The sequence below is a fragment of the Schistocerca nitens genome, chromosome 2, assembly GCF_023898315.1.
Source record: "Schistocerca nitens isolate TAMUIC-IGC-003100 chromosome 2, iqSchNite1.1, whole genome shotgun sequence".
Taxonomy (NCBI): domain Eukaryota; kingdom Metazoa; phylum Arthropoda; class Insecta; order Orthoptera; family Acrididae; genus Schistocerca; species Schistocerca nitens.
Window position 1 is genome coordinate 673,416,625 of NC_064615.1, and position 144,179 is coordinate 673,560,803.

The 144,179-nt window shown below is 38.9% G+C and overlaps 1 protein-coding gene across 1 annotated transcript; it reads left to right on the plus strand.

The window, feature by feature from the left end:
* Positions 1 to 2,510: 2,510 nt before the first annotated feature.
* Positions 2,511 to 83,589, plus strand: LOC126236793 (Golgi to ER traffic protein 4 homolog). Its single transcript, XM_049946380.1, has 9 exons — positions 2,511 to 2,538; positions 2,648 to 2,855; positions 2,999 to 3,077; positions 7,781 to 7,875; positions 29,912 to 30,054; positions 50,022 to 50,160; positions 72,485 to 72,625; positions 73,668 to 73,813; positions 81,898 to 83,589. Exons 1-9 carry the CDS (start codon positions 2,526 to 2,528, stop codon positions 82,017 to 82,019), a joined length of 1,086 nt encoding a protein of 361 aa, XP_049802337.1. The 5' UTR covers positions 2,511 to 2,525; the 3' UTR covers positions 82,020 to 83,589.
* The last annotated feature ends 60,590 nt before the right edge of the window (positions 83,590 to 144,179 follow it).

Here is a 144,179-nt window from a genome sequence, read left to right on the forward strand (position 1 = left end):
TAAAAGTGCATAAGTTACGTATTAAGCTAATTCTTATTACTTATAAAGTGCAATCTATGTTCTGTAAGAATATAAAATACGCAGTTGACTAACACTGATTGATGTTCGGTTCTAATTATATTCAAAACAAACAGAAAACCAAAGAGAAGTCGTCGGCTCCCAGTTTCTTAGACATTCATTTATGTTTCTTTCCCCACTAATACTACCAATAATCCTAGCATTTACTACGTCATTTATGTAATGTACCGAAACTGTCGAACTATAGTTTTGGTAGAACGCGACTCTACTCTGGGTACATTGACACTAGTCACTATCCATTACATGTCCGGGCTTTCTTGAAACTGTTACCGAACGATCTGTATGTCGGGGTAGGATACAAATCCGCTTCGCGAAGATCGAAACATTTTCTTAAGGAAATTAGTTTTGCCGTGGTTTGCCTCAACCACTTCAGGCAAATCGTTGGATCTTGGACGGTTTCTTAAGAATGGTCGCGGCCGATCTAATGCTATCTTGAACTGTGTTTGTGCTCTGTCTCTTGATTTCGAAGCAGACAGGAAGTTAACGTACAACATTCCTTCAAACGTAGTCCCAAATTGACTGTTCACTAGTACCAAACTTTTCCTGAAACATGTCATGTAGCATTTGTAATAGTTTTAACCCAGCCGCTGTTATTTTAGATAGCTTTCATTTATGACAGCTGAATGTTAGCTTCCAAACGGAGAAACTTTCGTTACTTACTTCTGGTTCTCACACAGGTGACTGTATTAATGCCATTGACTAATTACAAACAAGATGCCTGAGACGGTTTGATATAAGATACTACCACGTTTGGGTAACCTTAGCTTTACCATGCTGATGCTTTACCAAAGTCGCTCTTTAGACACGTTTTGACGCATTGGTCATTGTGGTTTTCCACGTGACTCACTGTCTTCTTCTAGCTGGTTTGTTGTTTGTAGGCGTACGGGCAAGGGCATTTCTCCCGAGAGGAGTAAAACGAAAACAAGTTTGGGTTTGTAAAGGTTAAGGACACGGCGAGTGCGGGGAGAACGTCTGCTGTGCATCCCGTGTGATTGTACTTCGGTGTAATTCCAAGGCGGCTGCTTCAAGATAAGGCACTTACGACTTCGTTTACTCATCTGTTTCCGATACATTATTGCGTAACGAAAGCAGTATTTGAATTAATATGTTACTGAGTCGTTCTGAGGAATTTTTAGAAGCCACAAATGCGATGCTAGTCTCAGTTTCCTCTCTCCTCTTCGACAGTGCCTGAAACTTTAGTAGGATATGCTAACGTGGCAACGTAGCTTGGCCGTAAATGCGCGACCTCAGCTATGCTAGATCGATCCACCGGCAGTCTGGGACAGTTGCATAGTGCATCCGAACAATAATTAGCGTCCTCAAATCGGAACATCACGTGAAAAAAAGGAGCTCCTATTACAGCGCTGGGGCCAAATTTTTACGTCTTGCTCTGTTCTACGCACGCCAAAAACTCAGTTTTATTCTAATTTGTTTATCTCCCCTTTTGACTATGATTGCTTAAGTAATGAACGATAAAGAGGTTAAACGAAGCAACTGAAAACGGCAATGAAAGTGAATTTTCGCAGTTTGAGCAAAACTGATCGATTTTCATCTTTCGCCAAGTATTCTAAACCCATTTGTATCAGTCCACTATCAATAAACAAAGTTTTGTTTTGAACGAGACTGTCTAGGCCACGCAATTTCCGTGGCTCTACATCCGTTGACAGTTACTGTATCTGGCTAAGTAAGATATTACTCTATATAGTAAACGAGTTAACTGTCGCAAAGGAACGTAGCCAAAATAAATAAAATCCCAAGTAATTAAAATATTTACTCAGTTCTGAGATAATGTCCCTCACTGAGCAAATCTTGACTCTTGAGTGCCAAGCTATCACAGAACTGCGCTTGCTAAGAATAGTGCCAGAAAAGTCGTCAAAAACTGACCATTCTTGGAATACGAGTATCGATAAACAAAAAGTAATTTTATTATGGATTAGTAAGAAAATATCATACTCATACACCTACCGAACCACGACGCCAGTGTGCGGCCGGGCATTCTAATGTGTCGTTAAAATTTCAGTTCACACGTATACTCCAAACAATTTGTTGCAGAAATAGTGTCGGTAGCTGCACATCACATAACTTTTCGTGGTTCGTAAAAACTTCACAGGCTATAAGAAGAGCTGAAAACTTTATATTTTCCGCTCACACACTCTGTCATTCGAATGGCCGTCACGTCTGTCACTTAGTTTGTTAACAACATCTCGTCGCTAGTTGCGCCTGGACCTTCCGGCGGTCTGTATGTTCACTAAAATGACAGCAGCTTCTCCGTTGCTAGGCGACAGCTTTCTCCGCGCTGTGGACCAACAAGTTAGCCAACGTCATAGCGCGAAATGTCACTAAGCAACTGTGTGGCATTGATAATTCTGACGTGTAGCTAAGAAATGATATTTTTTCATTAACTGATGATGAACATCACTGAATTCAGTGCATGATAAGCCTGTGTAATGACCTTAACTGGTAAACAAGAAAATTAGTTATGACTTTCGTATTTGAAATAACACAGTTGTTCTCCAACTTCTACTGCAAGTAATCGTTCACCATCTTTTTTTTTTTTTTAATTACTTAGGACAGCATGACGAGGTGCACAACGTGGTTCGATTGATACAAGCATCTTTGCTAATAGTGTACGATAACAACAGACAAACGCACGGAAATCTAAACATGGCAGCCAGAAGGGCCCATGGTGTACAAAGAGTCCTTACTAAATTGGAATCGTCGGTTAAGGCCGGTGACTATTATGAAGCTCATCAAATGTACAGGACTTTATATTTTAGGTACTCAAAGACGTGGATGTTTGTATCGTCACCGGATTTTGTTGCGTCAAGGAATCAGTGACGATCTAACCTTGTTTATTTGCCATAACAAGTAGTCGAAATGTTTGATAGTGAGATGTATACACTGGTGGGCTTTGTTTCAGATACTTAGCGCAGAAAAAATATGAAGAATTGCTTCAGTTGATACACGAGGGTGCTACATGGCTTTTGACAAACGATCAGGTACACACTATTTAAGGTGCAGAGTATGTTTTGATTAGTTGTAGAACTAAAGCCAGTGGTCGTAATAGTGAACACGGAGTTTTCTCTATTCAGTTTTTAAGCGATTTGGTCAACTCAAACAGGGAGTAAAAGTTAGTATGAATGAAATGTAAGAGGGAGTTAAATTTATTTGGCAACATTTAGCAGTGTGTATATGTGTGTGTGTTGTTTTCATGGTTTTATTGGAATATATTTAATTACATTTTGCAAATGAAGCTATTAATTGTATTAATGCTACAAATATTTTTAACAGATATGACAGCTTAAGTGTATAACACCAAATTTTGTGCTCCTGTTCAGTGTTGTGGTTGTCATTCATTTTGACACATTGTATTTGACACTTTATCAGACAACTTTATTTTTGCTTTTAGGTGGTGCTTTTTAATTGAACATTTATGTTTTGTTAAATTTTCAAAGTATCTATACATGGATAACCTATATTTTTACGAATTAGGGTGTGTTATTGTTGTTAAATACGTTTATCAACAGACTAATAGCTTCATTCTAGAAATTGACAAGAACTTTCGGGGGGTTGGGAAAGAAGTTGGATCCTCTTGTGTAGTGTAATTATTTATTCTGTAGAAATACAATAACATTGTCACACATGCATTAAATATGTCATTGTAGCAAGTAAATATGAATAAAGTGCATTGAGTAATGACAGTAATAAACACTGAGTAGGAAATCTGTAATTTTACTTCATTATTTTTTCCTTTTGTGTTTTCTAAGTGTTATTTACAGTAACGCTCGAGATGCTCATGCATGTTTTAGATTGGTGCTTTTCTAGCAGTCGAAAGTATTTTAACATAAAACTTTAATATACTGAGTGAAAGTCACTTAGTGGGCACCCCCTCCTTCTTTGGCATTTTCTGTAGTTTGTGTGTTATACATGTGCACAGTAGGCACCATAGTACTTGGTGGAATCTTATCGATTATCTAATGTACATTATCTTAATTTACCTTGCAGTTTTACTTTTTATGATGAAAAGGGCATTAAATATGATAAGTTTGTATAAGTATAACCTAAACATGAATATTATCCTATGCTACAGGCCAGTTTTTTACTACAACCTTTATTTGCCATTCACATTCATTGCCTTCATCAACTTGCGAGCAAATTGTGATCTTTCAACTTAACCTATACTACGGATCAGGCTGTTACCACAACCAAGATTTAAGGGGATTTGGAGGAGAGGTCCAATATTCCACACAGGCCACTTTATCAACCCATTAATGTTGGAAAACAGTCTCATTGGTCAAATAATTCGACGCATTTAGTGACCTTTCTAAGCACCTTCATGAGAGGTGCAAAATATATGTTATGGTTATAATTCTGCTTAGAATTAAAATTTGCTATGCATATAAACATTTTGGCTTAATTCTGGTATCATAGAATGGAGCCCGTTAAACATGCCCATGCTATTTGTCAGCTTTCACATGTCAGTACAGTTGATTGTATATTATTTTTTTTAAATATAGGATCAAGTGACAGACCTATCTATAGCAGTTTGTCAGCTCGGTATTTCTTTTTTCCCCTTATTGACTGCACCTGATTATCAGTTATTGTATTTACTTAAGTTTGATTTATTGTGGTATTCTTTTTTCTCTTCTTAATTATATATTGGGTATGTCTCCTATGGGCTGTCAGTTGATTTTCTCTAGTGTTTTGGCAGATACTTGCAGTTTTGTTTTTGCAACATGCAGTTGGTGTCAGCTCTATCAGATCCTGTTCATCATGTCTCATACAATGCCCGGTGTTGAGGGAAACAGTCAGTTTGTTCCCCATAACTAACAAATTATTTTTAAATCAGAACTTTATGTTCCTGTTTCATAGAGTACTCGCAGATTAGTCTAGTGCAATATTTATGTTATCGATATTTATTACTAGGAACAGCAAAACATGAAGAATAATTAGTACCCCAGCAGCACCTGAGTAACATGTTTCTGTAGGGTGGTAGCAGTCAGCATGGACCAGGACAGTGCTGTCACTGCTGGAGTACTCATTATTCTTCATGTTTTACTGTTAATACGTATTGCTTAGATGAATATTGCACTAGACTAATCTAGTACTGCTCTGTCGAATGGCACAAAAAATTCCACTTAATAATGATTTTGTTTGTAACATGCTTACCATGTATTGTGAACCTCTGCCAATGTCGTACAGAAAGCGAATATGGGGTGCACTGCTCTTACATGGCAGTACTGGATGCATAACAGCTCCTCATAGAGTGAATCAAGCCACTTCCCTCTGTTGGATAATGGAACTTCCCCCGTTTGCAGTTTAATGGCTCAGTTAACATATTTTTAAACTATACGGCTTAGTGCAATGGGTGTATAGTGTAGTAAATGAAGAAAATAACTAAACAAAAAGGAAGCATAATAAAATAATTTAATTATTCTTGGCAGTTGTCCAGTGCATCATTGATTGATAGGTATTCATTAGGATCTTTGGACTCAGATTTGTAATGAACATTTCTTTTAAAATTAATCACAGATCAATACAATTTCAGTAAATAACTTTAATGAATGGTTCTATTTTATTCAATTGTAGATCACAACTAGTCCCCATATGCTCTCACATGTAACCTCTTTATTTCATGAGCTCGAAAACATAACTGGATACTGTATGAAACATTTGTCGTTCAAAGGTGGAGAGAAAAACAGAGGTTATACACAAGGTTCATAGTTTTGTAATACAGTTGAGTTATGAAATACATTGTGAACTTCAGTATAATAATAAATATTTCAGTGTTACAAAACGAATTGTTTCTTCATTTACTGAATATATGAATGATATATAGAAAAAATACAATTTGGCTGAGATATATGTGTAATTTGAAAGCTGAGAAGTTTGTGGCAGGACCATCTCACCCCTTGAAAATGATTTGTGAACTAACTGAAAGTCCAGGTCTTGAAAATCACAAAAATAATAAATGAACAGGCTGACAACCTGTACCACAAAATCTTATATTTTAACAAGCAGCCAATTGAGGTCAACAAAGGTCCACAGTGACAGTTTTATGGGTTGCAATACTTTGCTATAGTGCATCCCATGCTTGTGCAATAGGATTTAAGTTTGAGGTGAGTTGTCCTCTCTAGACATGGGATTGTCGCACACTGCATCTGACAGCTCACAAAGTACTCAGAGCAGGTTTGCATTATAAACAAGTGGCTCCGTTAACAAACTGGAGATGTGTGGCCTACATGCCTCTGGGACGTTTCTAGATACTTGCTAGACGGATGTTCTTGGGCACTGAAGGCAACAAAATGAAGCTAGCATTTGACTGTAGAATGTGCCTGAACTTGTCCATTCCACTGCTGAATATTTCCTTCCTAGTAGTGATTTTCAACTTTTAGCCTGTCTCACACTGACTTCTGCTGGCCGCTGCTGTGCCAGTGACATTGGAAAATATAATGTTATCCAAATACACACCTAATAGAAAGAAAAAAAAACAACACGTCACGAAGGAATTATCTGAATGGGATGGAAATATGTAGATGTGAAGTATTTGTACAGACAAACAAATGATTACAATTTCAGAAAAATTGGATGATTTATTCAAGAGAAAGAGCTTTACAAATTGATCAAGTCGGCCATGCATTGGTCCACTTCTGGCCCATATACAAGCAGTTATTCAGCTTGGCATTGATTGATAGAGTTGCTGGATGTACTGTGGGATATTGTGCCAAATTCCAGTTGGCACATTAGATTGTCGAAAACCTGAGCTCGCTGGAAGGCCCTGGCCATATTGTTCCAAGTATTCTCAGTTGGGGAGAGATCCGGCGATCCTACTGGCCAAGGTAGGGTTTGGCAAGCATGAAGACAAAAAGTGTAAACTATCACCGTGTATGTAAGGGCATTAACTTGCTGAAATGAAAGCCCAGGATAGCTTACTATGAAGGGTAACAAAATGGAACATAGAATAGCATTGACGTAACACTGCTGTAAGAGTTCGGCGACAACAAAAGGAGTCCTGCTAAAAAAAAAAAGGGACACTCCAGACCATCACTCCTGGTTGTTGGGCTGTTGGTGACTAACATTCAGATTGGTATTTCACCACTGTCCGTAGCTCTCCAGATATGTCTTTGCTTGTCATCGGGGCTCAATTTGAAGTGGGACTCAGCACTGAAGACAATACTACTGCAGTCAATGAGGTTCTTGGCTGAAGGTGTGCCTGGAGACAGCATAACACACAAATGACAAATCGGATGAACAATAAAGTAAGTGGCTCATTATTAAAATGATGACATTTTAAAGATTTTGTAGAGCTACATCTAAACAAAGCACATTGGTTTCAAATTGCTGAATAGCTTCAGTTGTGAACCAAGCAAAAGAGGATTTTAACATGGGAAACACTGTACTTTCTCTGGGATTGTCTGCCGTGCCACCCACGTGGAACATCTCATTGAGTAAATCTGGCACACTTTTTCTCATTTGTGTCTGCTACATGTTTTCAGCATGAACCAGGAAGTCGGCTGCATGTCTGGTTGTACTATATCTGTGTACAGCCATCTGTTGCAGCCACAGGCAGTGTCTGAAGATCCTTTCGATATTTAGAAAACTTCAGTGTTACCAAACAAAACAATGGAAGAGATATTTTGTCTTCATGTTTTTCTTGAATAACAGAACTTACATTGCAGTATGCTTTTTGTCTTTGTTGCAGTTGACCAGTGGTGCTGATTTATCCATTCTCTTTGTTGATGTTCTTCAAAAGTCTGAGAATGCACCATCTGATGATTATTTTAAGAAACTGTCACGGTAAGCTGAAAGTTAAAAATCTTCACTAAGAATATTATTTTCTAGTACTTGCAAGTCTAGCACACACATATTTTATTTTGTGTGTCGGTTTGGTATAGTGTAATGCCCTATACTGCCAACAGAAATACGTCCAAGGAAATAATAATATCTCTAGCTTTCACAAAAACAGTTTCTTCCTAGGAGAAAGGAGGAGCTGATTGGGGTAACCTCTCAAAAGTTCTGAACTGCATATCATGGCATTCCAAAGTTTAGTGACAGAGAATTGTGTAGGAACCATTAATTGATATCAGTGAAAAATTCATTAAGCATTCTTTCAGAAACTATTCATGATTTGCTAGTTTTTTTGCAGTGTTTATAACATCAGCACTTGGGGGAGTGGGGGGAACTATATCCATATTAATCTCCTTTCATCAGTAAGATTTCACACACACACACACACACACACACACACACACACACACACACACACACACCAAAAGGAGAAAGAAGAAAAAGGTAAGGGCACCAAGTTGGATCTATTTGGGCAACCATACGTATATAGTTCAGTTGGATGATTACTAATAGCCTAATACAGGACTGTTTCCAGTTGAAACCCTCTGCATCCTGTCAAAGAAATAACATTTGAGCTGTTTTGCAGGGTTTATTGTTACAACATTATATTCTAATTTACTTAAAAGGATATTGTGATTTACAGAGAAAATCTTCAACAGATCACAGAATATACCAGTTACCTGTAATTTGTCCTCTAACAATTGGTATATTTTTATAATAGAGGGAAACATTCCACGTGGGAAAAATATATCTAAAAACAAAGATGATGTGACTTACCGAACGAAAGTGCTGGCAGGTCGATAGACACACAAACAAACACACACACAAAATTCAAGCTTTCGCAACAAACAGTTGCCTCGGAAAGAGGGAAGGAGAGGGAAAGACGAAAGGATGTGGGTTTTAAGGGAGAGGGTAAGGAGTCATTCCAATCCCGGGAGCGGAAAGACTTACCTTAGGGGGAAAAAAGGACGGGTATACACTCGCGCACACACACACACATATCCATCCACACATATACAGGCACAAGCAGACATCTCACAAGTAGACATATATTTTTGTTGAATGCATGAATAGCTTTCTCAATATCGAAACCACTTAGAAATCCAAACTATGTCTTCAATAATGTATTGTGTGTAGCTACATGGTTAAGAAACCCACTTGTATATTATATTTGCTAAATTTTTAACAAATACTGTCACAAATGAAATTGTATGGCAGTTTGATGGCATTTCTTTATCTTATTTCTTATGCATTGCCTTAACTTCAGTGTATTTCAGTAAATCAGTAAATGTTCCAGTGATTACACATACAACTTAATATGTTATTAAGCTCAAGAGGACCCACTTTAATTGACTTTGTTGATATATTATCATAACTGTTAGTTTTTTAAAGTATTTTGCTTTGTACATTGGATGATATTCTTATATGTAACACACCTAAAGAATCTTTTCAGTAACTGTCATTAAATGCAAATTTAAAAAGTTTGCAACACTCCACTGGTCTGTTCCCAGTGTACTGCTACTCTAGAAGTTGTTTGCTACTGTTCATATATGGGTCTACCACTCTGAAAATACTATCAGTGTCTGTTTTTGAGCAATTAGCTACCTTAGTTCAGAAATTCACAGCAGAGATTACATTGAACAAAAATGTTATCAAAATAAGTACTGTCCAACATACCTGTGACTCAGTGAATTCTCTCTCTCTCTCTCTCTCTCTCTCTCTCTCTCTCTCTCTCTCTGTGTGTGTGTGTGTGTGTGTGTGTGTGTGTGTGTGTGTGTGTGTGAGAGAGACCAGTTGTGTTACATGCCACCAGCAGCTTTGTGTTTGATACACAATGTGTGTAATGACCATAGCTGCTTTTCCACATGTATCTGATTGTTGAGATATAACATTCCAGAACCTTGGACCTATCTGTTAAGAAGGAAAGTTACTTAATTCTGAATGAAGTAAATGAGAAAAGGTCATTGGTAAATTTTTGAAGTCTAGTATAAATTTTGGAAAAAGTGTCCTTGTTAAGGAAAAATGGTGTTGGCTACAATGTTTTGTGAAAATTCTCATCACAAACACTGTTAGAGTTTCGGGAAGATGACAATTGAGTTAAGATTGTTATGGACTGAAATAGAATATTTGGAAAGGTTGTAGTAAGGTGAGGAGAAGATAGAGATTAGATACACTGTTCATTCAGTAGCCCTATGGTGAGGAGGTATTCAGTGAAATGGAACATACCAAGGGGGTGGGGATGTTAACATTCCTTCAACTAATCGCAAGTGAAATAGTCATGAAGGATGTAGAATGAATGAAATTTTAAACATACTTTACTTTTTTAATTTATACAAAATTAACTGTGATATTTAAATATATACTTACTACAGTGCACATGGTAATTCTTAGAATATTATAATAAGTGATCTTTAAAAGTTTGCATTTCTCACACACATTACATTACAACTCTGAAGAAGTGCAGAAGTGAAATATCACACTGAAGTCACATTATATGACATTGATAAATTACACATACAGGTAAATTGGTTCTTCTCAGAAATTCATGTGTGAAGTTGGAGGACTTAGCAACTAACAAATCGTGTAAGCTCTTCTTACAGTGTATCATAAACTTTTGTATAGTTACTGGCAGTTGTTGAAAATGTGTGTTTGTGACTAGTGGACACTTACCAACGTCAAAGTAAGTAATCTTAAGTCTCTATGTAGATTCTTTTTTATTCCTAGTGTTGATGTAGGTGTGAAAGAATGGTGTATTATTTGCAACAAGTGTGATCAGGAAATGAAAATATGCTGAGAGCCAGCAGTTAGTGGGATTCTGCATGAGCTTGAATTCGCACCACAAATTATTCACATTATATGCTTTTTGGACTTGGAGAGCTTTGACTTAGCTTGATTGTTTGCACCAAAATAGTATACAGCATGCCATTATACAGTGAAAGTAAGCAATGACAATGAACTGGTTAGAAAGCATTAATGAACATCTATTGTGCTCTATAGATGAATATCTTAACAGGGACTGTTAGACCAGCTTAAGTAAAAATGTCTGTTAGATTCAGTTTTGACAGCAGTCAAGATGAGGTATTTTGTGCATGATAAATTTATTAAAATTGGAAAACAATGTTTCATTCTGCAAGTGTATTAATTCTGTAAATATTAGCAGTTCCAGTTTTCTGTAACGTATTCACCTATTTTGAGAACCTCCTGACAAGTGATCAGGATAGTGAGTATTGTATTCAAATGTTTTATGTTCTGGTTCCAGTTTCTGACATGTTCCACACCCACAAGAATTATTTCATTTTTGGGTCTATGGAACAAAAACTGAATCTAATCTAATCTTAATTAATCAACAGTTCTGTTGTACTATCCTCTACAGCTATCTTTGTGTCAGCATAACTACTGCAACCCACATCCATTGAGTCTGCCTACTGTATTTCAAGCCTTGGTTTCCCTCTGCTGTCATCACTCCCCCATGTACACATACACTTGCTAAACATAGATTTATATTCAAATTTAACAAATTTCTGTTTTTCCAAAAAGCTTTTCTTGCTTCGCGATGTTTTTAAATGTTATACAATGCAGGAAGTTTCTAACGATGTGGATGATGATAAGCGATGTGAAGTTGGATTGCAACATTCACTCCTCTCACACATCGGTTGACTTACTTGTTACATACAGTCGATCTTCTTTTCTGGATTGCCCTCTACGTCGATCTCCAAAAACTTCTTCTCCGAAGAATACTGCTGGTTAACAGGAATTTATGACTCCCTCTCTACTTTTGAAATAATTTAGTACTCGAAGAATACTTTTAGTTCAGTCCTGGTATATTTTGACTTCCATGAATAACATATTCACCATTTCTCACATCAGTATTTGAATGTTTACAAGTTAACCGATTTGTCTTGCGTTAGAATTGATAAAATACATCTGCAATAAAGTTGGTTTAACAACCACATAATTTATGAACCTGTCTTGCCTCTAGTGAGTACAATATGTGAAGTACTTAAAAGCCTATAATAAAATTGTTCATTTTTCTTTACCAATAATCACAGCCACTAAAACAGCAAAGAATACTACATGATTACTTTTTGTTCTTCCAGTACAGCTTCCGTGGCGCGAGCGGTAAACACTTGTTGATGCCGTTCGACCGTCGTGTCTATGTTGTGCTCGTGACTACTTTCCAGCCTTCACACAAATTAACATGGAAAAATTCTCGAGTCACTACATATTCCCCCCCCCCCCCCCCCCCAATTGAACACCCCTTTTTTTTATTAACCGTGCATAATTGTTTTATTTACTATATAGCTCTTTGTTTTTCATTTTACTTTTATTATTAAACAGGAGTATTTCACTCAATGTTGGAGTCAATTCTTTTTATATCTAGCCATTGTGAGGACTTACCTTAGGTTTCCAATCATAAACTTCAGGTGTACATGATACTCGAGTATTTTATTCTTTATTCTAATCCTTTGTACTGCTTCTTTAGTATGTAATAGCCTCATTATTTATAGACTGTTTGTAGTCTGGAAGAACTCTGGGCAAATGAAAGTGTTCTTTCCGACACTCAACACATAATAATGCTAGTGGTATATAGAATTCAAACTTACAGAATAATTCCTATAAAAATGTGTGACTTTTGTCACAATACTGTCCCTTTTCCCCTAGGATCAGTACCTATACCTTACATATGGGTGGACCCTATGAGTGCACTTCCTCCTTACATTCCGGTAGGTACGCCCCTTTATAACAAATCTCTATTCTTCAGGCCACAGGTCGTCCTATCTCTGTGTAGGTACGCCTGCCCTCTATCCTTAGCAAATGTCAGGTACGTCCCCCTTATCCTTTATGAGTAGGCCTCATGGTTCATTGCCCTAGTATACATCTTTATGTAAACTATAATTAAATATTTCCTGGTAAAAATACAAATCTATTTCACACTTCCCATTTACTTCTTAATACTTCATTTAATACCGTAGAGTCCTCCTTTACTCTTCAACTTCTGTACTCTTAATAGACACTATGTTTACCTATACTTCAACTCTTAGTAGATACTATGTTTACCTTTATTGTTCAAGTCCCACTATCCTACTATTAATCAATTCATCAGAGTATTTGCTGCTTTGACTTTTCTTAAATAAGCATCACAATTAACTCCTATCTGGCTTGCATTCTCATTCATTACTCATGCCTCCTTTGTATGTATACTCGTTGTAAAATCATCATAGTTTTTCTCTACTTATGTACATATGTGATATTGAATCGTTGTAGTTCAAAGTGCGATATAGAACCATCACAATAAACAACATTGTGTGCATATTTCACAATGTACACGTACCTTCCCCCTACAACACTTGATGGTTCTCACCTTTTTACAGGTTTCTAGTCAGTAGTTTCATTGTTAGCATACCTGTGTATCTTTGTATGTATGATGATGTGTGTTTGTGCTGTCTGATTCTTCAGCCTTCTTATCTGAAGATAAGTTGTGGGTTATTGGAAACTACGGAAACCAGGAAGGGCTTCTGCGATAGAAGTAGATGAATGTGGAAAAAAGGAAAAATAGATAGGTACTCAAAAGGGAAGTAAGAAAGGAAAAAAGAGAAATGGTTGCTAAGATTGAAGAAGAGAAAGAAGATAGCCCCAAAAACGGGAAACCCTTCCCACCCCCGTTCCCCAGGATCTCGAAGAAGAGAGAGAAGATAGCCCTAAAGACAGGAGACCCTTCTCATCCCCCTTCACCAGGATCCCTACCTCACTGGTACTTGAGTGAGAAGCCGGAGGAGGTATGTTGTTAAATCGTCTCTTACAGAGCAGACATTCTCATCTTCACTCTTGAGGTCCCTGAAGGAATTCTTAGCAACCCTATGGAAATGGCAAATGGTGAAGAATCAGGCACACTTGTTTGCAAGGGTTGTCTGAAAGGTGTGATGTGTGTTTAGTGTTAGCCATGACTTATCTTTTGGTGTAAATCGTGCTTTTATCTTTGATACAAACCCTACCATCTATATCATATCTCATAAAAGGCGTAAAATATTCTATACAAAACAGAAAATTATACACAACAATAAAATGTTGTTCTGTTTGTCCCATTATATTACAGTGCCCATAAGTATAATATTCTACTCGTTTTATTTCACGTCTAGAGATCAATGTTTATCCATGGTTCTCTTACGCTAGTCTTTAAGTTATGGTCATATCCAGTTTGCTAAATACTAAAATTATATGATAGTTTAAGAACTCAGTAATAGACTACAGAATAGTTTAAGATTTGAAGGGAATTCGGTGCAGGAAAACTGTTTTGGAAGAAACACCGAAAACAACTCGGGATCTGACGGTCATCGCTCCTCCCATTAACACAGAATGTTAATGTCCCTGGGGGAACAGATGACTCCGTCCGGACGCCATGGATCAGATATTAACTACACTTGAGCAAGCACATATTGTGTGAAAGTCTCCCCACAGCAAAACAATCACCACTTAACTTGGTAACACAATGTTAGGTAAAATTATTCTATTTTCTACTCTATCCTGGCTAAATTTTAATTCTTCTGACAAGTTGTCTATAACCTTGCTGGTGGTGTTAAGTTTGGAAGAAACAATAGTCGAAACGTTTCCGGATGTTACTCTCATGGCAACTCTTTGATCTATCATTTCTTCAGATGGTTCTGCCAAACTACATACATTTATAATATCAAGTTGGATATATTCTCTTTGATATACTGTCCTAAATTATTTACTCGTGTACCGAAACCTGTAATTTGCGATTAAATAATCGACCTTAATTCCTTAGACTGATCTACACTCTCTTTCAAAGTACTTGAACTTTGTCTTACACTTTGTATTCATTATTGTACACATCTTTTAAAGATTCTAAATTTTCAATAGGTTTTGATTCTACATTATTACATTTGGTGGCAAATTCAGTTTCCAAAGCTACCATGCCTTTGCGTCGATTACTAGATTCTTTGCTTTGAGTGTCTACTTTGACATTCAACAAACCTATATTTGTCATTTGAATATTTAAAGTTTCATTCTGAGCCTTTAATTTAGAATTCATTGAGTTTATTAAGTCTAGGTTTTTATTCAAAATCTCACCTCGAGCATCAAATTTAGAGTTTATTGAGTTTATCACTGTGTCTGTTTCTCTACTTAAATTAGCATTCTGTGCATAGAGTTTTTCACTTAAAGTTGCACTCAATTAATTTCTCAAAGAAGCGCCCTGGTCATCTATTTTATCATTTAATTGAGTACTTACTGAGTCTAATTTAAGATTTAGTTCCTTTCTTAAAACCTCTGAATCTGCCCTTTGGGATTTGATTAAATTTACTACTTCAAACCAGTCAGGCACCTCCTTACTTTTGGTTCGGAAGTTTCCCCAGTTCTGTGTGTATTATCCATATTTCTCTTAGTTTTTGATTTAGTGATCATTTAACGAATTAACTCTAAGTATTATAAATACACTAATACAGTCTAGTGATTCTTTGACTTTATACTCAAACAATTATTGTTTTTTGCTCACCTGGCATGGAGTTTTAGGCTGTGTCGTTGAGCAGGTGTGGAATCAGTACCGGTGAACAGTAACTGGTGCCAGTGGCGTCAGTTGCTGGTTTCCACGTCGGCGTCGGTGTGCTGATGTAGAATCGGCACTGGTTAGCCACAACTGGTGCAGGTGGTGTCGGAAATTGTCTCCGCATCCGCATCCCCGCGATGCATGTGAGAGCTGTACACTCCCCACTCCGGATCTTCTTAGCTGAATTATTCTCGTCATATCTCTTCTTAGTATAATACCTCGAGGTCATCTTTCCGTTCTTTTGAAGTTATTACTTTCATACATCTTTCACTGCTTTGCATTCACAATTTTTTTTAAATTTTATTTTTGGAATTAATCCAATTACGCGAAACAGTTCTCTTGTCTTGTTATACCTGGTTCCTTGTGAAGTAAATATACAAACTTTATGTTTTCACCAATTAACAATGTATTCGATTATGCAGAATAACATTCTTGCATTTCACATGTAAATATCTCCGTCTTCTTGTATTTGACTCATATTTCAAGCTTTAGAAACACATTAAATTAACATTCTTAAGCGAGTTGGTTTAAGACCACTCGTAATTTATGAACCCGTCTTGCCTCTAGCGAGTACAATATGTGAAATACTTAAAAGTCTATAATCAATTTTTCATTTTTCTTTAACAACTATCACAGTCACTTAAACAGCAAAGAATACTGCATAATTACTTCTTGTTCTTCCAATACAGCTTCCGTGGCGCGAGCGGCAAATACTTGTCGATGCCGTTTGACCATTGCGTCTACCTTGTTCTTGTGACTCCTTTCCAGCCTGCACACACACACATGCCGCACAGTATGTATGTTCTCTCACACTTATTTTTAAAATATCGTGTGTTCGAGGTGGTAGAAGGGCGAGTGGTTTTAGAATTTACGCGGAAATTCTTGAATCACTAAAAGTTATGAAACCAGGTTCAATTCAGTTTCTGAACCAAGATGAAAATTGATGTCCAGTCAACAACATTTATGCAATCAGCCCTTAAGTGTGTCATTTCCTAAATTAATTCCCTCAGCCTCACCTGATTTAATTCAACTACATTCCATTACTATTGGTTAACTTTTGTTGATCTTTCCAAGACATCCCATTCAACTGATTTTCTCTCTCTGACAGAATTGTATTGCTATGAACAAACCTCAACATTTTTAATTCGCCTCCCTAAATTATAGTCCACTTACCAACTTTGTCCTTGGTGTCCTTTATTGCTTGCTCAGTATACAGACTAAATAAGATCAAGGAGGGGCCCTTCTCAACTATTGCTTCCCCTTATTGCTACTGTGTGACTTCTGTACGAGTTGTGGATAACCTTTTGCCCTTGAGTGTTATCCCTGCTACCTTAAGAATTATATAGAGTATATTTCAGTCAATATTGTCAAAAGCTTTCTCTGATCCTTTAAACACTATAAATATGGGTTTGTGTTTCTTCAATATTTCTTTTATGGTCAATCAGAGGATCAGTATTGTTTCGCATTTTCCTACTTTTCTCTTGTAAGCAAACAGATCTTCCCCAAGGTCAGCTTACACCAGTACTGTAAATAATGAGTCTCAGTATTCTGCAACCATGACTTATTAAACTTGCAGTTTGATAATATTCACACCTTTAAGCATATTTCTGGTTTGGAATTTGAATAATTATGTTGTTCACAAAGTCTGGTGACATTTACTCTTTCTCATGTATCTTGCACACCATATGCAATAATTTTTCATGGCTGGCTCTCCCAAGGAGCTCATTAATTATGAGAGAATGTAAGGGGGTCTCATTTCAGTCTCCCATGTAATCTTCATATATTTACTCTTCTGTTACTATAATTCTGTGTGTAAGTTCATTTCCTGTGTATACTGCTTCTATGTATTTCTTTCACCTTTCTGCTTTATATTCTTTGCTAACGTTGGCTCCCTATCTCAACACTTAATATTCATGAAGCTGCTTCTGTTCTTTGATTTTCATGTCCATGGCATTTATCTTTCCCATAATCATACATGCTTCTAAAGCTTCTCATTTCTCATCTAACCATTTCTGCTATGACATTTCAGAGGTAATTTCACACATTAGGATCACATAAACACCCCTTCGACTAAATTACTCATTGTGTAAATAACAGTTAATCTGTACTTGTACACACATTGGCAAGAAATTATTTTTTATGAAATTGTGTAATCCACTAACCACTTCTTCTATTAGCTATTGGTAATATGCCATCAATAACTAATGGTTAATTAGCCGAATTTCATTGTACCGGTCAAACCAGTAACAGTATGACATTCTGACAGTAGATGTCTCGAGACATTGTAGCTCCTTTGGCACAAAGTTGACGGATGCAGTTGTGCACCTTTGAGCTATAGTGGTGTGTGTCAGGACGTGTTTCAGTGCTTCTGCGACCTGTGAAACAGATAACGTGAAGGAGTAACAGATTTGGAGTAAATTGTGTTTAAAGTTGAAGAAAATTGCAACTGAAATGCACCACATGCTGACAGAAGCATGCAGTGAGACTGTACGGAGTCAAGCAAGAACATTTGAATGGATCAAGCATTTCAAGGAAGGTCAAAAATCTGTGGAAGATGACAAACATTCTGGTCAACTGTCAATGTGCACAACATGGTAAATGTTCATTTGAAGTGCATGATGTGATTCACAAATACTGAAGGTAGACAATTCATGATGTTTGTAACAGACTTTGAGTTCTAGCCGATGAACTGAACACGAGATGAATTGCAGTGAACCTCAGAATTCAGCTGTGCACTGAACTGCAATAAAGAGTTTGAGTGTGTCCAAAACCCTTATCCAGAGTCATAACAGGTGATGAATTTTGGGTCTGTAGTTATGACCCTGAAATGAAGCAACAGTCGGCATAATGGGAAGCACCATCTTCTCCAAGGCCGAAAAAAGCAAGACAGGTTCGCAGCAACAGGAAGTCAGTGCTGATCATTTTTTTGATATACGGAAAATAGTTCATAAGGAGTGTGTTCCACCTGGTCAGACTGTCAGTGGGCAGTTACAGTGCAAGGTTGTGAGATGACTGAGGGGAAAAGTTTGGTGGAAATGGCCAGAGTTGTTGAAAAACAGAGACTGATTGGAACATCATGACAGTGCACCTGTGCACATGTCTCTCATTTGGAAGGAATTTGTGGTCAAAACAACATTGCAATCTACATCTATATCTACATGGATACTCTGCAAATCACATTTAAGTGCCTGGCAGAGGGTTCATCGAACCACCTTCACAATTCTCTAGTATTCCAATCGCATACAGTGTGCGGAAAGAACAAACACCTATATCTTTCCGTGTGAGTTCTGATTTCCCTTATTTTATTATGATGATCATTCGTCCCTATGTAGGTTGGCATCAACAAAATATTTTCGCATTTAGAGGAGAAAGTTAGTGATGGAAATTTCATGAGAAGATACTGCCACAACAAAAAGACTTTGTTTTAATTATGTCCTCCCCCAAACCTTGTATCATTTCAGTTACGCTCTCTCCCCTATTTTGCGATAATACAAAACATGCAGCCCTTCTTGTACTTTTTGGATGTACTTCATCAGTCCTATCCGGTAAGGATCCCACACCACACAGCAGTATTCTGAAAGAGGACGGATAAGCGTAGTGTAGGCAATCTCTTTAGTAGTTCTGATACATTTTCTAAGTATCCTGCCAATAAAATGCAGTCTTTGGTTAGCCTTCCCCACAACATTTTCTATGTGTTCCTCTCATTTTAAGTTATTTGTAATTGTAATTCTAGGTATTTAGTTGAATTTACAGCCTTTAGAGTTGACTGATTTATTGTGTAACCAAAGCTTAATGGATTCCTTTTTGTACTCGTGTGGATGACCTCACACTTTTTGTTATTTAGGGTCAATTGCCAATTTTCGTTCCATACGGGTATCTTTTCTGAATAGTTTTGCAATTTGTTGTGATCTTCTGATGACTTTATTAGTCAACAAGTGACAGCATCATCTGCAAACAAACTAAAATGGCTGCTCAGATTGCCTCCCAAATTGTTTATCTAGATAAGGAACAGCAAAGGGCCTATAACACTGTCTTGGGGAACAGCAGAAATCACTTCTGTTTTACTCAATGACTTCCCATCAATTAGTACGAACTGTGACCTCTCTGACAGGAAATCACAAATCCAGTTACATAAATGAGATGAAATTCCATAACCATGCAATTTCACTACAAGCCACCTGTGTTGTACAGTGTCAAAAGCCTCCCGGAAATCCAGAAATACGGAATCAATTTGAAATACCTTATCAATGGTACTGAACACTTCGTGTGAGTAAAGAGCTAGTTGTGTTTCACAAGAACAACGTTTTCTAAATGCGTTCCGACTGTGTGTCAATAGACCGTTTTCTTCGAGGTAATTCATAATTTTTGAACACAACATATGTTCCAAATCCTGCTGCATATTGATGTTAATGATATGGGCCTGTAATTTAGTGGATTACTCCTACTATCTTTCTTGAATTTGGTGTGACCTGTGCAACTTTCCAGGCTTTAGATATGAATCTTTCATCAAACAGACGGTTGTATATGATTGTCAAGTTTGGAGCTATTGTATCAGCATACTCTGAAAGGAACGTAACTGGTATACAATCTGGACCATAAGACTAGCTTTTGTTAAGTGATGTAAGTTGCTTCGTTACTCCGAGGATATCTACTTCTACATTACTCATGTTGGCAGCTCTTCTTGATTCAAATTCTGGAATATTTACTTTTTTTTCTTTGGTGAAGGAATTTCAAAAGGCTGTGTTTAGCAAATCTGCTTTAGCAGCACTGTCTTTGATGTATCTCCATTGCTATCGTGCAGAGAAGACATTGTGTTTTTCCACTAGCGTTCTTCACACACGACCAGAATGTCTTTGGATTTTCTGCCAGATTTTGAGACAAAGTTTCATTGTGGAGAGTTTTATAAGCATCTTGCATTGAAGTCCACGCTAAATTACAAGCATCTGTAAAAGACCGCCAATCTTGGGAATTTTGCATCTGTTTAGTTTTGGCATGTTTGTTTTGTTGTTTCTGTAACAGTGTTCTGACTCATTTTGTGTGCCAAGGAGGATCAGCTCCATTGTTTGTTAATTTACTTGGTATAAATTTCTTAATTGCTGCCAATATTATTTCTTTGAATTCAAGCCATATCTGGTCTACAGTTACATTGTTAATTTGGAAGGAGGGAGATTGTCACCCAGGAAGGTGTCAAGTGAATTTTTATCTGCTTTTTCGAATAGGTATATTTTTCATTTATTTTTGGAGGATTTGGGGGTTACAATCCTCAGCCTCACTATGACAACCTTGTGTTCACTAATCTCTGTATCCGTTTTGATGCTCGTTATTAGCTCAGGATTATTTGTTGCTAAGAGGTGAAATGTGTTTTCACAACCGTGTACTATTTGTGTGGGTTCATGAACTAACTGATCGAAATAATTTTCAGAGAATGCATTTAGCACACTTTCGGATGATGTTTTGTGCATACCTCCAGAATTAAACATGTATTTTCACCCACTATCAAGGTTAAATTGAAGTCACCACCAACTATAATTGTATGAGTCGGTATGTGTTTGAAATCAAACTCAAGGTTTCTTTGAACCTTTCAGCAGTTGTATCATCTGAATTGGGTGGTCGCTAATAGGATCCAGTTATTTTATTCCGGTTGCCGAGAGTGACCTGCGCCCATACTAACTCACAGGAACTATCTGCTTCAGTTTCATGACAAGGTAAACTACTGCTAACGGCCTACTCAGCAGACCTAGCCCCATGTGACTTCTACCTGTTTCTGAAGATGAAAATCGCATTGAAGTGATGATGTTATAACTTGATTGAAGACATCCAAATGGAATTGCAGCATGTCCTGAACACCTTCACCCTGTGGACTTCCAGGAGTGCTTCCAGAAATGGGAACAGTGCTGGGATTATTGCGTACATGCCCAAGGTGCCTACCTTTGAAGGTGACAATGGACATTAGGACATAAGTGTAGTTTCCTAATTTTTACAGTGAAATTCTCAGATACTTTGGGTCGCACTTCATACAGCTAATTGTAAATAGACATTGTTGCAAGTTCCTTTGTCACTGTGGCTTTAAAGCAGCACATCCTGTTTACATATTCTTAGTAGCATTGCACAAAAACCCAACACTATTTAGATTTCACTATTTTACAATGGTAAATAATTATGTATTTGGCTGGAGAGCAACAACATACAGCCTACTCACTGACTGTTCCACAGTGTCGTGTAAAACTTCCTTTTCGAAAAGTGCATAGCTTGAGGATCTGCGCGATGTCGCGTGCTAAACTACTGTACATGAAGCACATGTTACACCATCAGGTTTGGAGTGCTATCTCCTAGCAGCTCGTGGTACAAAAATATGTAGGTAGTACTGAAATGTGAATTTGCATCTACGTGCATTGTGAAACAGTTAACACTACATCAATTCTGCTGCTACAGCCCAGATGCCCATGGTCCCCAAGGAAATCGTATCTGCATCCACATAAACCTCCACATGAAACTGCTACCGGTCCGAATGTTGCCTATACTTCAGTGGTTTCTCCTCCCATACCATTATTAACCCTTTTTTAGCAACATTTCTTTCTTTCAGTGAAGATACTAGCTACATTGTGAGTGCCTCACAAGTGTCAGACCCCTCTATGTTTGGTCTCTTCCTCCAAACATCCCAACCCAACAAGTGTCGGACATTTATGTTGGTATAGATGATTGCTTTGAAACTTATTGTTAATGTGTGTTCCCTCTCCCCTCATAGGTAGTGACTTTGGCTAACATTTTTATACTCATCCAGTTCCTCAGCGTAAAATGCAAGATTTTACTCTGCCATATTCAAAATAGCACTTACTTTTTAGGTCCCAAGATCGAAACTCACTGATGACGAATTTTTTTTTTTTAACAGTTTACGCGTGAAATTGTTATATGGGAGAACATTTTTCTGACATCCAAGAGGGCATTTTGGAGTTTGTAGCTCTGTTCTTTTGGCAGTCTGCTTTCGCTTCATTGGTTGAAAGTAGCAAACCTGTAGTGTACATTTGTATAGATAACACCACACCTACGTGTACAAATGTACACTATAGGTTTGCTACTTTCAACTAATGAAGCAAAAGCAGACTTCCGAAAGAACAGTACTATAAACTCAGAATTGTCCTTTCAGATGTCAGGAAAATGTTCTCCCATATAACAGTGAAAGAAAAAGAAAAAAAAAATCTGCCATCAATGAGTTTTGAACTCAGGACCTTTGGTATACAATCTGATACTCTACAAACTCGCCTACCGGAGGTCTCAATGTCAGCGGCTTACAGATATGATTTCCTAAAGTATGTAGCTCTGGTGTTATTTTAATTATGATTTAGACATGTTCCACTGCACTACAGCACACAGCATGCTCAAAATCGGTGTTTTGGTTGATACTTTGACACACGACATTTGGTACCAGTCTGAGTCCCTGACATCTGGAGGTTTGTGTGTAAGTAGCTCAGTGTAGCCTTTGGCCAATCTCTTCCAATCATTATTTTGTTTCACATATACTAGGATCTGCCAGTAAGTACCCAATTAAGATGACTTTCACTAATATGAATATTGTGAAAAGGAAAGTTGCTACTCGCCATACAGCGGAGATGCTGAGTCGCAGACAGGCACAACGAAAAGACTGTCACAAATATAGCTTTTGGCCAGTAAGGCCTTCGTCAAAATTAGATGACACACACACACACACACACACACACACACACACACACACACACACACACACACACACACACAAATGGAACTCACACATGGGCAACTGTGGCCTCAGTTGCCTGAGACTGCAGTTGTGTGTGTGTGTGTGTGTGTGTGTGTGTGTGTGTGTGTGTGTGTGTGTTTGTCATCTAATTTTGATGAAGGCCTTACTGGCCGAAGACTATATTTGTGACAGTCTTTTTGTTGTGCCTGTGTGTGACTCAGCATCTCTGCTGTATGGGGAGTAGCAATTTTCCTTTTCATAATGTTGTTACATTCCATCTTGGATTTTCCATTGTTTGACTTTCACTAATACGTTTGTCTAAAAACTTTCTTCAGTTCCAAGTGCCACTCAAAATATTCCTAAACCTTCATCTTTTAGTATGAGGGCCAGACTCTAGTAGTTTCAAAGATAGTTTTTGTTCTTAGCTTTTTGAGCAATAGTTGCATTTTAAGTGCTGTGAGAAATCTGCCCAGCTTTTGAAGTCCTGCATGTGAATAACTGCCCATTGTGTAGCTTCTGCCCAAGAGTCTCAGATATAATCGGGTGAAGCTCTCCTTCTGGCGTAAAATGGGAAATAACCTGCCATATGTCTACTATTGCCTGAGCTAAACTTCTCCACCATTTACTCAATGAACATGGTTTAGTCTCACTGGTATGGTGGAAACACTATGAACCATTTTTATCAGTGGCTCCTCCATACCATTTAAAAAATCTAGTATGGTTTTGTACAGATTATGTTTTCTATCTGTAATAGGATGACTCTTTTGTATAGAAGACTTAAAACCTGTTAGCTTGTGTCTCGAAAATGGTCTGCTGCGTGTTCTATATGTTCAAAGAGAGCGGTCTTTTCCAACCCATGATCTTCTCCACAGTACGAGTACTCTTGTAAGATAATGTGTTGCAGTTTCCTTTCACCTTGGATTTGAAATTTTCTAATTCTTTGTTCCTCTGTTTGATATGATTAAACATGGTTTCAAATTTCATATTCTTTTTTCCGATTTCCCTCCAACATCTAACGATACTTCCTTGATGGACTCTAATAACAGTTTAGGAACTAAATCAGTTTGATCAGTAATCTCCTTACTTGTAAAATTATATTGGTCAGTTTCATCTTATGTACTTTTAAATTTCCTATCTCTTTGCATAACATTGATATATCCTGCTTCATTTGATTTGTGAATATGCACTTGCAATTGTGATTGCATATTCACAACTTGTGCACTTACACTATTTAACTGTAGATTTGAAATGTCAACTTGTGTACTTAGCCTATTAACATGTGTGATTAGATTATTCAACAGGGAATTTGAACTGTCCTTTTTTTTGCATTACTATTCGGACCTGCAAAAGCATGTCATCCTCATCAAAAATTTTCCACAGATATGGTAACTAATTATAGTTTAGACACATCACAATACAAATACATAATCACTAAACTAACTTCTCGAGCATGCACAGCACTTCACCTTATAGTTTTACACAACACTATACAACTCTTCCAGTGCCGGCATTAATGGTTGACTGTTAGTTGGAATGTGGTGTAGATTGCCATCTCCAAACAGCAAATGTGTCTGGCAGTCACCATCAAGTTGTGATGTCTCATTGTCATCTGCAGCCTGCATTGTCAGCTTGATGGCCTCTTCTCAAAGTCATTGGCAGTTGCAGGTTACGCTTTTGCCCACATGTACAATCACCTCATTTGAGCCCTCTTCAGTTGATTCTCCAGTCTTAGTCTCTCCAGTGCCCTATGTGCGTGTCACCAGGTGTGGTGTAATGATTCTGGTCCAAAGTATTGGATTTAGAATAATTTTCATATTCAATAAATCACTTTGACCATGTTAGAATTTCAGTTACCAGTGCATTAGCCACAACCAAATTTATGAAATGAATTATTAAATTTTTCCTTCTTAAACATGCAGCTCCATTTTAACAGGGTACGACTGGATTGGACAGTATTAAATTCATTTGTTATTATAAAAACTGCTAATTTTTTGGTAATCAGTCAGAGGTGCTATGTATTGTTCATATATGCAGCAGACTCACTTATCTCGCACTGTGTTAACTTTCTCAATAAATGAACCAAACTGTAAAATTCTTCTGCAAGTTCTTCGGAATTATATGTACGCACTGCATGTGAACTGTTGCCAAATCATCTTTTGAGAGTAAACAATCTTTCCAGTCCACAACTAAGAATGCTGTGAAATTGAGTTTCAACTCCGAACACATTTATTTCTGTCACAGTTCATAAGACAGTATGGACTAGCTGTCATCAGCAGACTGACTCACTCACTAAATGATTATATTTCCATTAAAGATGTACAGAAATTCACTTTTTTCATTTAACTGCAGTTGTGCCAGTTACTGTTCAGTGAAAACCAGACGTTAGCAACAATCGCAAGCAGAACCTTCTTGACATCACATGAGAAGGGACTTTGTTCCAATAGGCAGATACAGCATATTGGGCCACCACAACGAAGAGTTTACCGATGGCTTACTATGTCTGTCTTTGTCTCAACATGTAACAAAGAAACAAACATTCATGTTATAAACAATTCCAATAATACAAAAAATGTGTAAAATCTTAAACCAATTTACTTAACATGCCTTCAATGTAATTACTTCAGCTTCTCACCTGTGTGTGCTAGGGTTGTCCTGTATTCTGTTACACCAGAAGTAGAAGCAGTTGCGATGACCACTATGTCCAGATCGCTTAGTGGTCAGAGCATCTGCGAATAAGCAGGAGCCCCGGGTTTGAACCGAGCGAGGTGACGCAGTGGTTAGCACACTGGACTCGCATTCGGGAGGACGATGGTTCAATCCCGTCTCCAGCCATCCTGATTTAGGTTTTCCGTGATTTCCCTAAATTGTTTCAGGCAAATGCCGGGATGGTTCCTTTGAAAGGGCACGGCCGATTTCCTTCCCAATCCTTCCCTAACCCGAGCTTGTGCTCCGTCTCTAATGACCTCGTTGTCGACGAGACGTTAAACACTAACCACCACCACCACCACCGGGTTCGAATCCTGGTCCGGCACCAATTTTCGACTTACTCATTGATTTCAGTCAGTGCCCATTCACAGCCAATGTCTGCAGTTCCTTTGTGTCTTAACACATAATATTATCCCCCTTTTTATTTCACCAGTTCAGGGATCTGAGAATTTCATCTAGGAGTGCTATGAATAGTTTTGTCTTTATGTAGTTTCTTTGACTGATTGTTCTCTCAGTTCTGATTTCCTCACTACAGTTTTCAAGTCGAATGGAATCTCTGGCATTGATGCATATATTCTTTATTAAACTTACGTAGCTTAAACCAGTTTTTTTTTTCGCTCTTGGAGGGTACTGCTGTAGTATAGATCATGTTGAAGCCAAGCCAAAAGTTTCCTCAAAGTCCCTGCATCCTAGATGTGGTAGTATATCATGCTCATCGTTGTTTTCTGTGATTTCATTCATGACTTGCAAGTGACACATTGTGCTGCATCCACTTCCAAAGGCAGCTTATTCATTTCCTTGATTAAAAGAAAACTTTTTTTGTATGTGGTTAGTTCAGTGAATGTCTTCTACATTACAAATTATTTTCGCAAGTCTCCTTTTTGCATAATATAATAATTACAGCATTGTTAGAGTTTGAAGAATTGCTTTCAACTTCAGACATTTGTAAAGAACTGAACAAATTTCTTTTGTATAACTTTGCCCCAAGCTTTTCAATTTCCATTGAAGCCCTGTCAGCTCATAGTGTCTTTCCTTTCTTCAAGATTTTTTACACGTCATATAGCATTACTTACAGAGTTACATTTTCTTCATTATTACTAATCTGCATTTCTGATTAATCTCTCAAACAAAATTGATATTTAAAGAGGTATGTTGATACAATTTTCTCTCTTGGTAATCATACTGTCTGCCATCTGAATTTTTCAAATGTGGTATCTAAAAACATACATTTCTGTGTAGTCTTACTCAAACTTCATCATACTTTTGTCATTTTCTGTTGTTACTCTTATCATGTTTTCATTTTCTCACAGAAGACATTTTCAAATAGTTTGAATTTGGTGAGATATGTGAACAATGTTACTTTCTGATAGAGCTATGCTCAGAGCAGTCTCAGCTCAGACTGGAGTACTTCTTAATCTCAGAGCTATGGGTCAACATTACTTGTTTGCATGATGATAATGTGCCAGCAGAGTTTTTTCATGTCTAGCCAATATCATCATTTAGCAGTTATCTTTTTTTATGTCTCCTCAAATACATTTAGCCAAAAAAAAAAAAAGGTAGCTGGTTTTGACTCGTCTCTGTAGCTATGAGACCTAAAACAAATCGCCTAAAGTGTGACTGTATTTGTAAAATTTGATGTGTGATAGATCGTAACTTGCATGTCAACAGTTGTCAACAGCCTACAGAGTAAAATCTGTTTTTAAGCACCTCTACCAGAGCCAGATGCTCAGGGGTGGGAGTACAGCATTTCGTGAAAATGCATGAGAGAAAAAAATTTGCAAAAGCTCTCAATTTTATGAAGTTATTGTACACTGACTTTCACCAATTGGGGTCCAAGAGGTTTCTGTTAAATAATTCTGTCTTGATGTGAATACACTCCTGGAAATGGAAAAAAGAACACATTGACACCGGTGTGTCAGACCCACAATACTTGCTCCGGACACTGCGAGAGGGCTGTACAAGCAATGATCACACGCACGGCACAGCGGACACACCAGGAACCGCGGTGTTGGCCGTCGAATGGCGCTAGCTGCGCAGCATTTGTGCACCGCCGCCGTCAGTGTCAGCCAGTTTGCCGTGGCAGTGGCATACGGAGCTCCATCGCAGTCTTTAACACTGGTAGCATGCAAAGACAGCATGGACGTGAACCGTATGTGCAGTTGACGGACTTTGAGCGAGGGCGTATAGTGGGCATGCGAGAGGCCGGGTGGACGTACCGCCGAATTGCTCAACACGTGGGGCGTGAGGTCTCCACAGTACATCGATTTTGTCGCCAGTGGTCGGCGGAAGGTGCACATGCCCGTCGACCTGGGACCGGACCGCAGCGACGCACGGATGCACGCAAAGACCGTAGGATCCTACGCAGTGCCGTAGGGGACTGCACCGCCACTTCCCAGCAAATTAGGGACACTGTTGCTCCTGGGGTATCGGCGAGGACCATTCGCAACCGTCTCCATGAAGCTGGGCTACGGTCCCGCACACCGTTAGGCCGTCTTCCGCTCACGCCCCAACATCGTGCAGCCCACCTCCAGTGGTGTCGCGACAGGCGTGAATGGAGGGACGAATGGAGACGTGTCGTCTTCAGCGATGAGAGTCGCTTCTGCCTTGGTGCCAATGATGGTCGTATGCGTGTTTGGCGCCGTACAGGTGAGCGCCACAATCAGGACTGCATACGACCGAGGCACACAGGGCCTTGACCCGGCATCATGGTGTGGGGAGCGATCTCCTACACTGGCCGTACACCACTGGTGATCGTCGAGGGGACACTGAATAGTGCACGGTACATCCAAACCGTCATCGAACCCATCGTTCTACCATTCGTAGACCGGCAAGGGAACGTGCTGTTCCAACAGGACAATGCACGTCCGCATGTATCCCGTGCCACCCACCGCGCTCTAGAAGGTGTAAGTCAACTACCCTGGCCAGCAAGATCTCCGGATCTGTCCCCCATTGAGCATGTTTGGGACTGGATGAAACGTCGTCTCACGCGGTCTGCACGTCCAGCACGAACACTGGTCCAACTGAGGCGCCAGGTGGAAATGGCATGGCAAGCCGTTCCACAGGACTACATTCAGCATCTCTACGATCGTCTCCATGGGAGAATAGCAGCCTGCATTGCTGCGAAAGGTGGATATACACTGTACTAGTGCCGACATTGTGCATGCTCTGTTGCCTGTGTCTATGTGCCTGTGGTTCTGTCAGTGTGATCATGTGATGTATCTGACCCCAGTTTCCCCTTTCTGGGACAATGAATTCACGGTGTTCTTATTTCAATTTCCAGGAGTGTATATTACTTTATGATTGTGAATTAAGCAGGGCATTTCATTGTGTTGAAACACTAAATTCTTTAAAAGAGCAAGCATCACTCTTGATTAACACTTAGATTTTGGAAAATCGTCTATGGTAGGCCTCATAATATAAATCGAATCTATGTGATTCAGTAGCATGCACACTGAAAACTAACACTGACAATTATGCAAGCAGTGGACTATATCTGAAAGATAGAACATGAGCATTTACTTCCATCTTTTTCTTTATCCCCCTGTTTATTCCATGAAAAAGTCTCTCCCATGCAAAAGCTAAATTTTAGTGGGTAACATGTAATGATGGTCTCTTGATATGTTTTTTTTATCACCGCATTTTTTAAATAAAAAAGCACATAGGTGAAAATATTCCACTGAATCTGCTTCCTGTTCCAATGGAATTTGTACTCTGAGTGGGAATGTTAGTCAGTTTCATTGTGATGTTGCAGAATCAGTATTTTTTGGAAAGTTAAATTATAGAGCCGGAAAACACTAAACAGAAATTCTTTATCAACCAGCAAAATGATACATTACCCTTCAGATTGTATTGCTTCCAACAATGAGGGGATTGTTACCTTCTAATTTTTCTGTGAATTAGAGACAACTGTGCACTTTTATTTTTATTGTTGTTTTTATTTTAAAGGTCACTTGTAATGTATGATTTATTTCTGTGCTATTTATTTTGCTCATTCCCTACAGGCTTTTTGAAATGATAGGACCAGAGATACCTGAAAGAGAAACGTTCCTCAGTAATGCTTTACAGTGGTCCACGAAAGGATTGAAGGATCACCGAAATGGACATCCAAATTTACATAAGTACATAGCACAAGTTTACTGGAAAGGTGGGTTATAAGTTTATTCTTTCTGTTCTACAGAATACGGTACTCTTTTGTTCTCTATGAGAACCTATATTAAGTGGAGAACATTGTTAATATTTTCTGCTTCTTGGAGCTACTGTAAAAATCATTCTGAGAAAAGACAATAAATATGTACTAGGAAGCTTTTGCAGTGCAGGAGCATTCAGTTTTCAAAATAATGTTCGGTACAACTAATGCAGCTCTTAATTCTTAAAAACAACCACCATAGCTATTTTTTTTTTTGCTGAGTGTCTTCTTGCAGGTGTACACACACGAAGTGTCTCATCCGTGCAGGCCTTTATTATGCAAACAAGTAAATGGGCTGTAGATGAAGGGTGCCCAAAAGTTTTGAAGTTTGCTGCAGTCATTTGGTGCAAAGTTTGACAAGTGTACTAGAATGTCAGTGTCATAGAAGAATTGAGTAACATTTTCATTAGGTGACTGTCAACATCTCTTAATATTTGGAAAAATTCATAAATCATCATGTGATGTTTGCCTCAAATTTTTCCCAACTCTGAGTTTTGGTCTAAATAACATGTTAATGGTTTTACATGTGAATTGACATTGTTACATTTGCTACTTACCAAAGACCATTTTTAAAGTTAAGCTTTTAAGGTCTTTTTCTATTTATATGATGTTGACAAAAATGTGTGAACATCACAGACAAATGAAATAATGCAAAATTCAAATTAAACAAACATTTTATTCAGCATTTCCACAATGCCATTTGACATCCAGGCTTACTGTTTCATTTCCTTGTGCTTAAGTGAAAACTCAACATTTCATTCACCTATAACAGAAAAAAGTGTTAAAAGGGTACATACAAAAGTAGGAATCTGACTGAATTGAAAGAATAATATTAAAATTTAGTAAAAGAGATTTGATGTAAATACAGTGAAACCTCACATAGTGAGCATAATTTGTTCCAGAATCTTACTCGTTGAGTGAAACACTTAAGTGAAACAATTTATCTCATATAAATTAATGTAAAAAATGATAATGCATTACATGCACAGAAAGTACTAAACGTTTTATCTTAGTCATGCTATTTATTCAAAGAAAATTGTGCATGCAGTATTACATACTTTATTATTCATGATATGTAACTAATTCTTTTTTACTAGGAAGCTGTCTACAGTCATTTGTTTCTGCTGATGCTTCAACACTTGTTGAAAATGTGACACATTATTGTCAAATAAATTTGTAGTGCATGTAGCCGAAGCTTTATTAGGGTGATGATTTTTGACGCTTGGTGCAACCAGTTCCCATGCTTTCAGCATTTCTCTTATTGTGCCAGAAGATTGCTGCTTTGCTGCTACTTCCTCCTCCTCCTCCGAACTCCTCTCCACAACTTTTTGCTGTGAAACACACTGCAACTCCTTGAGCTCTTCAGTGGTCATTTCTTGGCTGTGATCTTCCATGAATTCATAGATATCATTGTTATCCACTTCTATTCCAATGCTCTTGGCCAAAGACACAATCTCATTAACTACAGGCTACACAGGTACGGTCTCAAATGCCTCAGAGTCATATTCGACAGCGCACTCCAGCCAAAGCTTCTTCCGAGCAGAAGTGAGTGTTCTCTTGGTGACCCCTTCCAAGCCTTTTCTATCATCTTGATGCAGGCAACAATGTTGAAGTGATATTTCCAAAACTCTCAGAGAGTGAGATTGGTAGCTTCAGTCAACTCAAAGCAATGCTTGAAGAGTGCTTTAGTGTAGAGTTTCTTAAAGTTCAAAATAATCTGTTGATCCACCAGCTGCAGTAATGGAGTGGTGTTGGGAGACAGAAATTGGATCTTGATAAATTGAAATTCTTCAAGGAGATGGTGTTGTAGGCCTGGATAAATGCCAGGAGCATTGTTCATAACAAGCAAGATATGGAGTGGCAGATTTAGCTCAAGGAATCATTTTTCCACCGAAGGAGCAAACAGTTCATTGATCCAATCACGAAAAAGCTCTTGTTGTTGGTCCTCCACATCACATTTAACCTACTCTTATGGACTGTACACTTCTTGAAGGCCCATGGAGTTTCTGAATGATAAACATGTAGTGGTTTAATTTTCAAATTGTTGCTTGCATTAGCACATAATAGCAATGTTAGACAGTCTTTCATTGGCTTGTGACTGGGCAGTGCACTCTCCTTTGCTATTAAAAAGGTACACTTCAGCATCTTTTTCCAGAATAAATCTGTCTCATCACAGTTAAAAACCTGTTGTGGCAGATAACCCTCAGAATCTATGAGCATCTTGAATATGCTGATGAAGTTCTCTGCTGCCATTGTGTTGGAACTGGCTGCTTCGCTGTGCCTTACAATGCTGTGGACACCAACTCTTCTCTTAAACTTCTCAAACCACCCACAGCTTCCCTTAAACACTTCTTCGGCTGCAGATGATTCTGGCATCTTCTTAATGAGGTAAACAAAAATCATTCTTGCCATCTCACGAATGATGTTCACGTTCATCATGTTGCCTTGCAATTGCTTTTCATTTATCCATATAAGGAGCAACCTTTCGACATCATCCAGAATACGAAACCATTGTTTAGATACTCTTGTCCCACTCTTTGAAGCACTGATTTTCTTAATCTTCTCCTTGTTCTTGAGAATAGTGCAAATAGCTGATGTAGACCGATTGTATGTGTGTGCTAAATCAGCAATGCTCACACCACTTTTGCATTTTTCAATGATCTTATGTTTCGTTTCTAATGCTATTTTCTTCCTCTTATGGTTGGCTTCTTGTGGCTTTATCTTCGGTGATATTTCTACGAAGGTTATTAAAATTTGCACACAAAAAAACACTGAACCTAAGTTTAGAAAAATGTGTAATCATAATCTGTACTAAGATGGTAGCAGAAAGAGTGCTAATCCCAGATTGCAGTACGTACTAAAAATTCAGCAGTGTAGAAAATGGTGATCATCATCCAGACAAAAATAAGCAGTTACTGAGTAAAGGTACTAATGCAGACAGCAAAAGATCAAGGAGGTACAAAGAGAGCAAAAGAAAAGAACATCTCATGAGAGGTTTGGAGAAGAAAAAAGAAAAAAAAAAAGATAAGAGAAACAGTGAAAGTATGAGGAATGCAAAACCAAAAACAAACAAATTAGTGCACTTTTGGATATTGTGCATGGTGGAGTGATGGAACACAAACAATGTAAAGAACGAATATGATCATTCACATTCTAATTGAGACCTCGAGCTATTGACAGGCATATAATCAGTATTTGGAACTTTTTTGGTTAATGTTCTACTGGACACCCCTATCCCCCTATCTCCACATAACACACACACACACACACACCACACACACACACACACACACACACACACAGAGAGAGATTGTCCCAGCACTGCAACCTGACTGGGAAGAAGGAAGTTCTGTGAAATGAATAAGATAAACAAGAAAGTGGACAGGGGAAGAGGGGGTGAAGGGAAAGGATGGGCAGTTAAGCATAAGGAGATGGCTAGGAATTGGCCACCAGCCATATAAGTGTGGTACATTCAAGATAAGTCATGTATGTGAAGAAGTAGATGACCTGGTTCCTGCTGTGCTTCACAAGTTAGTATTCTTGGAAAACAAAAATTACAGACATTTCTGTAATGTAAGACATAACCAGCCACTTATGAATAAAGTTGGGATTTTAATCTGATGAAGTAATCAGTTGGCTTTGGAAACTGATATAGTATGATCATTTGCTAGTCATCAATGAAATTGCAGAATAGAGGAATTACTATGAGTTGCTATTTTGTCTGAGATTCATGGATTTTGAGAAAGTTTTTGACTTAATTGCTACAAAATCTTGCTACAAAATCAGCATGAATGGACCTTGAGAGACAAGGTATTAATTCAATTTATGTTTGTATACTGATGAATTTGTAAGTAGCTGTAGCTACATATTAATGGCTCCTGCCTGAAGTGTCTTCGGTTTATTGTTGATACTGGAGTATTGGCCTTTGGCGCAATCAAACTTTGTGAGTGTATTGAGGAACTCAGTAGAAAAACTTTCAAGCTTGCTTTACAAGTCAATTACAGAAGTTCAGAGTAATGTATTACAAATACATTGAAAAGTTAATAGTACTACTTGTTCATTCTAACAAGAGTATCTATATCAATAGAAGTAATGTAGTCATCTTTACCCAGCAGATAACATTGTGCTTTTAAATGAAAGCAGGTAAATATGGTTTCTAAAAATTAAGCTTTTGATATATCTGAAAAGGAAAGTCCACAATCCTTTTGTATAACCAGTTTTGACGACTGGGGGCGAGGCATGGTTTTTGGTGGGAAACAGTTAAAACAAAAAACTGAGCATCGCTAGTTAGTGAAAAGCTGAATGATGCACATTGAGAATTACAGAGAGGTACAAGAAGAGAAACCAAATGGGTCAAAGGACAGACTGAAGTGGAAGAACTGATTATGGTACTAGTGGAAAAGAAGTGGTCGTAGGCAGGACCTGTAGTCTCTGTTGTATCCATGAATGGAGGTACAACAAATTACAGAAGGCATGAGTAATCAGCACGGTTTATTCCTCTACCATTGAAGACAGGCAACAGAATTATATACAACTTCAGTGATTGGCTGGCACTGCCACTGGGATGGCACTTAGCAAAGTCAGTGGATAACACTGGTGATCAGAGTGCTGAGATGAAGAAATACCAGAATAGTTCTGTTCCAAACAGAGTCGAAGTCCTGTTGAGGGTGATCTGAGTGTTTGGCATGGTGTGACGAGAGTGTCATCGGTGTGCAGCTATTTCGTGAGAACATTGCGGCTGGGTGTTACTACGGTGCTGTATGGAGCAGCCGTGCGTGTGCCCTCCAGATGGGCGATTGGGAGTAGCATGAGACCATGACTGATTCTCGTGTCTATGATAACTGTGTCCTGATCCTCCCAAATAACATAGGTTGCTCTGCCCACATGTCTGATTATAATCGTAGGTTCCCATCAGTAACCACTTTGAAAACATATACTTGGGTACTGACCTAGAATTTTGAGGGATACAGAAAAGTGCCTTGGGACCAACGAGGATGGAGGATGCAGAAATTCAGCTGGTGACTTATCTCCATAAGACATCATATGGTATTGATAAGAAAAGGAGCAGAGCATTTTCTTTGTAGTGGAAATGCCATAATTTTGGCATCTGTACCTTGAAGGTATGATTTTCTGCTTCTTTAGATTTTGGCGAGAATGGTGCTGATCTGATGTAGGTGATGCCATTGGCCTTACAGAAAGACAGAAATTCGCTGAAGTCAGTTGTGGGCCATTATCAGATACAATAGTAACTGGTAATTCTTCTTGGCAGAATGTAGTTACTAGAGCTCAAACATGCTGTCCGATGTCAAGGAATGAATTGTAACCACAAAAGGACATTTTGAAAAAGCATCCACGAAACTCCAAAATGACCCTGCAAAATCGGTGTGAATTTGTTGCCAGGGGCCGACTGGTCCGAGCCAGTCAAAAAACTGTTGATGAGGAACAGGCATGTTGTCAGCAATGAATGATCATGTGTTCAATGTCCTTGTCTGTCCCCAGCCATGTACAGTGCAACCTGGCCAATTGCTTCGTATAGGTAACGCCCCGTTGTTTTGTATGATGGAAGTCCAACACATGCTGCTGCGGAGGTGCCAGGATCAGGAACAAGGTCTGTTATTTGGTGTGTGTAAGAGCACAACTCCATTTTGGACTGAAGAGACACTACACAGAGAAAACCAACACCAAAGAGATTCATTGGGAAGTAGCTTCCTATCTACAGGCCATCCTGACTGAATAAACTGGTGAAGGAGCGGAGGGTACCGTCCTCTTCATGGCTGTAGTGTTTCTATGGTAGTCAGTTGGAAAGGTAAGCATCATGGCTTCATCGTGGTCAGTGTGAAAGCAGGAGACCTCAGAGGAATCAAACACAGCATCTGATCTGACAGGAAGGGGTAAATCCATACCAAGTGCTCCAAGAAAAAAATAATTGGTTGCTTGACCATCTCAGAAAAAATTTATATTTGCTGGGTGAATTCCCCAATGTTTAATAGACACATAAATAGTTTTTTAAATAATTTATTGTTTATTATTTTGAAATGGTGGCCATATTTGTTCCAGGCCGCTTGCGTTTTTTAGTATTTGCAAGCATCTACATTTTTTACAGTTATTCAGTAATGGATTGTCCTTAGCCTTTCAGATAAAATGCATTTAGTTCAACACACTCTGGGCTACAAATTAACACCATTATCACTTAGCTGAATGTATTCTTTAATATATTTTTAATAGTTCAAAGTAATCAGCCACAAATTAAAAAAACTCAATTTTTGAACAGTAGTTTTCCAAAGAAAGATTAGTTTCTCAGCTTTAATATATTTTTCTGCTATTACAGTGTATAGTATAGTTACTTTTTATCAATAGTGAGCAGCTTACACTTAAAAAAAAACAAAAACAAAAAAACACTATTTTTAAAAATGGATTTTTAAAATTTTTCCACTTTAGTGGTCTGCAATATCTTTGTTGGGGGACCAAATAAAAAACTGAAAATTTCACAGTTAATAGACCTTTATGATATCAAACTTCAATATAAATTTCAACTTTGAGATTCAGTTGGAAGTTATGGAAAAAATATTACAAACACGAGTCAAAAATACGTTTTTTTTCATCTGTGATAGCTAGGCTTATGGAATAAAATGTATCAGTTACACTATATAATTTAATCATATCTATGATTACTTACCTTTTTATTGAAAATAAGCCTACTGATTACATTATATTGCTCTCTTGTTATTTGTTTTTAGTACATCGCTCACTGAACATTTGAGACATTTGTTCTCTCAGTTTGGGTGTTAGATCACAAGTTCGCCCAGTCAGAGTTGTAAATTCCATGGGAGACAGCTTCCTTAGTACATTTTTAAGTGGCATCCAAACTTGATCCTTCTCAATTTTTTTAAAAGATGTCCTTGGTCCTGGAGGGTGATAAAATACATGTACATTTTGGTTTTGACAGTCAATATTATCAACTCCACCAATCTACCACTGTTCATCGTAAACACAAGCCACTATGTCTTTATTTTGAAGAACCAGTTGTACAAGTTTTCCACACTGATGAAGTTCACTATCAGGCGAAGTTGATGTGATCTTACACTTCAGTAAGTTGTGTGAATGGGGTACAAAACAGTGAAAAGATTGAGTGCCTTTAATCTGCTGACAAGTGTTGTACCTCTCCTTCAAGACACTGTCATAGACTTCTTGTATTTCCTCACATTGTACAAAAATATAGGCAATTCCTTTGATATGTTTTTTACAGAATTCAAACATTTCTGGAGGTGTTATGATATGTTTGTCATAGGTCCACTGCAGACTTGCTTTTGTAACAGCTTGCTTTGTTGTACCCCCGACACCATCACAAGCGTTCTTCGCATGGCATGAAGTGAAAAAGTGCCATTCTACACAAAACCCAAAATCTTCTTTATGAAAGGAGATGTTAATAAATTTTTTGTTGTTTTTATATTGACTTGCTGCCCCATCCGAAAAGTAAATAAGTTTTTTATGGAAGGGTGATGCTGTTTAATGTAGTTTGTTAATGTTAGTTGAAAAATGTGCACTGCTATAGTGTTGTGTTCAAGGTAGTCACTTACGACACAAAAGCTGTGGCTCGTTAGTTTATCTTCATTTTTATAATAGAATACAAATGAATGAACTGTGGCCTGTTTGTTTACCCCGTGGTGCTCTTGTACTTCATCTTGAACAACAAAGGAATAATTTTCCGAAAAGTCAGCAAGAACTAAGCATTCATCAGCTACCAAGGTTTGCTTTTTGTCTTTCAAAAATTTACTTTGAGCTTCTGCAATAAAATGATGCATTTTCAGATTTTCGAGGTTAGCCACCAACACTTCAGAAACTCTTCTCGTGATTTTTATGACTGTCACCATTTCAGTTCTGTCTTGTCACCTATTGTTTGTATTTTATATTGTCAGACATCAAATCGTCTTCTTCGGATTCTTCAAACATGTCAAGTAAGGCTTGTTTGCCTGGACAATCTTCACATTTTCCCTTGATCATACAATTATAACTGACAATATTGCCTACTGTAACTTCCAGAAGATCTTTATAGTCAACTCTAAGATTGGCCCCCATTTATCATCAACCTTACATTCTGATGTTACAAAGAAACACAAACATTATGGGTGCCAGATGCCCCTGCAACAATACACCATCGTGGTCTCAACTCGCAAAACTTTGATCTTCCAATTTTAATGTCAGAATTTTCTTTTTTAAATTCAGTGAATAGTTCATTTAAATTACACAATAGTAACGCTTTTTGCCTTTGAGTCTTAGAACAATTTTCTTTCACAGAAACACAGTCTTTTTTTTTTGCCAGTCATCAGATGGCTGTTATTGTCATCATCATAATACTTAATAACTTTAATGATTGTGTTTTCATCTACCAAATTAGATTCACTTTTCTTTTGTAATGCTGGTAAAATTCCATGTTCTTTTACTAATAGCCTTGTTAACTTAACAAGACATTCTGACACATTAAATTCATCACTAACTTTTGCTCGACTCCAAGAATTTGGCAGTAAACTGGTAATCTTAATTTTATCCTCTTTGTTTGAATTACTGCATTTAGTTTTTAGTTTTTCTATCAAATCATCATATTCAGTTGGTCACTTTTTAGCACTTCCATCTGTTTTAGTACAAATTGTATTTTGAAATGAAACTTCCAAATTTTTTTTGACTGTAGCTGCCACTTTCTCAATTTTTGTATTCAAGGCACTTGGTCTTTTATCTTGACTACTTAGTTTTCTAATTTTACTAGCAGGTGATATACCCAGGGTTTCAAAAGCCGTATCTACTTTTTTAATGGTTGCTGATAAGTCACAAAATTCTGTATCTGAGGTTTCACTATCCTTTCTCTTGTGAATTACAAATATCTTAGAATAACATGTTGGACACAATGATTTTCATGGTATGAGATTGACAAAAGGGCTTTCATCTTTAGAATGTTGATCAAATGTTATTTCTCGCACACCTTTTGTTATAGGTTTCTTATGTTTCTCAAAAGGGTTCATGCAAGTCTGACCAAAGAGGTGATGAATTTTTTTAAAGTATTTCATTTCATGGTACTTCCATGTTGATTTGACCTCTTGGCTGACTCGTAAGTTAAATAACAATTTTTCTTCTTCACTGTAATCTTTGATTAAAGTAATGTCTTTAGGATACACTCCATACACACTTTTATGACATGCTTCATTAATAATAACACCAGCAGAACAGTGAGACACCATTTTTCAACTGCTTATCTCAAGAACTTCTAGCTAAATAAGTGTGAGTAGACAATTGTTGGTTTAAGGGGGAAGACGACAATCAGACTTGTTTAGGCTTGCAGATGCAACTGTTGCCCTGTTGAAACAAGTACCACATCATTGTTTTGACAAATAACCAGTAGTTAACGTAATGTGGTGTGTTTCATTATGCAATTGCTATACTTTATTTGATTAGCCTACCAGATATCGCAGATGTTAAAAAACGTATTTTTGACTTGTGTTTGTAATATTTTTTCCATAACTTTCAATTGAATCTCAAAGTTGAAATTTATACTGAAGTTTGATATCATAAAGGTCTATTAACTGTGAAATTTTCAGTTTTTTATTTGGTCCCCCAACAAAGATATTGCAGGCCACAAAATGGAAAAATTAAAAAAAATCCATTTTTTAAAATAGTGTATTTTTTAAGTGTAAGCTGCTCACCATTGATACTCTATAAAAAATAACTATACCATACAGTGTAATAGCAGGAAAAATATTAAGGCTGAGAAATTAATCTTTCTTTGGAAAACTCCTGTTCAAAAATTGAGTTTTATTTGTAGCTGATAACTTTGAACTATTAAAAATGTATTACAGAATACATTCAGCTATGTGATGAAGATGTTAATTTGTAGCCCAGAGTGTGTTGAACTAAATGCATTTCATCCAAAAGGCTTAGGACAATCCACTACTGAATAATTGTAAAAAATGTAGATGCTTGCAAATACAAAAAAACGCATGTGGCCTGGAACAAATATGGCCGCCATTTCAAAATAATAAACAAGAATTTTTTTAAAAAAATATTTTTGTGACTACCGAACATTGGGTACTTCACCCAGCAAATATAAAATTTTTCTGAGATGGTCAAGCAACCAGTGCTGGACCACTTGGTATGGATTGACCCAAAGGATAAAGTATCTGGATTGGTGTGGCATGCCGCAGGGTGATAGAGTATTTCATAATTGTAGCTCACCAGGGTAAGCGCCCAACGTTGGAGTTTTTGTGCCGTCCTGGGGGGGGGGGGGGGGGGCTGGGTAAAGTAAACTGATGAGGGGGCTTGTGATCCACCTTTTGCTTTATCCAAAGAGGCATCAAAAAGGAGACTGTATTTGCCACAGAGCTTTGTGATGTTGTCATGGGGGACATGGGTCTTGATTGTTGCCACATTACCCAAGATTTGTAGGCCAAAAATGTCACAGGTGTTGAGGCCAAAAATGTTAGGAGTACTGTAAGAGTGAAGTGCCATGACTGGCATTGCCTTAATTGTAAATCTGTACTGCATCTGCGGAAGCCATGGGCAGAGGATGGCGATGCAATCCCCAGCGTATATGGTGAGGACTTATGTTGGAGCTTCAGGTTATGGGGAGCTGACCTTTTTGAATTTGAACTTGTTGATCAACATAACTGAAGCCCCAGTACACAGCCCGTTCTGAATAAGCAGCTGAATGAAAAGTTTCTTCGAGTCACTGACATGCACAGAGGGTCATTGAGGGTGACTGACAGCCCGGGATGATTCCTGCATAGTGGAAATGCTGTAGCAGGTTTGAACTGGGAATGAGTCATCAGACTCTGAAAGGTTCAGGAGTACGACGTCATTGACATCAGCCTCACGGATATCTGTTGCTTCAGAATTGTGGGTGGCCATGTTAACAGATGTGCCCTGTAATTTCTTTGAACAAAGGACTTGGATGTGCCCAGTCTTTTCGTAAAACAGACGTCAATCCATGTATGTTGATAGTGTTCACATGGCACTAGTAGCTTCCATTTATGATTTTTTTTGTATGCCTTACTGTGTTATAATCATTTCATCAGCTTTATTACTCGATTATCTGATGGTGGGCTAGGTCCGAAATGTGTACTGTAATAAAGAAGTTGTTAGTGATCTGCCAGCATACTGAAACATCCGAGGTACGTATACTGTATATACGTCTTACAGCTTGCTTATGCTCCTCTGTCCAAGGAGCACCACATCTCCTTTTTGGTTGCTCATCTCTATGTGGTTCATTTGTCACTATCTTCTTATGGAGGAGATCACTATCGCAGTTGTCTGTGTGTTTAATTTGTAAGAGTTGGAGGTCTTGGTATTTCTAAACCAAGGCATTGTGGTTTTGAGGTTTTAATGAAAAAAAGTGTCCATTTGTGTGAAAATTGAGTCCATAAGTTTTTTCTATTCTGCCATAGACTTCATTGTTAGCTATTTGGTAATGGATGTCATTCTTGCCATAAGATTCCATTATCACCCCAATGATTCTGAGCTCTTCTTTCTCCAGTTCTTTATTTTTGTATAGGAATGAAGTTCTGACTGCATACCTACTACGGGCTTCATAACAGCTTCATAGTGACATAGCTTCAGTGTTTTGTGAAAGGCATTTTTTGTTGTAGATTCTGCATGATGTTAAGTAGGCTGTTTCACATTTACTTATTTTTTCTGTAACTGCTTCCTTGTCCAGTCTGTTGCTCATCATGGTCTCATCCAGGTACTCTACTGGAAAAATAATTGATGCACATGGATTGACCACATTGATTTTTATCCGATGACGGCAATACTATCTCGGGGATAGTAGATGTGCTGATAATGGTTTCAAAGTCATCTGCCAACAGAGTAGTGATATAGCTACCAGAGTGCATCTGTGTTTACCCTTTAACAGGGAATGCCACAGACAGAAGGGTCAGTGTGGTGCAAATCTGGCAACCATGCCACCGAGACGCACTCCCATTCTTCCTACACCTGAGTGAATGAGTTTGAAAGAGATCAAATTGTGGCCTTCTGAGTGGCAGGATGGTCCTCTCGAAGAATTGCCACACAAGTTAAAGGTGCTGCATCAGTTGTGCAACAGTGCTGGTAACAGTGGTTGCGTGAACATTTTCACAGCCTTAGAAGAGGTTCTTGACGTCCATGTAGCACAGCCGCCTGCCAGGATTATTGTATTGTGATGACAGCAGTGGCAGATTGTACAGCTACCACAGCACAGATAAGAGACCTTGTGAGCCCAGATGTGTTAATACAACCAATTATTAACAGTGTGGTCTCCAGGAAGAAAGCAGATTCTGCCTGCATGCAAGTGATGAAGTGATGATTGTTTGCGCATACAATGTAGACCTGGTGAGTGCAGTCTCGTAGAGTGCATTTATCTGAGATGCACTGGCCCCATCACAGGCCGTATGGTCTGGGGTGTGATTAGCTGCAATACTTGTTTACCTTCAAAGGTATTTCTGGAGGGGATGCTAACTAGTGCTCAGTGCATGCAGAATGTTGTCAAACCCGTTCTTGCTTGCAACAGTTAGGTGATGTGTTGTTCCAACAGCATAATACTCACCTTCACACTGCCCGTGAAACTCAACATGCTCTGCAAGACATGCAGTATCTTCCCTGACCAGCACGATATCTGGACTTGTCTCCAGTTGAGTATGTGTGGGATATGATGGGACTAGAAGTAACTAGTGTGACTCGTCAACAGACTGCTCTTGCAGGACTATGTGAATAGGTGGTGCAGGTGAAGCATAATGTATCGCAGCACAATATTTGCCATGTTTACTATCAGCTAAATGCCAGAGTCAGTGCCTGTATTGTCACCATGGAGGCTACACCACTTACTAATATGGGTGTTTCAACATAGGTCAATACCTGGTACCTCAGAACCACCTGTGCTATTGATCTGCAAATGTAAACATTTCCTGTATTCCATATACACTATTACTACAATAAATCTTTAGTGAATGGAAACCTAAAAAAGGATGTACTGATTTTTCTTTTCTTTTTTTCTGGCAGTGCATTTTTCTACTCTTCTGAAGTCTCCATATTTCGTCTGGAATTTTAAATGAGGGAGGGGTCTTTCATGCTAGTCCTTTTTTGTCCAAATGATATCTGCAGGCCAGTTTGTTCAGCAGTTTCTCTTGATTCTTGAATTGAATCCTAGCATTTCTTACATCATTAGACATAATAATAATAATATTTTCCGCAATTTTCACTGGGCTAAAATTGATTTGTGTTAGTCTTGTTCACCGGAGCGTGATGGTTTATTCAAGAACACAGTTGAAAAGCATAGGAGACTGTCCATTGCCTTGTCTGACTTCTATTTTGACCTCAAAGCGCTCTGAGAGGTGCCACAAGAACTTTTATCGTGGATTTTGTAGTGATCAGCACATAGAAGTGTGTGCTTGTGAATTAATGCTGAAAAAAGTTCACTTTTAATTGTAACAGTATACAGATCCCCACTGGGAAATTTTGAATTATTTATGAAGAACCTGGATTCCTTACTGTGCTGTCTGTCAGACATCAGCAAGCAGTTAATAGTCTGACTTCAGTGTAGACTTTTCTAAAGGAGTCTGATAGGAAAAATGACCTGGAAACCTTATTTGGATCCTACAATTTGCTCTCAGTAGTTAACTTTTCCAACACGGGTGGATAAAGACAGTAGGTCCCTAATTGATAATGTTTTCTTTGACGAGGCACAAAGCAAGAAAATAATTATTCACCCAGTAACAAATGCTCTCTCTGATCATGATGCACAGTTAGTCAGGATAAATGTTATAGTGCCTTACAGTGTGGATATACCTCATTGGAAGTTAGTCAGAATCATTGATGACTACAGGGCAAATGTTTTAAGTGTAGTTTACAAGAAACAGCCTGGGATGACATTTACAAAGAACCAAATGCCAAAATAAAATTTAAAATTCATATCAGTATTTGAAAATAGCTTTCTGCATAAGCTAATCAGAAGGGGCATTAAATAGCCATGTAAAAAACCATGGATCAGTAAGGGGATTAAAGTATCTTGTGAAAGGAAAAGGGAAATGTTTCTTTTGGCAAGAACAACTAGAGATCCCACAGTAGCTGTGCAACACAAAAACTGCTCTAAATTACTAATAAAGGTTATTAAAAAATCAAGAAACATGCACATAATATCAGAAATCAGTACATCTGATAACAGAGTTTCGGCAATATGGAATGTAGTGAAGCAAGAGACATGACAACCAATCACAGAAGAGGATAGCATTACTTTTCAAGAGAAAGATCACAGCAATATGTTGAAGAAGTAACTCTCATAAAATTACATCATATGAATGTACCACCAACTTCTACTTCTGAAATTAATAGGGTCATACATTCCCTCAAGAATAAAAGTTCTTCTGGTTTTGATGGTGTTTCCAATAGAGTACTAAAAATTTGTTCCCATATACTAAGTCTGGTATTGTCCAAAATATGTAATGCATCACTAACTTAAGGCATTTTTTTCATAGAGACTAAAATATGCTGTTTTTAAACCCCTCTTTAAGAAAGGTGATGAGAGAGACGTCAATAACTAGCTACCTATTTCACAGCTGACTTCATTTTCCAAACTTTTTGAGAAGACGATGTATTCTAGAATAGTATCTCACCTTGGCAATGGTAATATCCTCAGCAAATCACAGTTTGGCTTTCAGAAGGGTTGCTCTACTGAGAATGCAATTTACATGTTCAAACACCAGATATTACAAACATTAAATAACAAAATAGCACTGGTAGGTATTTTCTGCAGCCTATCCAAGGGATCTGATTGTGTGAATCATAGTTTACTCCTAGATAAATTGAAGTTTTATGGGATTGATGGTATAGCCAACCAATGGATTGCAGAAAGTTGTGCTTAGTAGTAATTCAACCAACAGAATCCAGGGACATAATTCTGACTGGGAAGAAATCACGTGTGGGGTTCCTGAAGGCTCAATCTTAGGTCCACAACTGTTTCTCATGTATGTAAATGATCTACCATCTAATATACAGCAAGCAGAATTAGTCCTTTTTGTAGATGACACCAGTATTACAATCACTCCCAGTATGCATACAGAAATGGGAGAAATGATGACGAAAGTTCTCAAAAGTATGACTGACTGGTTTTCTGCAAATGATCTCACCCAGAATCTCACAAAGACACATCATATTCAGTTCTGCACCCATAGGGGTATTGCAACAGTGATAAGTGTAACACATGGTGATGAAATAATGCATAGGGTGGAAACTTCAAAGTTATTAGGTGTCCATATTGATGAGAATTTAAACTGGAAAAAACACATTTTGGAACTCCTAAAACAACTTACTTCATCAATATTTGCACTTGTCAATCATAGCAGATTTTGGGGAGAGAAAAATCAGTAAGTTGACATATTTTGCTTATTTTCATTCAGTAATGTCGTATGGAATAAAATTCTTGGGCAACTCATCTTAAGAAAGAAGATCTTCATTGCCCAAAAACGTGCTATAATAATAATATGTGGTGCTTACCTGCGATCATCTTGTAGACATCTGTTTAAGGTGTTGGGCATTCTGAATAATGTTTCACAGTATATTTATTCCCTCATAAAGTTTGTTGTAAATAATCCACTACAGTTCAAAAGGAACAATGAGGTACATAATTACAATACTAGAAGAAAAAATGACATTCATTTATCAATATTAAGGTTGTCTTTAGCACAGAAAGGGGTGCACAACACTGCAAAAAAAATTTTTACCGCTTACCCAGTAATATAAAATGTCTAACAGACTGCAAGGTAAAATTTGAAAATAAATTGAAAGAGTTTCTGCTTGACAACTCGTATTCCATGGAAGAATTTCTGTTTGTAATGTGTTAAAGGTGATAGGAATAGCTGACTCAATATGTATATCTTGGTTCCATTTCGGGGGGGGGGGGGGCTGGAAACAATTATATGATCATGTTTTGAATACAAATAGAGATACAAATTAATTTGCAGTATGATTGTAAAATGACTAGTTCCACATTATGACGATTTATTGTGCAAAATGATCCATGGAACATGAAAGTAACTAACCATCAGGGTGGCTGTAATTAATGTCAGCTGTTTGATGTCAACCCTTAATTCAGTAAGAATGTTTTACGGGACTTCATACAGGACTTCATGGTCTATTCAGTCATGGGCTTTTTTGAAATCCACAAAAGCTGATATGTTCTTTTTAACTTAGAGCTTAGAATATTTTATCTGATGATGCTTTTGATGTTGTTGAACTACCTTTCGTGATACTCACGAAGTATACACTATTTGAAGCTCAACTTGGCTTCAAAATGCTCCAGGGTGGCAAGTGAGAGAGTTTTCTGGGTTACTGGTAGCAGCAATATTTCTCTGTAGTTGACAGGTGTTTTTCATGTTGTCTTTCATGTGCATTGAATGGATTTTGGCTATTTCTTATTCTTCAGGTAGGATTTCTTCACTCCAGTATTTATTTATTTATTTTTTGATTTGCTATTGCAAAATTTCGACTGATCAGCCAGGGATATATTTTCACAATTCTGCATGTAGTGAGTCTTCTCCAAATGCTTTGTTCTTTTTGTGATGGACAATGCTGTGCTTGATGTCATCTTTTGTTAGGTGGTCAGACTATGGGCACTGGAGAATGGGTTCATTTGTGTCTGTTGGGGATTTTGGTTTACTCAAATTTAGCATTTGAATAAACCAAAATGACCAGTTGATTAATCCATCAAACAATGGAAAATCCAGGATGAAATGTAACAGTATTATGAAAAGGAAAATTGCTACTCACCATATAGTGGAGATGCTGAAGTTGCAGATAGGCACAACAAAAAGACTGTCACACAGGAGGCTGTCACTGCCCCCTCCCCCCTCCCCCTCCCCCTCCTCACCTCTCCTCTGCCCTCCACTAACCTGCAGCACTTAACTGTCTGCCACCCCCACCATACTATCCCTCCCCCTCCCAGCCCCAGCCTTCTCCTTACCCCCACCCAGTCGCCACTCCAATCATACATGGGTGCTGCAGCTCACAGTGTGGTTTCAGTTGCCTGAGACTCCAGTTGTGTGTGCGAGTTGCGCACGTGGGTTTCGTGTGTGTGTGTGTGTGTGTGTGTGGTCTGTTGTTGACGAAGGCCTTAATGGCCGAAAGCCTTAATTGTGAGTGTCTTTTTGTGGTGCCTATCTGCGACTCGGCATGTCGCTATATGGTGAGTAGCAACTTTCCTTGTCATGATATTGTTACAACTGATTAATCTGTTACAGTGTTACAGTTCTTTTCATTGAAGATACCAATGTACTGTCCTTCTGCTGAAAGCATAGTGAATGGTGGCTGATAGCCCATGAGTTTCTATTTAAAGGTTCTATACTACTCTCGGGTTTCATTACTCATAAAAGTTTGATCTATCTTTTCAATAAGCAGTTTTTTGTACTAACATTCTAATCATTTGGCTGTGTTGGATTTTGCAGGCTATTCCATAATTTTCAACTTCATTGAGGACAGATTCACTGTTATCATTCTACCAGGCATGGTAATTTATTTATTTATTATCACATGGTCTAGCCTTTTTCCTCAGACTTCACTGCCCTTTGTCGAAGTTCATAATTGTCAAAGCATATGATGTGTTTTGGGTGTTCCTGCTGATTATGGACTCAGTCTGAATTTCATTTTTGACATGTGGTGATATGAGGTCACCTTTTATAACTTTGACAGCCATAATCTCTGGACTGTTTCTCATGGAGATTGTGACATGATCTATTTGGAGCAGTCCTACGGTTTGGATGGAGGATTACAAAGTCATCTGCTTTCTGGTTAGACGTGAAAGTGGGTTGGTGTGACCTGCAGGTCTTGACTTTTACAAATGGAGACCAGTCTCTTGGTTAGTTCTTCTGTAGATAGTATCTGGTCACTTTCTTGTACTTTTGTTCTTGACCAGATTGGGTGCTGAAATCACCCACATGAAGCTCAACATGTTATTTGGGTAGTGTTTCATCCAGTAGATCCCAGAAATTTTATGCTTAATCTGGGATTAGACCTGTTTTCATCATTTTTAGGGGCATGTATGTCAACTATGTTGTTAGTCTTGTTGGCACATTTGATTGTTAATATAGATAGTCTGTCTCTCACTAATTTGAAATTTAAGAAGGCTAGTGCTCATGGCAAATGCAGTTCCAATCATTGCAGGTACCTTGAGGATCATTCTTTGAGCTCTGCTCTTTAAGAAACTGTAACTCTTTCGGATTTAAGGTGCTCTTCATCTTGGTACTGTGTGTCCTATGTGGCATTTATGGATAGTTGAGGTTTGTGTTGAAGGACTTCAGTGTGAGAGTTTTCAACTTGGCACTGTGTGTAAGGGAGTTTATGTTGAATGTTGCTAGGAAAGTTTTTGATTTGGTTTTGAGTTTTTGTGATACACAGAGATGCTCCAACTCGTCACTTGTTTCATGATGAGGGAGCAATCCAAGGACTTACCCCTGGAGAATCTTTCTTCTTATGCATCCATGTTACAATTACGGTTTGTTAGCACTAGAAGTCACCTCAAGATGTTCTCTGGATGCTTCATACTACTTTTACATCATTCCTAAAAACAGGGCTGCCTCTTCTGTGATACCATTGAACATCTCTGCCTTCATTGCTGTTGGTGTCTTCTCTGTTAACTTGGCAAGGGGCCCTCATGAGGTGCTATCAGGCATGGCACACACAAAGACTTCTTAATGAGATGTTACTCCACCCCGTCCTCATCTCTCAACTTGGCTTGGGATTGACCATTGCTGCTATTATTATTATTATTGTTATTATTATTATTATTCATGACCACCATCATCATCACCACCATCACCCACCACCTGTCACACGTCACCCTCGTTGTGCATAATTTAAGTAAAGTAGTATACTCGTTCAGCAGGTCTGCCCATTTAACGTTTAGAATTTTACACACTACACGTCATTGAATCAGTGTACATTGTAAACAATCTGTCTTTGAAGATATCTGTGGACAATTTAGGTGTATGATGCTCTCCTTTAACATCTTTTTTCCTGCTTAAGAGTTCAGCCCATGCAAGACAAAAATAAAGGATGATTCCATATCCTCATGCAGTCCTGTTCATGTAGCAAAATGTGTACGTTCAAACCTTTTGTAACATTTCTTGCATTTGACATACAATCCATCATTTATCTTTTTTTTGCGTATGATGCTCACAAAGAACAAAGTTTCTTTAGATCACTATATCAGATGGTATGGTGCGCACGCGCGCCCACCCACCCACACACACACACACCCACACACACACACACACACACACACACACACACACACACACACACACACTCACACTCTCTCTCGCTCCCTCCCATCAGCTTCTTTGGGGTCTTTGTGGGTGAATAATTTAACAGAACGACCAGGACAGGGGGCACCCTCGTTACTGAAACTGCTTCTGTGCATCATATAAATTGGGCAAAGTAGACTATCTTTTACAAGAAATGGAGACATTCCCTTGAACTGTTGAACTGTCAGTGCTAGGGAAGAATGTACCCAAATGTGATTCATCAGTCTTATTTATTTCACTGTGATATCTCTGGTTGCCTACAAATTAACAGCTGCTCTAAAACTTGTTGGAATTTTTGAGTCCTGTGGTACAGAGAATCTAAGCAGAATTTAAACCCCCACTATGTTGGGTTTCAGCTTATTTTCGCTTGTTTATAAAATGGCAAGAATGTGGTAGGTAAATGTGCACATGATGAGCAGTGTACAAGCACACTTAGAAGACAGAAATGAAGGAAAACTACAGTACATTTTAAGCTTTTGTTCATCTCATTTCTGTTGAGTTTTCTTTTTCATTCTGGTAGTTTGGTTATCCCAACTTGTATGCAGTAAATTTAACTAACTTTCTTTTCATATAAATTATCATGATACTGGCATGTTTTTATGTATTTTATTTCAGAAAAAAATTACACACTAGCGAGACATCATTTTTTACATTCAGAAGATGGCACAGGATGCGCAACAATGCTGGTTGAACTCCATAGGCAAAGAGGTTTTGCTTGTGAAGTTGACTTGTTTATTGCACAAGCCGTTTTACAGTAAGTGCAAAGTTATATGTATTGCATTATAACATTTCAACAAACTCCTAATGCTGGTAATTTTATTCATATATTTTTTTCAGTCTAATATCAAATTACAAAAGCATTTTTTTAAATTATGCACGCAATTTGAGGGATATTCGATTCTCGAAGATGTATAAAATAATGGATCTGCAATAAATCTTGATAGGAAGGAATAATTATTGATGTTAAAATTGCTTATGCCTGTTGAAAGTTTTCTTGAGAGTGTCATATATAATGAAAATCTGGAAAAGAATGACAACGGAAATAACTTGAGAGAAGTATTCAGATACCTGTTTGGCCATATGGATTTTGGTTTCCAGTCAGTTGCCTAAATCACTTGAGGCAAATACCATGATGATATTCCAGAATAGGGCACAATTGATGTATTTTTCCTTGCTTGCCTAAATGCCTCATTACCTATAAAAAACTCAACTGGATATTGAATTGTGAACCTCTTACATTCTTTTTACTTGTTTCACAATGTGAAAGTTGTGAATGAATGTTAACAATACGTATGGGAGGCAAGTAGGGAAATGGACTAAGACAGGGGCGGGCAAACGTTGCCGCGGCTCATGAGCGCACAGCGCTGCACGTGTGCTGTTCACGTGCAATCATCGACCGGGGCAGTGGCGACAGCCAGCAGGTTGCGGTAGTGTAGTACCAGGCTAAGCTGTGGACGTTGATGCGAAGCAACCACTACATAGTGAACGTTGTATTTCAAGAACCAGAAAATGCAGAGTGAATAAAGGAAACGGAGGAGTGGAGATTTGCTATCTTTTAAAAAGGAATGGGAGAATCATTTTTTCTTTGTGCAAAAACGTGAAAATTCGAAATGTTTAATATGTGGCAGTATTCTCGCTGGTCAGCGGAAGGTTAGTATTGAACGCCATTATAATAAATTTCACAAGAACGAGTACAATTTATTGTCGGATTCTGAGCGGATGGGGAAATTGACTGAGCTTAAGAAGAGCAATCTGACGATACGAGATGAATCTGATGTAAGTTGCTGTTGTCACGAGAGATCTGCGACTTTCTTTCGTCATGTCTCTCATCTAACTGATTTAACATTTTATGGAGCACTGTTTTCAATTTTTCAAGACGACAACAATGATAGGCCAGCAGTACGTGCAAACTATAAGATTGCTCTTAATATAGCGAGAGCTGGAAAACCATTTGCTGAAGGTGAGTTTATAAAGGAGTGCATCAATGACGCTGCTGATTTACTTTGCCCACTGAATGCAAATCAGTTTCGAGCTATAACTCTTTCTCGGCGGACTGCAAGTCTTCGCACAAGTGCCATGGCAGGTGACGCTTACCGTTAATTAAGGCGTGCAGTGCAGGAGTTTATTGCATTTTCCATCACACTTGATGAGTCCACAGATATTTCAGACACCACGCAATTAGTGATTTATGTCCGTGGCGTGGATACTGTTCTGCACATAACAGAGGATTTTTTAATGTGATATCTTTAAAAAGCACGACCACCCCTCTTTCGGTCCACTACTACCTGTTTGACCCCACCACACCCCTGTCAGCCCGCCGTCTTCCTTTCCTCCCCTACGCCCCTTGTGGCTTCCGCCCTCCCATTTATAGGCTCCCCTGCTCCCATCTATCACCCCTCCCCCCACCCTTTCATAGCTCCCAACTCCCTATACTGACTCAAGTTATTTCCTTTATAGCTTCTCAATAATACATTCCACATTTCCACACAGATCCTTATTTGTGGATGCCATCTTCTTATTCATCACCATCCCCATCATCCCCATGATTCCAGCCTCACCACCATCTCTGAATTTCCTTCCAACTCCAGATCCGTCATGTGATTCCACATACACGTGACCAACAATTATCCATACTCCTATCTACTTCTCCTTAGAGGGAAGATATATAAACAAATCTGAGGCATGGTCCTGCATACCTGCTTGGCACCCTCACATGCCAACCTCTTCATGGACCACCTAGAGGTAACCTCCATAGTATCCCTGCTCTAAACTTCTTGTTTGTTTCACGTTAATGGATATCTTTGTGATCTGGACCCAAGTTTAAGATACGGTAATTCCCATCTTAAACGCCTTCTCTCTTGCCCTTTCACCTGCACCTCTGCAACTACCTTCCCGGATGTTGACCTCCTTTCTTGCCAGTGATTCCATAAACATCTCAATATCATATCAAGCTTTTCAACCATCATCAGTGCCTCCACTTTGATAGCAGTTATTTATTCTACACTAAAGTCACTCCTGTGAAATCTGTCCAGCTGTGGACAGTGCATATACAGAGATGAGCAATCCCTAACACAGTAAAACTGCCAGTATTTCGACAGGTGCAAAAAACTGTGCAAAGAAATTGAAACACACACACACACACACACACACACACACACACACACAAAACTACAAATACTAGTCTCAGTATACTAACAACAATGACCAATGTCAGTTAGCGTTAAATCTGTCCCTATGTTGCGTGACCAGGGAGAGAGCAAGATTCTAAACAAACTTTAAGCGAAATCTTATATCTCAAATGTCTCTTCGTTCCTTAACAACACTTTACAAATAACTGGAAGCACATGGCGGAATCTCAATGTTGTTATATTCCATAGGATGACTGATGTCAAGGCATTGTTCTGCAATAGCAGATTTGCTTGGCTGTTGTAAGTGTATGTACCACGTCAGTGCACTTTGAAGAGAGTTGTGGCAGTGACGTAGCTCTGTCGTTGTTCCCGCATAGTGATTTGCGTAGCTGGAAAAAAATAGAGATTTGAGCAGTGATTATGTACTTCGTAAAGAAAAGTATGAAAACAAAGGACATTCATGCCGATTTCCAGAATACGCTGGGGAACTCTGCTCCTCCATACTGAACGGTTGCCAAGTCGACAAATGAACTTACATTTGGTTGGGATAGCTTGGATGATGATCCATGCAATGGTCAGCCAAAATGTGTCACTACTCCAGAAATCATTGCAAAAGTGGACAAAATGGTCATGGAGGATTGCCGATTGAAAGTGCATGAAATTGCTCATGCTTGCCGGATGTCATCTGAAAGGGTATATCACATATTAACTGAAGAATTAGAAATGAAAAAATTATCTGCAACATGAGTGCCGCGACTCTTGACGGTGGATCAAAAATGCTTGAGGATGGACATATTGGAACAATGTTTAGCCCGTTTCAGAGAAACGAACAAGATTTTTTACCACCAAAGAAAGCAAAGACACTTCCTTCAACGGGAAAGGTCATGATGTCAGTGTTCTGGGATGTGAAGGGGATTCTGTTTGTAGATTATCTCCCCATGGGGCAAACAATTACTGGAGAATACTATACTAACCTCCTGGACAAATTGCAACAAAAGATACGTGAAAAAAGGCCCGATTTAGCAAGGAAGAAAGTCATCTTCCATCAAGACAGTGTGTGCTCACACACATGTGCCATTGCCATGGCAAAATGACACGAACTAAGATATGAACTGTTGCCACACCCACCTTATTCGCCTGATATAGCTCCATCAGACTTCCATCTCTTCCCAAAACTGAAAATTTTCTTAGTGGACAAAGATTCATTTCAAACGAAGAATTGATAGCTGGAGTTGACAACTCTTTTGCAGGCCTGGAGGAAATTCATTTTCGAGATGGTACCAAGGCACTGGAACATAATTGGACCAAGTGCATTAATCTACAAGGAGACTACATTGAAAAATAAAAAAGTGTCAGTGATGTAAGCACTTTTTTCTATTCCGTATCGAAAACTTTTCAAACCACCCTCGTACTCTGGTGAAAGGTGGCTTCGAGGTGGGCTAATTCAGCTGACACACTTTTAGGATGTGAGATGATGTGGAACTGAGGTATGAAGTACCTATTCGTGTGTAGCCGAATGGTGACAACTATGAGCCTGAAGACACCAGACACTGAGAGTTGACTGCTTGTCCCAACATTACATCAGTCTTCCTCCTGACAAACACTCAAGGAAGGGAAGGCAGTCATCCTTTATATCTCCATTGTGAAGCAGCTATTCCAGTGGATGGGATTCAGATGTTCTAAAAAGCCATTTAATTTCGCACTTCCATGGGACTAAAAGCCAAAAGTGACATATGTGTATCTGGAAAAAACAAAAAGGGCATACAGTTTTCAGTGACACCGACTCCAGGGTACATTGCATAAACAGATTGGCAACAATTTGTGACAAAGGGCTCCCCACCACAACTCCAGCCATCTGTCCATAGTGTTGGTCATTGAATAAAAAGTAAGTGGAAGTCAAAAATGTTGAAATAGATTTTGTTAATCCAACACCAAACCTAGGCTGAATTAACTGTAGCGAATCAGTGAAAGGAAAGTGAGTGAAGAGAGACAACATACTAAAAGTCAGGGTCATTAAAATGCAGTCCCTCTAATTGACATAAGAAATCTGATGAGTTGTTACAGTTTGATGCACACACCAATTTAATAGTTGGGTTAACAGAGTAACAATGTGTTTCGCTACACGGTATAGGGAGCACCAATGTTCCTGTCAGTAGGTCTAAGAGGAATCCCTTCCTTGTGGATCTTCGGAAGGCTGTATAACCTAGCAGTACAGCACAGTAATACTTGTGATAGGCTAAAGTTTCCTTTAACTCTTTTTGTTGGGCCATCACTGAGCCTGCAGTTCGCAGGATCAGATGTAAATACTGCTTCTTTCGAGTGCCCTCACTTGTTTCCAACATAACAGTACCATTGCCCTTGCCCGTGGGTAAGATAACAATATCATGATCACTCTAAAGTGGAAACAAAGCAGCTCTGAAGCTGCTATTATATTACTCATGAGTGAATGTGTCCCATTCAACACATGACATACTTCTTTCCTAACCTCCTTGGCAGCATCAGGAGGCTGTTTGAAGTACAGCCTGTACGGCAGTACTTACAAGATCAACAACTGGAAAATGCTTGGGTGGACGTGGATGAAGCTGCTTCATCCAATACTTTTTTTGAGAGTTGATCAAACAGCATTGAGATGTAATGTTACAGTCTGAGCCATGAAAACGTTTGAACTTAGCCAAATGCCAGACAGTTGCAGATGAAATTCCCAGTCAGACTGCGACCAAGAAGCATCATCCAGTGAATACCAAGAAAATAAAAAAATTTTGTAAACAGTCATTAAATGAAGTGAAATAATTATTTACAAATGAAGTCCTAGTGTTGGCAACTATAATGGCTCCTGTCACAAACAAGAGCTAAACCACCACATTGACTGATGTGATTAGAGGCAGGAGAATTAATGAATTAATATTGGCTGTATGGTGCTTCTTTGTCACAGTCTGACTGGGAATTAAATCTGTGACAACATGGCATTCAATTAAGATAAAATGTTTCTGTAGCTTGAAATGTAATACTGAATCCCAATGTTCTGTGATCAATCTCACACAGTAAGTTTTGGACAATTCAGATTCATCCATGCTAGGAAAATGTTTAAACTGTGCACCGATGCCAAATCATTTACACAGTTGTTGATTTTATAAGTTCTGTTGAACAGGTTGGTTTTAAACTGCTGCTTGATGCTACCAAGGACATTTGGAGAGAAGCATGTTATGTTGTGACTGGGGCACATTCACCCTTAAGTAATAAAAGGACCTGAGAGGATTGCTTTGCATTCACTCAGGGTACATCCTGACATCTTTATATCACTCATGGACAACAGCAGTGCTACAGTTATTTTAGATAAGCAGGATTACTTTCAAAAGACTCTGTGTTTACTATCTGACCCCGTGACTTGCAGGCTCAATGCTTGAGCAACAACAAGGGTTGAAAGGAAGACTAACAACCTCCTGAACAAAAGTTCATTGTCAAAAGAGACTGTCAGAAGTCTGTACTTCTATTGTCAAACAATAGAAAATCCAGAATGAAATAGTGACGGTATTATGAAAAGGATAGGTTGCTACTCACCATATAGTGGAGATGATGAATCGCAGATAGGCACAGCAAAAACACTGTCAAACAAGTAAGCTTTTGGCCACACAGGCTTTCTTCAGAATTAGACAAAGCGCGCGCGCGCGCACACACACACACACACACACACACACACACACACACACACACACACACACACCAGTCTCTGGTTGCCAAGGCCAGACAGCGAGTAGTAGTAGTAGTAGTAGTAGTAGTAGTAGTAGTAGTAGTGCATGGTGAGAGAAAAAATCTGGGTAGTGGATGTAAGGAGGAGGCTGGAGCAGGAGGGGGAGGGATAGCAGGGTATGTGTTGGGGCAGTAAAGTGCTGCTTGTGGGAGTATACAGGGATCAGGGTGAAGAGAGGGTAGGGCAACTAGGTGCAGTCATTGGTGGAATAGAGGGCTATGTAGTGCTGGAGTGGGACAGGGAAAGGGGATAAGTGGATGTAGGTTGAGGCCAGGAGGGTTACGGGAGTGTAGAATATACTCCAGGGAGAGTTGCCACCTGTGCAATTCAGAAAAGCTGGTGTTGATATGAAGAATGCAAATGGCACAATCTATGATGCAGTCATCAGAAGAACGTTGTGTTGGGCAGTGTGCTTGGCAATTGGGTGGTCCAGGTGTTTCTTGGCCACAGTTTGTCGGTGGCCATTCATGCGGACAGACAGCTTGTTCGTTGTCATATCCACGTAGAACGCAGCACAGATGTTGCAGCTTAGCTTGTGTACCACATGACTGTTGTGCTGTTCCACTACATTATATGGCCTTCTGAAGATATACAAGGAAGGGGTTCCTTTTAGGCCTATTGCCAGTACCATTGGTGCTCAGTCTTACTGTGAAAAAGAAAAGAAAAGGAAAAAAAAACCTTGCAACTCTGTTGAACCTACTAGTAGGTCAGCATGTGGATGACATTAAGAACTCGGTAGATTTAATACGTCGATTAGGAGGACTGCGCTTCAATGACTTTAATTTTTTGATATGGTCTCTCTCTTCACTCCTGTTTTTGTGTCTAATTTGCTATGGTTAATTGTTGTTAGGTATGGTATTAAATTAAAGAACCTACTTCAACATGTGTTGACTTCCACTTAAGTTTTCGAGTCATCCCTTGGGTATGGGTGTGTGTGTTGTCCTTAGTGAAAGTTAGTTTAAGTTATATCATTTAGTGTGTAAGCCTAGGGACCAATGACCTCAGCAGTTTGGTCCCATAGGAACTTAAACCACTGCCGCCACCACCACCACCACCACCACCACCACCACCACGACTTAGGTTTTATTGACTGGCCAGAACTATGAATAGACAGATGGAACTGCAATGGGGAGTTTGTTGTCGTCTACTATTGCCAGTCTACTTGTGGAAGATTTTTAGGAACATGCCCTGGAGTCAAAGGCATTGAAACTGGCATTTTTTCTCTCCCCAGATATGTAGTTCATATGTCAGTTGTTTGACCTAAGGGAAGTCAGAATTTAAATGGAATTTTAGAACATCTGAATTCAATCCACCTGAATATTTGCTTCTCAATGGAACTGTGAAAGGATGGCTATCTTCCTTTCTTTTGTGTGTTTGTTGTTGTTGTTGTTGTTGTTGTCTGCAGTCCTGAGACTGGTTTGATGCAGCTCTCCATGCTACTCTATCCTGTGCAAACTTCTTCATCTCCCAGTACCTACTGCAGCCTACATCCTTCTGAATCTGCTTAGTGTATTCATCTCTTGGTCTCTCTCTACGATTTTTACCCTCCGCACTACCCTCCAATACTAAATTGGTGGTCCCTCGATGTCTCAGAACATGTCCTATCAACCGATCCCTTCTTCTAGTCAAGTTGTGCCACAAGCTCCTCTTCTCCCCAATTCTATTCAATACCTCCTCATTAGTTATGTGATCTACCCATCTAATCTTCAGCATTCTTCTGTAGCACCACAGTTCGAAAGCTTCTATTCTCTTCTTGTCTAAACTATTTATCGTCCATGTTTCACTTCCATACATGGCTACTCTCCATACAAATACTTTCAGAAACGACTTCCTGACACTTAAATCTATACTCGATGTTAACAAATTTTTCTTCTTCAGAAGCGCTTTCCTTGCCATTGCCAGTCTACATTTTATATCCTCTCTACTTCGACCATCATCAGTTATTTTACTCCCTAAATAGCAAAACTCCTTTACTACTATAAGTGTCTAATTTCCTAATCTAATTCCCTCTGCATCACCCGACTTAATTAGACTACATTCCATTATCCTCGTTTTGCTTTTGTTGATGTTCATCTTATACCCTCCTTTCAAGACACTGTCCATTCCATTAAACTGCTCTTCCAAGTCCTTTGCTGTCTCTGACAGAATTACAATGTCATCGACGAACCTCAAAGTTTTTATTTCTTCTCCATGGATTTTAATACCTACTCCGAATTTTTCTTTTGTTTCCTTTATTGCTTGCTCAATATACAGATTGAATAACATCGGGGATAGGCTACAACCCTGTCTCACTCCCTTCCCAACCACTGCTTCCCTTTCATGCCTCTTTGACTCTTACAACTGCCATTTGGTTTCTGTACAAATTGTAAATAGCCTTTCGCTCCCTGTATTTTACCCCTGCCACCTTTAGAATTTGAAAGAGAGTATTTCAGTCAACATTGTCAAAAGCTTTCTCTAAGTCTACAAATGCTAGAAACGTAGGTTTGCCTTTCCTTAATCTTTCTTCTAAGATAAGTCCTAAGGTCAGTATTGCCTCACGTGTTCCAACATTTCTACGGAATCCAAACTGATCTTCCCCGAGGTCGGCTTCTACCAGCTTTTCCATTCGTCTGTAAAGAATTCGTGTTAGTATTTTGCAGCTGTGACTTATTAAACTGATAGTTCGGTAATTTTCACATCTGTCAACACCTGCTTTCTTTGGTATTGGAATTATTATATTCTTCTTGAAGTCTGAGGGTATTTCGCCTGTCTCATACATCTTGCTCACCAGATGGTAGAGTTTTGTCAGGACTGGCTCTCCCAAGGCTGTGAGTAGTTCTAATGGAATGTTGTCTACTCCGGGGGCCTTGTTTCGACTCAGGTCTTACAGTGCTCTGTCAAACTCTTCACGCAGTATCATATCTCCCATTTCATCTTCATCTACATCCTCTTCCATTTCCATAATATTGTGTTTGTTAGGAGAAAGGTTAATGGAACATTGGGACAAGCTGTTCTTTGTTTATAGAAAGTCAACTCTCACATTTTGGTCTCTTCAGGCAATTCTGGCTCAGTGTGAAATGGTACTTTGTACATTAGTTCATAGGGACCTTGTCATCTCAGACCAAAAGTTGGTCAACTGGGTTTGCCCACCTCGAAATCACCATTTGCTAGGATGATTATAGTGAAAAAGAGATCAGCTGCGTGTTGCACTGTTGACCAATTATGAATCAAATGAGTGATAAAAATAACATAGTGGCACCAGAGTCTGCAGACATTTTGCCTTATGAAGGTAGCATTTTGAGCAAGACTAGCCATATTTTGTGGAAATATGATGTACAATGTGTTTCTCAACCACTGTCAAAGATAAGAATTGTTTTAAAGTCTGCAAAGAATTATTTTGGTTGCATAAGGTGAGTATCAACCATATCCCTCACATTTGTGAAATGTTATTTATTGTTCCGACAATCGGGACTGTGGAGGAACATTGCACTGAACTGAACAAGTGCATCATACACGCTTACAATAGCAAAATTAATCTGTTATTGCAGAAAATTGTCTTAGTACTGGTCATTTTATGAAATATAAAAACAGAGTTTCTGCCATGCTCTTTTAGCTGTTGGGATAGTTTTATTAAGAATGCAGTTGAGATTAAAATAGCAAGTGACATGGAATTCTTGCCTAAGTTCTACTTGGATTTCTGCTGTCTCCTGCATGTATGCTGTCTTTTGTCACACAACTAGATTTAAATTTCCTTGCACAAGTGCTCTCTCATTACATTCATGCCTTAAAAATGACAGGGTGTGCATGTGTCAAAATATCGGCAACTGTCAAAGGTGTCACGTGACTACTTTCCTGTAAGCTGTTTGAACATTTTATACACCAAGAGAAACACAAGTTTCACCTTGTCTAGTATGCTGAAGATCTTTGTAAGGCCTTCACAAGCAGACACTACTTTCCAAAACTAGCCAGCGAACAGATCTCCTGTGCTCTATCCACTTATGCCCCTAATTCTCCACATACCTCATTAACCAGATGTAATTGGAATACCCTCCTGCTTACCTATTATCATCCTGGACTTTGAAATCTTAAACATATCTTCCATCAGGAGTTTGACTAAAATGCATAATGCACTGAAAAGTGGAACATTCTTCTCCTTCCCACCTCTCACAAAGTGGTATTTCACTGTTCATCCAACCTACCAAATATCTTGATCCAGTCTTGTGCCTTACCTACACCCAACTCCTCACCTCATCTATCGAATCCCTGTGCAAAATTGTGGAAAACACATTTTATTTTAGTCTTGTCACTGGAAAAATCCTGCATTGTCAGAGGCAGCTTTGTATATGAAAGCAATTGTGTCATATACCAACTTTGCTGTAAGTTCTACCCAGCCTTTTTTGTTGGCATGACCACCAACCAACTGTCCGTGTGAGTCTCCATCACAAAACTGTTCTTATGTGCGTTTGTTTTCCCTTCTTGACACTGTGCAACATCTAACTCATTAGTGAGTCAGTTTTATGAATCCTTTGTGTTGTCTCCACAAAAGAGTCATCACTACATTTATTAAAATGGTGTATATAAAGAGAAATGATAAGCCAACTTTGGTTGCTCGTAGAAATAACACTACATAACACCCTAAGATGTTATCCAGTGCTGGCCGGTGTGGCCGAGCGGTTCTAGGCGCTTCAGTCTGGAACCACGTGACCGCTATTGTCACAGATTCGAATCCTGCCTTGGGCATGGATGTGTGTGATGACCTTAGGTTAGTTAGGTTTAGGTAGTTCTAAGTTCTAAAGTCTATTCACCAAGAGCTGGGACGAAACATAAACAGTGTCACGTGAGCTACTACGCTCGTTTCCAGAGAAAGCATTTGATGTTCTCGTGATACGTAGGGGTGTGGAAAATCCTTGGCGCACGCTTTGCAGTGGGCGGCGTTCAGCTGGCTGCCGAGCTGTCACAGCGGACCATGAGAAACCTTGGCAACAATGTACGAAATAAATTTAACAATAACATTAAAATAATGTTAAACTGAGTTCATTCTGTCGAAGCAGGTTGCTAACAAAACACTCCATTCAAACATAATTAATTGTTAATTTTAATAACAATACCAGTAATAGTAATGATAAAGGATGAAACAAGGTTCACTCTGTCGAACTTGACTGTTTTCATTGAGGTTTATAACAAATCGCTCCTCTATAATGCAGTCTACTTTCCACACTTTAGTTTCCACTTTTTCCACGACATAGAGGACGCACTTGTTCCAATCCTCTGCAGTCACTGTTCTTACTGCTTCTTCTAGCAGTACTTTAACTTCCGGCATTTTGTATGTTGTGTTTTTCGCTGCAGCATAGCCTTTCATTCTGGCCCACACTAACTCCATGGCGTTTAATTCACAATGGTACGGAGGAATCCTGAGAACAGTTTTCCCTGCATTCTTCGCCATTTCATCTATTGCGCATTCGCTGTGCGCTGTTCTTTGATTTTTAACCATATCTAAAAATTCTTTCTTCAACATACCGTCTTCAAAAGCGATGTTTTTAGATTTTAGTCATGCTGATATTTCGTGCTTATTGGAATTTGCATTGGGAACTTTTTCTTTTCTCCGAGAATGGTATGGCGCGTTATCAAGAACAATAACTGCATTTTCCTGAAGCCGAGGAAGAACATCTTGAAACCAGTTCTCGAAGGTTTTGGCGCACATCTCCTCATGATAATCTCCACTTTTCTTGGATTCGAAAGTCCACAAACATCCTTCAACGAACCCTGCTTTGCTGCCAATGTGTGCGATAATCATACGTTTCCCTTTACCTGATGAGCCCTTGCTTCCGGTGGGCAATCCGGACAGAAACGCTTGTTTTGAGGAATTTATAGTGTCATCTACCCAGACGTAACTTCGGGTATGACCTACGTTCACCCACGTCTCGTCCAAATAGTAAATGGGTCTGCCTTCATCTCTCAACCGTTTAATGGTTCGAATATAATGCCGCCTCCATAAAATGACGTCATCCCTGTCTATTAGCATGCTATCGCGCCCACGCCGGACATATTTGAAATTCATTTCTCTCAATAACTTATAAAATGTAGTTCTCCGAAAATTGCCCAGATCTGCATATTCGTTCACAACTGTAAGCAGTTTGTCAATTGTTGGCAATTCGTTACGAAAAAAAATTCGTGTACTTTCCTTCATATCGCATTTCTATCGAAGTCATCAACACTTTCAGAAAGTTTCTGTCGTGATTTTCCTTTCTTGGGAGACTTCAAAGAGTGTGTGATCTTGTACTCACTTATCACATGATACACTGAAGAACGTCCAACACCTGTAGCCGCAGCTCTTTTCGAAACAATGTCACTCATTGACTGCTCTGGATGTAACAGTTCCGTTTTATACACATTAAGCACCATGTGCTTCTCAGAAAAACTTAATGATTTCTTCTTTGCTCGCTTCTTTGGTGGACTCAGAACTGACACGTCGACCTCGCTCGCTGAGTCAGTGGATGACATAATGAGGACAGCCGTATGTGATGCTAATGAAATAAGTGAATATATAAAATAAGAAACCATGCAATGCTATTGGAAGCGCACATAAACAGTGAATGCTCAGCGTGACTACAAACACATATACTTACTCTAATAATCAACAACTAGTCTTTCAAGCGTCTTTACAGATGAACCTAAGATATCCTGAAATCGCCGCTGTACAACCCCTACAACTGAGACGGCCACACTGACTGAGCGCCGCGCCTGCGAACCGCACAATGCATCGCTCATAAAGGAGAAATGGTTGCACCCATCGCATTCGAACAAACTACAAAATTAAATTCAAACCTTTCTGAAACTTTCCTCGCTTACACCCACACAAAAAAATTTAAAGGGGAAAAGTTTGCCGCTTACTATCTTTCGGTTGATGATTTGGTAAAAGTTCTGCATCAGACGTGAGATTTTAATTTACTATTTCACTATTACTGACTCTATTGGGCAGAAAATTTGCAGAAGTCATCAACATATAGTACTGAAGGCAATTATAAAATTATTTTGCTGTGCAACACACAGTTTAGGAGACATGGTGTGATAAATATAGAGTAACGCGAAAAAACAACTTTTCCTGAAAGCTTAAATATTTCTCTTTTTCAGTGACAATAAATTTTAATGTAATGTAAGAAAAGGTGTTGGAAGGTAGTTCTCGGATCACTTTATCATGTTTAGCTGCCAAATTATAAAAAGCACGACTTTCATTTTATAATTTCTGACGCCCCTGCCTTGTACACCCCTCGACGGCAGTGCTGTGGTCACACACCTTGCCCTGTTTATAGTGAGTCTCTCGTTTCGGTGAATGGAGTATAGAGGACTGATGACCTCAGATGTTAAGTCCCATAGTGCTCAGAGCCATTTGAACAAAAAAACAGTGAATTCAGATATTTTGTTGTTTGCATCCATAAAGGTGCGAGTGTTCCGTGAGCTTGATACATCAAAACTTAGTGTGTCCAGTCAGTTACAATTGGTAACTCCATTTAAAGGATGTAACATTGTAGCTTCATTTCCATTAATCACAGTGTAATTTCATTTTTCTTTCTTTCCTTCTTTCTTTCAAATTCCTATTCACAGCAAATCAAACTCCAATAATCAGTTTAAAATTTGTTTGTCTGTAAGCAGAAAACCATGCGATTCTCTTAAAGCATATTTTCTCTCCATATGTGAATGCGGTAACACAATACTTTATCAATGGTCAAAGAAGTTCAGCAGTTGACATAAAGTTGAGAGTGATGCCTGCAGGAGAGCCTCCCAAGTTCTATCCATGACCTAGATATATTGTGTCTCCCAAAGTGCCACTTCCATGTCTCAGATTTTGCCTTACGCATTATTGTCACAGTTACAAAGTGGTGATACATTTGATTGTTAAACTAAATGTCTGAGGCATACCAGACACTACTGTTAAGTTTAAATCACAAGCTTTGGCAAGTAAAGGTCCTCTTTTCTGGGACAATAAGGAGAAAGATGTTACAGATTCACACCACCTTACCACAGAATGGGAAAACTGCCGTTAAGATGTAAAATGCTGTAAAGATTAGCAGCATGAAGGTGATGAATGTAAGAAAGGTTTAAATGAATGAGACACATTGTTTTATCGACAAGAAATTTAGTCTTTGGTAGGAAACTCATAAAAGCTACTGCCTTTGTAGAACATCTGTGGTGTTGGGTTATCTGTGTCCAATTAGAGCATCGTGGATGTCAATACTATGCATACAGTGCAAAATGTGAAAAGTTTTATTGTTGTGTGTGTGTGTGTGTGTGTGAGTGTGAGTGTGAGTGTGAAGGATATGGTCTGGAGAGCAAAAGGGGAACACATACTAGTTTTGTGGTATGGGGAGATGGTGAGAAAATAGTCACCATTTCTTACAAAATTAAACTGAAAACTAGTTAAAAACTATTTTTATTTCTCACCAAGTAATGTAATGTAATGCTACTGCTTCGATTTTACTAAACTGAGAGAGCATAGTTCGTTTGAGATGATATATTATTTTTCTGTGGGATGGGTAATGTTCAGATATATGCAATAGTACTTGCATGTTTTTAGTAGTTTTTGTTGTTGGCTCATCACACAAGGAAAGACACTCCAGGCTGAAAGTACAATTCTACGAGTATTTAGTATTTTCAGTTGCAAGAAGAATAGTAGTAAATGGCTAAATAGTTTTCAGGTTCCTCTGCGGGTGAGGGGTTAGAATAGACCCACGGTATTCCTGCCTGTCATAAGAGACGACTAAAAGGAGTCTCAAACGTTTCAGCCCCTATGTGATGGTCCGCTCTTAGGTTTGACCGCCATATTTCAAAATTATTCTGAAGAGTGAGCCAATTGGGGAAGGGCATTTTACTTGGTGTGTTGTGTCCATCGTGCATTGGGACCTTTAGCTAGCTCATTCATCGTTGCATTGCAGTCCCGCTTGCTCTCCATCTCTTGAGCGAGGATACATTTCTGGGTGCCATTTCCGCCATGCACTCCGCAGTGTTGCTTTCTGCGCTGACGATGACCATGACCATGGACGACATGACACCTAAAATCCATCACGGTAGCCAGTCCGTTGTGGTGGGGCTGCCATGTACCCTGTTGGTTGTAGCCCCCTGACAACACAGGGATTGTTCTGCTGATGCCTGCGCTGTTAACTCCCCACGTCTGCCAAGGAGTAGATGCCCATCTCCCTGGGACATCGGGACTCCTGGCAGTGGCCATCCTTACAGGTGGCCTTTGCTGTGGCTGGGTTGCGCCTATGGGGAGGGCCCTTGGTCGGAGTTGGTGGCATCAGGGTGGATGACATGCAATGAATCATGGCACATCTTCTCTTGCTGGTGGCCAACCACCAGCAGTTCTAAGCGTTCGAGGGCTCTCTTTAATGCAAACATGTATGGCCCCAAATCTTTCCCCTCCCTAGCCACACCATGGTAGGAACAAAAGGCTATGAATGACAGCGAGATGTATTTGCCCTGGTATCTAGTCTGTATGAGAGCTGATGGGGAATCCTTTGTGTCCATGAAGCCTCAGTTCTTCGTAGAGCATTTAGAGGACAAGTTTGGGGAGGTGGAGGGCTTGCAAAAATGCGGTCCGGGTCAGTCTTGATGAAAACAAGCATCCTCTACCCAGTCATGGGCGTTACTCGCTTGTAAGAAGCTGGGGGGATGTTTCTGTTACTATCATGCCCCATAAAAGCTTAAATATGGTCCAGGGCATTATCTTCCACAGGGACCTTGTTTTACAGTCCGATGACGAGCTGCACGCCCACTTAAAACGACGAGGTCTCCATTTCATATGGCGCGTCCACCGGAGTCCGAGGGATAATCAGGTCACCACCGGTGCCTTCATCTTGGCCTTCGAGGGTGACACATTACCCGAGAAGGTGAAGGTGACGGTCTACCGCTGTGGTGTCAAGCCATATATCCCTCTCCCAATGCGGTGCTTCAAGTGTTGGAAGTTCGGCCATGTGTCTTCCCGCTGTGCTTCCAGCCTCATATGTCGTGATTGTGGTCGTCCATCCCATCCCGATACTCCTTGTGCCCTGCCTCCCATCTGTGTCAACTGCGGAGAGCACCATCCCCCTTGCTCCCCGGACTGTAAGATTCTACAGAAGGAATGGAAAATAATGGAATACAGGACCCTGAACCGACTGACCTGCACTGAGGCTAAACGGAAATTTGAACGGCTTCATCCCACGTGCATGATGTCATCTTATGCCGCCACTGTCACTCCTGTTACAGCTCCGTTTCACCACATACAGTCAGCTCTCAGAGCCGAAGGACCACACCTGGCCCCTTGATAGTGGGGTGTGTGGGGTGTGGGGGGGGGGGGGGGGAGGACTTCCCTCCCTGTTGCTCCCGCACCTCCTACCTCGGGAGCAGCAATCCCCCAACCATCGGGGACACCAGTACACACTTGTAAGCTGGAGAAGCTTAAGTCTTCTTCGGCTTCTCTCGCTAGGAAGGTATCCCTTGGGTCACTCCCTTCTTAAGTTCCTACCAGTAGCAAACCAGACACCCGCCAGGGGCTGAAGAAGCCCCAGGTAGCTAGTCTTAGGGCTTTGCGGTCCTCTTCAGTCCTGGAGACTGAATCAAAGAAGCCCTTCCAGCAAGGGCAACCAAAGGAACAGCGTGAGAAATCGAAATTGATGACCTGTAAGACCAAGGAAATTGCGGTGGCACCCATTCCACCGCTACCTACAAGCTCTGCGTCTGAGGATGCGTTGGAGATTCTGGCATCCGCTGACGACCTAGATCTCGCCGGTCCCTCAGACATGATGGATGTCACTCGTGCTGGTACTGAATCGGTGGCAGCGAGTGAACGCGCGGCGTAACCTGCCTCCTTGGTCCCTTCACGTCTTCCTCGGCCATGTACAATGTCATCCTCCAGTGGAACTGCAGCAGTTTTGTCCACCATCTTGCTGAGCTGCGACAACTTCTCAGCCTTCGCCCTTTCCTCTCCATTGCTGTTCAGGAAACTTGGTTTCTGGCGATGCGAACCCCCGACCTCCATGGCTGTCGGGGTTATTATAAGAACCGGGCAGCTTATGAGAGGGTATCTGGTGGCGTCTGCATCTATGTCCTTCACTCTCTTTACAGCGAGTCTGTCCCTCTACAAACACCTTTAGAGGCTGTCGCTGTTCGGGTGTGGACACCTCAGGCTGTTTCTGTCTGCAGTCTCTATCTTCCACCGGATGGTGATGTCCTGCAGCATGTCCTGGCTGCACTGATAGCCCAATTGCCGCCACCTTTTCTGCTACTGGATGACTTCAATGCCCATAACGCACTGTGGGGTGGATCAGTGGCAACAGGCCAAGGCAGCATCATTGAGCAAGTATTGGCACAGCTCTACCTTTCTCTTTTAAATACTGGTGCCTTCACACATTTCAGAGTGGCACATACTCAACCATCGACCTTTCGATCTGCAGCCCTAGTCTGTTACCATCTGCCCAATGGAGTGTGCATAACGACTTGTGCGGTACTGACCACTTTCCGATCTTTCTGTCACTGTCAAAGCGTCACTCTTCTGGGTGCACCTGCACATGGGCTATGAATAAGGCTGACTGGGACTTAATCACCTCCACTGCCACTATTGAGCCTCTTTCCAATGACGCCTGAATATTGCGGTGGTTCACTCGGCCACCACCGGCATCGTTACTGCCACACAACCTGACATTCCCTTTTCTTATGGGTCCCCTCGGTGGAGGATTGTGCCTTGGTGGTCGCCCGAGATCGCTGAGGTGATTAAAGATCGCAGGTGGGCACTCCAGCGTCACAAGCGGCATCCCTCATTGGCACACCTTATCGCCTTTAAATAGCTCCGTGTGCGAGCCCGCCGCCTCATTCATTAATGCAAGCAGGAGTGCTGGGAAAGGTATGTCTCCACCATTGGCCTCCGTTCCTCTCCATCGCAGGTTTGGGCCAAGATTAGGCGACTCTATGGTTATCGGACCCCCGTCAGTGTACCTGTGCTTTTACTGAATGGAGCAGTCTGTACTGACTCAGATACAATTGCAAACCATGTAGCGGAGCATTTTGCTCAGAGTTCCGCTTGTCCGAATTACCCACTGGCCTTCCGCTCCCTGAAAGAGCGGTTGGAACATGGGATCCTTTCGTTTCACACGCGCCACCCTGAATCTTACAATGCTCTGTTCGGTAAGTGGGAATTCCAAAGTGCCCTACTGCTAGCCCTGATACGGCTCCCGGACCAGATCGCATAAACTGTCAGCTGCTCAAACACCTCTTAGTGGACTGCCAGCGACACCTCCTAGACCTTTTCAACCATATCTGGGTTGAGGGTGAGTTCCTGTTGCAATGGTGGGAAAGCATCGTAATCCCCGTGTTGAAACCTGGCAAGAACCCACTGGAGGTGGACAGCTACTGCCCCATTAGCCTCACCAACGTTCTTTCCAAGTTGCTCGAATGCATGGTGAGCCGGAGGTTGAGTTGGCTACTTGAGTCTCGGGGCCTTCTGGATCCGTCTCAGGGTGGGTTCCATAAGGGCCGCTCTGTCGCTGATAATCTGGTGTGCCTGGAGTCTGCCATCCGTACAGCCTTTGCCTGCCGTCAGCATCTGGTCGCCGTCTTGTTTGACATGCAGAAGGCATACGATATGACATGGCGACATCACATCCCCTCTACACTTCATGGTTGGGGTCTTTGGGGTCTGCTCCTGATTTTCATACAAAATTTTCTGTCTCTTCGTTCCTTCCGCATGAAAGTTACTGCCTCCCATAGTTCCTCCTGAGTTCAGGAGAAGGGGGTACCGCAAGGATCTGTCTTGTGTCTGCCTCCTTTTAATTGCAATTAATGGGCTCGCTGCGGCGGCGGGAACGCCTGTCTCAGCTTCCTTGTATGCTGACGACTTCTGCCTATACTTTAGCTCCACTGGCATTGCAGCTGCTGAACGGCAGTTACAGGGCACTATCTGCAAGGCGCAGTCTTGGGCTGTAGCGCATGGCTTCTACTTTTTGGCTGCCAAGACCTGCGTTATGCATTTCTGTCGACGACGCACTGTTCATCCTGAGCCATGGCTTTATCTTGACGTTGAACCTCTTGCTGTGGTGGAGACGAATCAGTTTTTGGATTTGGTTTTTGATTCCCAGTTGACTTGGCTCTCTCATATTTGGCAGCTTAAACAGATATGCTGGCGGCATCTTAAAGCTCTTCGTTGCTCGAGTCACACCAGCTACGGTGCTGATCGGTCTACCCTTCTACGGCTGTACCAGGCATTAATTCAGTCCCATCTAGATTATGGGAGCCTGGCTTACAGTTCGGCATCACCTTCCACATTGCAGTTGCTTGACCCCACCCTTCACAGCGGGATCCTTTTCAACACTGGAGCTTTCCAAACAAGCCCTGTCAACAGCATACTTGTGGAGGCAGGTGTCCCTCCATTGCGGTTCTGGCACCAACGGTTACTGGCTGCTTATGCTACACACATTTGTAGCTTGCCCAAGCATCCCAATTATTGTCTCCTGTTCCCTCAGTTGGTTGTCCATCTTCCGGAACGGTGGCCCCAGTCAGGGTGTACGATCGCAGTTAACGTCGGAGCTCTTATCTGAGCTTGAGGTTTTCCCTCTTCCACCTTTTTTCCAGTCCACTCTGCGTATACCCCCACGGTGTGTGCCCCGCCCATGCCTTCGGCTCGATTTGGCACAGGGCCCGAAGACTCAGTCCCTCCTGAGGCCCTCCACTGTCGCTTTCTTTCAATCCTTGCCACGTTTCAAGGCTCTGACAGTGTCTATACTGACAGTTCAATGGTTGCTGGTTGTGTCGGTTATGCTCTTACTCTAGGGGATCATTATGAACAACTCTCATTGGCGGCTGGCTGCAGTGTTTTCACTGCCGAGCTGGTTGCCATCTCTCGCACCCTAGAGTATATCTGCTCCTGCTCAGGTGAGTCCTTGATTATCTGCAGTGACTCCCTGAGCAGTTTACGAGCTATCGACCAGTGTTTCCCTCACTCTTGTCTGGTGATGGCTATCCAGGAGTCCCTCCATACTCTTGCCTGTTGCAGCCGCTCTGTGGTCTTTGTGTGGACCCCAGGTCATGTCGGCATCCTGGGAAGTGAACGTGTTGACACGCTGGCCAAACAGGCTGTTGGTGCACCAGCCTTGGAGATTGGCCTTTCGGAGAGTGACCTCAGGTCAGTTTTGCAGCAGAAAGTACTTCGCACCTGGGGTGAAGAATGGCGCACCCTTACTTTACCCAACAAACTTTGAGCCATCAAGGAGGCTACCAGTGCATGGCGCTCCTCATTGCGGGTCTCTCACAAGGACTCTGTTGTCCTCTGCCGGCTGCGCATTGGCCACACCTGGATAACACTCAGCTATTTATTGCGCCGTGAGGCCCACCTTTATGTCGCTGCGGGTCAGCTTTGACGGTGGTCCACATGTTGTTGGACTGCCTGCTTTTAACTCTGCTCAGGCAGACGTTTGCGCTGCCTGATATGCTTCCTGCACTTTTATCAGATGACTTTGCGATGGCATATTTAGTTTTGAGTTTTATTCGTGCAGGGGGTTTTCATCGCTTGATCTAAGTGTTTGTCCTTTTTTTTTTGTGTTGAGTCTGGCCTTTGGCCTACGATTTTTGACTGGGGTTTTTATTGCATTTCTTGGTGGTTGACTTTTCCTGTTTTGTTTCTATGGTCGGCAACCACTGTCACACTTGGTGTGATTTTAATTCCTTTTTTCTGGTCTCTGTTTGTGTCTTTCTTGTCATGTGTCATCTCCACTGTTTGTTCTTATTCTTTGTGGTGTTTCAAGTTCGTGGAAAAAGGGACCAATGGCCCTATTAGTCTGGTCCCTTCAATCCCACAAACCAATCAACCAACCAAGTTTTCAGGCTTCACAATAGATGGCAATACCCTTGCTATAACCCTCAATGTCCATTGCATGCTGTGGCTTTCCTCAAAATGACAATTGAAGAGATACATCTGTATGTCTGACAGGGCATGATGCAAGTTCGATTTATGAAGATGACAGTTCCGTTTTTTCTGAAGGGAGGGGTTGGAAACAGCAGCCTTCCCCTGTCCCCTGTTGGATGTGTCCTTAATGATAAGCAAGTGAATAGAAAGAAATAATGGACATGTGGCATATGCCATTTGTTAAACATTGAAGTCTAACAGATGAGGCCATAAATTGTTGATACTAGATGCAGTGTACTTAAAGTTTTCTGGTTTTTGTGGTATACATAAAAATGTACTGTGTGTATTATTGTATCGAGATGTCTTACCTGCTTGTGCACAACATTAACATTCATTTTGACTACCATGTGCTTATCACAGAATCTGAGAGAATTGTGTTTTTCGTTGTAGTGGGTACTTGTTTATTCTGCGCGCTGAGAGGTGATGTTCATGAATACGGAGATGAGCAAAACAAAAATCAAATCCAATCACTTAATTGACATTGAATGGCATGGATAAAATCTTAGATTTCATTGATAGTTCTTGTCGTCTTCAAGTATACTAACATTTATGTTGGTGACCTCATCCAGCCATAGAACATGCTGCAGTATACGTACAGTAAATATTAGGACTAAAATAAACATTATTTTAGAAGTCATAGGCATGATTCTGATATTTGTTGATAATGTGACATTTTTCTGATTTACTTCACAGATACATATTGTAAATTGCAAGTTTTTGGATGTGATGGCAGGCACATAGCCTGTTGCTAAAAGAATACTAACCATAAGGCCCCATTACTCTACACTATTGTAGAGCGAGACTGTGGCCAAGTGCAACATGACAATGCTGTCTATCAAACCTGAAGTCCAGATTTGAGTTCCCCAATTTCTTTTGCTCATTCTGGATGGATGGGTGGGTGGATGGATGGATGGATGGATGGATGGATGAGGCAGCTTAACCCCTTTTGATGGGAAGCATAAACCGCCTTATGTTTACCAATATCCAGGGGTGTAGGAAGACAGACCCAAGTGTATTTAACACTATTGAGTGTAAACATATGTTCAATAATGATCATTTGTGACCTCAGTTCTTTCACGTAATGGGCAAATTCTGGACAAAGCCTATTTGTTCTTGGAAATTTGTCATTGTGAAATTTTCTGACCTAAAATGGCGAATGGGAAGTGAATGAAAGGAAAAAAATTAAACTATTCTCTGATTAAATACTGAAAATTGTTGGTGTGCTTTCCATTTTTCTGTAATAGCCCTGTTCGTGTCATTGATGTTACAAAAAAATTATTTTGAAACATTTCAGGTACCTCTGTCTTCAGAATAAACAATCGGCAGTTGAAGCGTTTAAGTGCTATACAAAGCAACACCCAAATATTCAGGCTGGGCCACCATATATTTTACCCCTGCTCAACTTCATATGGTTTCTTTTGCAAACTGTAGAAAGGTATGTACTAACACATCAGTACACATATCTGCATGGTCTTAAGGGTGCTGCAAGTACAATTTTTCATTACAAGTCACAGAAGTTTAGAGGAATGCAAAGACATAAATTACCGTGTGCTGTTACTGAAAGAAGGAAAGCTAATTAATGTTGGCTATTAAACTGTGCATATTGACACTTGAAACTAATTAAGTGGTTTCTTTGTAATATACTGCGTGAATCACCTAAGCTGTTGACCTCAGATATTTGTGGAACCGTGTAAGATATCATAATTTTGTTTTCACACTATTGAATTGTAATGAAGTTCTCATTAAACTGTGTACAGTCTTCTGTGATGTCAGTGTTAATTATGGAGATATTAGTATCACCTTTGTTTCCTCAAATAAAACCATAGTACACAGACTTGGCATACTATGTAAGGGAGAACACAGTAACTATTGTGTGACAAATTCCTTTATTGTATTTCTCACACAAATATTGTGACTCTGTAAGTTTGTAGCTTCCATGCCCAATGTCATTCTGAATAAAATAATTTTACCTATTAGGCCTCATCATTGTAAAAAACTAAACGAGCAGAATTGCCAATGTTTTGACTGTAGCACGTTGATCGAAACATCAGCAGTTTAGTTGCTTTAGCGTTTTACAGTGACGTTGCCTAATATCCAAAAGTCATTTTATTTAGAAGCATCATGACCAGTTTTGTAGTAAGTTGATGTTTTGTGTCCATTATTATGTAAGGGATTCAACATATCTGATACCGACTTAGTAGGAAGTCAAAAAAATGTATGACCGAAGGCTGAGAAATACAGTAACAGAAAAACTGTAGTAATTTTTGCTACAGTGATCAAATATCTAGAAAAGATTAATTCAGTTTAATATCACTCACAGAAATTAAATACAATAAATGGTTTCTCTCTTTTGGATATCAAACTTATTGCTGTTTTGTGAAGTAGTTTGTCATATCAAAATTTTGAAGTAGTGAAGTTGTCTACTTGCTACTTTGTCTGTCATATGTGCCTTATAATTATGACTGTTTTTCTTTCAGTGGTAAGCTAGCTGCTTTTATTGTCTTGTGTGAAAAATATGAGCCAAGTATAAAAAGGGATCCATCATATACTGAATATCTTGATAAAATTTCCCAAATATTTTTTGGTGTCGCTGCTGCCCGTCCAAAGACACAAGGATTTTTAGGTAATGAAAACATTTACTGAATTCTTATATTTTATTTACACGCAAGTATCACAGAGCTATATTACTCTTTTGATGTTAAGTGCATTGGACAACATTAACAATACATCTGGTGCATTATTTGTAAAGTGTTTGCTACTTATGTGGCATGTGTTGTGTAGTGTTACCCTTCTGCTTTTTGGGATTGAAATACTAGTAATGAAACTCTGAACACTGTACTCTTTCATGTCATAAAATGTATTTTTAGATTCCTTTTCTTATTTTACATGCATCGAATGGAGTACTAATTGAAGTAGTAAGCCACGGGGATTGCCATTCCATTCTGAAACAGACTGCATAGGAGTGAAGATGCATTGTAACATTTTCAGTTTTCCTTGTTTCTTGGCTCCATAGTTGTCATTTGGTAGAAACTGGTGGACTGAATAAACCTGGTAGTTACTTTTGATGTTGGCAGTCTTTTCCATGAAATAATCCTCGAGAGCAAAAATAAATAATGATCTTATGAATCAGTAAGCTAAATATTGTTCGTATGTTAGAGGATACTTTTTGGGTTTCTAGACAACTTGACAGTTCCGTTTTTGTATATAGTATTTTGATGGCTAATGCAAGATCTTGATCACGTATTGAGAGATTTAATTCTTTGTCACACATGATTACTCTTAACATATAACAAATGGGACTGCATCTTTCATTGAAGTGATGTGTGTACTAAATGAGACAGTCAATCTAACTCGACATTTGAAAGCACATTGTTTACCGACCACAGTGGAAAACAACTCAGAAATCTTAGCATTCCGTGTTACTGATTGGTGTTTATATTTTCACCAATGTAAAGAAAATGATACCCCAGTCTGTTCAAGAATATGATCCATGATCTCAAAAGAGTGCTACTCATTTGACCACGTGAAACTTGGTTTGACGATTTCTCCCACGATACCCTGTGAACAATGGATGAAAGGCAAGAGTCAGGTTTAATATTCCTAGATCTTGCAGACTCCCCTGACGGTCCCAAACCTCCATACAAGTTTTTCAGTTCATCTGCGATTCTGTAAAAAATGGTACGAGTGATAGCTATAGTTTACTGGTCAAGCCTTTCTGCTGAAGACTGTACTAGTTAAGATGACCATCTCATGAGTTATCTTAGCGAATTGGCACATAGGATTTCCTCCTGCCTCTTCTCTGTGAAGCTCTCATAGAGGTTGCCCCTGAAAGTGGCTCCTGTAGCACATTGCATTCTAAAGAAGGTGCAAGCAAGCGACCTGTAATTTAATTGGTGGTGCTTGTAGCTAATCTATGTGAAATAAGTCCCAGGAATCCATTAAAATGCATTTATTTGTAAGCACTGTAAAGTAGTAGCATTTTAGTATTATGAAATGATTGCTATCATAAAGGTAATAAAATCAGAAAAAATAGTAAAGCCAACTATCATATTAACACTTTGCCTACCGCATGTCTCGTACAGATTTATTCGCTTGGCGCCGGCAGTGCTAATTCGGATTACTTGGCTTGTCGCCGGCCACTTGTAACCTTTCTGTTGATGACAAGCTTCAAACACATCGACTTTTGCACTCTTTGATTTTTCGAGAAATCCCCTATTTTGCAGTATCATTCCACAAACTCGAATTTTCTTTTCAAGTAACTTCTCTGCAAGTTCTACAATGTAGAGGTGACGTCACTTTCCATAAGAAAGTGTCAGTAGTTCCATCATTGTTTTTGATAAAGGTTGTCCAGTGCCGGAATATATCTTGAATGAGGAAATGTATCCCTTACTTGAATCACACAGCATGCGAATGAGTATGCCATATTTTGTAATTTTCGATGGATTGTAAACTTTAAAATTTAACTGTCACACCACAGTATCATTCCTTCATCAGTTGAGATGTTTTGACTTAGATTAAATGTTTCTTTCAACTTTTCGGGAAAATAATCAATTACAAATTGCTCTTTGAAAAGCCGGTTGGCATTAGCCGGTTTATTGTTGTTGTCGGAAAAATGTAAAAATGATAATATTTATCTGAATCGGTTGCGGGACATCATTTTGCGAAATATTGGTGTGTCTATCAACGGATTTGTTGACTAATAATCATCGATCCTTCCTTTTACAGTTTCCTTAAGTATAGAAAGCCCAAACCGTTTTCTAAGTTCGGATCCCGTAACATTGACAGATTTGGCATTTTTTTTTTATCCAGTTTCCTTCTATTGCAATTTTGACTGTAATACTGGTCTATTTCATTGTTAATATATTCAAATAGATCCTTCCCAATATCTAATTCTACGATATCCACGACGCTCTGTGTATCTTCGGGAAATATGTGTGGACCGGGAGACCCTTCAAATTTATTATTGGTCCTCAGTAAATCATAGTTTGTCTTCTTCGTCTGATTCATCCGAATCAGTTGGCAACCATAGTGTTTACTGAATTCTTCTTGGACGTATTTCACTATCTTCCAAAAATTCTGCTTCACTTTAATTTTTTTGATATCCAATGTCCTCTTCCCAATAGGCCAAGTTGTCAAGAACATCAGACAAGATGAACACAAATTCATCATAAATAATCGTATCGTCTCTTTCGTCTGAGTGCACAAGTACTCATAAAACAAAAAACTTGTTGACATGTGTAACTTATTGTTACCTAAACAAAATACCAACAGAATGAAAAAGATACTTAATTTCTGTCACTGGACATTGTGCGATACTGTGCTCACGACACCACTGTAGTGTCACCGGCCACTGAGCGATACCATGCACACACCACTGAGGTGTAGCCGACCGTTGACAGCTATTTCACACACGACACCACTCTGGTGTCGCCGGATGGCAAAGTGTTAAGAACAGCCCATTGGTGACTATCGCATATGAACAGGCTCAGAGTTCATCCTATTACCGACTGGCAAGATTAGCACACAGCTGAAATCACTTGCTTACATTGTAAAACTTCATAGTGGTTCCACATCTTTGGTAAATTAACAATATTCAAGTGCTTACTGAATTTACTGGTTTACTGCCCAGCATTATCATTATTTCCAAGCTTTAAGCCGTAGGCTTCTCTTAGTACCACATATGCCAAAAGAGAACCGTAATTATTAATATTTAATAAAGTAAAATCAAGTGATTCCCCTACATATTTACTCAGCAGAGTAAAATCTATTCTCAAGGCTCAAGTTCCTCTCCTCACACTCATGATTACCGATATGCCATATGGTTCAGTTGCTACATCTATATCTATGGGAATGAGCTACCTACTTACTGCGATCTTACTCTGCAACACTGCTTAATGCAGCAAATTGGCTTCGGATCTCTGCCAAGTTTCAGTAAATGTAAAATTTGGAAAAATTAATACTTTTCAAAATAGGGGAAACCTCACAATTGTCAGAAAGCAGTCATCATAGTGTTCCTGTGCAGACCATTAACAGAGGTCTGAGTATGCAGAACAGGTTCTCAGATATGTGAATGGCTCGAAGACTTCATAACTGCATTGTCTGGGGGTAGTGAGTGTTTCTCAGAGAGAAGGATTTTGTCAGGAGTGCCCCAGGGAAGTGTGAAGCTCTTGTTCTGTACAAACATAAATAATGTGACGGATAGGGCGACTGTTTGCTAATGATGCTGTAATGTACAAGAAAGTGTTAACATTGAGTGCCTTTCGGAGAATACGTGTTAACTAACACAGAGTATCTGTTTGGTGTGATGAATGGTGACTTGCTCCAAATTTGGTGTGGTGAATGGCAGCTTGCTCTAAATGTAGATAAATGGAAGCTAACGAGAATGATTAGGAAAACAGTCATGTAATGTTTGAGTACAGTATTATTGTTGTGCCGCTTTTCACAATCTTGTCAATTATTTAGACATTGTTTTGTAAAGAGGTATGAAACGGAACTATCAAGTAAGGTCGGTAGTAGTCAACTTCACTTTGTTGGGAGAATTCTAGGAAAATGCAGCTCATCTATGAAGGAGACAGTGTACGGAACATCGATTTGACCCATTCTTTAGTGGTTGGGAACCCCACCAGATTGAGTTAAAGGAAGACATCAAAATGATACAGATATGTGCTGTTGGTGTGTTACCGGATGGTTTGATCAATACGAGAGTATTACAGAGATCCTTCGTGTACTCAAAGGGAATCTCGGAGGGAAGACGATGTCTTTTGGTGAAATGCTATTGAGAAAATTTAGAGAAGTGACATTTGCAGCTGACTGCAGAACCATTCTGCTGCTGCCAATGTACATTTTGCATAAGGACATCAAAGATAATACAGAATGAGAGAAATTAGGGCTTGTACACAGGTGTCACTTTTCCCTCACTCCATTTGAGAATGGAACAGGAAAATAAATGACTAGTAGTGGTGTAAGGTACATTCCGCCATGCATCATATGGTGGCTTGTGGAATATGTACGTAGATGTAGATCTGAACCTAAGTTTTAATATCCTCTCTAAATGCCTAAGGCAGGCTCGTCCTCTCCTACCCGTTGCTCCCCAAGTGTCGTACTGGTTTACTCAGTTTTCAGTAGCATAGACTAACTGATTAATGAGTGGAAGGATCTGTACACAAGTACTTGCTTGAGCACTGCAAAATTCTCTAAATTGTCCAAACTGAATGGGTTGTTTCATTGTAGTGAAGTTCAGTGTAGATATCGAAACTTGTAACTTTTGTGACATTTGTAATCTGCACTTTAGTTCCCAACTTCATGTTGTCAAATTACAGCAACTTTATTATTTGCAAACTGACTACATTATTGTTTAGTTACTGCACACAAGACATTCTTTCATTTGGAATCAATTAAATCTCCACATGAGCCCCTGAATTGCTAAAATATTTTTGTAGATGATCAGTTATGTTTACAATTACTCTTCTCTGTACATCACTTGGAAAAATTTGTGACCACATTGGCAATTCTTACTTGCAATGCATCCAATGTTTTTGATGTCTTTTATTCATTCATTAATACATACATACATAACATAACATAACATAACATAACATATGTCATGCTGCAGATCTTAGCAAGAAGGAGAACCTGAACAGTAGTGAAGCTGTTATTAGTAATTTAATCTGTACAGTGCATTAACAACAGACAATCAATATAGTGCTTAATGTTACACGGGCCAGTCACATTTATGTGATTACTACCTACGGTCAGTGTCAGCATGCAATAACCACTTAGAGATAGCATGTGGCAGCACTAGCAATGGAGAGTATATAAATCATGTTCAGGGGATCCAGAAAAACAATGCAGTAATTGTCATAATATGGAAATGGAGCGATTTATCTGATGTCCAAAAGAGCATGATCATAGACTCTCAGGCCAAGGGTGGAATCATTTCTGAAACAACTAAGTTTCTAACAGTTTTGCATATTGCCGTGGTTAAAGTATCCCATGCATAGCGAAATGACACTATCCAAAACCAGTGCTGAGGCAACTTCGGTGCACTTTGGTGCACCACGGCTGTAGATGACAAGGCTGAATGACTGCTGTGGAGACCTGTACTTGTGAATAGACATGCATCTGTTGAGCAACTGATCACCCAAGGGCCTACCAACAGTGTCACCTCAATGATTGTTCACCAAATGTTGCTGTGTATGGGCCTCTACAGCAGGCACCTGGTTCATGCACCCTTGCTGATAGCTGTTCATCAGCAACAAAGGCTGGAATTCGTATGCCAGTACCACAACTGGGTGCCCACTGAGTGGCGACAGGTGGCCTTCACAAATGAATTCTGTTTTAAGAAGCTCCATTGGGTGTTGGTGTGTGTGACCCTGCAACAGTCGTTGGAAGGGTCTAAGCTGGAGGAGAGAGCGTTACGATTTGAGAAATGGTCCCATTGCATTCTCTGGGTGATATTATCATTTTGGAAGACACAGTGGTTCAACACAAGTATGCATGTATCCTTGAGGATCATGTTCAGCACTACATCCAGTTTAACAATGAAAACAATAAATAATTGATAAAATTATTTAATTGGGTAGATAAAGAATCTACTCACCAAGTGCTGGCAGAACACGCACATAAAAGACTGTTGTGATTGGCTAGCTTTCGGAGCCAGTGGCTCCTTCTTCAGGCAGAAGGGCTGAAGGGGAAGGATAAAGGATAAAGGAAAAGGAGTGGAGAGGTCTAGGAAAAGGGGTGATTTTGGGAAAGTCACCTAGAACTGTGGGTCAGGGGAGGCTTACCGTGTGGGATTAGAAGGTTAGACTGATTGTCGAGAACTATATCAGATGAGATTTGAAAATCTGAGAGCTTAAAGGTGGAAGACAGGGTAATATGCAAGACAGAGATTACTACTAAAACATCATGCATGAGTTAATAAGAGTGCAGCTCATTGACTATCTTCCTTTTCATCTCACAGTGATCCATACTGCAAAAGATGGCTCTTCAGTTTTGTGACAGGTGGTCACATTAATGTTACGGGACAGTGTATAAGTGCTTACACTAGCTAAATGTAGCCTATTGAATTAGCAGGAAACCCATTGCTAAAAAAAAGGTGTTGCTTTATCATTTATATTAAGTTGTTTTTCTTTGGGTCAGTCATTTTCCTTGTTCTGTGTGATAGTGATTGATAATGTCCAAGGGGGTGGAATAAGCTATTTGCTAAATGGTGAAATAAAATGTTTATTTCAAAATAAAATTGCTTACCCTGGAAAAGGACTTCCCTCAAGAAATTCATAGTGGCTGTATACATAACACAAAAAAGTCTGTTGTTGGTACTCTATTAGTAGCTTCAAGTGCAATTGATAATATGGGTGTTTATCAGAGAATGTAGATAACTACATTTGTAACAAGCGATATCTATTTTCAATGAAAATGGCTTCTTCTGGTGTAGATTACAGGAATACTGTAATTGAAAGTAGTTAATGAGATAATTGGCAGAAGTGTGATTTCATAGACTTTCCCGGCATAATAACTGCTGATATTCTTCACGGGTTTGCAGCCAGATCATATCGTCGTCCAGACACAGTATTTCGGCGGACCAGCTGGCCGCCATCTTCAGGTGAGTTAATGCTCGTGCAACAGCGAGGCAGTGCACGAGCATTAACTCACCTGAAGATGGCGGCCAGCTGGTCCGCCGAAATATTGTGTCTGGACGACGACATGTTCTGGCTGCAAACCCGTGAAGAATATCAGTGGAAGAAGTGGTTAACGAGGCTATCTTCTCAACTTTGACCGGAATTGGCAGAGATTAATAATTTCTTGCTGTATGTACCAGAATATGTAACTCTACTGTGAACCTTAGACAAACAGGTAAAGTCCAATAGTCTTTAATATTGTGGTTGTGTAAGTCACAGTTCAGCTGATACTCAACAACAAGAGTAGACGGACTGGGAAGCAAGTGCAAGAAATCCAGGAGTCTTAAAGAGATCTCTGCCAAGTATTCAGTTACCTACTTTACGTAACATTCGTACTGCTCACTTCTGCTAAATAAATACTTCGTGTACATAAGGTATCCCAGAAGGTGTATCCATAAGATAACAGCAAGTGATGAAGTCCTATAGAAACCAATGCCATTGCCTGTTGAATTAAAAACAAATACTAGCTGGCCCCTACACGAAAGCACCACTGATCAGTCAAAAGTGGAAAATACTATGCCCAACCTTTGGGACCTATAGCTTAATGGTGGTAACATTATCACCGATTCTTGTGGATGACAATGTGCCTGATACTGTCATATCAGTGGCCCAGACCATTGTTATTAGCTTCCCATTACAATGATTATCTGTTTGTGCATATACCATTAGACATTCAGACATGCATAGCCATCTTGGCTCCATGTTTTACAGCTGCTGACAAACCATACTTTACTTACACCAAAGAAAAGACATTGGTGCTAAAACCTCAGTATCTAGTATTAGGTCATTTAAGTGGTAGTAAAGTGACAATAATTTGAAAATGGTGAAGGACTTTCAAAACCCTACATACCCTGTGGATTATTATGGATATGTGAAGCTAGATACTTGTTATAACTACTTTTATGATTTATATCATACTGCTGTATTTTATTTTGATTAATTTTCTATTTCTGTTCATTAAAAATGTTAAATAATCTGATAAAACAATAACAGCTTACATTGTACTGAACTTCTTCTGTTATTTTAGGAAACTTCTTAAGCTCCATCTTCTCTGAACTTGGCAATTCTGATTCGTCAGATGAGGACACACCAAATGAGCCCTGCCCATCCACATCTCGGTTACATATGGAAACTGATAATGCCAACTGAGCAATGAGAAACTTTGTCCTAAATTAATGTGTACAGTGTGGAGGAAAACTGCTCACCAATGACTATTTCTGTGAATAGTATTTGGATTGCTTGCTGTTATAGACAATTAAAATGATCCAGCCCAGTCTGTTAAATTTATGTAGAAATACCATGGAATTTTGTTGGATATATTTTATTATAGAAAATACTGTCAAACTGCTTTACCCTCCGTTTGCAGTAACAGTGAGTGTACAGTGTGAATGATAATCGAAAATACATTACACAAAGACATTAACACTTCAGCTGTAGTTGAGAAATCCATTTTAGAGAGTTTATATTTTTTAACAGATGTGTACATCAAATGCATACTGATGCAGATTAAAGTTTTTTAAACTTCTAGCAAGATATTTCTAATTAACGTGTGTGTTTTGCTGAAAAGGGTACAGTGGTGATCCGATAAGAAAATGAGCAGTTGTTTATAATACAAAATGTGATAGTTTTCTAAACACATTTTTTTTACCGCTTGAACAGTTTTTTTTATCATTAATACTGGTCCTGTAAACTCATTATAAATATTATTTTCCCTGCCTTAATGACATACAGTTATTCTCAAGACAGTGTGATAAGTACCTTTTTGTTGTGAACAGTCAGCTCTCCAATATCAGATGGTGTTGATTCCATTGTTGGTCTTATAAGTAGCACAAAAGTAGGAATCACAGACAGAAGTTTTAAAGTGTCTCTACAGCAAGTGGCCATTTATGTAGCTTCCAACACAATTTTTTTTCAGAGACTGTAGATACAGTATGGTGTTGTGACGGAGTTTCTTGGACCACATTGTCAGATTTAGCCGGGAGCAGTTTCAGGGTGGTAAACTCAGTTTTTACAAACTTCCACTCTTACAGTCATTCTGAGAGAGACAAAGTTTCTTATAAATGTTCGCATCAAGTTGATCGAAGCGAATTGCAGTGTTCTACGAGGCTGTGAATTACATACATCTTTAGTTGTACATATTCAACTGTTAATGTTGTGCACTGTGGCTGCAACGGAAATAACATACAAACAGATAAACCGATTATCAGCTACTTACCGCAAGTAAAATAAATACTTATTCGTTTGGCTTCCTAAAGATGATGGACCTGCATTCATGTTGATATATAAATACTGTTGTCGTAAAGATGATAGCTAACGTATGGTTAGAGTTATGTGTCTAGAACACATTTCAGGATATTTGAATGGGATAATGTAAGGAGTCGTACAGTAAACATGTAGCAGTCTATTTTAGAAAACTTGTGAGCTGACTGGAAATTTTGTAACATTTGTAAATCTATATTTCTTTTCTTCATGAGTAATGAGTCTAGTTATTTATAATGTGTTTAGGAAAATGAATGCTAATTTGAGCTGTAAAAATGTTTTTGTAAGAATATGTTTGTGGAATGTTTCCGCTTCTGAATTTTTTGTTGTTGAAAAAGCATCAACCAATCACATACCAGTTTCATTGCTTAATAACAAACCAAATTGTGTGTTGTATTTTTTTGTTGTCTTTGAATATGACTGTGAATTCAGAATGAAATAAAGTGAAATGTTTACGGGATTATAATTTTTAATAAGAAGAAATCCAAAAATGCATACTCAAGAGACAAGTGATATGTGATATAATTAATAAATGTCATTTAATACCTGATACATAACTGGCGAAGGGATTTTAATGCACAAATTATGGTCAGAAAAGGGGAAAAAGGTTCAGAAAATAAATACAGAAAGCTGATGATGAAATTACTTTATTTGGGTTTAAACTAGGTACAATAACTTTCTATGGTTCATTAACACAGTTTTGTTAAACTGGATTACACACCTCATTTAGATTTTTTGTCAATAAGTCACTGGTGCTTTGAGCTCAGTAACTCTGCTCAGCATCCACAGAAACCAACAGGGGGCAGAACAACTAGAGAAAGAAGAGAGAAAAATACTGAAAAAAATACTAGGTCCCAAAAGAGAGGTGGATGCGAAGACCTAGGGAAGAATTGTACCGGAACATGAGAACATTATCCAGGGAAATGAGACTCAAAAGGGCAAGGTTTGCTGGACGTGTAGTTATAATGAGTATGGACAGAATGACGAAGAGAGTGTGGGAAACAACAGGAGGACAAGGGGAGATACAGGAACCAAGTGGGTTGTTGAACTTCGGAAGGACTGTATGGAATGGGGGATCAAGGTTGAAGGAAAGGAAAATCGGAGGAACAAATACACACTGACCACTATGCCGGAGATCAATGACAGAGAAGAATGCAGGAAAAGATTAGAGTGTCACCAGTGGAGCCGACAGGAGAAACGGAAACTGAAGACCTCGGAAGAAGAGTGGGAGAGAAGAAGAGAAAGAATGAAGAGGTTCTGGGAGAAGAAGAGGAAAATGCGGTCCACGAAGGGACTATCCGTGGTCCTACAGAGGCCATAATGCAAGAAGAAGAAGAAGAAGAAGAAACCAACAGAGCATATCTTGTAAGCACCCATATAGGAAGTTCAAAGTTTCTGAGGTTTCAAAATCATAACTTTCCTTGAGATTTAATTTGAATTTGTCTTTAACAAATCCATCAAGAATGTCACTTATGCTCATTAACTTCTCCTACTGTTTCTCCTCCTCCATATCGTCTTTTTCCAAACTCTGAATCATGTCGGGCAAATACTTGTAGCCATACAGTGCAAAAAGTTCCAACTCTAAGTGTTTGTATATGAAATGTATTCACAGTTTTGAATTTGAAAAACCATCAGCTGTATAAGGGAATGACAACAACAAAAACTCGGAACTCCCACCTTAACCACTTTGCCTATTCGTGCAAAAGTCAAGGACAGACCCAAACTTACGTATGTCATCGTTCCTGCATCACAACATTTACTCGTACATACATTATGTAATTCCCCCTATGGGAGAGTACATTTTAATTGAAAGTTGCTGCCTGGTTGTGATGGATAAATACAATATTGCAGTGCTTGTATTGTTAAGAACAACAACAGCACGATGTTTCTTCAGATGTGTATCAAATACAGGAATGACAACGTATGAAAGTTTTGATGTGGCTGTGACTCGTGCACGGATAGCCAAATTGGTTAAGGTGGGCACTTGCATAAAGAGGAGGAAATCTGGATTCAAGTCCCATTGTGGCACAGATTTTTGTTTTCATAATTTCCTTATACAGCTGATGGTTGTTTGTATTCACAACTGCAAATTCATTTCATGTATTTCATAATCTGTAGTCACTACAGTGCATGTTCCTTCAGACTTGCACGAATGTCAGAAGAAAATTGCGTTGTTCTTCTTAATAACATACACTGCAATATCGTGGCTAGGTCTTTGTTGTTGACAAATTGTTGGGCCTGCTTAATGGCTACTGCATCCATTGAGTCTAGGGCACATAAAAACTGTTGGATTTCATCAAAGTTTCCACACAAGAAAACTGTGCAACTTATCAAAGTACCCACCTTCTGATGATAGGAAACTGTGGAAGGTGGAGCCGTCTCATTTCTTGATAAAAAACTTTATGACTGGGAGCCTGTACCAGAATCTCTTTCAGAGCAGCAGTGAAGTCATTTTTTCAGCAATAATTCTCCCTGATACTTTAGCAAACATGGTGTAGACAATGTACAATACATGTCACATGATTGAGGTTGGGGTACATGCCCTTCAATTGTTGGAAAGCCGAAAGCGTATAATGTGCTTCATCAATCACCACAAGCCTGGCCTTTTTCGTGTTGTATGTCCCCTAGCCACAGTTTTGTACATTAGTAGTTGAATGATTACATTATCGTACAGGCATTTATCTTCTCAAGTTGCTCATTTAAGATGCATAGATGTTACCCATTCACCAGATTATGGAAAAACCAACACTTTCAAATTATATTGTAGCAGCTCATCAGTAGTTTCATCTAAAATGAATCCCATCTCACGTTTTCTGACAGCTTCTGTTATTTTCTTTAAAACATTTTCATACATTGGCTGTTAGTAACTTTTTCTCAAAGTGTTCTCATCTGGTATTGGCCTTTGTGTGTGCTTCTCAAGAAACAATTTGAATGCGAGATTCTTTGCCTTATGAACTGATACTCCTGATTGGATTTATGGCAAGATCCACACTAAATTCATTCAGTGTCTGCTGCTTCCCAGATCCTGAAGTTGAATGCATGTATCAGAGTAAGTTGCTTAGATTTCAGCTTGCAAAGTTCCCCATTCTTTAATCTTAGATAGCATATTGCACAATCATGCCGTCAGTTTCGATAAACTGACACTTGAATTATTCTGAAAGTGCACACAACTTCTCCTTCTTAGCTGTGAGCGTGATTTTGTTGTGAAAAATTCACTCTGGTAAAACATTAACATGGCTAACAAAACAGTACACCCCACAATAACCCTGGGTTTGGTGTGGGGCGGCGGTGAGGTGAGTGGACTGCTGTAGCCTGTTGTGGGGTTGTGAACCTCTGAGGGCTAAGGTGGGGACGAAGCCTCTCTGTTGTTTCTAGGTCCCCAGTTTAATACAGTACAGTACAATACAATACAATTGTCTGTGTCTGTGTTGGACACATTACACAGCTGCTTTCTTAATAACACACAAGTTTTGTAATAAAATAGTTTTCTTAAATGGCTTCTTGAATCTGATATGTAGTTCCAGCAACCATTTACACTATTGGCCCCGGAAATTTCTACACCATTTAGGTGGCTTGCAATTGGTGTTAATTTCACATCAAGTGTTCTAAAAGTGCTTGAATATGCAAATGAGTAGCATTTCAGCACAACTGCACAAAGTAAGTAGGAGTAATGTAATCTATATTCTGTATCCAAAGAAAGGTCGTGCACCGGGTTTCTCATTCAGAAATCGCACCTACTGATTGATTGTGAGAAGATTGTGTTATGGTTCATGTATGAAGGACAATGTGTACTAGCACATATCAGAATTCAGCAGCAGGATCATGGCTTATCGAGACTGTGGTCTATTGTTCCATTATATTGCTGCTACTATTGGTTGGTTGCCCATGACTGTCATGCAAGTATTGACCTTACACAACTCCCTGATGGATCTCAATGCCCCCACATGACTAGCATCTGAGAATATAGACATATGTATTGCATGGTTATACAGGATGTTATGTACGGAAAAGAGATTGTTTGCAATACGACACTTCATGAACAGTGGAATCACTTATATACCTCGCTCCCCCTCCCCCCTTCCTCGCCGCCACTTACAGTTTCAATGAAGTGACCTTTGTCTTGGCTTCTTTTTGCACGGAAGCATAGACACACTGACACTGTTGTGCCCAGCAATAATAATGCACTTTGAAGTGAACCACAGCATGGAGTCAAGAATGCTTACTCAGTAGGAACTTCATTTATTACTTGGTGGCTTCCACGCACGTGCATGTGGAAGTTGGTGGTAGGCAGTGATCTAGGTAGTGCTTGATGTTTAGTCACCTTGGTGACACAAAGTCAAACCAGGTAGCGAACAAATACTGCCAGCACAATCTGATGCTGGTGAGAATTGCACAGGCCCCATGTCAAACCCAAGACCCACAGAGACTGGCTGGAGTGTCAGATGATGGCACCCACTGGGAAGCCTCGCCTCGGTGGATCCAGTTTGTTGCCTGAAACCATCAAGGCTAGCTGAAAGATCATTGATCAACATCTTCACCTACTTGGTGGCACTGATTTATGAGGCAGAAGCAGTTTAGCTGTACATGTGACAGATGACTGGTTCAGAGACTGTGCCGGACGAACGTGCGACACTGAACCAACAGGGTGTATATGTCTCGGAACAACCGGGAAATCCGGGGAAAAGATCGAGGAATTTTTTCATCCAGGAGAAAACTGGGACAAACTCAGGATTTTTTTTTTTTTTAATTCTGGGAGTTCTTGATTTCAGTTAAATATATGTAAATTTGACTGGAATGAACTGATACTCTAACAAAGAATATTACTGTTTCCACAGCTGCAGAATAATACTGCAGCAATAAAACATAAATAAGAGAACAAAAGTAAAACTTAAGTTGCAAAGGAAAGCAATTTACAACAAAACACACTGCACACACAAGTGTCTGCCAACAGCAAAATGTATCAAAGGCTTTAGGATGAAGACTTTGTAATACTTCATAACAACAAACTGCTCCCAATGAGTGTGACGTAACAGCTATTTACATTAAGTTCATCTGAGCAGTTGTCAAAGGGTTCATGTGCATGCACAGTTGAGTCGCATATGAGCAGTACCTTCTGCAGCTTTTGGCTAATTGAAGTGTGACTGTTAACGTATATCGGCTGTAGCAACAAGCAGTCACATGCTGCCTGGAAACATTTTTCTGGTGTGGCCAAGTTGCCAGAATCGAGAATGCACAGAGCAGTCTGGATTTTAGTCTCTGCGTGACCCGAATTTACATTTAGTGATTTTTAATGTTTCCTCTTCATTTACAGCTTACCTCAAATGAAAACAAAAAATATTTATGTGGCTGGGAGCTGTCACGTGAATTAAAACACATTCAACATAATTATGGAAGGCTAAAACATGTTAGTTCCAGTTTTGTGATTTTATTTTATTTCTATGTTTTTGGCAGTCAAGCATTAACAGCCTTGCAGAACGATGAAGTCATTTCTGTCACTCTGATGAAGAAATTTGGCTTTTATTAATCTTTTCTGCTGAGGAAGTCAATTTATTTGAAACGAAGTGTTTCATTCCACACTACTGGCTAGTTTCAACTGTTCCCTAAATTTCAGGTGCATGTTTTCATCTTCCGGCACATGGCATTGTGCCATAATAAAGAACCAAAAATGAGATATACATTATTGCTACTTCAAGAAAATTTACATCCTGAAAACCACACTGAAAAGCTTAATAACAGGTTAGAGTATACTTCATTGTGAATCTGGACATATGAATGTGCACTTTAAGCCAACTTCTGCATACGAGTATGGTTAATGAAATCCTGATGCTCTTGGAGTATCCTCTGATGTCCTGCTTCCTTTATGACGTAATGTAAGATCTCTTAATGCTTGCTGCGTGAAGGGGCCGCGCAGTATGAGGCGCCATGTCACGGATTGCACGGCCTCTCCCATCAGAAATTCAAGTCCTCCCTCAGGCATGGGTGTGTGTGTGTGTTGTTCTTAGTATAAGTTCAAGTAGTAAGTGTAGGTACCGATGACCTCAGCAGTTCGGTCCCATAGGGATTCACACACATTTTTTCTTAATGCTTTATAGGTACGAACACATGGGCTTCCTACATCATTGTTGCTGTGCACGTGCAGAGTTCTTGTTTCCTGGTGCTCTGTAGCAACTGCTGAAATTAACCTACAGGATGACAATTGTTGAACTACATGAAATAAAATCGTCATAATTTCTTAACGGTTTGTGTTAGGATGTTCAAACTGCACAGTTGGCCATGGGGCATGATGGGATTTAGTATGGACTGTATGGTTTGGTTTAATGATGAAGCCCACTTTCATTTGGATGGGTTCATTGGTAAGTAAAATTGGTGCATTAAGCGGACTGAGAATCCCCATTTCGTGATCGAGAAGTTATCTTCACCCTCAATGGGTGACTGTGTGGTGTGCAATGTCCAGTAACGGAATAATTGGTGCGATATTCCTTGGTGGCACAGTGATACCGAATGGTACGTGAAGGTTTTATCCAAAGTGATCCTGATTTCGACAAGGTTTGGTTCGTGCAAGATGGAGCTCGACCCCATCAAAGCAGGAGAGTGTTTGATGTCTTGGAGGAGCACTCTGGGGACCACATTCTGGCCCTGGGGTACCCAGAAGCCACAGTCATGGTCCTTGACTGGCTGCCATATTCTCTGGATCTGAACACATGTGACTCCTTTTTGTGGGGCTGTATTAAAGACAAGATGTAGAGCAATAACCCCAAGACTATTGCTGAGCTGAAAGCAGCCGTTCAGGAGATTGACAGCATCGATGTTCAGACACTTCAGCGGGTCATGCAGAATTTCACTATTTTTCTGCGGCACATCATTGCCAGTGATGGTTGGCATATCGAACATGAGAACCTAAATCCGAATATCTGCAGTAACATTTACATGTTGAATAAAGTGTATGCACACCATAGTTTGTAACTAATTTACATTTTTTTCATGTAGTTCAATAATCGTCACCATGTATTTCTAACAGGTTGCGGGAAAATATTACGAAAGGTGGTTTGAAAAGTGTTACTTTCACAGTAAATTTCCTTTTTTGTATGAGTTGTATTAAGTGTGAGAATGTGCGATGACTTTCTTAAACCACAGTGTGTTTGACTATCATTTAATGCTTAACTCTTTGAGGACCAGCCACTTAGAAGAATTTCAAGCCCAGAAGACCAGACATTTGGGCTGTAATTTCAAATTTTATTGGCACATTTGTGTGATGTAGCTTGAAGTGTAACACACTCAAAAAAGACCAATATTATAGCTTTTCTTGTAGCTTATTAATCTTAGAGGCCAATATAATATGTGAAAGCTTAGCTTTTCTTGTATCTACAATAAGTGTATTAATTAAACCATTAACTTTTCCAACTTGTGTGTTCGCATTTCTTAACGGTGATGTTGCTACTGGCTGACTACATCACATGTCCTATGCTCTGAATATGTACTGTCATCGGTTGACAAGACCACATACAATGAGCCATGATTGGCTTACAAAAGTGCAATACAATCTTGATTTCAATGCTTCGGAAATTAACTTGCTATATTTGGTGGAATTTGAATTTATAGTTTCGTAATACAAATCCTCACGCCTGAACCATGGACCTTGCCGTTGGTGGGGAGGCTTGCGTGCCTCAGTGATACAGATGGCCGTACCGTAGGTGCAACCACAACGGAGGGGTATCTGTTGAGAGGCCAGACAAACATGTGGTTCCTGAAGAGGGGCAGCAGCCTTTTCAGTAGTTGCAGGGGCAACAGTCTGGATGATGGACTGATCTGGCCTTGTAACATTAACCAAAAAGGCCTTGCTGTGCTGGTACTGCGAACAGCTGAAAGCAAGGGGAAACTGCAGCCGTAATTTTTCCCGAGGAAATGCAGCTTTACTGTATGATTAAATGATGATGGCGTCCTCTTGGGTAAAATATTCCGGAGGTAAAATAGTCCCCCATTCGGATCTCCGGGCGGGGACTACTCAAGAGGACGTCGTTATCAGGAGAATGAAAACTGGCGTTCTACGGATCGGAGCGTGGAATGTCAGATCCCTTAATGGGGCAGGTAGGTTAGAAATTTTAAAAAGGGAAATGGATAGGTTAAAGTTAGATATAGTGGGAATTAGTGAAGTTCGGTGGCAGGAGGAACAAGACTTTTGGTCAAGTGAATACAGGGTTATAAATACGAAATCAAATAGGGGTAATGCAGGAGTAGGTTTAATAATGAATAAAAAAAATAGGAGTGCGGGTTAGCTACTACAAACAGCATAGTCAACGCATTATTGTGGCCAAGATAGACACAAAGCCCATGCCTACTACAGTAGTACAAGTTTATATGCCAACTAGCTCTGCAGATGATGAAGAAATAGATGAAATGTATGACTAGATAAAAGAAATTATTCAGGTAGTGAAGGGAGACGAAAATTTAATAGTCATGGGTGACTGGAATTCGTCAGTAGGAAAAGGGAGAGAAGGAAACATAGTAGGAGAATATGGATTGGGGGGAAGAAATAAAAGAGGAAGCCGCCTTATAGAATTTTGCACAGAGCATGACTTAATCATAGCTAACACTTGGTTCAAGAATCATAAAAGAAGGTTGTATACCTGGAAGAATCCTGGAGATACTAAAAGGTATCAGATAGATTATATAATGGTAAGACAGAGATTTAGGAACCAGGTTTTAAATTGTAAGACATTTCCAGGGGCAGATGTGGATTCTGACCACAATCTATTGGTTATGAACTGCAGATTGAAACTGAAGAAACTGCAAAAAGGTGGGAATTTAAGGAGTTGGGACCTGGATAAACTGAAAGAACCAGAGGTTGTAGAGAGTTTCAGGGAGAGCATAAGGGAACAATTGACAGGAATGGGGGAAAGAAATACTGTAGAAGAAGAATGGGTAGCTCTGAGGGATGAAGTAGGTAAAAAGACGAGGGCTAATAGAAATCCTTGGGTAACAGAAGAAATATTGAATTTAATTGATGAAAGGAGAAAATATAAAAATGCAGTAAATGAAGCAGGCAAAAAGGAATACAAACGTCTCAAAAATGAGATCGACAGGAAGTGCAAAATGGCTAAGCAGGGATGGCTAGAGGACAAATGTAAGGATCTAGAGGCTTGTCTCACTAGGGGTAAGATAGATACTGCCTACAGGAAAATTAAAGAGACCTTTGGAGAGAAGAGAACCACTTGTATGAATATCAAGAACTCAGATGGAAACCCAGTTCTAAGCAAAGAAGGGAAGGCAGAAAGGTGGAAGGAGTATATAGAGGGTTTATACAAGGGCGATGTGCTTGAGGACAATATTATGGAAATGGAAGAGGATGTAGATGAAGACGAAATGGGAGATAAGATACTGCGTGAAGAGTTTGACAGAGCACTGAAAGACCTGAGTCGAAACAAGGCCCCGGGAGTAGACAACATTCCATTAGAACTGCTGACGGCCTTGGGAGAGCCAGTCATGACAAAACTCTGCCATCTGGTGAGCAAGATGTATGAGACAGGCGAAATACCCTCAGACTTCAAGAAGAATATAATAATTCCAATCCCAAAGAAAGCAGGTGTTGACAGATGTGAAAATTACCGAACTATCAGTTTAATAAGTCACAGCTGCAAAATACTAACGCGAGTTCTTTACAGACGAATGGAAAAACTGGTAGAAGCCGACCTCAGGGAAGATCAGTTTGGATTCCGTAGAAATGTTGGAACACGTGAGGCAATACTAACCTTAGACTTATCTTAGAAGAAAGATTAAGAAAAGGCAAACCTACATTTCTAGCATTTGTAGACTTAGAGAAAGCTTTTGACAATGTTAACTGGAATACTCTCTTTCAAATTCTGAAGGTGGTAGGGGTAAAATACAGGGAGCGAAAGGCTATTTACAATTTGTACAGAAACCAGATGGCAGTTATAAGAGTCGAGGGGCATGAAAGGGAAGCAGTGGTTGGGAAAGGAGTGAGACAGGGTTGTAGCCTATCCCCAATGTTATTCAATCTGTATATTGAGCAAGCAGTAAAGGAAGCAAAAGAAAAATTCGGAGTAGGTATTAAAATTCATGGAGAAGAAGTAAAAACTTTGAGGTTTGCCGATGACATTGTAATTCTGTCAGAGACAGCAAAGGACTTGGAAGAACAGTTGAACGGAATGGACAGTGTCTTGAAAGGAGGATATAAGATGAACATCAACAAAAGCAAAACGAGGATAATGGAATGTAGTCAAATTAAATCGGGTGATGCTGAGGGAATTAGATTAGGAAATGAGACACTTAAAGTAGTAAAGGAGTTTTGCTATTTAGGGAGTAAAATAACTAATGATGGTCAAAGTAGAGAGGATATAAAATGTAGACTGGCAATGGCAAGGAAAGCGTTTCTGAAGAAGAGAAATTTGTTAACATCGAGTATAGACTTAAGTGTCAGGAAGTCGTTTCTGAAAGTATTTGTATGGAGTGTAGCCATGTACGGAAGTGAAACATGGATGATAAATAGTTTGGACAAGAAGAGAATAGAAGCTTTCGAAATGTGGTGCTACAGAAGAATGCTGAAGATTAGATGGGTAGATCACATAACTAATGAGGAGGTGTTGAATAGGATTGGGGAGAAGAGAAGTTTGTGGCACAATTTGACTAGAAGAAGGGATCGGTTGGTAGGACATGTTTTGAGGCATCAAGGGATCACAAATTTAGCATTGGAGGGCAGCGTGGAGGGTAAAAATCGTAGAGGGAGACCAAGAGATGAATACACTAAGCAGATTCAGAAGGATGTAGGTTGCAGTAGGTACTGGGAGATGAAGAAGCTTGCACAGGATGGAGAAGCATGGAGAGCTGCATCAAACCAGTCTCAGGACTGAAGACCACAACAACAATAACAATACAAAAATATGCAGCATACCGTAATAAGAAAATATGTAACGTACATGTTGCTGCACATCAAAGATCTTTGGACTCTTTTTTTTTTTTTTTTTTCCCACTGGGGAGAAAGTGTGTTTTTAACCGGGAAATCCTGGAATATTTTTTCCTTGTACGCGTATAAACCCTGACCAAAGAATTCATCAATGACTGGTCCGCATATTGCTTAGCTGGTTGTGAAGACCTTCCTGAAGCTCTGGCCACAACACTACAAACCCCATAGGAGAATTCTACCCATCAAATTCCAGGTGCCTACTGAACCAGTGAACTACTAAAGCAATTTGGTATTACTTATACGATATCTACAGTTTTCTCCCTGCCACTGAGGTGCACTCTTTCCTGCACAATTGTTTAAACTTAATGCTTTTGTCTGTTTTTCTTCCCTCCACCCTGACGGTTCCATCACTACTGTTAAATTTTGTGGTCAGTCCATTGGGTTGGCAGATAATGGACTGGGCACATGACTCTCTCTGGGTGGTGAACATTGGCCACACAAGTGACAAACAAGATAAAGTTTCCAGTGTTGAAATTCTCATTACTGTGTGTTGGTGGTGATACTCACTGCGGTATTGCTGCATAGTATACAGTTGTTCTGTGCATATGCACCCACCATGTGGTGCTAACAGCTTGTCGAGGGAACAAAGTATGACAATTCAAGGCTAGCATTCAGGTATGTTAGCTTCTTTGCTGGCAGGATTTTGAAAGGATTATAAGGTAGATACAGTAGAAGATGCGTTATATTCAGAGCCATACTGTCTGTTACTATCACTGATAGCTGAAAGATTGGCGCTAAGCTGTTACATTGAGTCCTGTTTAATAGTATCCTACTTTTCCATAATTCCAGTGGGCATCTTTCTGCCTCTGTACTTCCCAGGAATAGATCCATTTCACATGTCCTTGAGACAGTTTCCACCACCATGGAGGGGCATAGTGTAACCTACTCCCTCTGGCATTGTTACAGCTCTTCTGCTGCCATCAATACAGGAATCTTTCTGACTGGTGTAACTAGCAAAATTTCCTTTGTTCTGAAGTTGTAATATCTCTTTATATTCGATGAATTATTCTGATACAATTCTACCCTTGAATGACATTTACTAATTTTCTATCTCCATACTCGCAGAATCCATGCGCAAAGTAGTGTCATACAATAGCTATGCCATGAGCGCATAATTATTCTTTGTAGTATTCTCTCTGGTGGTCATTACAAGAAAAAAGCTTCCGAGATTGTCTTCGTGCCGATTAGCCTGAGCTTGGTTCAGTGTGCGATTTGCAGGGGGGGATTCCCCCCCCCCCCCCCCTCTGCATCAGACCATCACCTCCTCTGGTTTTAGTTTATGCATCCCAACCTGGGATGTTTATTTCCCACGCACTGGAGTAAACCTTTACATATAATTTAAATTTGTGGAGCCGAACACTGAAAGTTTTTAATAAGTCTTACTGTTAATACTATTAATATGTTTCAGTTTTCTATCATCAGAATAAGTACAACTTCCCACAAATGTGCCTCTACTTTTTGAATTCCCCTCGTATGTCTGTACCCGTATGTAGATGTTTTTGTAAATGAGCTTTACCTATAATGTACTTTTAAAGATATAACAAGGGATGGCTTTTCTGATAGTGCATATGCGTCAATAGTGAGTTTCAGCATTAACATCTATTTATAAATAGCTGTTTAACCATGCGTAACGCCACGGTCCAAGCTAGTAACATATGTAATTCTACTAACCCCCTAAGACATCCCCCCCACTGGTAAAAGCACAAATCGCACCCTGGCTTGGTTTGAAGAATTGTAATCTGATTATTGAGATTTATGACAGAAGATAACTGAGACGAAACTGTACGATTAAAAGGAAATATATATATAGCTCCTTTATACAAAAGGTGTGTATTTGACAATTGAGAATTAATGATATTCATTGATATATTGCGTAGTTGTTAATCAGAAGGGAACTTCCGAAAGACTGGATACGAACGTGCCTTTAATAATCCAAGAGCTCCATTACTTCTTCGGAAGGTTAAACTTCATCAAAGCCAAATATACGCTTGATCTGAGGTTTCCCGACTGATTATACAATGCTCCCAAAAATTACGAGGCATTTTATTTGTACAGATTAGCAGACTGCCGTAAAGCACGAGCCTCCAGAGAAGAAGAATCATCGCCTGATTTCATTCTAACAAGTAAAATTTCTGAATCATTTTGAGTGAATGAGCTATGACTTTGTTTCATATTGTGAATGACTGATTTCTCGAACGAATTGAGAACTACATAGATAGGAGGAAAAATTACAGTGGCGCCAGTGTGACAGGACTCTTGGATTGTTATATAATATATGTATTTTTTGTTTCATGAAAACCAACGAGAACGAGAGGTAACGAACCTGAAGTGAGATACGGTGCCCCTAGTAAAAGATTGCTGATACCAAGAAACAAATTCAACTATTGGACAACACCGAGACTACAGAACAAGGCCAGAGAAATCTAATTTTTTTATCCTGTAGTTAAAATAGTTTGAAATCAATTTAGAAAGAACTTTTTTCCAGATAGTAGTTAGATTGTAGAACTGTATATAGTGTGATTTTCGTATCTGGGCATTGAACTTTATACAATCTGTGAAGTAATTTGAAAGTTAAGTGTGTCTACGACAGTAAATTTGAAACTGTATTTAGTGATTAGAACCTGATATTGACAGTTATTTAATGGTATTGACTAGAGCGGCATTTAAAGTGTCATTGAATCAGCAACGAGACGTGCAACAGCCTTCAGCTGTTTGCGCAGAAGCAGAGGCCATTGATAGCAATTCTGAGACTGTTGTGGCTAACGTGCGTCTCGCGGGCCTCGAGGAATCGCTTCATGACGTCATCAGAAAGGCTGAAAGCGTGACAGCGCTGCCTGGTGACTAGACCCGTAAACAACTCTGTTAACTTAAGTGACGTCACACGTTGGCTACAGTGTTTATACAGACTTGCCTTCAGCTGATGTTTTGGAATGTCAAATCAATCCAGATTGTTTGAATGAAGCTTCCGTTAACAGAATAAAATGTAGAAAGAAGGTTTAAATGCGAATAATCTGGATTATGGTGACATGATAAATCCGCAGCGCAGTCAAAGTTACATATTAGAGTCGTACGTGATTGATTGAAGCCAACTGATTACAAATTATTGGTCGAAAGGCAGAGTGATTTATAGCATAACACATATTACACATTGCGGACAATGTGTCTAAATGTTTTTAACGCATTAACTGCATCTTACTAACGTAGGCTGACTACCACTGAGACGTTTGCAGCACGAATTTGTCTTTGAACCCATAGCAGCAGTAGCAAATACGGAAAAACGAATCAAATATGGTAAAGAATGCGTAGTGGAACGCCCATTGCATTTTTCCAGTTTGTGTACTATATTTGTACGTAATATGCATCAAAACACGTCGGATGCTTGTTCATTTTCTAATATATGTTTTTTGGGGATGACTTAGTAGTTTTATTTTTTTTTTTTTTTATTATGAGAAATGCGTTAAATGTGGGAAAGTGCATTTAAATATGCCGCAAACAAATATTAGGCAAAGACACACGTCTGTCTGTTACCACAACCCTTATTTCTCATTCGCTGTGTTCCACAACTGCTTTTCAACCTAATGTAGACCTCAGACTATGCCATAAATAAAGTTATTACTCCAGTCAAGGTTTATAGGGAAAAGGGGGCGAAATCCAGTATAAGTGCTCTTGCCCTGTGTGTGTTACCGATATGCTTAAATTTTGATCGTTGTTTTTCTGTAAACAAACAGCTATATGCCAATCACATCTTCCTGTATGTAGTTTCTCAAAAATCAAGTTTATGTGATCTTAAGATAAAAAGAGCTCAATGAGGGAATGTTAATAGATCGAAGCAATACTGACATCTCCAAATTGTAAGCCTGCTATAGATGCAAGTCACTGATTGTCGGAGTGTGTAAGTGGGACAAAACATTTGAAGTAAACCACGAAACTTTAGGCAGTCACAATTTTCTTCCGTATTTTTATGTATATACATACTATACAAGCAACCAAATGGTACCGTTCCACTCGCAAATAGAGAGAGGGAAGAAAGGCTGTCTATCATCCGAGCCCTGATTTCTCATGCCTTCTAAATTTTCTCAATAGTGTTATACAAAATAATACTCGCACATAGTTTGAAACTACTGGTAACCTATCTAACATCCAGCCTCTGAGTTGCTTCAATGTGTTGCTTAAATCTGACCTGGATCTCAAACTTTGGAGCAGTACTCATGAATGTGTCACATAAGTGTTCTATACGGGTGGTCTAAGTGATCTTCCCCCCATTTCCAGTCACAAAACGTATTCATCTTCCCAGAGGAAGGAAGTAATGACCCTGAAAGCTAGAAATGGTTTTTTTTATTCAAGTGCTGTTTTTCTCTCATACTTCGTACAAAGCATTTCAGAATTTTACAATGAGTACTGGCAGCCCTACATATAATGGTAACATTAAAACCCTATTAATTTGAACCTTAGTGTTAGCTAGCATATGCATCCTTGAGTCGAAACATTACGTTTAATTATAATTATAGAAGAAGATGCTAATAAAATAATTTTTTTACTTTGTATTTTTTTAATATCTTAAGATTTTCAGTTTTCTGCCTGATGTCTAGCAGCAACCTGTTAAAGACTTTCGATCAGAATGTGAAATTCCATTCTGAATCGTAGGTAGGGATGTATAGTCTACATGGACATTGTTTTTCCTTACAGTATTTTGCAAGTTCATTTCACTGAACAGAGTAAAATTACCCCTATTATGAACAACAAATACTATTAGGGAGTAAATATGTTGACATGTAAGTGAAAGACTCCGAAGGCCCTGAAGAGACTTCTGTAAGAAGCTGCACTATCGATTTTACACAATAATTTTACTCACATGGATCAAAGTTCTGTTAACTTGCCATATCAGATTTGAATAATATCACAAGCTTTTCATAAGAGCCTCCATCACCGTCACCAGTAATGGTACTGGTGTGTAATAATGGTATGGTGTACTGTAGCAGCACATTAAAAGTGTTTCAATTGAATTGATTCTGCATTATTTCTCTTCCCCATGTCCTTGACATTGATGCTACCAATTTATGTTCTTGTACGGTAATTAGTTTCCATGTTATAACATGTTAAATATAGAAAGTTTAACTGTAACCAAGCAGTAGTTTACTTTCATGACAATATCTGTTTCAGTGCACAACTGAATTTAAAAATCTGTCTTGTGGGGTGAAAATCCGTTACTGCTGCTATCTTGTGCTGACAATGAGATTACTTTCATAGAAATATTGAGTTATTGCATTTGTAATACAGTTTCATAGTTTTTGTAGTTGCTCATGATCTTTACACTTGCATGCAATGGGTGTAGCATCAGCATACAGAACTATCCTTGAATTTGAGGAGCAGTATTTTGTCATTTACACAAATCAACAAAAGAAAGTATCCCAGTACAAAGTCCTGGGTACCCTGTATTACCTATCAGTAATGTTAGATCTGTGTGTGCCACTCACCATCCTTATGAGTGAAAACTGATTTCTGTTAGATAAGGTTTTATTAAACTGTGAACAATTATCAGCATAATCACCAGGCGTTTTCCCTTAGTATTTACTATCTCTCTCTACAAGCAACTGATAGAGATTAGCTAAAACAAATCTGTAATTTCAGATGAAGGTCTGTCTATATCTAAGATTATGTTTCCTTTCCAATCTATAGCTTATCGCAGAAAGTTCAGTAACACCTTCAACATGTAGGAATTACATCTTTGAGCACCAATTATTGCCACTTTTTGCAACATCACCATAAGGTTTGATATCCCTACTGAAAGATGAGCAGAAATTCTTTGTTAATGGGTGCATAATAAGATTCTTTTTTTGGTATACCAGTGCTCAGTAATAACTGAAACATCTGGTTTATTAAAACATGCTATTATGTCCAAATCATTGTGCTTATTTCCTAGGCTCGTAAAGTTTTGGAGGATGATCTTGGTTTGCAGGTTGCATTGTATCCACATATTTATTTTTTTGTAACCATAAATATCCCCATTAAGCAAATCAGATGTGCTTGTCAAACTGGGAAGAGGAAACAAAAAGACCACACATGTACAAAATAATAATAAAAGGAATGATTCCAAAAGAGTTCCTGACAGCAAAATGTAAAACTTAATTTTTTTGGATATATTACTTCTTATATCCTTCATTCAAAAACTTAAGAAGGCTGTTAGTTTAGTGTCTTCAAGGCATAATGTTGTTTCATTGAGCATCGCAACAATCAAATCTGAGATAGTAGTGTACTATGATACTACCTATGAAGAAATTGATGCACTGGATGTGAAGTGCACAGTTTAGTCTACCCAGCAGGTGTTCCAGAAGATGGCCCTGCACTGTTCTAACCATCATGAATATAGCTATACATTAGTGATATATTCATCACTGACAGAAAATTGAATAATCACATTTTTGCTTCAAGTTTCTGAAATGGCAGTTGATAAGATCATATCTGAAGAGACAGCTATCAACCCACACTATCAGCATGAGGTAGGACTAGCAATTACCAGAATTCTGAAACGTGGATCTTGTTAACCTAGAGTTGCTCTAGGAAAACAAGTAAGATGTGACACGTGTTCCAGATCAAAGATGAGAAAATAAAAGGTTGCTGTATTAGTTATAGCACACAAATATGCAGTGAATAAGAAGTGTGAAATGACTGTGTTCGCCGGCCGGGGTGGCCGAGCGGTTCTAGGCGCTACAGTCTGGAACTGCGCGACCACTACGGTTGCAGGTTCGAATCCCGCCTTGGGCATGGATGTGTGTGATGTCCTTAGGTTAGTTAGGTTTACGTAGTTCTAAGTTCTAGGGGACTGATGACCTCAGAAGTTAAATCCTGTAGTACTCAGAGCCATTTGAACCAACCATTTTTTGACTGTGTTCAAAGCTATGTAGACTTGTTTAATTCCTGGTTTAAGTAATTCACATTATTTCATTGCTGTTTCCTGCTGTCATCCATTAATACCTCAATGTCAACAACTACTTTGTTACTTTAAAACCTTCAACATGTTCACTGTGGCTGACACAAAGGTCAATAAGAGCTACTAACACTGTGCTTTTAAGTGTCATCCGCAGTGAATGTGCAAAACAAGAACATTTTTGCAATTTAATTGAAAGTCCTAATTCAGCTTCCTTTTTCAGGCATGTTTATTTTTAAATATTAAAACTGATGAGAGTTTCATTACTAGACCACTAATTTTGAAATCTGGATGACATCATCCCAGCACTGCAACAAAATGTGCACCATACACAACAGGTTCAATGCAATCTCTCCTCTCCACAAATTTGCACCTCAGATGTGTTGTATGTCATATAATACTACAGTTAATTTTCCATATGTCTGAGCAAAACCAGTTCTTGTGTGTCCAAGTTTATCTCATCTAGACATTGCACCTTCCCTTAACTTAAGTGTGCTTTACAATAAAATTTGTATGAAAAGTTTTCTGTGTAAATTACCTTTTCTACACCTACAGCTAATGCTTGTGTAACCCAGTGTGCCATTCAGGTGGGTTTACTTGTGTGTCAATATAATTGTCAGGTTCGGTATGAAAGGGTTTCTTGAAATATATTCCCACATAAATCTTTTAGTATCTATTCTCAGTTGCAAAATATATTACGCACGTCAGTGCCATTTCAATGCAAAAATTTTAAATCATACTGGGGAATATACCAATAACACAGTTCCAGCACACCTCAGAAATTTGATTTTAGTTGCTTCAACCAATGAGAATTACGGACCAAGTCTTGCACTACCCTATTTTGTGTATTAACCCGTTGGCTGGCATGAAGGTGCCGGTGGTCACAGCAGACTGCTCTGCTGGGGCCAGCAGTGATATGGTAACAACCAAGTATCAGCAATTTTACACTTTAATCTTACTGAGGAAAAATATTTACTTATATTTGATATTCCTTGCCATTTCCAGACTATTTTTGGGTCTGCAGTATTTTTATTTAAATGTCTTACAAAACCAAACAATTAAATGACTACACAGTTATTCATGAATTCATTTTTAGATACATATTTAACTGTGTAAAGGATAATTCCTGAAACAGTAATTAGCATTCTAGCTGTTCTTTTTAGCCACGACTGTACAGATGCATATACTTCACACTCAAAGTTCCTAAATGCCTGCTTAACACATTGACTACCATGCTGCTCACAGCAGAGCAGGACACTTAATGCTGTATGCCTGTCCTGGTGGTGAAACATCCATTACTAATCATGTCAGGGTAAAGAAATGCAGAAGGTATTCTCTCAGGGAGTACTGTAATCCAAAAATGTAAAATTATAACTAAAAAGGATGATTTTTGGAATCGTAGTACCGTTGAGGAAAAGATGATTAAACAGAGACAATTTCAAATCTTTAACCCTGACAAAAAGAATGTTCATCCTGTAGTTTCAGAGGCCTATTTCCACGATCTTGGACAGAATGGCAAAAGATTAGTTTTGTATCTGGATATATACAAGGATCAGGAGCATTGTGGGCATCCGAACAAACATCTTCTTGTAAATGTTACAAAGAATTTGAGCAGGCTTTTCTAGCAAAATATTGGTCTGCTGGAATACAAGAAAGACTTAGGCAGGAAGTATTATATCCTGAACAGGCGCGGCTCGTAATTAAAGGCTCTGAGGCGGAGCCGCCCCAAAATATATGTTAAATTAAGTTTCGCAAGAACGTATTACATAATTTAAATTATCAGGACGAATTTCGCATAATTCCCATTCCGATTAAAATAACGACGGTCAACGTTTTTGGAACTGTTTGTATCGATAGATGTTTTACGAACGGTTAGTAGTGTTTAGGCTGGAATACAAGAAAGACTTAGGCAGGAAGTATTATATCCTGATTCCTGAGCCTTTCTCATTTTCTAGGGGATCTCTAAAGAGATATTTTGAGAAATACATTAATAAATCTTTGTATTGGGACGTACCGATTCCTTTGCCGGATATACTTAGGATACTCAAGTCCAGACTACCCACCAGTATAAGGAATCAGCTGTTATATATAAATGATAAGGATATAGACTCATTTATGACTACGCTTGATCATATTGATATAATTGAGGAGGACAATAAAAGGGCAAGAGAAATGTCCTATCAAAGAAGAGTAATAGAAGCGAATCCGAGCTGCAACTCGAATGGGAATGGCAATAATGGTAGCAGTAACAATAATCATAACCAACTGCAATTTCCGAGTAGACTTAGAAATGGACAAAATGCAAACAATAATTATTACCATAATGGAAACTTTAGTAATGGTGCAGCGAGGGGCTATTTTAGGAACAATAGGAATTTTAATCGATATAATCCAATGTATGGCAACACAGGACAGTTCTACCAACACCAGCAGAACAACAACAATAATTACACGAATCAAGCAAGAAAATATAGACCGAATTCACCACAACAACCGATAATCACTGAAGTAGCTGAAGAGACAAATACGAATCGGACCAACAATCAGTCAAACTAAACATGACCGCATCGTGCCCCGGATGAGCGGTCAGGGGATCTGTTAGGGGCGAAACAGTAAAATTACAATTGTTAAGATATAATGATGGTGAGCTGTTGACTGAAGAGTTAACAAAGGATTTAATAACATGTCATAATGACAGATCGAGTGTACCGGTATCAGAAGTATTTGTTAAAATAGCGGAAGTTCCAACGAATGTGATATTAGATACCACCACTTTCGCCAATGTCATCTCAGGCGCTCTTTTTAGGAGAATTATTAGGAAGAAGAAGGTACCAATTTTGCCGGTACAGAACTGCGAAATCATCGGAGCTGTTGGAGCACGCTCTCCCAATTTCAAAATACAAACACAATTAGAGATGAAAATGGGAAATGTAGCAATAAAATGCACGTTCCTTGTAGTGGAGAAGTTATTAGTGGACTGTATTCTTGGTATTGGGAGTATGCAGGAGTACGATTGTCAGATTGATTTTTTGGAAGGAATAGTTAAATTTAGATTAAATGGAGAAGAGATAGCACTGGATTTAAATAGAAAGGAAACTGTGCATGAGAAATATTGTCGCGGTGCCATAATTCAATTAATTGACACTACAAACGGTCGTTGGAAGGAGCTTTCAAAGGATTTGATACAACAGGAGGACTTTAACCAAACAACAATGATAAAAGCTAGTGAATCAAATCAGCTTACCGGAGAACAAAGGCAGCAGCTTCATTATTTGTTAGAGGCATATGAAGAGATTTTTGATGAGAAACCAGGAATTATTAAAGGGTATATTTGTCACCTACAAGTGAAGCCACATCAGACTTACTGTTACACGCACTATCCGATCCCCTGGCGTTTAAAACAATCTGTTCAAAGGGAGATAAATAGAATGTTAGAATGGAACTTGATTAAGCCATCACCTAGTCCATATTGTTCTCCACTCTTAGTCGTTCCAAAACCTGGAGGAAACGGAAGAAAAGTATGAAGACCAGAATTTAAAATGGGAGGAAAAGATTCGACTCACACTTGTCAATTTAACTAAAAAGGCAATACAACGGAAATTGACATATGATAAACGGATTCACCGGAATTAGACGTTTCATCTTGGAGAAAAGGTTTTATTGAGGCGACACATCCATTCCTCGAAACTGATGAAGAATATAAAGAAATTGAATCTTACTTATACCGGACCATATGTTGTTGTAAATATACCAAATCCTGGATCATACTTGTTGGCATATCCCGAATCGAAAAGAATAAAGGGATTATTCCCGCATAATGATATTAAGAAATTTTTTGAAGGATCGTAGATCTGTGATACCAAATATGGAGAAGAATTTTGAGTGGAATTTGACTATGAGTCGAATGTGTATATAAATATCAAGATGTTTATGTTGTCTAGAAGGTAAGAGACAGTGAGATTGCTTTAGCACAAAATCTTAAGATAGGTAGAAGAAATTGTTAAATACTAGTGTTTGTAAGTGTGGACTATGAGCAGAAGCCATAGTGATATACAATGAAAGTGCATCTACATTTCCTCAAGACACGGCACTTATGTGAGAATTGCGTGTGAAACTTGAACAGTGCAGGATATGTAGGTAAATACGCTATGTGTATGATGTGCGCTGTTCGCGCGAGAAAACAAAGGGACTGTGAAATGAAGCAACAGACGATAATGTCACTGCTACAAACAATTGAAGAAACTACCTGGTTGCGTGAGAGAAAATTATTATAATTTTTAGATTTTTCATTATGCCTTCTCTACCAGGCGAATTAATTTAAGAATATTAATTAACATTTTAAGAATAGCAGTTTGTGTGTTTCATATTATGGACATAATTGTTGAAATATATTTCCATAAATGTTCATGAGAGAATGAAGAAGATTCTGCGAGTGGATGATTTGTTAAATGAATATACGTCATCATTAATGATATTTATTTGCAGGTGGATCTATAAATCAGTTAATTACATGAAAAATGAAAATTTTTCAGAGAATTTTTTCTAGAAATTATTCCTTTTGTGGAGTCAGTGTCTTATGCCTATGTTTAAAATTTTTCATCAGGTGTAAACTTAAATTTTATCCATAATTTCGTAATTGAAAGCAAACCTCGGACAGATTCAATGCTCTACTTCCACCTGCACAATAACAAAACGAAGATTAGATTAAAAAAAAAAATATATTTTGAGAGGAATACATTCGATATGAGCTACAACAAAATTTAAATGCCCACAGTCTATTTGGCAATGTTTTGGACAATCAGCAGTTGTAATTGGTATTGAGGACTACAAAAAAATTCGCAATTGTCAGGACTGATGGATGTTCCAGTCTAGTACAGATGGAAGAATATAAGAATCCACTCCGATTTTGAGTTCAACGATGAAATATGGACTTCGTTGCCTTAATCCACACTCTTCCAGGGATTTATTCAGTCAGAACCTTTTCTTATTCCACTTTAAACCTGTTCCATGTTCACGTCCCTGACCATTTGTTCCTGAGATCATCTTGCTGTTTCTACGGCACATTACCAGCTTCTATCCTGTACCATAAGCCATCGCCTGTCCTCCGTGCCGCCTCCATCGACTGTTCCATCGACTTCACGAGATCGCCGGCTACATCGTCGAAAGAAGAATTTTGAAATTTTTTTGAGCAATATTGTAAATTTTTTTTTGCTATGAGGCACTTTTCCTTCGATCTAATGTATGGAGCTTCTATATATTTCAAAATTACTGGATTTAGGCTTTCCTATCTTCTTTAATACCTGAGCTGGGGTCTATTCTTCCGGGTTTTCCAGGGTTTCCCTGTGAAGGCCAGTTCTCAAATGGGTAGACCTTTTTTGTAATTACACCAATCTACATCTTCCCTGGTTATGTACTAGGGATGTGGATATACCCCGTTACATATAAAAGCTACAGCTTAGGTATTCTCGTAACTTACTGTCTTAACGTGTTACCCATACTCTCTACAGTAAAATTCTATTAATTCAAAATATTCCTCTTTTGAATAAACAACCCAACAAATTTTTCCTGTTAGCTCGCAAAGTGTATTATCATTAACTTTGCTCGCTGACTGGTGTAACTAGCAAAATTTCCTTTGTTCTGAAGTTTAAAAATTCCCTCAAGTCCAAAAGATGCAATATTTCAACATGCTGACTTATTGGTATCTTTAGTTGTTCTTGATGACTGACTGATATCTGCTGAGTGGTATCTTTATATCCTCTCCCACAGGCTCTAGCTGCCACCACTGGGCACAGACCTGATGCGGTCATGGGGAAAGTGCATTTCTGGGGCCGATTAAGGATCCTCAGTAGTGCTGTGACTGGCACCAAACACGGATCTCTGCTGGCAAGGCAGCAATATGCTCTCATCTTCTTCACTTATCATGATGGGAGCAAAATTCCACATAGATTGCTAATGTACTCTGATTGCATTCAAAGCATGGTCTCGAGCACTGCATCATGGATAGCTGCTGTCTTTCTTTACTAGATTGTCACATAGTCTGGTCTTTGCAGCCTCTTTGAGAATACAACACCAGAAGCTGTCAGATTGTTGCTACAACTTTGTCATAATGCATGGTATGTCCATGCCAAAAATTTACTTCATTTGCTGTTTGTTGTCTGTGTGGTGTTATGCTCAGTGCATCTCTCCTGTACTGTCCAGATAGTGTGACCTACATACATTTTCCCTCAGTGGATAAGGCTTTTGTCTTGGTTGGTGGGAAGAACACATACTTGACAATGTGTTTCTGGAGTAGTCTTCCACTTTTTGTTCCATACATATGGAATAACTGCAGTCACAGCCAGTTCGTCTTAGCCCTTAGCAGGCTATGGTCTCATCTGTTTCATATCTGGTGGTTACTGTAACCATCAACATAGAACATGACCTGTAAGTGCTGCAATTCACCTACTAATCTGTTATGGTCTGAGACTTGGCATGCTCTGTCCACTAGTACACTTGGGACACCTTTTTGTTGTGAGGAGGCGTGACAGCTGCAGGCATGCAAGTGCAAATCCGAGCTGTCCGTTTATGGTAGATGTGTCCTAGTATGTCTCTGGTCTTCGCTTGACAACACATCTAGAAATGGAAGTTGACTGTTTTCTTCAAATCACATGGGATGACTGCTCAAAGCACTGTGCCTCAACAAGTTACCCTTTCAATGCCTTAACTTTCCATCCAGCCCACCTACCCAGCTGATCAGACATAGTGTGCCCAATCCTACTTCATGAAAACCAGTTCATTTCTCATCACTATGCTGAGGTGATGCTGTTGATTGTCACTGCATCATAGATACTGACTTTTTGACACTAATGCTATGGGATGGCCAGCTGTGGCCACAGAGTTGTGTGTGCTCGAAGTTATGGGAAGTGTTCTCTGGCTCTGTGATAAGCATGGAGTCAGGAAAGCTTACTTAACAGAAATGTTAGTTATTACTTGATCCATTTGGTATATTACAGGGTGTCCATAAAATAATGTTCCAGTTATAAATTTTAAATAGTATCAACTGTAAGCATTGTTGGGCATTTGTTCGAGGTCACAATTAGAGAGTAACTCAAACAGTTTTAATTCAGTGGATGAGTGAGTGCTACTTTTTTGTTCTCTTACTTGCAGTGCTAAATACACAACATAGTGACTCCTGAGTGTAAAACTTTTATGTTCTGCAGTTTGCTAAGAGGGAATCTGTAATTTATGTTCACCTTGCATTTCATTTAAGGTTTAATTGTGAGTCTCCATGCGACAAAGACATCCATCGATGGTGTAGTCAGATCAAAACAACTGGGTGTGTGTAAAAGGAAAAGCATGCAATGACCAAAAATGTCTGAATAGGATATTGACCCTACCAGATCATTTTACCTCCATAGTCCTAAGAAATCTTTTCGGAAAGCGAGTCTTGAACTTAACTTGCCAAAGACAATAGTGTGGAAGCTTTTAAGAAAATGTTTACACATGCATCCATACTAGTTACAGTTGGTATATGCTTTAAAGTCAGATGACTATGGTGTATGCTATAACTTTGCAAGTAAAGAGTTCCAGCAGGAAGATGACTTTCCTGACTGTGTGGTGTTTAGTCTCGAGGCAACTTTGCACCTAATTGAGAGGGTTATAATGTTTGTATCTGGGGGGAAGGGTTAGAACATCCTCATGAGCCAATATACGAGACGTGTTTTTTAAATAAGTATCGTTTTGAAATTTAAAAAAGCCGTGCTAAGATATCTCAATAATTTTATTTTTACATGAAAGCCTGTACCTTAATCTACTTTTCTACATAATTTCCGTCAATATTGAGGCACTTGTCATAATGTTGTACCAGTTTTTGAATACCCTCCTCATAGAAGTCTGCCACCTGATTTGTTAACCACTGCATCACCACTGTTTTGACTTTGTCATCGTCTTGAAGACACTGACCGCCCAGGTGTTTCTTCAAGCGCAGGAACAGATGGTAGTCACTGGGCACAAGATCGGGGCTGTACAGAGGATAATCTAGAGTTTCCCATCGAAAAAATGTGATGAGATCTTTGGTCTGATTCGCCACATGCGGACGGGCATTGTCTTGCAGCAAAACAATGCCCTTGCTCAACTTCCATGGACTGTTGCTATGATCCTGGTGTGACGTAGGCCACCCATTTTTCATCACCCGTAACAATTTGGCTTAAGAAATCATCACTGTCATTGTGGTACGGCTCAAGGAAAGTCAATGCACTGTCTAAACATTTGGTTTCCTGCACATCTGTCAACATTTTTGGTACCCAATGTGCGCGCAATTTTCGGTACTTCAACTGCTCGTCACAATGCCATACAAAACACTACGAGAAACATCAGGAAAGTCATCTCGCAAGGAGGAAATCGTAAAGCGTCTGTTTTCTCTCACCTTATTGTCCACTTCCTGCACCAAACTTTCATTAATGACCGAAGGACACCCACTCAGTTTCCAGAATGAGATTTTCACTCTGCAGTGGAGTGTGCGCTGATATGAAACTTCCTGGCAAATTATAACTGTGTGCTGGACCGAGACTCTAACTCGGGACCTTTGCCTTTCGCGGGCAAGTGCTCTACCAATTGAGCTACCCAAGCATGACTCACGCCCCGTTCTCACAGCTTTACTTCTGCCAGTTCGAGTCTCAGTCCAGCACACAGTTTTAATCTGCCAGGAAGTTTCACCCACTCAGTTGTTCATCACGCACATTTGTGTGGCCATCTATAAATGCTCTCACCCACTTTCTTAACATTCCATCACTCATAATGTTTTCTCCATAAACTGCATAGATCTCTTGATGAATATCAATCACTTTTAGGCCTTTAGCACTAAGAAATCTTATAACAGCCTGTACTTCACACACTTAGCACACAACATAAACAAGGAAGAATCAGACTGTAATGGTGTCACTGTGTAGATTATGGTACAGGCTTTCACGTAAAAATAAAATTATTGAGATATCTTAGCATGTCTCTTTTTTATTTCAAAGTGATGCTTACTTAAAAAACACGCCTCGTAGTGTCAAAGACATTCTCCAAAATTAAATGTTTTTTTTGTTGTCTCCTGATGTCGAATTGTATTGACCCGTTTGTTTTGCTGAAGTTACTGTAGTGGGAGTGGATTAGCGGGATATGTTGCAAGAATGAAGAATGGCTCTTTTACTAATTAGAAGGTGAACCTAAAAAGTTTATTTGGGAATAAGATAGAGCCTCTCCCCATTGACATCTCTTTTTACAAAAGTTGTTGAATGTAAAATTAGCTGACTGTTAGATTGGTTGTAATGAACAGTACGACAGAGCTGACCTCACACCTTGGAATTTTTTTCCTTTGGGGCTTTACAAAAGATCATGTCTGCATTCTACCACTACCTAATGATTTAACAGAATTGAGACATGGAATTGAGGAGGCTGTCGCTCCCATTATTCCAAACTTATTAACCAAAGTATGGGAAGACTAGGATTTTAGGTTGGACATGTACCATATAACTAAAGGTGCACATATTGAACATTTCTAAGGAAAACTAAGAAAATAGTCTAAATTAAACTATTACAATACACCATTGAAACTGGGACATTCATTTATGGACACCCTTTACAACAGCTGTGGCCTAGGTGCCAGTCATCACTAGTAGCAGCAGATGTTGTACCCAGCAGTATGCTGGGACTGCAGAGATTTTCAATGGTCAGTGACCTAGCTTATGCAAGATTCTTTGTCAGCTTGGTGACATAAAGCCAAACCAGGTAGTGATAGAATATGGCTGATGCTTTGTGATGCTAGTGATAAATGCACAGGCTACATGTCAAATCTTAGGCTGTAGGAGACTGGCTGGGGTGTCAGACAATAGCACCCATGAGGTGGCTTTGCATCAGCATATCTTGTTGGAAGCCCAGAACCATAAAGACTTGCCAACAGGTATTAGAGCAGCGGCTTAACCCAGCTGGTGGCACTGCTTGATGAGCTGTTCATTTGACTGATAGACTTGTGCAGAAATTGCGCTGGTCTAATGCCCAATGCCAAAGGAATGATGCTACTGACTGAATTTGGAGTGTTTATACACTCTCAGGCTGGGTGTGGTGTTACAGGTGGTAGGTTTCTGTTACATACTTTGGTCTGGAAATGGTGCATCATGCTGCAGCATTATTCGAAACAGTCAGTGACTGATGGGGGAATGCACGAGTACTATTACAATACCCGGCTGTAGAGCTACATTTGTAGCCAACCTGCACATCATTTGGATTGTTGATAAAGCCAGAGATGAGTGCAGATTGTATACAGCATTATCATGGATGTATCGGTATATATTCCTTTGGAGACTTGAAGAAGAACAAATGTTGCAAAAATTGCTCTAAATGTGGTAAAAGTGTAAGTTAATGCAGATGTAATGGAAAAAATAGTCATGTAATGTGTGATGAAGTATTAGTGCTGTGCTGCTGGACACAGTCACGTCTATTAAATATCTAGGCACATCACAAAATGACATGAAATGGCAGGTCAGTTGTAGGGAAGGCATTCTAGAAATGAGCAGATCATCTATAAGGAGACCATATACAGAACACTTCTGTGATCTATTATTGAGATCATTTTTAATTGGCTACGTGAAAAATAAACAAAGTGGGATACTGTTGACAAATCAAGTGTAATGTGTGCCTCACATTTTTAACCACTAGTAAGACCTGGCGAAAAAAAGCTGTAATTTCTGACACAGGATGTCGGAAACCAAAAAGGGAGTGCCAGGTAAAATAGCATCTGTAACTGCAAAAACACTTGATCTAAAATAATTAGTCATGTTAGGCAGTATGACAATTAAAATGAATGTAAAGTGGTTGGCAGAAGAAATTGCTAACCCACTAGAGCATATTTTGAGTTGCTGCATGTTATATGTTTGATTAAATTCAAATACATGAACATAAAAACAATAAGACAAAACAAACTATCTAGCAGACAGTTCTTTCTAGTGGTACATATGGAAAAACTTATTACCAGCATGCAGTCATTTTTAAAAAGATTATGGACTAATCCTTACTAAACGGAGGGTTAGCATTATCTACTGCTGGCCCCCTCACATTATGCTGACACTTAATAAATAGTGGCAGTTTTAGGTGGGGGGTGTTTGATCTATAGTAGCTTAAGATATCGGTAGAGGTTGGGTGTGAACTACTATGTATGACACTGTCAACCTCAGTAAACAATTGCACTGTATCCATTAGTGAATGCTTTTGTATTACACTTTGCTTTATGTTGTCAGTTGGTGTTTGTTTTCTTTTTTTGTTTCATAGTGAGTGAAGAGATAATCCTGGTCCATGACATGGTTTGAGTATGACCCTAACAACTTCAGAAGAGATTGGCAGTCCCTATGTCCATTACTCCAGTTAAGCTTTCGCAGGAATGCAGAACACAGATGTAGGCTGCTAGTCCTCTGAGAGGGAGGTACGGTTTTTTCCCCCATTCCACTCTTCTCTCTGTGGGTGGTCTAAGTTCTTGCTTGTTTACACCATGACTGACTACCACAGCAGTGTTCTTTGCGTGGTGTCTGTAGAAAATTTACGCTTGAGATGAATTTGACGATTACTAAAAAACCAGCTGGTAATTGTGAGGATTCCCCTGACATAGATTCATTAAGGTGGCAGCTGTGCTCATAATTACATAAAAATAAATTTTATTATCATTAATACAGTACTTGATAAAAATTTATGATTTATTAAAGTCAGGATAGTACTGTGTCGACAAGGAATGAATCATATTGTGAGTTTCAGGCAATACAGTTGCACTGCTGTGGTAAAGTAATTACATATTCTTGCTATGTATGAAAGCATGCAATCAAGGGAAGTCTGTTTTTGACATTAATTTATTCTGAAGATTTTCAACATGAAATAAAAAAATCTCCAGAGTGAGGTTCTTCACTCTGAAGAAGTGTGTACACTGTTGTGGACATCATCAGTGAATTAAAACTGTGTAGCATACCAGCAGACTAGCAGATTGAAGTGATGAGTTACATATGTTGATGGTTCAGCCTGTGCCGTTAAGTTTCAATGACTTTAAATTTCCTGGAGATAACTGTTACCCCTATGGATACAACGTATGAGGTGAGGTGGCTGTGCCTTGAATACTGTATTTTTGTAACACTCAAATAGTGGCCCGGATGCTGAATACTTTTGATGTCATTTGTCGTGGTTTTGGAGGTCGTGCATTAGTGTGCGATGTGTTTTTGTTGAGCCGGCTGTGGTGGCCAAGTGGTTAAAGGCGCTACAGTCTGGAACCACGCGACCGCTACGGTCGCAGGTTCGAATCCTGCCTCGGGCATGGATGTGTGTGATGTCCTTAGGTTAGTTAGGTTTAAGTAGTTCTAAGTTCTAGGGGACTCATGACCTTAGAAGTTGAGTCCCATAGTGCTCAGAGCCATTTGAACCATTTTTTTGTTTTTGTTGAAAAGATCGGTGTTTACATGTGAGATATATTCATCTATTCTCATAAGAGAAGCCAAAACATGATTATATGCTGCTGGTCTGTTGTTTGTGGTACTACTTCACATATGGAAAAAAACGAGTGTTTCATTGAATCATTTACAGCAGCAATTCTTTTGTTTGTAACATCAGTTTTTACAAAGACTAATTGTGTCTTACACTTTTCCCACTGATTTGGTAAATACATTAACACAGCAAGTTTGGTAGGATAATTCTTGATGTTTGTCACCACTTGCTATTTTAAATGTACTTGAAATATTTAAAACAAGTTACATTGAAATGAAAATTTTTATACCTTGTTATTGCATTACATTCATAGCATAGGCCTAAGTGAAGTTTATTGGATATTACCTTGTTCAAAATTCATGTGCTAATAGAGGTGAGTAGTAGGTGAGCACAATGTGACAACACTGTCTCTGGCTAAAGTCCGAAACTGCAGATTGGATATAAATTGGAATGCTGTCTGTTTGGTTTGCACATGTAAAGTGAAAATAGAGTCCATTTATAATCGTGATGTTTATTTGACAGGCAGTCAAATACTGCACACTGAAAAGCCATTTGTTGAGTATAAAGCATCTGATGAAAGCATTGTAAGTGTATGCTAGTGAACTAACTAAATCATAAACACATCATGTCAGAAAATTGTACAGCAGTCAATCACAGTGTAGAAGACATATCAACACACTAAATGCTTTGGCAGCTGCTGCAGCCAAATCACATCATGTTTTTGCCACTGTGCTAGTTTACCACATGTAGTGGGTTAATTGTGAAGGCAACATTGAGAGCGTAGAGGTACACCTCAGTAAATTAGAAATGAATGCAGTAGTTTATTCATAAATATTGAAAATTGCAAGTTCTGTAAGCGAAGATAATGTATCAAAGTTCAAGAATATTTGACAAATTAAAGACTGTAGTTTCTTTTTTTAATGAAGTATAAGTAATACTATTAGTTAGAAATGTATGTACTGAGAAATACAATACTTACTCAAAAAACTGTAAATGATCCAAATGTCCAGAAACTCATTCATGTAATGATTGCAATATTTAGTTTTGAATAGTATTGTTAATTATGTATATTCCCATGTGATAGTTGCATGTTTCTCCTTTAATTTTCTCATTATGTTTCTACTTTTTTTTCCTGGATTCCCATTTATTGCTCATAGTTTCAACAGAACTTGCACACCACAACACTAATGACTTCAATGCACTTATAGTTTGGGTTCTATCCTTTTCTCCCTTCTCTCTACCCTTTAAACATTATTCTAAATGATGTAGGTAGCAGATGGGAACTGGTGCTTTAGCCCATGTCTCTTTGTAACCTGTCAGCCCCTAACCACCTGTAGTCCTCATCTTCTACCAGCTCCCATTGCTACCTTCTCTTGTCTTATTCTGTCTCAATCCTTAAATGGTTTGGGGAAATGAATGAAAACCTAAATCTGATTGGCAGAACAATGATTTTAACCTGCCACCTCATCATATTATAATGCTAATTACTCTAATAAAAGATTTTTTTTTTCAAAATTCCATTTAGCAAACTTTGGACCAACTAAACTGTTTCAGACTTTTGATTCACATCTTCAACAATGCATTGCAAATACAAAAACAAAATACAGGGCATTGAAAATTGTCATCATTTTCCCTTCAGAATATTTGTGCACTCTACCATATCAACTGGATGACACCCAGGGAAAGAAAAACTTACAGGTTACATCAGAACATACTCAAAACAAAGTGAGTTTCCATGGTATGCAATTTATGCGTGGTTTGTATACTCATAGGTATTATCTACTTAATGACTGTTGCAACAGCCTTACATATTTGATGCATTGTCATGGGGCTGTTCTGAGGGTCTTCATGCTAATGTCACATTTGCTGAAGATGGCAAAAATTAGGTTTCATCCTGAATGATTTGCTATTAGGAGAAACATGAAGGACATTCACCCCTTTACTAACAGAATGCCCATCTAGTAATGAAGAATGAATAAAAATATTGTCTATGACTGTGCTACTGTTCTCCTGCACCCTAGTTGGAAAAAACACTGTCTGCATCAGATCATATGAATTTAGGAGATCTACCAACATCCTTTTTCTTGCACCATCATATAAAAAATTTATATTGAAGTCGCCACATATAACTAATTTCTGGTACTTCCTTCAAAGTGAATCAAGAACCCTCTCTAGATTGAGCGGAAATGCTCTGGAGTCGGAGTTAGGGGACCTATAAACCACAACAATTAAAAATTTAGTTTCACTAAATTCAACTGCTCCTGCACAACATTCAAATATCTGTTCAGTGCAGTGTCATGATACATCTATGGACTCAAACAGAATACTGTTTTTTTACATACATAGCCACTCCCTCACCCTGCAAGGAACTCCTTGAAAAACAGCCAGCTAATCTGTATCCTGGTAAAGGAAGCCTTTGAATTATGAAGTCATTTAAGTGGTGCTGTAATATACCAATAATTTCAGAGTCAACATCTATAAGCAGTTCACTAACTTTATCTCTAATCCCTCTTATATTTTGATGAAATATGCTACTTCCTTCTCTACTTCGAAATGTGACATCCTCTGAAGGTGAGCCCTTAATTAGAGGGACTTCCTTTAAGCAGGTAGGAATACCTATCAGCTGACTTCAATCTAAAAAAGATGCAGCTCTAACATCAACTACTACAGGAATTTTTCCATGAGTGATCCCACCACCACCCACTACACTGTCACCTATAAGCTTTGCCAGCCTCCGTTTCCCATACCTATTGAGGTGCAGGCCATGCCTAGTGAAACCTCATCTACTGATAGATCCAATTTGCACCATGCCCTCTGCCATCAGCGCCCTCTCCAGCCCCATGTTAATCCGCCTAACAGCCACATTAAGATGAGGCCGATCAGGACACTGAAGCAGTTGCATGAAATGTACATTAGTGCCACCAGTTTGAGTTGCTATCTTTACCAGGTCACCATCTACATCATATTCCCCATCCCTATCAAGACTGTTCCCTGCTCCACCCACATTCACTACCCGATCCTCCTCTGTAAAATTTCTGCACAGCTTCCCTATGCTGTCAGTCACCTGAGCCAACCCTGCACTAGGCTTCACAATGCTAGTGATCTGGTACTCACTCCCCAACACTTCCTGCAACTGCTGGTCCACAGCTCTACCATGGGAACTACCTGGCAGCAGAACCTTCTTCTTTCTGTTAGACTTCGCAACTGACCTAGGCCTCGTAACTGCTGAGGACTGCTGTACAGGGCTATTACAAATGATTGAAGCGATTTCATAAATTCACTGTAGCTCCATTCATTGACATATGGTCACGACACACTACAGATACGTAGAAAAACTCATAAAGTTTCGTTCGGCTGAGGCCGCACTTCAGGTTTCTGCCGCCAGAGCGCTCGAGAGCGCAGTGAGACAAAATGGCGACAGGAGCCGAGAAAGCGTATGTCGTGCTTGAAATGCACTCACATCAGTCAGTCATAACAGTGCAACGACACTTCAGGACGAAGTTCAACAAAGATCCACCAACTGCTAACTCCATTCGGGGATGGTATGCGCAGTTTAAAGCTTCTGGATGCCTCTGTAAGGGGAAATCAATGGGTCGGCCTGCAGTGAGCAAAGAAACGGTTGAACGCGTGCGGGCAAGTTTCACGCATAGCCCGCGGAAGTCGACGAATAAAGCAAGCAGGGAGCTAAACGTACCACAGCCGACGGTTTGGAAAATCTTACGGAAAAGGCTAAAGCAGAAGCCTTACCGTTTACAATTGCTACAAGCCCTGACACCCGACGACAAAGTCAAACGCTTTGAATTTTCAGCGCGGTTGCAACAGCGCATGGAAGAGGATGCATTCAGTGCGAAACTTGTTTTCAGTGATGAAGCAACATTTTTTCTTAATGGTGAAGTGAACAGACACAATGTGCGAATCTGGGTGGTAGAGAATCCTCACGCATTCGTGCAGCAAATTCGCAATTCACCAAAAGTTGACGTGTTTTGTGCAGTCTCACAGTTTAAAGTTTACGGCCCCTTTTTCTTCTGTGAAAAAAACATTACAGGACACGTGTATCTGGACATGCTGGAAAATTGGCTCATGCCACAACTGGTGACCGACAGCGCCGACTTCATCTTTCAACAGGATGGTGCTCCACCGCACTTCCATCATGATGTTCGGCATTTCTTAAACAGGAGATTGGAAAACCGATGGATCGGTTGTGGTGGAGATCATGATCAGCAATTCATGTCATGGCCTCCACGCTCTCCCGACTTAACCCCATGTGATTTCTTTCTGTGGGGTTATGTGAAAGATTCAGTGTTTAAACCTTCTCTACAAAGAAACATGCCAGAACTGCGAGCTCGCATCAACGATGCTTTCAAACTCATTGACGGGGACATGCTGCGCCGAGTGTGGGAGGAACTTGATTATCGGCTTGATGTCTGCCGAATCACTAAAGGGGCACATATCGAACATTTGTGAACGCCTAAAAAAACATTTTGAGTTTTTGTATGTGTGTGCAAAGCATTGTGGAAATATCTCAAATAATAAAGTTATTGTAGAGCTGTGAAATCGCTTCAATCATTTGTAATAAACCTGTATGTTCGCTACGCCTACAGCTACAAGAGGCTCCTCTCCACTCAGCTCTGACAGTTGGTCAAATCGACTGCATATACGCAAACTATAACTGTCTGAATACCTCCTTCTCCTAGCTGCCTTCTTGCCAACTGCCAGTTCCCATTTCCCACCACCCTTGACTGTCCTCAACCTATATAGTTCCTCCTTTGCGCACTGTAACTGCACCTGAAGGGCACAGATCTTACGCTCCTGCTCCTCTGTCAACTTATTTCTGTTACAAATTCTGCATTTCCAGGAGAGGATCTTGCTAGAATGCCCACTGGCTTCTCCCCCCCCCCCCCCCCCCCCCCAATGAAAATACTTTGAACAAATCCTACACCGTAACCCACTACTCACAAACCTAGGACAGAGCCCACACTTCTCACTCATGGTAAAATTTTACAGTTACAGAAAAAACTATATGTCTACGTTACCTAAGTTCAGTTAAACCAGTAGAACTATTTATAGAACTAACAATAGCAGTCTCGAAATTCTCTGTTTACTAAGAAAGCAACTACTTGTATTGATGCTACTACACCACAGCTAATACCAATACCAAAAAAACTTCACGAAATTATTAACTAAAACCAAAAATTCAAGCGGCCACTGGCACACTCAACAAAGTTAAAACACTGAATGAAAATTTAACCAAAAGATTTCACTAGAAACAGTAAGAAATGTCAGCTGAAAACTGAAGTACAAAATTTACTAAATTTACTAAACAACAGCGAGCGAATGTTTCCAAAAGTGTATTAGATCGTTATTTCATCACAAACAGCACGAAACACCGCTGAAAACTATTAAATTTAATAACTGATTAACAGTGCACAAAAGTGTATTAGATCGTTATTTCATCACAAACAGCACGAAACACCGCTGAAAACTATTAAATTTAATAACTGATTAACAGTGCACAAATAACTTTGTTAGTACTTAGCTTTATACCTGCTACAGCTGCAACTGAACGCTGCAAAATGTAAACACACTATGTAATCACATAGTCTAGTCTTAGGTAAAGAAGATGCCAGACCTCAGTTTATTGATAGGACACTACAGATTGTTGTCAGCCTATGAAAGAGACTGCTGACCAAACACTTTGGCCTCCCATCTTAGACTCTTGCTCAAGTACATGGAATCCATGGCAAATGGCACAAACGGGGGTTACTGAGCAGTACAAATGGTCATAGGTTTGTTTGTTTCATGGCAGTGCATCTGAGAAATGTCGGAAAAACTAGAATGGCAGATGCTTCTAGACAGGCACCTTTTGACCCAAGAAAGCCTTCTTACAATGTTTCAGGAATAAGTGAAGAATGAGACTCCTGGGCATGCCCATAACTATACCATCACCAAAGTTGCTCAAATTATTGATTAATCAATGCAACCTGTCCGTCCACAATGTGTGTGGTGTACCACTTGCAGCTATGTAAAATAGCTTAAGAACACTGGCCATAAAAAAAAGATCCTAATCATCAAGCATGAGAGACAAGTGTCACATTATGTCAGTAAGAACCAGTTTCAAAACCAGCAGGAATTGCTGTTCTCAGCAAGTGCAGATTCATCTTGACTGGTTCCTGAGTGAGACATTTTAAGGGAACTGCATGCAATAAATATTTGGAGTTGGGAAGATTCCAAAAGGTCATTTCTCACACCAGCACACAAAACTGCACGTCTTCAGTGGGCCAAACAACACGGAAACTGGACAGTAGTTGTCAGGAGGCATGTAGTGTGGTGCAGCAAGTTGCAATTTTGCCTCATTTCAAGACTGTAAATTGTCAAGTGCACCTGGGTCCAATAAGGCATTTAATGCACAGTGTGTGGAGGATATAGGTTGGGTCACAGGTGATTCTGCATTTTTTGTACCATCGCTCGGGCCCAGTAATTCACATTACCATGAATGTGAAGCAGGATGTTTGTTTCAACATTCTTGGTGAATAAATGTTGCCCTTCTAAATCTTCATGATAGGTGTGCTGTGCACACTTCCATCCTCCAAGCTGTCGATAGCTGTGTCCACAGGGCTGCATGAATACTTTCCTGGTTTGATGAACACTCAGGTAATCGTATCACACCTCGACTGACCCTCTAAATCACCTGACCTTAATGCCTCTGGAACTATTTTGAACAGTATGTGAAATGTAATATAAACATTTTGTGATGAAGCAAGCTGGGATATATTTACTTCCCCTCTTGTTTTGCCAACTGCCTCCTTAAATTTGTTTTTTCATTTTTAACTGATTGCCATTAACATACATGTGTATAATCTGCATTTTCATAAAATAGAAAGGTTGGCCCTCAGTTTTAAAGAATATAGCACAAGATTTAATTTTGTGCTTAGTTTGGTGTATGGAATTAATTTCCTGATTTATCTTGACGATTCCTAGTTAATTAGAGGATGAAATCAGTAATTATTCCATGACTTAAATTCTATTGTTGACAAATATAAATTCTGTAATAATGATAATCATTTGGAAAATGAATCACTAGGATACTTAAAGTATTTATTTGGCTCTATTCAAAAACATGTTAGCAAATCCAGCTTTTAACTAATTCCAAAGTAACTACCAGTTTCATCAAAAGTATTGTTTGTATAACTATATCTGCTAATTTCATCATTTAAACAAATAATTTGGCCTAACCCTCATGGTAGAAGAAACTGTTAAGAAGAACCAATTTTTCAATGTATTAAGTTAATTTAATGAGTTAAATTTTAACTATAATTTCTGTAAATTAAACATCAAACAATGTATAGTTTCAGTTCCTATTATTGTGATGATATATAAAGGCCCGATTTTTGATCCTGAGTCAGCCCATGGCCAATTTTCAGACAAGGAATCTGTACTGGTTAGAACAACAACAATGCATCAACTTAACTGTGGAATAAGTGTAACACAATTAGGTCATGTGTTAAAACAATGACTGTGTCTGTTCAGTACGTACCATATTATTCTGCAAGAACTGTGAACTGTGTAGTTAGGTTTTTACTGCTCATAGATATTCAACAGTAAACTAAGGTAGCAGTATGCTGATGTTTGCATGAAAACTGTTAATGAAGCTTATTGAAAGTTAAACAATAGTGCACAGGACATATTAACCGAGATTATGGGTGGTTTGTGAACAGTGAAAGTAAAGAACTGTGAGACGCAACTGTGCATCTGTCAGCTACATTATTTACAGCAGTCAGTGTTGTACTTCCACCCATGCCCCACCCCCCTCTCCCCCAATTTTAAGCCAGTATCACAATGCAGTACGTCGACACTGTGGACTATCAACAAGATAATAAAGCAGGCAAATGTCACATATAGTGGCCTTGTGGGTGAGGAATACTGTATATAGGCACAATAAACTAGTATTCATGAACTTTGAACTGTGAACTCAAGAACGGGTTAAAGTGCAGTGATTTTAATGAAGAAGGTGCAATAGCCAATCAGTGAGCAGGTTCTATGGAAACAGCCATTGAGTACAGGAGCAGCCAATCAATGAACACTGGGATAAACAAGATGCCTCACCGAGAGAATTACAACTTGGAGCAGCCGTGCAGTTGATGGATTGAGATGACAACCACAGAAGAAGAAGAAGAAGAAGAAGAAGAAGAAGAGTGAATAAAGATAAGGTAATTCATAGCAAAAGTTGTTTTATATTAAGCGATACATAATGAGTGGCCTTAACGGACAAAACAGTGTGACAGAGGAGAATGAACAACAGGGAAGTGATGTGAAAATTGATAACAAAGCTGTGGAGGTTAAGTTTTTAAATGAGCAGATAGGGGACTGGTTCTGTAGACGATAGTGGCTATAAATCAGGCGTGAATGTAACTTTTAATGATATTGATGAAAGTCCTATTGTAGATGAAATTATATAAGCATCATCTACATTGTGTGGTGATGTGAGCAAAATGGACGAAAACAGTACTGAAGCAAATGAAATCATTAAGGTTAAAGGGAAGGAATCTTGTAGCAAAAGTCAGCAAAGGGAAAAGTTTATGGCAGATTGAAAAGTGGAAGCGAAGTTAAGGCAAATTATGAGTTCGAGTAGTATGCGTATGAAAGAAGACATTAGTAGTATTAAAACTGACTTGACTAGCTTGAAAGATGAACTGAAGAAAGAAATTAAAAAGGAAATTAAGGTAGTTAGCTCTAATCTTTCAGAATTAAATAAGAAGGTTGAGGCAGTAGGGAAAGATTGTGATGAAAAGATAAAGAAAGTAGTACAGAATAACTGTGAGAAATTAACATTAATGAGTAGTGAATGTGTAGAAGAAAAAAAGAAACTTTGTGATGACTGTAGTAGGAAGGTGGAGGCATCCGAAAAACAGTGTAAAGATGCAGTCAAAACTGCGAGAAAATTTTGTGCTGAAAACAGGGTTAAACTTGGGAACCAAATCGACCAGATTAAAAATGATTTAGAAACATAGGTAGAAACCAAGTGTGCAGTAGTGGTAGAGGATAAACTGGTAAAAATAAATAAAAATGTAGATTCAAAATTGGCTGAGATGAAGAAAAAGATGGAAGAGGTACAAAATCTAAAGCATAGAGTATTTAGTATTCCAAACAGTCCTTCATTTGTTAGTTGTAAGAAATTTAGTAATTTTGAGCCATATAGGGAAGTGCATCCACTGGATTCCATTAGGGAATTTAATGAGCTGCCTGAAACATGGAATGACAAAGAGAAAATGTTATTTGTGAGAGGCTTTTAGAAAGGGGATGCTGATGGATAGGCGGCTCAGGTAGCTGATAGTTGTACTTCATGGCATAGCTTTGAGAAAGCATTTTTAGATGAATATTGGCCCAAAGAGCAGCAGCAGAGAATTTTGAGGGAATTTTGGGGAGGAGAGGGATTTGGCTCTAGGAAGGATACTGTGAAAGGTTTCTGTCAGCTTTGGATAAACAAACTGAAATATTTGGACAAAGTGCTAGGCAGTGAATCAATAATTATGGATTTAGAAACTAAGTTGCCTCAGAAAGTTAGAGAATTGCTTGTACCTCCCCCTAGGGGTAATAAATGATTTCTTGAATTATGTTGATAAAGTGGAGAGGGTGGAGCCGTCAGTGGAAGATTGTAGAAGGAATTTTGATGACAATTATCCATCAGGGAGAGAATTGCAGGCAATTAGGATGAACAGGACTAATTACAGTAGCAATAAAGGAGTGGTTGCGTGGAGGATAGCCAGAATGGGCACAGAAATGGTAGGAGACATTTGAGTAAAAGAAATGGAGGAGATGATTTTATTTCTGGATCAAACCATTTAAACTAGATGATGCTCCTGTTATGGCTCACACTAGAGCAGGTAGTGATGGAGAGCCACGTGTATATAAATATGCTGTAATCACAGGTAAGGGTAATGTAAATGATAGTAGTAAGATGAGTGTAGTTTCTAATTCTAGTGAGATGTTGAATGATGGTGTGGATAGCAGTGTTTATGCCATAAAAGGAAAGGAGGAACTTACTATAATAAAATCAAGTTATGAAACAGTGTGTGTTGCTGTTGCTCAGGATGTCCAAAGTGTGAAAATGGATGGTAAATTTTTAAGAGAACACAAGGAATTCATGTGTTTTGCTTTGTGGTCTAATTCTGGAAACAAGGATCAAGTAATTAGCCAAGTATTTAAGGACAATGAAAGTGACAGTTGATCTGATTCTGACAGTAGTTGTAATGATGACAGCAGTGACAAATCCAGTAGTGAAGAGGATGAGGTATTTGAATTTATAATTGATAATTATGCAAAGTGTTAAGTAAAGAAAGAATAAAGGAGGATAATGTTAGGCCTAAGAGTTAGAGTTTGAGAGTGGTAATGAGGAAGAGGACCATGTTGTCTGTCGTTTGACTTAATCTGATAATTATTTTGGTAAACAGGATGATAGTTTTTCCAGGGAAAGGATTAATGAGGATTTGTTGTGTGATGATCACCTGGTAAGTAAAAAGGAAGTGTGGCACCCTGTAATAACAGCAAGTATATGAGGTATACATGTTAAGTGTTTACCTGACAGTGGTAGTGATTTGAATGGTATTTCACATTCATTTTTTGAAACTGTTAAGAACACAGAGGGTACAGTAGTGATACATGTTTCTGGAATAAAAATTATTGGTGCTACTGGCAAGCTATCAGAGTGTGAAACAAGAGGTACTATTAACTGTGGAATTGGCAGACAGCTGTTGGAGTGCAATTTCTTGGTGATTCAGAATCTCAGCATTGATGTAATATTTGGAGCTAATTTCTTGTGCAAATTGTGTGTAAATATTGATTTTGTAAGTGGTAAGTTTAGTTTTAAGTGCAACGGTAGTAGGTATGAAGTATAATTTTTGGAAACTATGGATGAGTGTGTGCAAACTGAATTATATTTGCCATTACGAGTTTTGACCACTGAGCAGGTTACTGAGGAAGAAAAGGAGAGAGTAAGGTTGGAAATAATAAAGAGAGTTGAGGATATTGAAGGTATTACAAATAGTCAAAGAGAGGAATTAAAAGGTATTCTCCTGAGCAACTGTAAGGTATTTCCGGACAGACAGGGTTTGGTAAAAGATTTGGAGTGCAAATTAAAGTTTAAGGATCATGAACCATTCTTCAAGAAGCCTTATATTATTCCATTTTCAAAAAAAGAAGTGGTGAGAAAAGAAATTCAAAAGATGGTTTCATGGAGGATAATTAAAACGTCAATCAACAGATATAATAACTGACTTGTGGTTGTAAAGAAGAACAACAGTGGTGTCAGGTTGATCCTGGATGCCAGAAAGTTAAATGAAATTGTAGTAGGGGAGAGTGACGGACCAGCTAACATAGATGAAATTGTGCAAAAGTTCCATGGATGTAAATTGCTGACTTCTTTTGATGTGATTTGTGGCTATACAAATATCATATCAGTTTGGCCAAGGAATCTAGGCCATGCACAGCATTTTTACCTGAGGGTAAGTACAGAATGGTTCAAGCACTGTAACATTCTAAATGAAGTGCTGAGAGCTATGTGTAGGAGAGGTATGAAACTAAAATTAAGTAAATCTGAATTTGTGAAGAAGGAAATTTCAGTTTTGGATCACAGGATTAATGAGGAAGATATAGAACCTGATACAGAAAAGCTTGCTGCTATTGTGGATTTCCTACCCCCAAAGAACAAGAATGATCTTAGAGCTATGTTTGGCTTCTACAGAAAGTTTGTATCAGATCAATCATTTAACAGTACTTGCCTTGGTAATTTTTTGAAAAAGAATGTAGTGTGGAATTGAACAGAGGAGTCTGAAGAGGCATTTCAGAGTTTGAAAAAAGAATTAGTAAATAGTAAGATGTTAGGACATCCACATTTTTCACTGCCTTTCTGCATGAGGACTGATGCAAGTTTTTTTGGTTTGGGGCTAGAAATTTTCCAGTTAGTACCTACGGAGATGGGGGTTGAACACAAAACTATCGCTGTTGTTAGTAGAACATTACACCCACGTGAAAAGCAATATTACATTTCAGAATTAGAGACTTTGGCAATTATTTTTGGATTTCAAAAGTTTGAGCACTATTTGCTTGGACATAAGACCACAGTGTATACAGACCATAAGGCTTTGAGTTACCTTCAGAATTGCAGGCTGAAACACACTAGGTTAACTAGGTGGCTTTGTATTTGTGACAATTTGATTTAGAGGTAAGGTATGTAAAAGGAAAAGACAATTGTGGCTGATGCATTATCTAGGATGCCAGCAGGGAAGAAGGATACTGACAGTAGTGAGAACCATGAAGAATAAGTAAGGTTGTTTTATTTGCGGGGAGTGAAAGATGATGAGCTTGTTAGGAAAATTTGCAAGCAAATGAGAAGGAAGCAGAATTTAAGGTTGGTTAAGCAGTATTACAATTCAGACAACAGGCCAAAGGTGAAACAGTACTATACATAAAGGGTTGTTGTTTAGGAGGAAAAATTTGAATGATCAGGACTGGAAGTTATGCTTTCCTGACCAACATGTTGATAAATTTATTGACTACTTGCATGAGAGTTATGGGCATTATGGGGCCAGAAAAATAGAGCTAAGATACAGGAGACAGTAATATTTAACAGCTTGTGGAGAAGGGTTATGCAGAGTCTGGAAAGGTGTGATAAATGTCAGAGAGTAAAGACAACTGGTGTGCCATCAAAGGGCTTAATGCATTCTGTCCTTCCTAGTAAACCTAAAGAGCTTATAGCGGTTTACCTTCTAGGATCATTGCCTGCATCTACAGGAGGCTGTAAATATATTTTCGTTGTTTTGGACTCATTCTCAAAATATGTAAAACTGTATCCATTTAAGAAGGCAAATACTGTTACTATAATTGAGAAGTTGACATCTGATTACTTTTGCAATGTAGGGGTATCAGAATCACTTTTATCTGACAATGGTCCACAATTTGTTTCAGAGAGGTACTGTATGGCACTACACAAGATAAAACACATAAATCTACCTATTTTCCACAAGGTAACATGAGTGAAAGGGTTATGAAGGAGATTAATAGACTGCGCAGGACTTATTGTAGTAAGACACACGTGTCATATTCAGTCATATTTGACATTCTGAAAATATTATCAACAACTTGTGGAAGACAGGATATGCCCCATGTGAGCTTATGTTCAATTAGAGACCCAGCAACATCACCAGTGAAGTAGTGGATTTCCCTCAGGTAAGTGAAGTAACACAGGACGAAAAGATCTGATTGGCTAAAGAGATGATGAAAAAGAAAGCAGCAGGAAAAACAAAAGGCATGACAAATGAGTGAATCCAACCAGTTTCAAAATAGGTGACCTTGTCCTCATCAAAACCTAAGAAAAATCTAGCAAAGTAAATGATGAGATAAAGAAATTTCTGCATGTGTATCATGGTTCTTTCAGAGTGGTACGTATTGCCGATGAAAACTCTTATGAACTGGCTTACACAAAGACTAACAGGATTTTTGGATTAAAGAATATTATTGACCTGAAATCCTATGTATCACCAATTAGGTGTATGAATATCGATCCACAACAGTTCAAAACATTTCTAAGCTTGGGTAGTATTGATTTTGTTATGAGAATGGAGTGTGCATTGAACCAGAAGTAAGACCTACGAGCAACTAGGGGGTTCAACGTTCTGTGTTGGATTCATTATGTGGCGATAATGCATACCCCAGCTGTAGCTCATGGGTGTAGCAGCAGAGGTAATATGTGGTAAAAGCCATCTTGAACACTAGGTCTTAATGTTAATTGTGGTATAATAAAAGTGTTTGGTTCCATGCAATCAGTATATGGAGATAGCTATCTACCTATAGAAGTGTGTCAGGGTACAGCCTTTTCTCACATTAAGGAAACAGAACTTTAAACATAGTTGCCTGGAATAATGTGTGGAAAGGATAAGCAAGATTTGTATGTACATCACCCTTCAGGCTAGAATCTTACAGAATTTGATGGACTACAGTAAAATAATAGTTTTTCTAAGTGATAATTTTGTCTGATCAGTAATGAGAGTTAAGTTTGCCTTAGCGTAAGGACCTGTTACTGTGGAGTGTTTTTCAGTAGAATCAATTTTGCATTGGATAAGCAGAGCAGGTGTTAATTTATTGGATAATGATGCAATAATGAAATAATGAATAATGTTAGGGTCTTAATGGTTAGGGAGCCTGTCTGCCGTAGGGATATTTTTTGAGAATGCACTGCACTAGCTAACGAGGTAATAAAGGTAAGTAAAATAATGGAGCTGACAGACATGATTGATTAATGAAAAAGATAACTATATACAAACAAATCTGTTGTTAACTATATTGATGATCTATTTTTGAACTAGGCAACATTGAGTGCAGTGTATATTGTGCAATTCATGATACTGCAGCTAGGAATGATAGCTTAATGAAAAGAGCAATATTTTAGTGAGGTATTAGTCATATAATGCTGCATTTTGTGTCTATAGGTTATCTGAAAACTTCTATTTGTGTTCTGAGGAATTATGAGCTTAAAGTGATAATACTGGAACAAAGAAAAGTAATTTTGCTGACTGACTGATAACTGTGGTGCTAGACTGATGTGAGTATTTTTGACAGGTCAACTATTTGGTAACATTTTGTGAGGATTTAATTTTCTGGTGGGATGAGAGTAACACTCAGAGTTGAGTAGAGAAGTGGGGCAATGATTCGGTACAACTTCCATCACCTTAATTTTGAACTGAGCAGTAATTAAGTTATGTGATGGTGACTATTCTTTTTCCATAATGTAATGATTAATAAATGTATGCTACTGTACATCTTGAGTTTTTCCTAGAGGTAATGTACATATTTTGGACATTAAGATGTTGTTGTTGCTGTGGTCTTCAGTCCTGAGACTGGTTTGATGCAGCTCTCCATGCTACTCTATCCTGTGCAATCTTCTTCATCTCCCAGTACCTACTGCAGCCTACATCCTTCTGAATCTGCTTAGTGTATTCATCTCTTGGTCTCCCTCTACGATTTTTACCCTCCACACTGCCCTCCAATGCTAAATTTGTGATCCCTTGATGCCTCAAAACATGTCCTACCAACCGATCCCTTCTTCTAGTCAAGTTGTGCCACAAACTTCTCTTCTCCCCAATCCTATTCAATACCTCCTCATTAGTTACGTGATCTACCCACCTTATCTTCAGCATTCTTCTGTAGCACCACATTTCGAAAGCTTCTATTCTCTTCTTGTCCAAACTAGTTATCGTCCATGTTTCACTTCCATACATGGCTACACTCCATACAAATACTTTCAGAAACGACTTCCTGACACTTAAATCTATACCCGATGTTAACAAATTTCTCTTCTTCAGAAACGATTTCCTTGCCATTGCCAGTCTACATTTTATATCCTCTCTACTTTGACCATCATCAGTTATTTTACTCCCTAAATAGCAAAACTCCTTTACTACTTTAAGTGTCTCATTTCCTAATCTAATTCCCTCAGCATCACCCGATTTAATTTGACTACATTCCATTATCCTCGTTTTGCTTTTGTTGATGTTCATCTTATATCCTCCTTTCAAGACACTGTCCATTCCGTTCAACTGCTCTTCCAAGTCCTTTGCTGTCTCTGACAGAATTACAATGTCATCGGCAAACCTCAAAGTTTTTACTTCTTCTCCATGAATTTTAATACCTACTCCGAATTTTTCTTTTGTTTCCTTTACTGCTTGCTCAATATACAGATTGAATAACATCGGGGAGAGGCTACAACCCTGTCTCGATCTTTTCCCAACCACTGCTTCCCCTTCATGCCCCTCGACTCTTATAACTGCCATCTGGTTTCTGTACAAATTGTAAATAGCCTTTTGCTCCCTGTATGTTACCCCTGCCACCTTCAGAATTTGAAAGAGAGTATTCCAGTTAACATTGTCAAAAGCTTTCTCTAAGTCTACAAATGCTAGAAATGTAGGTTTGCCTTTTCTTAATCTTTCTTCTAAGATAAGTCGTAAGGTTAGTATTGTCTCACGTGTTCCAACATTTCTACGGAATCCAAACTGATCTTCCCCGAGGTCCGGTTCTACCAGTTTTTCCATTCGTCTGTAAAGAATTCGCGTTAGTATTTTGCAGCTGTGGCTTATTAAACTGATAGTTCGGTAATTTTCACATCTGTCAACACCTGCTTTCTTTGGGATTGGAATTATTATATTCTTCTTGAAGTCTGAGGGTATTTCGCCTGTCTCATACATCTTGCTCACCAGATGGTAGAGTTTTGTCATGACTGGCTCTCCCAAGGCCATCAGTAGTTCTATTGGAATGCTGTCTACTCCCGGGGCCTTGTTTTGACTCAGGTCTTTCAGTGCTCTGTCAAACTCTTCACGCAGTATCTTATCTACCATTTTGTCTTCATCTACATCCTCTTCCATTTCCATAATATTGTCCTCAAGTACATCGCCATTGTATAAACCCTCTATATACTCCTTCCACCTTTCTGCCTTCCCTTCTTTGCTTAGAATTGGGTTGCCATCTGAGCTCTTGATATTCATACAAGTGGTTCTCTTCTCTCCAAAGGTCTCTTTAATTTTCCCGTAGGCAGTATCTATCTTACCCCTAGTGAGACAAGACTCTATATACTTACATTTGTCCTCTAGCCATCCCTGCTTAGCCATTTTGCACTTCCTGTCGATCTCATTTTTCAGACGTTTGTATTCCTTTTTGCCTGCTTCATTCACTGCATTTTTATATTTTCTCCTTTCATCAATTAAATTCAATATTTCTTCTGTTACCCAAGGAATTCTATTAGCCCTCGCCTTTTTACCTACTTGATCATCTGCTGCCTTCACTACTTCATCCCTCAGAGCTACCCATTCTTCTTCTACTGTATTTCTTTCCCCCATTCCTGTCAATTGTTCCCTTATGCTCTCCCTGAAACTCTCTACAACCTCTGGTTCTTTCAGTTTATCCAGGTCCCATCTCCTTAAATTCCCACCTTTTTGCAGTTTCTTCAGTTTCAATCTGCAGTTCATAACCAATAGATTGTGGTCAGAATCCACATCTGCCCCTGGAAATGTATTACAATTTAAAACCTGGTTCCTAAATCTCTGTCTTACCATTATATAATCTATCTGATACCTTTTAGTATCTCCAGGATTCTTCCAGGTATACAACCTTCTTTTATGATTCTTGAACCAAGTGTTAGCTATGATTAAGTTATGCTCTATGCCTAATTCTACAAGGCGGCTTCCTCTTTCAGTTCTTCCCCCCAATCCATATTCACCTACTATGTTTCCTTCTCTCCCTTTTCCTACTGACGAATTCCAGTCACCCATGAATATTAAATTTTCGTCTCCCTTCACTACCTGAATAATTTCTTTTATCTCGTCACACATTTCATCAATTTCTTCATCATCTGCAGAGTTAGTTGGCATATAAACTTGTACTACTGTAGTAGGCATGGGCTTTGTGTCTATCTTGGCCACAATAATGCGTTCACTATGCTGTTTGTAGTAGCTAACCCGCACTCCTATTTTTTTTATTCATTATTAAACCTACTCCTGCATTACCCCTATTTGATTTTGTATTTATAACCCTGTAATCACTTGACCAAAAGTCTTGTTCCTCCTGCCACCGAACTTCACTAATTCCCACTACATCTAACTTTAACCTATCCATTTCCCTTTTTAAATTTTCTAACCTACCTGCCCAATTAAGGGATCTGACATTCCACGCTCCGATCCGTAGAACGCCAGTTTTCTTTCTCCTGATAATGACGTCCCCTTGAGTAGTCCCCACCCGGAGATCCGAATGGGGGACTATTTTACCTCCGGAATATTTTACCCAAGAGGACACCATCATCATTTAATCATACAGTAAAGCTGCATTTCCTCGGGAAAAATTAGGGCTGTAGTTTCCCCTTGCTTTCAGCCGTTCGCAGTACCAGCACAACAAGGCCGTTTTGGTTAATGTTACAAAGCCAGATCATCCAGATTGTTGACCCTGCAACATTAAGATGATGAGTCCATAAATGATGTGAATTTCAAACCAGGACTTGGTATGAGAGTGATTTTGCAAAGAGAAAGAAAGCCAACTCTTTTAAGTTTAACCAGTTTCAGACAATTATGATTTAGAGTAATGTTTTGTAGTGTAATGTGCACTTGATTTAAAATTTTTACTAGTCCCCACCTTTCGTACTATAGCCAATTTTAGTACTAATTATTGTAATGTAATGAGGACTATGTAATCTATCTATTTATGAAGTAATGACCATTTTTGCATAATTGTTAAACATTTTTTCCTTATATTTAGAAGTAAAAGTGAGTGTACTAAAGTAGGGTATTTTGTCTGATTTTTTCATGTACTGTGGTAGAGGAGAACCACCTCCAAGGGAACTGGTAGCAGTACATTTCCTTACTAACTGCCACTTGGACATGTTGAAGGCATGGACAACTTGGTGAGAAAATGTATTGAAGAAGTGAAAGTGCTTGTGAAAAATACTAAAAATTGAGAAAGTGAAATATTCTGTCTAAAAAGTGAACTGCAATATGCAGTATAATTTAACTTTTTGCAACCAATGAGGATTTATTTTTTTAAGCAAGGCAGGACTTTTATAAAGTGATATATATCTTTGAATGTATTCATTGTTTACCCAAAAAGCATGTCACTTTTGATGAAGATGCCTTAATTTTATTAAAAGTATAACTTGTGGATATTTTGTGCCATTGTACAATACACTTTGTGTAAATATTTTGTATGGGGATTTTCATATGGCCAGTTCATATAAGTATAAATTTGAAAAAAAAAAAAAAAACAACATATGTACTATAGTTTTGATAAGATTTCTTATGTAATATTTTTTTGTATGTAGATTGTTAAACCCAATTTCTGGAGTCAGTTGTGGTCGTTGAATTGCCCAGTTAGCTATTTGCAATATCTATCTGGTCAGTGTGGGGGGAGGGGGGGGGGATATGACGAAGCCCCTCTTGTTTTGCCGTTTGCCTCCTTAAATTTGTTTTTTTTTTTTTCAGTTTTAACTAATTACCATTAACATGATCTGCATTTACATAAAACAGAAAGGTTGGCCCTCAATTTTAAAGAATATAGCACCAGATCTAATTTTGTGCTTAGTTTTGTGTATGGAATTAATTTCCTGATTTATTTTGACTATTCCTAGTTAATATTATTCATTATACTGTGAAATCAGTAATTGTTCTGTTAATTAAATTCTATTGTTGACTTACAAACAAATATAAATTCTGTAATAACGATAATCGTTTGGAAAATGAATCACTAGGATTCTTAAAGTATTTACTTGGCTCTATTCAAAAACATGTTAGCAAATCCAGCTCTTAATTAAATCCAAAGTAATTACCAGTTTCATCAAAAGTATTGTTTGTATAACTATATCTGTTAATTTCAACATTTAAACAAATAATTTGGCTTAACCCTCGTGGTAGAAGAAACTATTAAAAAGAACCATTTTTTCAATGTATTTAGTTAATTTACTGTAATTTCTGTAAATTAAACATGAAACTATGTATAGTTTCAGTACCTATCATTGTGATGATATATAAAGGCCTGATTTTTGATTCTGAGTCAGTCAGTCCATGGCCGATTTTCAGACAAGGAATCTGTACTGATTAGAACAACAGCAATGCATCAGCTTAACAGGGGAATAAGTGTAACACAATTAGGCCATGTGTTGAAACAATGACTGTGTCTGTTCAATACGTACCATATTACTCTGCAAGAACTGTGAACTGTGTGGTTACATTTTTACTGCTCATAGATATTCTACAGTAAACTGTGGTAGCAGTATGCTGATGTTTGCCTGAAAACTGTTAACGAGACTTATCGAAAGTTAAACATAGTGCACTTGCCATATTAACTGCGTATATTGGGGGTTTGTGACAGTGACAGTGAAAGTAAAGAACTGTGAGATGCAACTGTGCACCTGTCGGCTACATTATTTACAGCAGTCAGTATTGCACTTCCGCTCCACCCCCACCCATCCATTTTTCAGCCAGTATCACAATGCAGTACATTGACACTGAGAACTATCAACAAGATAATGAAGTAGGCGAATGTCACAATCTCCACAGTTTATTAGTTCTGTGGGATCTAATCATCAATGAGTGGCTTCAGCAGGGTACGAAATAACTGAAGAAACTTGTGGAGTCTCTTCCTCAGTGAACTGTGGCCATTATGAAGGTTGTAGGCATTTTTATGCAATATTAGTGCAATTCATTCTTGGGTAGGACTAAGTCTTTGTCATATCTGCTTAATTTCTCCCATTTTCTATACATAAACTTACAGTATTCAGTGGTTCAACTACCAAAATTAGCACAATAAGCAAATGAACAAAAGAGGTTTGTGATGTACATTCCCACATACTGACATGTGGGAAACTCTGGGTACATGTAAGTCAGTCACTAGAAGAAATACAGTATCTACTGTACTGCATCGACACTGCCCTCAGCCTACTCATCTGGAATTACCAGTCACTGGCAGATGATTGTAGAGGCGGGCACATTTCCTAATATTTAAAACTAGCCAAAGGCGATTATTCAAAGAGGGGAGAAGTGTTGTAGAAGTGTATTATCAGGGCTGGTGTAAGGTCCAAGCAACATGACAAGCCACTTGGAGCACAAGGCTAAAAGGGCACCAGAGACAGCCAGGTGCAAAATTGGCATACGAGGTGTATACTTATTAGTAGTGGAAACTGACATGGGTGGAAGTATAAAATGATAATAGAAGCATAAACATTACATTAAATGCAAGTGGTTACAAGCCATCACAGACTTCAGTACTAAGCGTTCTCTTAATTAGTGCAAATGTATCTGAAATATAAGCTTTACGATTACATCCCCACTTAACGCTCCATTGGTCACAACCTTTTCGTAATTTCATTCAGTTGCAAGTGCCAAAAAAGCACACAATTTCAAATTGTCATAACTCCCATCTCCTTTTGGATCGAAGGGATGTTCTTTTTTTTTTTTTTTTTTTTTTTTAAAAAAAAAAAAGGAAATTGAAGGAAAAAGCTTTTTCTTACCCAAAACACCAATTTAGAAAATAACCATTTTTTAGCTCTCAGATGTACTTGATTCAAAATTTGAACTGAATGGTGACACAAACATTAAAAGAAAACGCTAAAAACCGTATACAACCTTCAGTCTTATTCTAGTGAGCTCAGTGCTCCTCAAATTCGTTGGATTAAGCTCCTCAGAAATTCTTGGAAGGGTGGCAACTTTGCACTCATTACAGAATTTTGCGTGTTTATTGCATATCAGCTTGGCACTACACAGACATTTTGACATGGTAAGCCTCCTCAAACCAGTTTCGGTTGTGCAGGTAATGCACCATTGCCTCTTGAAGGATTGTTGGTACTTATGGCAATAATTACTGAATTTCCTCATGGAAGTAATCTTCCTCAGGCAGATTTGGAGGCTGGAGAGGATTCCATGCCTCTTCTGACTCCTTCTCTGTAGCTCTGGGTGAGAACGGCCATGGGCCAACTTTTTGAGGAATATCATCCTGTGTTAATGGCTCAAGATTAATATTTGGAAGGTAGACAAGGAGGGAGTTGATCCCAGCCACATTCCTCTTTGAATAAAAGATTGCCATTGGCCAACACTTATTGTTTTGTGTACATCACAGTTGAATGCATTTGGTTTTCAGTATCCGTCCCACCTTTTGTGGTGTTGTAGAATGTTACGATCTCTGACCTCTTGGCTTGCTCAGATTAAGAATTTGTAACACTGTCATTATGAAGCAAAGACACAAAGATCACATCGTTTTTCCCTCTTGGAATGTACGAGACCTATTGTTGAACCTGAACATACTGTTGCACTGCTTCCTTCCTTTCACATTCACAAAGACTGGAGTCAAGTGTCCTGTTTTTCCTTGCAGTACCAAAGTAGGTGAGCTTAGGCTTTTTGAGCTCATCAAGAAGACAAAAATTGGTAAACCTGTTGTCTTATGTGACATTTTGGTCACTTCCTGCTAATGGCTAACCATTCATTTGATGATGTAAGGTGGTTCATTGCTCACACTGAAAGGACCTTCAACCTGTGTGGCAGCATACACTTCCAACTTGTACATGTAGGTCATCTTTACATGAGGCTGAACAGTTTGATCCCGTATTCATTGAGTTTTGAGGGCACATACTGATGGCAATGGCATCGTCCTCTGAAACTGGAAGCATTTTGTCAATGGTGACCCTCTCTCCAACAGAACAGTTCTGATAATTCCCCACAAATAGTTTAAAGATACCATGAATAGGACAGAGCCTGTAAAACGTTTTCCTTTACTCTGGGGAATTGCGGTCATTGAAGCAAAGGCACCTGATAAAGGTTTTAAAGCATCTTAGGCTTATGAGCAGGCCAAATTTTTCAACTCCATCAGTTTCACGACCCACAGAGCACAATAAACCAATAAATGCCCAAGCTTCAGTCATATTTGTTTACCTAATGTCTCTCACTCTAGCAAAATTCCCCTTGATGCTCTCCATATACTTATTGGTGCATTTCATGATCATTTCAAGCATAGTGTCAGTTGAAAAGTGATTCCAATGCTCAACTGGGCTTTTGGTGAGTTAAAGCTACTCACACGACCCCTGGATGATCAGTGACAATATTTTCAGGTCCTCAGCGCGTACCACTATATGGTGGCTTTCTGGTCCAGCTGGTGTTCTCATCCGTCCTTAATGTGAATGGGCATCTTCATCTTCACAAGCCTCTTTCTCATCAGAATTGGCAGTCTACTGTTGTTCAGTAGCTATATTATCTTTTTTTCCTCCACTCCATCTTCTCACACAATATCATATTCTTCATTTAAATTTTCTGTTAGCACTGGATCCTCATCATCATCATCAGCTTTCAAAAGTCTTACTACCTCCTCCATATCCTTCTCATTACTCAAATCGAATGTCCTCTTTGCCATACTATCTAAAAATCTGGAGCAACGGACAAATGTAGTAAATCATTTTCACCATAACAGTTTCAGTTGCAATTTGAAAATTACTCACACCTCATTAAAACACCATTGTTTTCTATAAATCCAACAAAATAATCTTATAACCTGGTGAAATATAACCAATAAAGATGAATGCAAGGAAAAAATTCAAAATTGTGACCTTGGAAAGCCTGATATCTTCGGTTGCAATGTGGTTTTTTGGCTATTTGCTCTGGCTCTACTTGTGACAACGTCACAGCTACAGTGGAAGGTTGGGAAGGCCTCCTCGAGCGAGGAGGGTACTGGGGAGGGGGCATCATCTATTAACTTTAAGCACCTGTAGCTGTGTTGGCTGCAAAACACCTGGCTTACAAGCTGCCCTTCTGTCTCAACAAATTACAAGGGTCTATGCAAAGTGATGAACACATTTTGTAACCTGAAATATACTCCCAGACGCAGAGATAACAGAATCTGACGTTTCTAGGAATTGGTAAGCTCACAGAAAGCAGTGCAAAAAAGGGGTAAAGTTACATAGTAGTACAATACTTGCACGAAACTGTTGAATGCATACATCCCAACCCCTAAGTATTACAAAATCACACCTTATGGTGTAACATTCTTTTAAAAAATTCTTTGAGATACTTTGGAGGAAGATGAGTGCATATAACAAATAAATCTGGTGTTATCGTGTAATGTGTTGTAACTGCAAGTCGTGTGCCCACTCTGAGTTACTGTTAGCAAAAACTTTATATGAACTGTTCGGGCAATGCAACCACCAATAACAATAAAGAAATACAGTCACTACAAAATACATTAAGCCCCTTAGGTACTGAATCCTCTGGCCCTGTTCAAAACTAATAACATTGATCCCTGTGCATGAAACAAATAAATTAAATTGTATTACCCCTAAAGCAGCCATGGTGGAACATGATATATTCTGGTCTCTCATACAAAAATATAAATGTGCTAGCTACGGGCTCAGCGGTGTGCAATGCTGACCGCAGTGCTTTGGAATGTTCATGAAATTCTTTTGGCTGACAAATGAAAACATTTAAGAAAAATCCAACATCTTTGAAAAATATATGACCTGGACAGGGAGGCGGCACTGATTGTGATGAATTACTAACCCCAATCTTTTTAGTAAAATTATATTGCAAGTTAAGTTTGTCTTTTTAAAAAATCTGACAATTGTAGTTACATTACTAACTGATTTACGAACAATGAGACTTATACAGTGTACAGTGTACTAGACTGTGGTATGAAAGAATTTACAGGCAGGTAACACTGCCGGCTGTGGCTTGGCCACAATGGAAATATCAAGTTGCCGTTTGGAAGCTCATATAATAAAGTAAAACCCCCTACTGTCTGGCACATCCTTTACAACAGTATGTATTATCTAATGTCATTAAACTAGAATAAATGCAAATCATCAAATTACATATAGCTCCATTAACAAATCTTAGAAACATTACAAAAGTAAATATCTAACTAGCCTTTTTATCAATCAGTTTATGTATATTCTGGGGTTACTCAACAATTGACAAATTAACAGCCAACTCATCTATACTAACACACTAGCAAAACGAAAGTAATAATTATTTAACATCTTTACATAGCTTGCATTAAGACTTCTGCTTCCATGTTCTCATAATTCCTACACTAATCTAACAAATGTCATTTGTACTGAGGCATGAACTGCTATGGCCAAAGCAAAGAAAAAAAAGGCGGTTATATTACATGCAAACAGGAGTACTAAGTGCAATATAGCTTACTAACTAGCTAAATGTAACACACCACAGTAAATCATGAGATAAATATGAAATGATGAGGGTAAATTGCAGAAATAGTGGAACCTAGAAATGTGATTATTAGCCTGGGAAAAGAAAGCAATCATGCATGCTAACATAAGAAGGCAGTATCATATGCAGTCTCATAAGGAATGGTGAAAAAATGTTTTTAGGTGCAAAGCTTCTGTAACAGCCTTCCACAAACACCTCCAATCATGTGTCGCAAGATAAGGCAGATTTTCCTAGAAAGGACACAACATACATAAAATACATATTAACATCATAAAATATCATTACAGAAGAAACATCACTATATCAATATAATCCTTATTACTGAGTGCAGCTCAGGGCATGAACACTCATTAAACATGAAAATTCCATAAAATTGGTGCAGCTCAGGGCTTGAAAACTTATTAAATATTCTAATAATACTCTTATACCTAACACAAAATGCAGAGAAGAATACCTTAATCCTAAATATTTATAGGCACTCTGCCTAATTTACCCAGAACACTAACAGGAAAATGGTTATAAAAGCCTGCCAGGAAACAGTGTGAGAAGTGTCAATGGTGTTTAATATCCCATATCAGTTGCTTATGTCATGCTTTCTATGTAATACATTTCCTGCACACTTTTATGGGTGGCACATTTCACACTTTCATGTGCTTCTATTTATGGACATAATGGCTTTCTTCAATGCAATGAGACTTTGGTACATTGGTTCTGCAAAACATATGAAATGGATGAGTATTTGCAATGGACATGACTTGCAGAGTACATTGATTTCTTAAAATTACAAAGGTGAAAGCAAGTAAACTAATGACATTATCAAACACAAGAGATATTTACAAAAACCAAACACAAGACTGGGCATAAATGAAACATGGCAACATCATAAAATACAAAGAGTGACTAATCTAACAAAAAATGCAATAATAATTCATCAGACAGTAGCCTAAATTTCAGCATAACATCATAAAAAATAGCAAATTACATGGTATCAGTAAAGACAAAATAGCATCAGAAATAAATGAACATAAGACATACAGAGACTATATACCAAAGAACAAAAAATTCTTATTATGGGAAGAAAAAAGAAAAAAAAGAAAAGGAAAAAAAAAAAAAAGCGTTTCAGTTACAATTTGCAGCTGTCAGACCACCCAAGGGATGTGATCTGCTGGACACATATCAAAATAAATGGTGTCTCTTTCAGTTGTTGTTTTCATGCACATGCATATGAAGACAGAAAAAAGAGCAAAGCCTAAACTTACGGTAAGAGAACTAACCTGCAAGATTCTCCCTACTGGGCACATCGCCACCTAATAAAATGCTGAATAATCAAGGAATACTGAAAGCAAGGTACCAATAGAATTTGTATAAGTGTGGGAAATGCATCAGGTAAAAAACTCTGTGTTGTGTCATATTATTACGTACCGTCATACGTAAGTCAGAATAAGCACATATGAAAGCTGGCAATATAAATTCGCACATCTGTAAAAAAATTTAGCAATTAGCACAGTTCCTGGAAAAAAAAAGAAGAGAGAGAGAAATTATACAAAGCTGAAAGGTGGGAAAATAAATAGTTGTGGTACGTGATCTTCAAATTTATCTAGCTATGTGAAATGAACCAAAGCAAAAGTTATTCTATAAAGTGTTTGACGTTGCTGATGTGATGACTGTCTCATGATTTTCTCATTCATAAAGTTTCAGTATGAACTACATTGGGATGGGGAAGATTACGAATTCTAAAAGGTCAAGAATATGAAAGTTCAAATTTACTGCAATGACATTTTACCCTGTTAGATAGATAGTGAGTGCGTACCAATAATTATTGTCCTATGTGAAATTCCTGGAGGTTACTTACCTATTTTTTGCTGAAATTTGTGGAGCTGTGGTGCACACTTTATATTGTAAAGAGTGATGTCCATTATTTCACGGTGATGTAGTTTTCTTGTAGTAGGAAAAGAAACAATTTCAAGAATTTTGTTAGGTGGATCTATATTTTTTAACACAAGATATGCTGAAAGCATGATGGAGTCATTTGGTACGGAATTCTGAAACTCAGAAATGTACTTGTCCCAATCAATATGCTTTTTTGACAAGAGATACGACAAAGTTTTCTAATCTCTTTCATGATGCATGCTGATGGGTAGAAGCAGCATGGTATCTGGAGAGAAAAATGGGTGTAATATTTCTAGCTTTCAGTGTGTGTTTCATAATACTGATCGAAATTGCAGTCCATTATTGGAGATTACCTTCTAAACACGTCCAACATGAGGCAAAAAATGTTTAGTAAAATCAATAGAAACAGTTCTAGCAGTGGCGTTTCGTAACAGAGTGACAGATACCAATTTTAAAGTTAGTTCTACAGCAATGAATATATAACAGAAACCTTTATTAATTCTTGGAATGGATCCAAATAGATCAACTGCTGCCATATGTCTTAATTTCATGGGTACAATGGTGTACAGAGGGGCAATGCGAGATACTGTAGAAGATTTAGCTCTTTGACAAAATTTTGCAAGTCGCCAAGACTTGTCGAATACGCTTTCCCACATTTGTGAAATAACAGTTCTGTTGTAGTATCAAAAGGCATTTGTGAGCACCATAATGAGGATAGCTCAAGTGTGCATACCAGATTGATTCACTGACAAATTCCTCAGGTATGCAGAGAGTCCAATTATTATTGCTGTCTGGGTGAGCGTAGTGAAACAGAATATTATTGTGCACAGAGTAGTAAGTTCAGATTGGTGGTTGGCTCGTGTCACACCAGAAAAGTTTGATCTCTTTCCAGATGTCATCTTTGCTCTGCCCTCTGGTAATTTCTTTTAATGATGCTGAAATAGTCCCCCATTCGGATCTCTGGGCTGTGACATCATTAACAGGATAAATAACACTGGCATTCTACGGATCGGGGCATGGAATGTCACATCCCGTAATTGGGCAAGTGTGTTAGAAAATTTAAAAAGGGAAATGGATAGGTTAAAGTTAGATATAGTGGGAATTAGTGAAGGTTAGTGACAGGAGGAACAAGACTTCTGGTCAGGTGAATACAGTGCTATAAATACAAAGTCAAATAGGGTTGATGCAGGAGTAGGTTTATTAATGAATAAACAAATAGGAGCACAGGTAAGCTACTATGAACAGCATAGTAAACAAATTATTGTAGCCAAGACACGAAGTCCTACACAGTAGTACAAGTTAATATGCCAACTAGCTCCACAGATGACGAGGAAATTGAAGAAATGTATGATGAGATAAAAGAAATTATTCAGATAGTTAAGGGAGAGGAAAATGTAATAGTCATGGGGGACTGGAATTCAATAGTAGGAAAAGGAAGAGAAGGAAAAGTAGTAGATGAATATGCAGTGGGGGTTAGTTATGAGAGAGGAAGCCACCTGGTAGAATTTTGCACAGAGCATAACTTAATCGTAGCTACCAATTGGTTTAAGAATGATGAAAGAAGGTTGTACGAGGTGGAATCCAAAGTTTTTGGGACTAGTGCTGCCATCTGGAAAGTAGGAGTAGTAGATCTTTGCACCACTAGGTGGAGAGAGTTGCATATCTGATGAGTCAGTGTGTGGAGTGGCATTCAGCTGGGAGGAATTGTTGTGTGTCCACAGTGATTTCCATAATACTCTGTGTTTGGTGTGTGGCGATTTTACGAGGGTCCGTGAACAGAACAGCACATGTGTATCAAATTCTGTGTGAATCTCAGGAAAAGTGCTATGTAGACTCATGCAATGATTCAACAAGTGTTTGGGGGACAGGGCATGCACGTACGACAAAGCAACAATCATCCCAGTGGAAGAGCCCGGGCTTTTCAAGACCTTAAAAAGCGAGACAGGTGAAGAGCAAAATGAAGAGCATGATCATAGTTTTCTTTGATACCAAGGGAATTGTGCACAAAGAATTCGTCCCACCCAACCAAACAGTGAATTCTGTGTTCTCAAGATGAAAGGCTGTCGGTTCGACACTCTAGAGAGGATTCAAGAAGCATCGTTGGTAGTGATAAACACCCTCAAAGAACAGGACTTCCAGAAAATGTTTGACCAGTGGCAGAAGTGCTGCGACTGGTGTGTACGTGTGGATGGGAGCTACTTCAAGGGTGATGGTGACCATTAGTCCAAAAGAAAGGTTTTCAACAGATGGCAGCACCAGTCCCGAAAATTTTGGATAGCACCTCATGCACGTGCAAGAGGCCTGGAAACACTGGAAGGTTTCAGACAGATTGTTTAATGGTAAGACAGAGATTTAGGAGCTAGGTTTTAAATTGTGAGACATTTCCAGGGGCAGATGTGGACTCTGACCACAACCTACTGGTTTTTAACTGTAGATTAAAACTGAAGAAACTGCAAAAGGGTGGGAACTTAAGGATATGGGACCTGGATAAACTGAAAGTACCAGAGTTTGCAGAGAGTTTAAAGGAGAGCATTAGGGAACAATTGACAAGAACAGGGGAAAGAAATAGAGTAGAAGAAGAATGGGCAGCTTTGAGAAATGAAATAATGAAGACAGCAGAGGATCAAGCAGGTAAAAAGATGTGGGCTAGAAGAAATCCTTAGGTAACAGAAGTGATATTGAATTTAATTAATGGAAGGAGAAAATATAAAAATGCAGTAAATGAAGCACGAAAAAGGAATACAAATGTCTCAAAAATGAGATCAACAGGAAGTGCAAAATGGCTAAGCAGAGATGGCTAGTGGACAAATGTAAGGATGTAGAGCCATATATCATTAGGGGTAATATAGATATTGCCTAAATTCAAGGGCAATGTACTCAAGGGCAATATTATGGAAATGGAAGAGGATGAAGGTGAAGATGAAATGGGAGATATGATATTGCATGAAGAATTTGACAGAGCACTGAAAGACCTAAGTCGAAACAATGCCTTGGGAGCAGACTATATTCTATTAGAACTATTGATAGCCTTGGGTGAGTCAGCCCTGACAAAAATCTACCATCTGGTGAGTAAGATGTATGAGACAGGCAAAATACCCTCAGACTTCAAGAAGAATATAATAATTCCAATCCCAAAGGAAGCAGATGTTGACATGTGTAAAAATTACTGAACTATCAGTTTAATCAGTCATGGCTGCAAAATACTGAGACCAGTTCTTTACAGACGAATGGAAAAACTGGTAGAAGCCAGTCTTAGAGAAGGTCAATTTGGATTCCGTAGAAATCTTGGAAGACGTGAGGCAATACTGACCCTACGACTTATCTTAGACGATAGATTAAGGAAAGGCAAACCTACGTTTCTAGCATTTGTAGACTTAGAGAAAGCTTTTGACAGTGTTGACTGGGATACTCTCTTTCAAATACTGCAGATGGCAGGGGTCAATTACAGGGAGGGAAAGGCTATGTACAATTTGTACAGAAACCAGATGGCAGTTGTAAGAATCGAGGTGCATGAAAGGGAAGCAGTGGTTAGGACAGGAGTGAGAAAGGGTTTTAGCCTACCCCCGATGTTATTCAATCTGTATATTGAGCAAGCAGTAAAGGAAACAAAAGAAAAATTTGGAGTAGGAATTAAAATCCATGGAGAAGAAATGAAAACTTTGAAATTTGTTGATGACACTGTAATTCTGTCAGAGACAGCAAAGGGACTGGAAGAACAGTTGAACGCAATGGACAGTGTCTTGAAAAGAGGATATAAGATGAACATCAATAAAAGCAAAGTGATGATAATGGAATGTATTTTAAATAATTCAGGTGATGCTGAGGGAATTAGATTAGGAAATGAGACACTTAAAGTAGTAGATGACTTTTGCTGTTTAGGGAGCAAAATAACTGACGATGGTCGAAGTAGAGAGGATATAGAATGTAGACTGGCAGTGGCAAGAAAAGCATTTCTGAAGAAAGAAATTTCTTAACATCGAGTATAGATTTAAGTGTCAGGAAGTCTTTTCTTGAAGTATTTGTATGGAGTGTAGCCATTTATGGAAGTG

Coding starts and splice junctions, on each gene's coding strand:
- LOC126236793 (XM_049946380.1), top strand. Junction 30,055..50,021: donor AGCACAAGTTTACTGGAAAG/GTGGGTTATAAG, acceptor ATTTTATTTCAG/AAAAAAATTACACACTAGCG. Junction 73,814..81,897: donor AAAGACACAAGGATTTTTAG/GTAATGAAAACA, acceptor CTGTTATTTTAG/GAAACTTCTTAAGCTCCATC.